The sequence below is a fragment of the Copadichromis virginalis genome, linkage group LG15 (genome assembly GCF_057382275.1).
Source record: "Copadichromis virginalis isolate Kocher_CV1m ecotype Utaka linkage group LG15, C_Virginalis_male_GT1.1, whole genome shotgun sequence".
NCBI lineage: Eukaryota > Metazoa > Chordata > Actinopteri > Cichliformes > Cichlidae > Copadichromis > Copadichromis virginalis.
The window spans coordinates 8922139-9066317 of NC_140632.1; the positions used below are offsets into that span (position 1 = coordinate 8922139).

A 144179-nucleotide genomic window follows, 5' to 3' on the forward strand; every position below is an offset into this window, starting at 1 on the left:
GTCCGTCTATGTTTCTTGTTAATAATAAACAAAGTAACAAAAGTAGTCAAAAGTCGAAATAATAAATAATTTGTTGGTATTCTGGCGCCATCTTTCGATTGTAGCTCGAAATTGCAATTTTCTTGTAATAACTGCTGTGACATCTTCACCTACTCGACAACATTTAGTAAGATTGTAAACAGATTAAAATGTCACTAAAATTTAAATGGCACGGAGAAAGTGCTTTAGTTTTAAAAGATCTCAAGACAAAAGGATAAAAATTCTGCACTCTAAATGTAAAATGAAACCGAAATATATAAAATTAAAGGTTTTTTTATTTAATAAAACTAAACGTATACCAACCACGTATATTTTATTTAACCAGATTCCATTAAATTTAACACTTTACTTACTCTTACACCTGTAATTTAATTAGTTAAAGTCAGCATATTGTGCATTTTTTAATGCAAGGGGCTAAAATCCACTGGTGTACCTTTAACATAAGCAAATATCTGTCTTTGATGTGTTCTGCCCAGGTTTCATATATTTCCCAATACCAAATAACAATCATAACATTTACAAACATTTGTTTCATATGTGATTATGCAATATTAAGACACAATGGTCTACAGTTGTGGTCAGAAGTTTATATGTGCAGATCATCGGCATGAAGGTCATGCTTGTCATGCTAATTTGGAGAATTTAATGATTTCTTTAAACAGCATATATCTTAAATGGCTATAAAAACAAGAACTGGGTACACAAGTTTGAATTGCTTTCTCTTTTCTCTAAGAGAAAGAAGATTTTCTGTAATTCACACAGGGTCAAAAGTATACATACAGCTTTGTATACTTTGACCACATATTTTTGGTGGTCATCAGCAAAAGTCTAGCTGGATATTTGATGACTCTTCTTGGCACAATTTCATTTAAATTGTCTGGTTTCCTACCATGGACCAAGCTTTTAAGTGTGGTGGACACATTTTCAACAGGGCTGAAAGTCGAGGTTTTCAAAAGGCCATTCCAGAAGCCTTCCAGTTAGCCTGCTTTGTCCATTCAAAAAAACAATTCTGATGTGTGTATGGATCATTGTTCTATTGAAGCACTCAACTGTATCCGAGTTTTAACTGCTTAGCTGTTAATGTGAGGTGATGTTGAAGACTTTGAAAGTAGTCCCCCTTCCTAATTATTCCATCCACTGTACAATGGATCAGTACCACTAATAGCAAAACAACCCCAGCACATGATGCTACCAGCACCATGCTTGACAGTTGGTGTATAGTTCTTAGGTTTGAAAGCCTCACCTTTACGCCTCAAACATACTTCTGGTCATTGTGGCCAAATAGTTCAGTCTTTGTCTTGTCTGATCACAGAAGCTCTTTCCGGAAGGCTTGTTCATTTCATTTGAGCTTTAAAGTATTGGTTTTGGAGCAGGGGCTTCTTTCTTGATGAGCACTTTCTCAGCTCATAATGATGTAAAACTTGCTTTACAATGGACAGTGACGCCAATGTTCCAGCAGTTTCCAGTTCATGGCACATTTAAGCCTTTGTGGTTCTTGGATTGTTTCTCACTAACCTAACCAATTTCCTCTCATCTGAGGGTGGCAGTTTGGGTCTTCTTCGATACTTTGGCAAAGTGTTGATGGGTCCAAATAATTTGTACTTACAAACAATAGTTTGAACTGATGATCTTACAATTTGCAGTTGTTTTGAAATGGCTCCAAGAGACCTTCATGACTTGTGTAAATATTCATTTTTCTGAGTTTTATTCAAACAAACTCTTTTTGTGCTGGCAAAGAGAAACAAAGACTAATGGGGCCGAATTAGGCCTCATTAGGCCTTGTCAAGTTAAAAGACACAGAAGAACCTTTACCACCACAAAAATTAAGTGAGTGTATGTACATATTTGAGCCAGTATGCATACTTTTAACCCCGTGTGAATTACACCCAATTCTTTTTTTCTTTTTTTTTAAAAGTCATTAAAGATGTATGCTGTACAACAGTTCAAAGAAATAATTTAAAGCCACCACATTACCCTAACATCCATGCCCATGGATGAGTTAATGTAATCTTCTGACCACAACTACAAGTACTTGTACCAAAGAAAAATAATTTTTGAGACATAGAGAACATGAAATTTGTTGTTTTTTTCCTTCATGGTGAAATATTTATTTAAATTCTCTCCACAACCCAGCACAGATTACAACTTCTCATTTTAAGTCTAAGCTCATCTCACAAGTATGTCACACTCAGGAAGCTAAGCAGTGCGTGTACTGTATAGTCACGGATTTCTCACAAATCATCTAGAACGAGTTATTACGGTTTAGCCTGCGGTGGCATGCTTGCTGTTGTAGTAATTTCGGTGCTCTGTGGTCATTTGAGAGAGTCTTTAGTTTATATTTAATGCCCTGAGCAGCACACACTACTGCAACTACACTGACTGCTTTGCATGTGATCATGTGAGTATGTGCCAATCTGCACGTGTTAATGTGTTGCTATTCTGGATACAGCAAGTTGGAGAACCATGCAGCGTTTTAAAATTCAAGAAGGTTGTGTCGCTCCCACGTCGTCCTGCATCAGAGTGAGCATTTTTACAAACTAAAGAATCATCTCCCTCTTCAGTTTAAAAAAAGAAACAGCTTCTTGAAAGCTGAAAGCTGCACTGAAACAATGCAAAAGAAAACCCTCCGACCCCGCCTCCACCTGTTTTCATGGAAGACTGGATCTGTGATAAATCGTAATTCTTGGTATTTAGAAGCCCTCTAGTCACTGGCACATTGTCACAGAGCACCCCTGAATCCAATAAAAAATAGCAGTTCGAGGCTTTAGTTTCAAATTTAATCTTCCACTAGACTTCTTTGACAGAAGCGTAATCGAACAGTGCAGCATGCATCATCTGTTTAAGGTTGCCCAATTCATGTGTGAACACTGCATCATAAGATGCTTGAAATACCCATTTAGATTAAAACAAAAGAAAAAATCATCCTGTTTTGCAGCATGTTTTGGGAAAATGTTTACATCAAGTCACTGACAGGACATTTGTTAGAGTCTTAGTCCCCCATAAAACAATTCATGCTTCTGGTGGTCTCTGAATTTGTAAAGGGTGAGGAAGGCAAGATCGCTGAAAGAGCAGAGCCAGATGAAGGGGAGGACTTCATGAAATAGACTTAAATGAGAGGGAGAGAAAGGTAGTTTCTTTTAGAAAGGACAACATAGGAAAAAAAAACAGACTGGACTAGTCGGCTAACATGCTCTCCTGTCTGCTTTACAGTATATAGCCCTCCTGGGTTTTTTAAAATATCATAGCCTCATGCTTTTTGTCTCATACACACACTCAAACACACACTCTCATCTTTATTTCTAAACCCGCATCTTCCTCAGAGGGTGCAGCTACAAGGCATCTGGTTGGAGGGCCCATCTTGGAAGCAGAAGGTGACCTTTGCCAACTATTCTCAGGTCAATCCAATGTCAGGTGATGGATTAGTGTACATCCATAAAACCTGACGAAATCTTCAACCAAGCACAACACCTGCATTGAAGAACCTCATACACCGTCCGTTTCAAAGACTGGGAAAACCGTCCCTTCGTCTTCTCCCGTTTCCCCTCCTGGTTTCTCTCGTCCTTCCTGCTCCTCTCCTCCTCCTCTTCCTTCTCCCCCCTCTCGTCTCTCTTCTCGTTCTGAGGCACACGGGTAGTCTTGGGACTGGGGCTGCGGCTGTCCCAGTGACTCCGTTGACAAGCTGCGGCTAGACAGGATGCTACTTAGGCTGGACTGGCGGGCGCCCCTGGGGTGGGTCTCAATTTCAACGCGAACCTCAATATTCGTTCTTTCCCTGCGGTCACAATGAAGAAACACAGTGGAGTCATTATACAGTACCGTCCAAAAATATTGCCATTCCATAGTGCACTCCAGTCGATCCAAAAATCATTATTCAGCAGAAGACATCAAGCTCACAGAGCAAGTCATAAAGAGCTGTCATTGGTGATGAGACATAGTGGCACACAGAGTCCTGACCAAACATTATCGAATCAGTCTAGAAATGCATTTACAAGAAATACAAGCAAGTACTTGCACAAGTACTGTTTTAAAAGCAAAGACTGATATACAGAATACTGTGGTGGTTTGCTTCAGTTGTGTGTGCATTTGTCTATTTGGTTACTGCTCCATTAACTTTAAGGTGTATCTCCTGAACTCTAATAGCAATATGTAACAGCTGCTTTATCCCACTGACTAACAAGTGGTGGTAATGCACCAACAAATGCAGCAATGGCCCAGCCTCCGCTGCAGAAGAGGACTGCTTGCAAATAAACAGAGATGGGTGCTTTTCATTTTTCTGTTTTGTGCCTCCTCACCTCCTCTCTACTCCATCCACCTGCCGCTGACGTGAAAATGAATCTAAGCATGTTAAAGGAAGTCTGAATACCTAAAAGGGTCTCTCAAAGAGGGAGGAGTGAGGAGACAGGGTGTATCCTCTATGGAAGTCAGACTATAAGGACCACGGGGAAAGTTAGACTTAGCAAATATATGTTTGTAAGACTAACAAAAAATGTATATACACAGCTATTCTGGTGTCAAGATCCATGGAGTGTTGACCCAGAGTTTAGAGTTTTGTCAGTTCTTTATTCTTTTTGGATTTTTAAAGTGGTTTATGTTGATAGTGTTTTTGTAATTTCTTGGTCTTACAAGTTATTTTGATCCCTGGTTTTGGTTCCCTATTGTTTTGTTATTTTTTGCCTCTACTTCTTAGTATCAATGATTTTAGGTTTATTAGTTCCCTTTAGCATTCCTGTCCTGTTCCCTCTGTCTCATCTTTGTGTTAGCCTTGTCTGTCTGCAAGTTAATCTCATTATCCGGTCCTGTTCTGTCTCTCCTCCTGTTTAATTCCTGTTTTGTTCTCTGTGTCTTGTGTCGAGCTCAACTTCCCGCATCTCGTCATCTCTGATTTGTTCCCGCCGTGTCTCCCATCTGTCAGTGTAAATAAAGGCTAGCACTCCATCATTTTTCAAGTTTAAATCAATGATGCCATGAAAACTTTTATGCTCATCTAACAAAGATAATAAAATGCAGCGGCCGGCTGCTGGAACAAAACAGATGACGCAGCTGCGCCAGTGACATTACTTTAAAATGACAGCTCCGTAGCGAGGAGGACTCTGCTTTCTTGATATGTTCCACTCTTCCACTCGCATCTCAGATGGCAGTGACTTCAAGCCAAAGATTTTCTTGATTAACTCTGAATAACTTTTGTTTGCTTAAAAGAAAATTTCCACAAGATATCTTTAATTTAATTGCGAGAACATACCTAAAACCTTTACACACAATACTGTGCAAGTGGCAAGTTATTTTATATAAACATTAATGCATCAGTCATTGGACAAACAAGTCATTGAGCTTAAGTATAGGCATTAAAGCAGGAGAAACTATAAATGGTTGCTTTCAAATATTAAAGTCCTGTGTAAAAACATGTAAACATCTGAGGAAATTGTAAAGGCAATAATTACCTTAAAGGAATCATTTGCATCTCATCAGTCTTGTTATCAGGCACAATAACCACCTTGCAGTCAGACTGGCTGTCCTGCTGGGTGTATCCATGGCGTTTTGTGGCTTCATCCAATCCGGCATATCTATCTGGCTCTGGCGGTGTGGTGCTCGTACTTGGGAGGTCGCCTACTTCCTGTACACTGACTCGAACTTCTTGGACGCTGGTGTTGTTGAGTGCTGGGTTGTTCTGACCCGTCCAGTGATCACTGACTACATGAGAGAATAGAAGATCTATAAGAGAAGTTGAAACTGCATCAGATCGGGTCAAAATTCGGGGCACAAATCATAACCGACTACTCATACGGTCAGACAGTATCCCTAACTTGAACTATAGACTGATTAAATTATTGATACTCACAGTTGGCTAAGTCTTCCAGCTGGATTTTGTGTGTTTCAGGGGGCTCACTCTGCGGTCGACACCAACCGTTCCTACAGAGTGACATGGGAACGACCCCATAGACATAAGTCAGCATTAGCGGTACACCCACACCTGAAAGAAAACAGCAAAGAGTAAAGACCTCGTTCTTAACATATTTTTCATAATGACTTTTCTGGACTTTGTGCTTAATGTTAATAATCATATAACCGAAATGTCTTTGTAATGGTGAAGCACTGGATTACAGATAGGCCCGTAAGGGTTTTTGAGCATTGTCTTGCCTCTGTGCGCTACGGTAGTGCATTTGAAATCAAAATATGATGATATGATCGACCTCCAAAGGTTGATTCAGTTCATCTGGACGTAGTGTTTTCAGTGGGAGAAACGTTTCGTCACTCATCCAAGTGACTTCTTCAGCCTTAGCTGACTGCAGGTTTCCCCAAATCTTATAAACAGTACATTTGACCTCCCAGCCCAATGTTCCTTCAAGGGGCTGGTTTCAGTCATTATGTAAATGTACTGTTTCTAAGATTGGGGAAACCTGCAGTCAGCTGAGACTGAAGAAGTCACTTGGATGATTGAGAATGCATCAAGACATGATGCATTCTCAATCATTTTTACACAAAGTGCCCCTTTAAGGACTTCAGTTATTGTCTTTTTATCATTATCATTATTATTATTATCACAACAACAACACAAAACAAACACAAGGGGGAGCCTTTCCCGCTTTTCCCTGGACTGGACACATTCAAGCTGCCAGGCATTTATAGACACAGGCTTGTTTTTTTTAAGGCGTTTTAGCCCCAAGTAACTGGAAAAAATTAGGCATATAGAGTGGACCTAAAAAAGGAAGAAAAACTCATTTTCTCTGAAATTATATCCTCATAATTATTATGTTCTTTAAGTGAGTAACATTGGTTTCCTTCCAAGCTTTTCTAAAAATAATTTTAGTTGCAGACATCCAGGCAACTGGATCTTCCTTTAGTCATCTATTTTATGTGCTGTTTGTAAGAAGCTGTGTTTTGGTCTATTTTAGCAATAACAAACTTTTTTTTAACTTTCCTATTTCGTCCTTTTGATCATGATCATCATTTATATATAGGATTTTATGCTGTATGTAGTATTTATTATAGGAGGCAAATAATTAGAAAGAGAGGTGAAATGTGTTTCCTGGTTAATTACTGTTATTAATATGAACTGATTATGGTGCGGACAATTGCGCAGTAGACACCTAAACAAAAAGTGTCTTCTTTGTTACATTTGTGAATGTAGAGATGAACACAAATGTTTCCTTAGAAGCTCTAAAAATGTGCAGTACATACCCTGTCAGGATACAATAAGACAGTTTTCACAAAAATAGATCATTAGTCACTCTTATGGATCGACTCATCATATTAGCAGAGCAAAGTTAGAATGTTGCAGGGCACAGCTGCGCTGGGAAAGTCAAATTTTATTTAACGAGCTGTACTTCTTTCGATTGTCCTTCGTAACCTTCACAAAAGTGCTTTGAATAAAGCCCAAGCTTGGTGACCAGCAGCCTCCCTACGCTGTGCAATTATGCAACCTGTGATTGAGACAGGAGTTTGAGAACACAAAGAAGAGTGCCAGCCAAACAAAGGGACATCATTAACACAGCAGGAACACTGGGGCGCTATTGACTCAGCAAGAGGGTGAAACCAGGGCAAGAGGATGAACCTGCCAGCCAAACAGATCACACAGGGAGAGGAGTGAAAGCGAAAGACAGTGTGCATCTGTGTCCAAGAGAGACACACACAAAAAAAACAGAGTGCTTTGACTCAAATATGAGAAACAAAACAACAGTTGGAGGGCAGTGAGAGCACAAAATAGAAGATGTTCGACAAAACACATGGTGGAATGAAGTAAAACATGAAGTAAAAATGGCTAAAGAAACTGCACAGTATGCAAGCACAGTAGTACATGCAGGGGTAAGAGGTACGGTGACGAGTACAATGCGGCTAAATGTGTCTTTGAGTTTGTGTGCGGCAAGCAAGGACCAGTCAGAGTGGGGTACAGTTATGGCTGTGACACTGCAGGGGAAAGATAAGACGCTACTGAAGTCTTACGAATTTCTGTCACGGCTGGGACTGTTACCTAAAGTAGCATGAGTCACTGAAATGCTACTTTGCACTGTGTGTGTGTGTGGAGCAATGAAATAAAGTGGTATGTTTGTATACAGAAGCCTGGCTTGTGGATATTTGTATGGCTGGCACTAAACCCTATGCAGATTGCTTGGCTGCATATTCAGATCTGTAGAATTTATGGAAAAAATACAGCAGGTTAGGAAAAATTCTTCACTGTCTTGCTGAGTTATATAAAATAAACTGTACAATACTGCATAGAGGTAACACATGCAGCCTTATTAATTAAAAGTCAAGGATGAGTTTAGAAAACAAATAGATTTATGATTTTTGGGGATTTTTTTTTGTTTAGCAGGATGTTTTAGAGCTGCTGTTAGGTCAGACATATCAGTGTGAGCTAACACAGAAGGCATCAGTATCAGTCCATCATCAAACTTTCAGGGTGAAAGCAAAAATACAGTCATGTAAAAAAGAAAGTTTTCACAGCACTCTATGCTCTAACTCGCATCAAGTACATCCTTGATGCTTTTTATAAAAAATAACAGGGAACGTAGCAGCCGGGTGCTGCTAGTCGAACACACTTACCACCTCTGTAAAAGCAGAAGTTTGGGCAGTTTGCTGGTCTGAAGCATTCAGTTGTATGTTACCACAATGATACAACCTTCCCAGGAGTGAACACCCCACCAAATTCAACCAAAGATCAGGCTGTGCAATGCTTAGGAAAAGTGAAAAAAAAACCCAAAAAAAACAAGAGCTACACCTCAGGTTTGTAAATGTTAATGCACATGACCGTACAAGTAAAAAAAAGAAAAGACTAGTAAGAAAAGACTAGAAAACATGTAAATATAAGAAAAAGACTGAAAAATGTGGCTTATTAGGTAGGGTTACTGGGAGAAAGTCTTTCTAAACATCTTTCTAAAAAGAACATAAGAGCACATAAGACCAAAGTGGAGATGCTTGGTCATAATCCACAGCAGCATGCTTGGGAAAACTAAACACAGCATTAAGCAAATCAACATAAACACCTCATAGCAACTGTTAAGCACGGTGGTGGAAGCGTGATGACTCGGGCTTGTTTTATAGCCAGAGGACCCGGGCATCTTTCAGTCGCTGAGTCAACCATGAACTCCACTAGAGCCAAAGCACTCTAGAGTCAAATGTGGCAGCTAAAGCTTGGCTAAAATTGAATCATGCTACTGGACAATGATCCCAAGCAGAGCAGCAACTCTAATACAGGATGCCCAAAAAAGAAAAGAATCAGATGTTGAAGTGGCACAAAGTCCAGACCTCAGCCTGAGTGAAATACTGTGACAGTACCTTAAGTAAGCTGTGCATAAACAAGTGCCAGCAAACTTCAATGAACTGAAGCAACACCGTAAAGAATAGTGGGCCAAAATTCCTCCACAATGATGTGAAAGACTGATACAGTCATACAGAAAGCGTTTACTTGAATTTGCGACTGGCAAAGATGTTTCCACAAGTTACTAAATCATATGGCACGCTCAGTTTTTGAATGGACTGAATGTATTTTACAAAAGGTTTACTTATTCCTTTCATTTTACGTTTTAAATTGAGTTCATTGCATGGTAAAAGATGAGGGTTTGCTCCTACAGTTCTCACTCTGATCACTGAGGAAACTATCCAAGATGGCCCAGAAAGAGCTGTGTGCTAGTCAAACTTTTCAAAAGTGACTTTCTGAGCATTGCCCTAGAAAAACTCTGACAAAACTACATCTTATTATACCGAAAGAGAAAGATCTGTCGAATTATCATTTTTAGCATCTTAGAGCTCCAAAGGGGATACATTTTCTGCAGTTTTATCCTTTTTTTTTTTACTGAAATTCATTCTTTATAACACAAGATCAACAACAACAATATTTTGCCCTTTGAATTTTCTCTCTGGTTTGCAGGATAAAAAATGTAACATTACTATTATATGTTCCTTACCCACAGTGACAGCTGCTATGACCGGCGACACAAACACTGACATCATCACCCCACTTGCCACAGTCAAGTAGTGCTTACTTCCTGAGATATTGTTTTTCTTACAACGACCATGGACCTGAAAGGTAATAAACAGAGCACAAATCACATTACTGAAATTCAAAGTGCTCCGAGTTTTCATTTTCTATTTCTGCAGCCACTTACTCATGCCCAATAACACACACACACACACACACACACACACACACACACACACACACACACACACACACACACACACACACACACACTGCAGCATGCCTGTGAAGACTTTATAAGACACACCATGGCTCTGACAAAAAGAAAACTAATCATATCTAAGGGGATTTCATTTGCAGCTTAATTTCCCTAGGACATGTTTTTAGTTTCTAAGGTAAGGTAAGCTTTGATCTACTAGTCACATGTGAAGTGTAGGGTAAGCAGACATCTTATTGCTATAAACAGCATAAAACAATACATTAATATACAGCACAAAGTTAACAAGTTACACAGTGTGACATGGGCTTTACTGACCTTGCGGCCCATGTAGATTGGTATCCCCACAATGATGACTGGGATGGCAATGCCTGCTATAAGGGAGATGACCACAGGTGCTCCGAGCAACATGCCCACCTGCCACAGTACCTTGCGGGTTTGAGACCATGGTTTCTTCCCCCAGAATGTACATCCTGAGGGACTGAGAGAGACAAAGCAGACACATCAGGAGAGATCAGTTACTGTAAAACAACAAAAGATTTGGTACAGACATTCCCTGCAGACTTGGTGATCCCTTACAGTAACTCCCTTTTGATGTGCAAAAACAAATTAAATTCCTGTCAAAATGAGCGGTACTTTATTTTAAGACTTCAAATAAATGCCCTCATAATCATTTGCTATAACCAACAAAGCATCATCATGTACGCCTGATGTCGTATAAACCATTTTTGATATGCATTCCTTATTATAGTCCTGCTTTCATTTCCTGAAGTGCAATCATTTACTACTTATAATTTATTCAAATACTCATTTATCATATTTAACCATTTATGTTTGAGAAATCAGTAAAACAAAGCTGCCTGGATTGGTTTATCAGCAATAGCTAGTCTCTTACTTAAAATATGACTGGCTAAAAAAGTCTATTTTGCCTTCAGTGTTACCTTAATCTGCTACCAGCCTTTGACGCTGTGGTGTAACATTTAACTGTCTAGAAGAGCAATACAATGTGATGAGTGCTGTCTGATTTTAATCAAGCGGAAAAATAACTTTTATAAAGAACACAAATAGCAGCCAAGGGCTATGTTTTTCTCAAAGTATGCATTTAGGCCACTTTGGGGATTTTTAAAGCATGAGTGGGGGAAATTATGGTAAGAGATTATGGCTGCGTTATTCTGAACTCGCTGTGAGACTTTAAAAGCTTTGCCATTCTGTACAACATCTACTGTAATTTTTTATATGAAAGCCAGAAAAGACTGAAGGGAGAGGAGAGAACAAAGGAAGCGGGGAAAGGAAGACAAAATTAAATTAAACAAGGTAATCGGAAATAGTTGGTTTCACATGACAAAAAAAAAATACTTTCATTAAATACAGTGCATATTAAGTATCCAACTACAGTGTATTAATTTTTTTTGTTTAATCAAAGTTTAAATGTAGCACTTTGTCTTCCTGAAGAAAATAATTGGTTACCCTGTATAGGGCTATATTAAGACAGAGTTGATAATAATATATATTTTTTTAAAGTCAGGTTAGTTTTTAATCGTATGCCTGACAATCTGATTACCACGCTTTTGTGGTTTTTAACTGTGTTAAATTATGAATAAGACACAGGTAATATTCCATATATTCCCAATAACATTGTTCAACGTATAGCTGCTACTGCAGGATGAGCATGAACCAGCAGGGGTTAAAATATGCATTGAAATTAAGATTAATGAAGATTATTTATATAGAAACACAAACAAATAAGAGCTTGAGAAACACAGTCTTAGCTCGACTTACACATTGTGCTGATTTAGGAGTATGGAAGGAGAAACACTGGAGGTGAATAACTGATGTCAAGTCAGCAGTGACTCCCTTCCAAGAATGTGAAAACAAATGAAAGCTGAGATGAACCATTTAAACTAGTGCAGCTTCTAAATTATGAAATACGGGCATGCTTCCCTGACTGGCACGGTTTTTATCTCTGACTAGCTACTGCATTGTTGATGCATTAGCAGTTGTGATGCACTGAAATCGATTGTTTTTAGGATGAACTTGTGCCACTGAATATCCCCCTCAAACATTTTACAGCTACCAAAACCGATGACGGTTGCTTTTGTCTGACCAGCTGCTTATAACTAAGCCTAAGAAATTCAAACCGGGCGATGTTCAGCATTTTTTTCTAATAGAAAATATCATCATCAGGCTTCTTAGGCTTACAGCTATAGAGTCAAGGTCCTGGTTTTTCGTCCCAGCGTTTTGAGTTTGTTTTTCATGGTTCTGTCTTTGGTTTAAGTTCATACTCTGGATTATTTTGTTCTGAGTTCAGTATGTCCTTTTGCTCCTGAGTTTTGCTTTCTACAGTTTCTATTTGTTGGTTTCTTGTTTCATTATGTTACTTCCGAGCCTCGTCTTTGTGTTTTGTCATGGGTATCCCCTGTGTTTAGTCCAAGTTGTCTCCCTGCTTTGCCTTCTGTCTGTGTCAAGTTCACACGTCTTAGTCCAGGTCAGTGTTAGTCATTTCCTGTTTTATTTTGATGACATCTTGTCTCTTGGGCTTTCTATTCAGTTCTACTTCCCCTGTCTAATTATCTGAGTGGTTTCAGCAGCCCTCCCACCTGCCACCTGTTCCCTCGTTACCCTCTGTGTACATATTGTCTCATTTTTCCCTTTGCCTTTTGTTGTGTCCTCCTTCATGGTTGTGTTGTCTCTTGCAGTGAGTTTCCTGAGCATTCATAAATGTAGTTTTCCTGTTTTCCTTGTTTTCTGACTTGCATTATTTTTGCACTAAGTTTAAGTTGAACAAAACTGCTTTTGGTTTACCCGTCATGTTTCCGAGTCCTGAGTTTGGGTCCTACTCCTGCCTGCTACACAGCCAACCTTGACATTAGAGTAAGCATTTAATAGGACTTCTGGCTGTTAGTTTTCTTGTTCTTGTGAGTTCAGCATGAACAGCATACCTGAGGTAGTGCACGTCAGTAATCTCCTGCATACACAGCCAGCAGAACTGACAGGCACACACAGTGCAGTTCATACGGTTACAGCTGCCATCATTGGTCTTCATGATGTAGGCACCACAGCGAGGGCATGCTTTGATTTCCTCTGCATCTGCAACGGAGGAAATACTTCAGCTACTACACACTTAACAAGCAATATCTATATGTCATCGTAAAGGAACAGTTTAATTTTTTGTAGATATGCTCTATTTTGTTCAGAAAAATATAGTTGGAAAGATGAGACTAAAGTGGAGAATACGTTTACTAATAATGCACAGTCCAAAATAGTCCATCTACACAAACACCTCATACCAGCTGTCAAGCACGGTGGTGGAGGCGTGATGATTTGGGCTTGTCTTATAGCCAAAGGACCTTGGCAGCAGTTATTGAGTCAATTATAAACTCCTCTGTATTCTAAAATATAACAGAATCAAATGTGAGGCCCTCTGTCTGACAGCTAAAGCTTGGCTAAAATTGGATCATGCAACTGAACAATGATCCCAACAACAGCAGCAAATCTACAACAGGATGGCCGAAAAAGTAAAGAATCAAGGTGTTACGATGGCCCAGTAAAGACCTCAACCTGAGTGACTGTGGCAGGACTTTAAGAGAGTTGTGCATAAAAAATAAAAAATGCTCAATGAACTGAAGTAACATTTAAAGAAAAGTGGGTCAAAATTCCTCCACGACTTCTACAAGAATCATAAAACTAAATGGAAAACTGTTTAGTTTTCAAGTTAGCTAAAGTTATTTCTACAAGCTACATCATGGTATGTACTTATTTTTTCACCTGACTGCATGGGGTCCTGTAAAAGCTCACCACCCTCCAAAAAACACTTGTTTCTATAATATACCAGGATGTGAACCAAAAGTGACGTAACTTTTCCCAAAATGAAATGTTGCAATGTTACCGTAAGTTACTGGCGCTGCCAAATTTGATGGAAATTATGGAAGAAATTACAGTATAACCATGACAGGATTTCAGTCTGTAGATAAGAAACTTATCTGTTAGACAGATAGACAAGTACAAAATATTTATGACCACATTTTGAGCCCATACTATCTGTCTAACAGACCTGAAAACCATACAGGCCTGGAAGTACTCGTGGCAAAACCAGGTAGACTTTTTCAAGTGGTTGTTTAGAGCAAAGAGGCCCACAAACGACTCGTAGCTTCATTTAATCACATGGCTCCTGTCTCACCTCCTCCAGGTTCTTCATTGAAGACGTACAGTGTAGAGGCATCGTTGCCGCCTGAGGTGTGGCGGGCTCGCTGACGCCGGGCCTGGTCGCACGTCTGGTTGGGGTGCCACAGCTGCCGACAGTGGTAGCAGAACTCTGTGTCACATCCCTCACGGCCACAGCTCAGCTTGGGACACTCTGCACAGCCGTAAGCTATCACAGCATAGCTGAGGAAAGAGAGAAACTACAGATAAAAATGACAGAAAAATATCACACGTTCGGTTGGCTGATGGGGATTCTGGGGGACGGCTTTCCAGAACTGAAAACCTATCATCTGATAATAAACAGATATATGATAATCTTATTGGCTCCATACCCAAATATGACTTTTAAAACTTTGTATCAATAACTAAATAAAAAAATAAGGCAGTCTGGTCATGTGTGTGTGCTTGTTGTGTTTTTTAACAAACATTCATTTAGTGCAGTGTTGACTTTAAAGTTGTGGTGGTTTTTCTTCTTTGTTGGGTTAGGATTGGGGCAAAACCTACACCTCCCTCGTTGCTAGGAAACTGCAGATTATGTTAAAGTTATGGGCTCTTGATTTTTTTTTAACCTCACATTTGTTAAATAAAATCAAATAAGGTTTATGAGGAATGGAGACAGTACCATCTCCATTTTCTGATACAGGCATGTTCACAAGATTATGTGATTTAGCTATAACCAAAAAATAAAAAAAAGTAAAAGAAATCTTAAATAATCTGAATGCCTCTGGGAATCAAACTCTGCTGTGAAAAACGAGGGCTCTGACAGGCTGGCATTTCCAGCTCTGAGTGGTTTTCTGTTTGTCAGACAGGCGAATGAATCAAACAAGCTGAAGGCAACACAGGCAAGAAGATAATTACAGCGTTACCTTGATTCCACTACGGTGTCAGACCAGATTTGAAGTGACTTTGATTCTCTAGTCCAACATGTCTGGCTGAAGAACAAAGCTGCTGTTCATGCATAAAATATTTCTAGATACCAGTGAGTATCCTGTATCCATGAAACAAGCAATAATTGGATTATTTATATTGTGTACAAACTTCTACGCCTTGTCATACAGAGAAATTAGAAAGAAACAGCTGCAAAGCCAATGACCACTTTAAGCGATTTTAATTCTACTTTTTTTATATATGCACCACACAGACACACACACACACACACACACATATATATATATATATATATATATATAATTCAACCATTAAAACAAATGTGTATGTTTAGGAATGCAAGGACAAAACTGTAATTAATGATTTTGTGTGTGTTGACAAAGCCTAACACATCTAAAAATAGTCTGCTTTGATGAATAATTTGTGTCTGATATGGGTAAGTCAGCTCATTTAACATGTTTGTGTGTGTTAGCCCCAAGGAAAATCCTCTTAGAACAAAGGAGTGCTGGAAATCAAAAGTATTAATTGCTGTTCACAGTGGCCACACTTAAATATAATCCTGTGAATTTCAGAAATGTATAGACCCCCTACTCTGACATCATAAATGTGTGGGGTATGTTTCTGTAACATGTTGGATTATGGTTATAAAATAAATTGAAGCCCAGAGGGTACTTTTAATCTGGTAGAGGTTTTTTGTTTTTGTTTTTTTACTGAGATATCTAAATAATTCCTACTTGTATTACACATGTAGATAAAACATGATTAGATGCCCTCATAGACCCAAGTGTGTGTTAGACAGTCAGACCTAGGGCAAAAACACACAGTTTTCACACTCTCTCTGAGAGTCTCTCTCCCGACATTATCTTCAGCTAAGCTTCTGTCACTAAGACCTCAGGGAATCTCTACATGTTGGAAACACAGGAATGCACCAATCATAACTGTTAAAGACCAGTTTACATAATTAATCACAGCTTCAAAGTCTCTTTTATGTGAGAAGTGTTATTCACTGTTATTCAAAATGCCATTTTGCACACTTGTACACCCTTCTAATAAATCAAACGCAAAACACACTGAATTTGTTGTAGATATTTTAAAAACAGGATCTCCTGTTTCTCTGCGTTATATTTAATTCACCACTGTGTATTGATTTTTGCTCCTCTCATTCATCATCGCTGAGCAGCAAGTACTGACAGACTTTCACTGAACGGGGTCCTGAGCCCTGGCGCGTACGTGCTTTTGACCACAAAAAATCCACTGAAAACGTTGCACACAAAAAAATGGACGCACGTCGTGACTTCCCATCAGCCCCCCTTATCCAGTTACCCATGCATGAACATTAAGCTGATATAGCAAAGGATCAGTGTCAGCGCCAGTTCTGAACAACAGAAAAAAAAAAGAGAGCTGATTGACGCCAATGTCAGCGGAAAGAAAACAAATACATCTTTCCCTCGTAAGATTTACGACGACATCAAGGATCGATTTTGTAATGAAATCATATTGCAGCTGAGCTTTGCAGCTCAATGAAAGCTATATTTCAGGCAGTTATTCTGAGGGAAAAAGAGTAACAATACAATGGCGCCATAAATGTTAAGTACGGCACTAATAACATTTTAAACCGATTAAAGGTGAATGTTTCTTACATCTCACTAAGGAAAATCTTTTAGGTATTTCTGTTTGAGGCCTCAAAGAGTAACTCTTACCAATACGTAGAGGACTGGTTTATTCACAGTCCATTCTCTTTCGGGATCTGCAAAATATATAAACTGCAGCAAACTTGGTGAACTATGGAAAAAGCTTTAAAAATGCTGCCAATTATCCTCTTAAATCTAAGTCAATTATTCTGACAGTGACAAATGCGTCAGTCTTGTGTTTTACAAAATAAAGCCGGCGGTGGGATGACAAGAATTTGACAAGGGCTGCCACATTGTAGTGCTGGATTAGCTCTAATGTTTTTTTTAATAAGTAATTAAATTGTAGTGGATTGTTGCTGTGTCAATCATGTCAATAAAAGACCTATTTTTTCACAAAACAAAGTCATTATTGTTAATTTCCAAAATATTATTCTCCCTTCTAATTAACAGTTTTTTGCTTATATCTTTATTAGATATAAGCAATAAAAAAACAAGATGTTCTAGTTTTATTACAGTACGCTTGAAACTGTTCTTGATGCCTAAAACAGCCTGTTGGTAGATGGTATCAGTTCACGTCTCACCTGCAGTCAGGCGCAGGGCACCAGCGTGTATCTGGATCAGAAGCCAGAAAACGCCTCAACTGGTACTCCTCAAACCTTTCCAGCAATGCCCGATCATCCAGAATGGCACGAACATCCAGAGGTGCCAGTGTTTCCGGGCACTGCGGGCACGCGATGCCCACCCGACTCTCCGATATCTCAATACGCAAGTACTGGCGTAGGCAGTCAGAGCATGCCCTGTGAGAACAGGAGGTGAGTCGCGGGAAGTGGCAGCGCGGTTGACTGAGCAGGCACAGTGGGCATTCTTCTAGGTGTTCGTCCAATAGCTGGTCCTGGCTGGAGGAGGAGAGGGACAGGACATCGGTGGACACCCGGCTGACCCCACCCACGCACTCGACTGTGGCAGCGCTGTTCTCGCCCACCTCAGCCAGTGATGCTGGCGGACCTCCTCCTTCTCCTTTTTCTGCTCCAGAAACTCTTGATTCTCCAGCCTCTTCTGCTGTGAGGTCCTAAGAACAGTTATAGGATATGGTGATTTACCAAATCCAAACACAGCACGCTTATGAGAATGAAGGGCTCTTAGAAATGAAGGGAGTATTGGTAAGTGTGTACATAGCTGGAATGCTGTAATTCATTTGGTTTCTTGGCAACGTCATTTGTACAAATGATCAATTAATTGTACAAACACACTAATGGATTTGTTCAGTAGCAGCGCAGAACAAAGCAAGCAAACGGGCATGGCTCTAAAGTTAATGATCAATAGCTTTGTTGCTTTTCTTTCGACATTTTCTGTGAGACATTTTCATCTTCTGACTGATGCAAGGATAATGATCCTGTATGAGCTACAAATTTCAAAAATAAACACAAATTTCAAAATGGTATACATATATGCCATAATACTCTACCATACTCTACCAAAACTTGTATAAACCCAAATAAAGAACTCCTTCATTGCTTACGCTCACTCCAAGCAGACGAAGCATCAATCTTACCTGTTCTGGATGCTCGCTTGGGGTCAGGGTAATGGCCACCTCCTCTTTGGGACAGGCTTCCACAGGCCTCTCCGCCCTTGGCTCTGATTTGGGCTTTCGGCTGAAGAAATTTAAGAAGCTCAAGGGCCCAGTCTGCTGCTTGGGCCTCTTCATGGTCTAGAACTAGAGCGGGAGCAGCAGCTGAGGAGAACAGGCCAACGACCATGAGCAGGATGCAAAAGCGATGTTAGAGTACGTGTGTGTTTGTGCGCGGGTGGGCGAGCACAGTGCGCTCTCACGGCTCAGAGTCTTGGAGCTGGACGGCTGCTCTGTTGTATGAGGGAGGGTGAGTGGGTGAGATGGAGAGAGAGACGACGGGGAGGAGGTAATCCCTGCCTGAGGGGAACATCACCGTTTTGGAGCCTTTCCGAGGCCTGATCATGTGGTTTACTTTGTCTCTCTTCAGTCTTCCTCCTCCACCCACACAGAAGTCTGAATTAGTCCTGAACTGGTCGACTGTTGTTCATCATTTTAGGCTTTTTCTCCACTGTTAGCAGTCCTTCAACCTGGAAACACAAGTAAGTAATGACTATAATACACAGCAAGAACTACAGACCTTTGGATGTGCATTTTGGTTCACTGGATATCAATTTTCTAAAAATAACATTACAATAAGAAATAAATTAAGAATATCTAGTCATAGCTTCTAAAAAATTGTTTTACACAATGAAAGAGTTTCAATCTGATGCAAGTCTCCTAAAGTCAATCCTCTTAAACTTCAATGTTAAAATCCCAACTTTATAGCAGAAGCCAGCATGTCTGACCTGAAACAGAAACATGGTTTTAGTTTCTATGGTTAATTTCCCCCTTTGATACAATCGGTTACAATTAGTTTAGATGACAGTCTATTAAATGGTTTTATGACAATCTTTCTATCAGCAGTCTCCAAAGATTTCAGGTCAAGTCTCCCTGTCATTACTACAGGCATTCCACAGGTTTTCATTGCTAGATGTCTTTTATTCACCTTCTACAGTATAATCTACACCTCCTAAATCTTGAAACCTATTTTTATGCAGATGACACCATCTTATATACCACTGGGTCCTTGTTGATCGGGCTATTGAAAAATCCAAAGTTTGCATTTCAAAATGATCTTATGAAACATAAGCTTGTTTTTCATTCTGATAAAACCAACTGAAAACTATTCACAAGGTCACCAAGGTCAGTATCCACCATACAGTCCATATTAAAACTCTCCAGTGTCATATAAAATACAAATACAAATACAAAAAGCAAATATTGGTTCTCATTAACTGTTGTATTAGGTACAATTTTGTCTGAGCTTGATTATTATTGTAGTGATAGTTTATATGGATACAATGACAGGTCCTTGGACATTTTAAGATTAGCTGTGCCTCTTACTGACATTAAACTTGGAAAAGAACAAATGGAAAGACTACAAAAGACTGCAAAGCTACATTCTGTGATTTCATAGCAGCTTTTTAAAATATGTTAAACTGTATGCAACTGTCCTTGCACATGCTTTTCTTAATTTCTGAACGCCTATAATGTGTCCTTGAATTTTCTGCCTGTCTACTAGTCTGTGTACTCTTAATCTGTAGATGTCATTTGTACACAGGTCTCTCTTGAAAAGCGATCTTGAGTCCATGAGACATCCTGTTTAAAATACTAATAATAACATAACACCAGTATTATAAATGGTGGAGTGCTAATCAGGCATGAGACTGAATGTAATTTCAATCAATCAAACGCATTACAGAGATCTGATTTAAAAAACTGATCATCAATAGTGTTGGACAAACAGCTATTTCAAACATAGGGTGTGTCATTTTTACTCTCGAATCTCTGTATGAGATACATTTAAAAATGCAAACACATGGAAGGGTGTTGTCTGCACCATGGCCCGTTTGTCATATAGCCCAGACAAGCAGTGAGGCCATTGCTATGAGACACAAAGAGCAGAAAGATGTGAAACTTGTGACTGATCAGACAAAAAGGACTGGGGGAGACAGGAGGGTGAAGCAGTAGAGAGGCGGTGACAGACACCACAGACAACTCATTCTGCATCCATTAGGCAGCAGCAAGCTTTTATAATCAGCCCCAGAGAGCAAAGGGAGCATGAGGTGATTCATGAAACCCCAGACCAATTAAAATAGCTGTCTCCATGCAACTACATCAAATCAGACCAAGGAATATGGACTGAAATGTGATATGATTATAGATCATCTATTTCAAGCTCCCCAGTGCTGCTTTTAGTATTTTTTTAGTTGTGGAAAACAGTAAAATGTATGAAATCTATCTATCTCTTTGCTTGCCTTATCGTTATTATTAAATCAAATTCAATGACTACAGGAGTTGAGGTAATTCTGCAGATATTATAAGCTTCATCATTCTTTAAACAGAGATATACAAAGGATCTGCATTTCTGATACACTGAAGTACCTAAACTGCTCTCTCCCTGTCTGAGACCAGAGTTAGGGCTATACCTTTATTTCATTCGTGTTAAATCAACATGAACAGAATACCCTTTTTAGATCATTACTGTATATGGTAATTTAAGGGTAAAGAACCAACATTCTTGCCCTTTGAAAGTTATCTCCATATACTGAAGAGTCACGTTAATATTTTAGATATATATGACCTTAGTGTACCCCTCTTCTGATCTTCCAGCAGGATAACACATCGTGTCACAAAACTCAAACTAGTGTCCACCCAAGTCTTCCAGATTGCTTACTGCCTTGGGAATTCCCTTGAAGAACCCAAAAAAGATACTAAATATGATGGTACTTTTTCAAAAATCTTTTTCAAAATCATTAGGAAAAGCTTCAGATCAAGAACCACCAGGGTGTTTTGTATTTCAAATTAACTATCCTTTCCTCAAAACCCACCAGTTTAAAGAATTTGGAGTTCAGAGGTACAAAATCTTTACTTTCGACACATTTATTTAAAAACATCTTTACTACTGGTCCTCTAATGGCTTGGATTTCACATGGATGCCTTTGTTTGCTCTAAAATAAATATTTAAGTAAAGCAATCCAGTGGAAAACAAAGCAGCAACCAGCTCATCATTTCTATATCCAGCTATGTCCAGAGTCTAGTAACACAGTTCTATCCTAATATAGCATCCCAAATGTGCATCCACTTGAATTTCCCCATCATCCGTATTCTGTGGGGACTGACCTTCACCAAAGCACCAACCTCTGTGATGAACACACCACTGAGCTGCTGTTTATTTATAGAAATAATTCCCACAGATGAAAACATCAAAAGCGCACATGCTTATATGCTCACGTACATATAATTATGCAAATGAAGACACTCAAGCGCACGCCGGCAAACTGATGCATGTAGTATTGAGTGTTTTTAAAGCATAGCTCGGTGGGTTTGTTGCTCTACACTATGAGACAGATTGCCAAGCAATTAGACAACACAATTCGCTGCCTAACGACTTAGATAAGTTGTCACTGTGAGGAAATGAAGTAAAAATGAAGAGATAAGCAGGCAGTGCCTTTGTAGAGACTGCTCATTTGAGATCAGATTGTACAGAACATTATAGCAACAAGAAACAGAACATCTCAAAATCTAATTGACTAGATTACAGCCTAAAACCACATACTGGATTTCTTTATGGATTCATTGAAGTACAATTTCTGATGTTTTACTAGAATAATTTACCTACTTATATGTTTAACTCTTTTTTGCATTAAGATAAGATAAGATAAGATAAGATAAGATAAGATAAGATAAGATAAGATAAGATAAGATAAGACTTTATATACTATATACTATATATATTATATATATAGTGATTGTAATTCTCTGCTAAGTGTCTGTAAAGTTTGCTGGGTTTTGGCTCCAAATGACTAAATGTAACTTAGTGCTGATTCATGCTGCTGTCGGACCTGGCAAGGATTTTTGAGCTCCAGGTTATTAGGATGAGGGTCATCCCAAGTTAGCAGAACTACCAAGAAGATTTTCAGTCTAGTTATGGCTGAACATTCAAGAAAGGCAGTTTGAATATTGCATGAGTCTCTCAACTAAGTGCCTTAAACTTAAGTCACCACTGAGCTGCAATCCTTCTGGGTATCTTGGTTCTTTTTTTTTCTCTTGTTTCTCTTGCTTGCTTATGTTCTTTTAATTAAATATCTGCTGCAGTCCAGCTTTCCAAACTACAGAGCATCCTTCAACTGTAATGCATCATGATTTAGAAACAGATCTCCCATCAACTGAAAATACTGACATGCACATGCACACACTTACATTTACCCACATCATCATATATATACGTAACCTAATTATGTGGATACACAGATGAAATGGCCAAGAAGATGCTATCTGTTTTCCATGATCAGTTGCTAGAACAGGGTCAGAATTAGTACAAACTGCTTTTCGGATCAGCTCAATGTCAACAATACCATCAAAATCGGACAGATAAGCATGATAATAATAACTTCATGAGGTTCACGTTAGGGAAATGCGCATTACATGATACACAACAAGATAATGGGAGAAATTTCATTCAAGAACATCTTCAAATCAGGAATCACATGGTTCCAGTGTATCAGAACAAGCATATGAATGTGACCGTGACACTGTCACACACACAAACACAACTTTGACCTTATGTAACGCATGCCACATATAGTTTATAACATACATACTATATCTACATATACTCTAAAGAGATATAGTTAGTTAACAAATTATTCATTTTAAATATTTCAAGTGGAATAATTAGATAACAGAAATGAGTGATGTGGTGCTGTTACCATGGTGAGATATTCACAAAACTCCAAAACCACTGCAGTTGCAGTCTCTGGCTACTGACAATACACTCAAGCACTTTTTTGCCAAGCTGCGCATCTCTCCTAATAAATGAATCAACAATCCATCTCTATATATATTGTGAGACAAGAAGAGAGAGAAGAGCCCTGCTGTCATCTCTCAGAAAACTCAGGACAACAACAGTTAACACAGAGATGCTGTCCATAAAGAGTGAGCACACACTCTCTCTTTGGTCCAGGTATTATTAACATGTTGTCTCTATTACATGTATTATGGGAACAAAAGAAAGACAAGGCCCCATTAGCTGAATCAATTAATTTTCAATTAACTGTGTTTTAGCTTAGGCTTTAGAGAATTGGCATTAGAAAGTTTGTGAAGCTGAAGTATCTATAACCTGCACTGTTTTCACGGCCGGCAGGGTGCGGCTCCTCTAGCTTTCACATGCTGCTCTAAGAGGATATCCTCCAACGTATTAACATCAGCACAGAAACTGTGCATTGGGGGCTTCATGGCATGGGTTTCCGTTATACCTAGAGTGTAAGCGGATTACCATTTGTTAGTAAATCGCATTAGCAGGCTCTTCGGTGTGATAATATTAATCTTAAGTGACATTCATTTTTAGTCATTATTATTATTATTTAGCATATAATATTAATTACTTATTCATACTTCATAACTCATAACAAATTCATAGCATAAACCACCTTTCATTTATACCATTTTCAAATCAGGTCTTTATACTGTACGTAATATAGTTAATGAACAGAATAAATATAGTCACGAGAATTAGTCAGTGAGTTTATACGATGACAACCAAGTTGTGAATCACACATTTGGGATTCAAAGTTCAAAGGGACTGTGTGAATAATGCCAATAACTAACAAAAGAATGGAATCTATTATGAATCTTTTTGAAATAAATAACATGCTGAAATCTCAAAATCTGTCAGTACCATTAAAGGTTTAGAATCTTCACACCACAAAGTATGAGCGAAACCAGAAAATGTGAACCATAACCTGCTGTTATGTGTTTACTTAATCCATCTGAGTGCTTAGGCGCCACAAGTTCAAAGCACAACCCACTATAATTTTCTCAGAGCTCAGGGTACAAACAAATCACAATGAATTGACTCCTATTGGAGTTAATCTATATATATAATATTTTCAGAAGAAAAATAACCAATTTCGGTTCTAAACGAAAAATTCTCTGTAATCCATGAAAGTTTCTAAGAAAGTAATTACTTCCAAATCGAACTTTTCAGCCCATTTCTTTTTCTTCATCCATAAAATCATACCATCACCTGTGTATATTTGAGCTGTGAGGAATGGGTGAAAAGGAGCTAGGATCTTAAGATGATTTAAACAAGATGTCACCTTGTAACCTGTTTAAACTCCTCACAACTTCCTTTTTTAGCAAGCCAAAGGAAGTAATACTGTGAAACTGCCCTCCTTTCATGTCCTGTCAACGCAAAACAAAAGCTTAAAACCCTCATTTTAGTCTTAATTCACAGCAGCAAACACTGATTTTTTATTTATTTCAAAGAGGCGAAAGAAAACAGATCCCTCGGGCACAGTATCACTGGACATTATTACATAACATACTAAGGCATGTGCAGGAGTCTTGTATTGTTATCCTCTGACATGAATCAGCATGCTGATTCACACCGCCTTTACTGTGACCAAAAAGAGTGACACACACTCACACAGTTTCCCACAGAAAGCACACGTGAGCAAAGTTGGCAAGGCTGTTTTACTGATACATGCATAAAAGGTCATCCCATTTGTCCTCTGCGGTTTCAGAGGAGCTTTACAAAGATTAAAAGAAAAGTTGTGATGATGTCAGATGTTTTTGACTTTGAGACTTTTTATCAGAAAGTCTGTGTTGCAAACTGGCAGGGAAGGTCACACAAACTGATACTGTTAGTAGTGATGCAGGCCATCTGGGATGCGGCCTTTCTGAAAAAAAGAAAATCGATATCTGCTGCTTCTTGTTTTGACCATTTTCTTGTGAGTTCCCCAAATTTATTAAAGCACAATAAGAAATTACCTGAGTAAAATGTCTAGATATGGTTTAAAATACTCAAAATGTTTTATGTTTATCCCAAATGTGCTTCATTAATGTATACACAGACTACAACGGAGTCACCTCAGGGATATATAGAGAACTATAAAACACTTCAAGGGAGTAATGATCTATTGCTGTGACATTTGACCTTTTCAGATACCTGCTGTGGGTCAAAAGAATGTCGTCATCAATCATACATCATACAATTACAGTGAAACCATGAGTTCAATGTTTTTAAATCATGCCCCCATGCTATTTTTTATAAGTGAGCAAAGGTACACTTTGTAAAAAAAACGAATTCACTGTTCTTAACTCTGACTTCACGAATAATTACCTACAGTTAGCTTTTATACTTGTTTATGCCACTCCACCTCTAACAGATGGGATTATTACACAATCAGGATTCTGCCCCAAAGCAGCTTCCCATCCTCTGAAAAGCCAAACAGGGAAGAAACAGAGTACTTTTTTTTCAGAATCCTGTCCTCTGCATGAACCTTGCTGTCACAGCCATTATTACAGTATCTTCTCGCTTTGGAGGCGTTTTCGACGATGTGACACCTGTTAATAAGCTGTTGCTATTTTAAATAATAATAATAATAATAATAAAAAGAGTGAAATAAATAGTAGTTTTCAGACGGATGTTGAGTTCTGCCTCGGTGGAGGGAAGCGTGATGATACACCCTATTAAATATCCCTCCACTGGACAGATGCCCGCATCAGCAATGCGGGTTTCAGAGGCATGAGAGTGACCTCAGCCTACCCACACATAGACACACACTGGCGCGCGCACTTAAGCGCTCCACGGCATCCCTGACCAAAATATTGAGCTTCTGTGCCATGCGGCGCGTAGCGGACAGTGTTAGTGACCTGTGAAAACCTATAGTCTACTCGACTGTATTGAATAACCGCATGCAGCATAGGGGATTTAGTTTGATAAGACATCATACTATTGTTGTAGAATTTTACAACACTGTTAGACCATGTCTTCTAAATCCACGTTAACTCTCTGACACACATGTTTAAGCACTGTTAAAAATGATGCAGTTATACCGCAATTACCTTAAACTACTCAATAATATAAAGTATCGTTTTAAGAATAAACCACGGGCCTGCGGGGTTCATCTTGGGAGTGCATCTGGAAATTATATGAATGAAAAAAGCGGGTTATTATAAGGCAGCCGAGCGCAAGTACCACTCTTATTGGGGTTATTTGGGCATGCTGACAGAATATTTGAATCATTTAATGAGGATTTGTCCGGAGCATCAGTATGCTATTGCAGGGAGTGGCATGTCAGCCTACGTATTCGTATTCACCTCCACCTCCACGTACCCCACACGGCCACGAGTGAAAAACACCAATAAAAAGGGTCTGAATGCGCATCTGAAAGTGTGTCCGGGCAGCGGATAAAACGCACAATAATTTCTATTACGTAAAGGGTATCTTACCTCTCTGCACGGCGCCTTCTCTCCTCGCAAGCGTAGAATCGACAACTGGCTCCTCCCCCTTGAGGACCAAACAGTAGCACAGAAATCTGCACCCCACACCCACACCCACCTCCCTCCACTCCCCACCCAGGTCGCCTCCTCTTCACTGCCTCACACAAACCGTGTCCGCCCGACGGAGCTGCAGAGAGGGGGTGGGTATTGTGGTCCAGACCGGTCCGGTTGAGAGGCGAGCAGGGGAAAGGAGATCCGCAGTGAGGAAAGCCTTCCCTCTTACAGCAGCTGCCTGATGGCTTTTCTGTGCGGCGGCCTGGAGGGGAGGCACACTGCAGAGATGCGAGCCAATGACATGACGCAGAATCCCAGGATCTCCTATTCATAAATGCCCAGTCCCATAAAAAAAAACAAAAAAACATTCTCCCTCGTTTCAGATATAAAGCCAAAGCAGTCTACATGCAGGACTCCTTCCTCTTCTTTTCTTTGTTTTTCCTTTTTTCCCGTTTTGACATCTTGTCCCAATTAACCTGGCAGATTGTTTATGTGGTTTTGGTCATTTATAGTGACACATGACAGCTTACTGTTGTGTCCACTGAGTGATTGTTTCTATTTTTGATTCCAGAGAAACCACACTCTCTTTGTTCTCTGGGATTTCTTGCAGCCCACTCTGCAGACACGAATTCTTCTTCAAGTTCCAATTTCTGTTGATGGGGAAGTACTCAAATGTACTCTCTATTCTTTTTTTTCTCGGTTAACCTAGATTTAAGTCCCATTTAAGTCTACAGGCTTTTGATCCAGCTTCCTGGAGAAACTGAGAGATTGATTGACCTACTTTGTATTGTACTTTATATCCTAATGTTTTACTACTGCTTTTATCGGTAACAGACAGCGTATCCGTGTGTCTTTGCACAGATAGAGCACCAAACTGCACAGTTTCTAGCCTCCTCAGACCTCCCAATAATTTTTAGTTGTCACATAACTATTCCTAAAAGCTCTATTTGATGCCAGTCGCATAGTAGCTGTTAGCCTTTGGCCAGTGGACTTAACTTTATGGTATTAAGTAGGATCTGTGATCATTTTGTAACCAGACATAATTTTCTTTTTAAGTACTGTAAAACAATTCAAGCATGACGCTCCTCGTCGCAACTATATACACAAGAACTACAACTACTATAATCCATTGAGGTACAGCAGCCGGAAATTATTTTCGGAACGGAAGCGTCTAAGGGCGAGAGATGTGCAGCCTTTACAATGGAGTGTGGAGTCAAGATTCATCCCGCAAGGAATAAAACATCCGGCATGCGCCTGGGTTTTCAAAATAAAGGCAGAGGGCTCAAAGCTCTTCACCGTTTTACGTGCTGCAGATTTAAATTTAACCAGACCAGTAAATTAATAATAACAATAAAGATAAATTGATAAAATGTCAGAAAAGTAAAAGGTAAATCGACGTATCACAGACCAAAAAGAACTAGAAACAAATGAATATTGTGAATTATTGTTTTGTTTTGTTTTGTTTTTTGACAAAACTGCTTTAAAGTGAGATAGCTTAAGCTATCAAGCTATTAAGCTTTTCAAATTTGAAAAGTACAAAACAACGGCCATTGCACTCCAGCTCGTATCTTATCAATACACCAAGTTAACAGAAGGCTAGAAATTGCAAGAAATCTGAGCTTTTTATTCCTACAATGACAGGATGGCGTATCTCTGTGGTGACAATGTATGAAAAAAGACCCAAGAAGTCACTGAATAGTTTCACAGGTATGAAAAATAAATTAATTATATGCTATTACCTTTTCTTCAATCCCTTTTTACATCAATGGGGCATTTTTTATATGCAAGGGCAAAAGTGCTCACCACCTTAACCATCAAAGTAAAATGCCACATGAGGATATATTCTGGGATGTCTCCAGCAAAGATTCTCCGGACTTAGTACTAAAGGACCACATTAACTGAATTTTTCAGTTTTTCTACTACATAAAAACAGCTCAAATTAAATATATGTGTTTACAATTGTACTGTAAACTGTAAAACCTTGTTATATTGTTGTTTTCACTGTAGAGGATGTGCAGCTATTAAGGGTGCGCAAGTATTACTACTACAGATCTCAACAATGTTGAAACAGTATGGGATCATCTTGATACAGAATGGAGTAAAAGGCAGCCAACATCCAATGAAGATCTTTGAATGTCCTTAAAGAAGCCTGAGGAGCTATTCCTGAAGACAAGTTGAAGAAACGTTAAAGAAAAGTTTGCCCAAGAGAGTTCAGGTTATATTAAAGTCTAAAGGTGGTCATATTTAAATGTGACTCCAAAGCTCCGTCTTTACCTTATATAATGTATTTGCATGTATCCTATTTTCCAAGCAAAATAAAAAAAAGGCCCGTATATACGAGCGTTTGTGGCGAAATAAGTTTTACTATTAAGCGGAGATGCCGCTTTTATTCTGAAAGACGTAAGCCGGAAGTGTCTTTGTTGTTGCTACCGCTGGATCACAGGCGAATCAGAAAATCAATTAAGTTATGAAAAATACCATTAATTGCCTTTCTTTGTCACCGCAGCTCATGAAGAAATGGCGGATTTCCAGACGTTGGACATTTAGGGAAAAACACTTGACACCTAATGGCGTTTTAACCGACGGTAACAACCATCTCAGTCGACAGGAATATTTACGTTTTTTAGGTAAGTTAGCTCGAAAGCTAACTAGTGAAGTTGACATTAGCTGCCCAGCTAATTTAGCTGAACGTTACCATGCTTAGCTCCCGGCTAATACTAAGTAAAGATGGCACTTGTCAATCATACTACGCGCTGACGAGGACGCGCTTTGATTAGACACTCGTAAGGTTGTGCGCCGCCAGTTTTCTCAGATCTTACTGTCATTTCTTGTTGTATACTGACATGGCCAGCTTCATGCAACACACGGGCATGTTTGAACTTAATTTGTTACCTGACTGAATGGTTTCCTCTGACGGGTTTCAGCACCAGAGCTAATGGGCTAGCCATTTTGTTTAAGTAGCTTGGTGGTCTTTACTTATACTGTTTACATGCACCAGCTCAAACCCCGATTCACCAGTGTCCTGCCAGTGTTGGTTATCTTTACGAGAATTTGATAATGCCACCATAACTGAATAAAGTGCTAATTTAGATTATGTTAATATCAATGTAATGTCCCCCCAGCTGGTGTTATTAAAATACATAAAAATAAATCCTGATCCAAACCATTATTGTTTTCTTATGCCCATGATTCGTCACACTTTATGAAAGTTGGCCTGTTAGTTTTTGCATGTTAATGGAATTCTCCTGTTATGTTAATTATATTTTGTATAGGTTTGTACGTGTTTTTAGTTATATCCCTCGATTAACGTGGTATGGTAACGTTGTACTTGAATCTGTAGAAATGCTGAGAACTACTTTCCAAATATTCCAGGCAAGAATGAGCTGATAGTTGTGGAAGTCTGCAAGAGGACATTGCAAACAGGAGAGAGGCTGACTGGAAGATGCCAAGAAAAAAACAACAGAATCCACAGCCAGTGAAGTGTAGGTATTCAGAGATGTTTTTTAATGTTGGGAACTTGATGCAGACCTGAGCCACAGTCCTAGAATTATTTGTCACTCCACACCAGGTGTGTCAAGGATTAGCCCGGCAAAGACTCTAGTCAGGCCCACTGGGTAGCTTTGGAAAATGTGAAGGAGGTTTACATTTGTTTTCTTGTACAGTAAGCATAAGAAAACAATGAAATTTGCTCTGAACTAACAAGAACTTTATATTTTATAATTTGAGACAATCTGGACAATGAACTATCAGATTTATTTCTGTAATTTTACACATTTATTACATAGTTTCACTGGGCCAGCCCACTTAATATCAAAGTAAATTGCATGTGGGCCACAATGTAAAATGAGTTTGACATCCCTCCTCCACACTGACTGTAACTTTAGCATTTTAAATGAAATCTATGTCTATGTGTCTTGATTATTTATTTATTTTTACATTTATCCTCTTTTATTGCTCACCTCTGAGTTTTTAAGGAATTGAAATGTTTCATACTGACAGACGGTGCTGGAACAAATGTCAGTAGTAGTGTGAATGTTGAAGTCGCTTCTCCCATTGATGTAGTGCTATTTTGTGTTTTTAAAAGAAGATATTTCGAGTTATTTAATGGCAGAAAATTGCATGTTTCCTCTCTGTGTCTTATTCTGAGCAGTAGCTGAATTAGCATGAAACAAACCCATATGTTAGCAGTTGGATGCATTAGAAAGAGTTTAAACTGTAACATAAACTTAATGCCACCAGCATTAACCTCTCTTAACAACATAACATAACGTAAGTAGTTATTCTAATTGATATTGCAGGTTACCTTTGTTTTTTTTAGCAAAATGATGATTTTATCCTGAGGGCATGGATTTGATAGCTGGTAGAAGCCAAAATTATAACTGAACTTCAAATGTGATTAATTGCACAGTCCTAATTATACTGCCATTTTTTAACTTTCACATGGCTTTCTTCCACAGGCTAGTATTTTGATTTATTTAAGATAAGATAAGATAAGATAAGATAAGATAGAACTTTATTAATCCCTCGGGTGGGTTCCTCTGGGAAATTCGACTTCCAAAAAAAAGCACAGCAACGACCGAAGTTACAGTTACAGAATTGTTATATATATATATATATATATATATATATATATATATATATATATATATACACACACACACACACACACACACACACACACACACACACACACACACACATATATATAAATGCAGAGACAAATATAAATAAAATATACAAAGGGGATAAATAGAATAAATAGGAATAAAAAATAAAAATACAAGTGAATTGCACATTTCAAGTATTGAGTCTATTGCACTGTTGACTATTTACAAAAAGTATTGCACAAGGTATTGTACAGTGAGGTGAAGAGGCACTACAGCTTAGTTGTTCCCCCCTCCTTTGTCCTCCTGTTTCCTGTTTCCCCTCCCTCTCCCCTCCAGAGAGGAGTTAAACAGTCTGATGGCGTGTGGGACAAAGGAGTTTTTGACCAGAACACCATAAGGAGATGTTTTATTATCCACTTATTCATTTAAAATGTAAAAGTAGAATCATCCCACACAGTTACCATACATTATTGTTTATGTGCCAAATGCAAAAATGACCAGCAGATGGTAGCAAGATGCTGGTACAGGAGAGTTACCAAAATGGGCTGTTGAGCTTGATGCCCTACAACTGGCCTGATTCTAGTTTTCTGAAGAGTGACAGCTGTGCGATGGCAGTTTGGATTCCATCAAAAAAAAAAAAAAAAAAAAAACAAGTTAAAATTTCACACATCATTACTTGTAACTGTAGTACAAAAAAAACCTCCATCTGTTTGCTTGCAGATATTTTTGTTGTTGTTGTGGGGTAGAAAATTTCTGATTTTCCGCTTTTGGCTTTTAAAGCCATATTTAAATAGATACTACACTCTATTGCCAAAAAATATTTGATTGCCTGTCTTCACGTCCATATGGACTTTAGTCACATCCCGTTCTTAATCCATAGGGTTTAATATGATGTCGGCCCACCCTTTGCAGCTGCAACAGCTTCAACTCCTCTGATAGACTTTCTAAAAGGTTTAGGAGTGCTTATGGGAATTTTTGACAATTGTGGCAGAAACACATTTGTGAGGTCAGACACTGGACAGGAAGGCCTGGCTTGCTGGCCTCTCTGTTCATGTTTTCTATTGGGTTGAGGTCGGGACTCCGTGTAGGCCATTTAAGTTCTTCCCCACCGAACTTGCTCATCCATGTTTTTATGGGGCTTGCTTTGTGCACTGGTGTGTAGTCATGTTGGAAAAGGAAGGGGCCATCCCCAAACTGTTCCCCAAAGTTTGGAGGGTGAAATTGTCCAAAAGTTCTCGGTTTGCTTAAGCATTAAGAGTTCCTTTCACTGGAACTAAGGAGCCGACGAACTCCTAAAAAACACCCCCACACCATAATCCCCCCTCCACTAAACTTTACACTTGGTACAGCGCAGTTTAACAGGTACCGTTCTCCTGGTAACTGCCAATACCAGACTCGTCCATTGGATTGCCAGACAGAAAAGCATGATTCGTCACTCCAGAGAACATGTCTCGACTGCTCAGCAGTTAAGCTTTAGCGTGCTTTACACCACTGCATCCCCCGCTTTGCATTACACTTGGTGATGTCGGCCATGGAACCCCACACCTTGAAGCCATTTTTGATCTAATCTGAAGGCCACATGAAGTTTGGAGGTTTGTAATGTTTGGCTCTGTAAAAAGCAACCTCTGTGCACTTTGCACCTCAGCATCTGTTGCTGTTGATCCCAGTTGCTTCCAATTTGTTATAATATGACTAACAGCTGACTGTGGAATATTTACTAGCGAGGAAACTTCACGACAGGTGGCATCCTATCACGATATCACACTGGAATTCACTGAGCTCCTGAGAGCGACCCATTCTTTCACAAAATGTTTGTAAAAGGAGTTTGCGTGCCTAGGTGTTGATTGTAAACACCTGTGGGCATGGAAGTGATTGAAACAACTGAATTAAATTATTTGGATAGGTGAATGAATACTTTTGGCAATATAGTGTATCATGCTTTTATAAATGCTCAAAACTAGCATCCCCAAAACCAAATAATAAAGAAGAGAAGAAAGAAAAGAGGGAAATATCACTCCCTGGTTGATTTAAGGCAGTATACTTACCATAAACCTTTTTCGGCTAGGCTCATGTTCATAGTGAGTGAGATATCATGATTGTCATGGGATGTTTACATAAAAAAGTGTAGACAGCTCAACTTTCTAATGGAACAAAGTATGAATGGAAAAATATCTATGTAAAATATAATTAAATTGTAAAGAAGTGATATTAGTGATTAAATGTTTGATTCTCTGTGACTGTAGTGGATTCTGAAGATGATGTAGCCATTGAAGCCCCAGAAAACCTCCCCTTAGACACAGACTTCCTTCTAGGACAAGACCTTGAGTTTGATGATCCTGATCAGGACAACAAGATTCTAGGCCTGGAAAAGTTCTCAGGTTTGTAAACCCTTTTTTATGAATAAATCTAAAGTTTATAATCCTTACTGTTGTATTCCTGCTTGTTGTGTAGATACCTGTGGTTTCTGTGGTTGGTAACATCACTGCAGCTGTATCTGCACACAGTGCAACCAAATAAACTCATGATGATTTAATAAAGAAGTAAAAAAATAATGTAACCACAGGGTATTTTATGATGCACAGGGAGTTGGTATAGTGCAGGTTCATCTCAGTATCGCTGAGATGGTTGTTTTAAATAGAAACAAAAAAGGCATTACCTTAGACTGGCCTAATGGTGCACAGTACACCTACAGGGGCCAATATGGGTTGTAGCATTAGTGGCTCATTCCAAATCGATCTGTGTATTTGTTTTTTGGATTATTTTTTTTCAACCTTAAATAAACCACATTTCTTGTGATGATTTCACAATAAAAGCCCCCTGTGTTTAATACAAAGCAGAGGCAGTCATAGTAAGTTAGTAACTTAAACAAGGTCTGATGCGGCACTGGGAGCGTGAACATGAAACCGTGAAGGCTTTCTCAGTTAAAGAAAATGCAAACGGCAATGATCCAAAATACTCTTTATTGTTACCATCCTCAGTACTTTTATATTTTGTATGGTGCCTCATTAAAATAAGTATAAAACAGATAAAATGTAGCGTAGAAATAAAATGTGCAGTGCTTTTATTTAAAGGTTAGCAGCAGCGATCATAGTGCACAATACAATATAAGCCTCCCACCACATAACAAAAAACTTTGTAGTGAGTTGCAGTAACTGTTAGTTAAAAGTACATTAAACAAATCATGCAGAGTATATAAAAACCTTGGTTTCCTTTCAGAAAAATCGTAGTGATTAATGATAGACACCATGTAAAATGAATGTAGTTTGCATGTCGAAAAAGTGAAGCCAATGCCGTAAAACTTGCATTCTTTGTAACGGCCAGCAGGGGGTGCTCTTTTGGTTGTAATAAAAAGCTTCTGTTTGTATTGAAGTTGTGGGAAAATATCCCTTGTATCACCCCCAGTAAACGCTTTTTTGATGACTTTAAAGTAATAAGTTAATTTTCTAAATTCTGATCATTATTAGAGTCAGAAAGGACGATGAGCCAGTGGATGCTCATTGGCTAATAAAGTGCCATTCACCAGTTGTTAGCCAATGATAGTACTCTGCTGAAATGCTAGCATGTTCTCAAAAGGCAACAAGGCTGAACTGTCTGTGCACCAGCATCCTTCACTGTATCTGCTCATCTATTTATCCTCTAATTTTTACTCTTTTAGTGACTTTTACTTTTCTACTTGTGTCGTTTTTAAAAAATTCATTATTTATAAAGATCTCAGTGCACATTTCATAGAATTAGACTACTGATTAAACACTAAATGGACTGGATGATCACACATCTTGGTCTTTATACTGTATTTCAGCAGCGGAGCAGTGTGAAGCAGATTTGTTTCAAAACAATTGATTATATAAACGTAACATGGAAATAGCATATTAAATAGAATCAGCCACCTCTGTTTTTTTTCCCCGTGTGCCGGGGTCACAGGTTTGTACAGTTTGTCAGTAATGAAGTGTTGTCCCACAATGAATCAGTAAGAGAATGGGTGCTATCAGCTCACATTTCCCAGCATGCCTCTTTGTCAGAGTGATCTGAAAAATGGAAAAGTAGAGAAAGGAACTGAGACACCATTATTATATGGGGTCATAAAAATAGGACTATTACCATCAAGGACACCATTATAAAAGGGCATTTATTCATCATCATCATCATCGTCATCTGCTGCAGCCTCTGCTCCCACTACCCCACTGCCATTATCGTTTCCCCCCTCATCATCATCATCATCATCATCATCATCATCATCATCTACCCTCATCATCTACCCTCATCATCATTATCATCATCATCATCATCAGAAGCAGCAGCCTCGCCATTATAGTCATCATCATTATCATTAGGCTCGGTAATCATCCACGAGGGGTTTCCATGGGCCAGGATAAAAGGGCAGCCTCAGCTCTCGCCTCTCTCGCACTTCGTCTCAGCCTCACTGACGGAAGGTGGTCTCCTGGCCTTCTCGCTTTCCGACGTATCAGACGAAGCCACAGAGCGCTCTGCCCCGAAGCTTTTCTTTCTGCCCTTCTGGAAACAATATCTCTCTCCTTTTTCTTTTTTTCCTTTGATGTCTGAATATTCTCAGATGATATTTACAACATCTTAAAATGCACTTAACCTTGCAGCTCTGTGAGTATGAAGCGTTTTCATGAGATTCACTACTTCCCTCAGTTTGATGTGTTTGAGCATGTCTTCTTTTTAGTAATTGCTGGTTTGTGTTTAAATTGTGTCCATTAATTTTGAGTGATTAAGTGAGTTGACAGTGGGTTGGTGCCTTCAGATGTCCTTACGCTTCCTTTGTATCAATCCCCAGCCGTATAAAAAGAACTTCATTCATTTTTTTCCCTTTATGTTGAAATAAGTTTATTGGAGCGTGTCGTATTTTAGGACGAAAGTCAGTTTCATATTATATTGGCGTTTTTTCCTGTGACACTTTCAGTCACGGCACATTTCTAAACTTAAGGGATTAAGTTTTCTGAATAATAATGCATTTTATGTTGACGTATTTCACAATTTTTTGCAAAGACTGTATATTTTAAACTTTTAGTTATATGTTTATTTCATGATTCCTTATGAAATTGGATTTCTGTAAAAGTCATGCTCTCTTTTGAGCCAGCATGCCTGAATAATACAGATTAATAACAGATACCTGAGAATAGAACTGTACTATGTTCATTTTCTGTCTTCTTTTTTCTTCTTCTGTAGTTTCTCTTTCCTTAGATTTCTTAAGCTCAGTCATATTACCCGTTTAATTAGAGTTGCATACTGATTAATACAGGCAGTGCTGCAAATGTAAATGTAAGCACAGCTCTGAGAGCTGCCTAATCAAATATTTCTCTTGTCTTCCCTGCACAGAAGTTGCTGCCGAGATCGGTTTCTCCGTGTATCCTCTGGGTGATGAGAGTTCTGCTTACAGCCAGCTGAGCATGGAAAGTGAAACGGACAACTCGCGCAGCACGACGGACAATGGGAGGGAAGACGAAGGCAGAGCGACCCAGTCTGAGCCCAGTTTCCCTCCTTACCTGTCCTGCAGGGGCTGCGGACAGCTCCGTGATGAACCTCTGGGACCTGGCATTGACCTCGTTGGCCCGTACTGCCTTAGATGTTGCAAAGCCTCTCGGGAAGCTAAGAGTACGGACTTCTGCTCACCTTTTGGAAGCATCAGCGGTATCCGCTCAGGTTCTAATATGCAGCTTGATTGCGAAGAGGTGGGAAATGGGATGGGTGACAAGGCGCTGACAGCCGAGGACAAATCGGCTAAAATGCACTCGTGTCATCTCTGCGGATTCTCCTCGCGTTACGCCAACCACGTGAAGCGCCACATGAAGACGCACAATGGGGAGAAGCCTTTTAACTGCCCGCTGTGCACGTACGCCTCGGCTCAGCTGGTGAACCTCCAGAGACACCTTCGCATTCACACGGGGGAAAAACCTTACAAATGTGACAGCTGCACTTTTGCCTGCAGCTCTCTCGGCAACCTCAAGAGGCACCAGCGCATGCATGTACCCTGTGTGGGGGTGGGGCAGGACGCACCGTCACGACCCACCAGTGGCCAGAACAGTCTGAAGAGGCAAGGGACCGGGCAGAGAGAAGAGGTTTCTGGTGCTGCAGGCAAAGGTGTGTCTCATTTCTTTTACTTTAGTTGCTCAGTGCTGATGCATGAAAGCTCATTTTGATGTCTTTAAATCATCTTTGATGCCTAATAACTGTCTAATCTGATTGTGAAGTTACAGAGGTTGCACGGCCAACGTCAAACCTGACTTTGGCAGCCCAGAACAGCGACTACCTGTCAGCCTTTGATAGCCTAAAGGGAGCATCTCCGCCCCCCATAGCAGCTTCCAATCCAGCTCCGGGTCATCAACCTCCACCCTTGCTGGATACGACAGGCAGCAGCGAAAGCAGAGCATCAAGAGGAGGTGTAGCAGACAGGAGCGGCCTCCCACCGTCACTTTTCCCTTTTACCTGCCGGCTCTGTGGCATCGTCCTGGAAGACGAGGACGGCTCCTCGGCCCAGATTTGTGCCAAATGTACCCTCGAAATGCTGACTAAAGACTCCTCGTCATCTCCCAACAGCCCCGGCGAGCGCAGTGACAAGGTTTACACGTGCGCCGCCTGCCCCTTTCTCACACACTACCCTAACCACTTGGCACGCCACATGAAAACTCACAGCGGCGAGAAACCCTACAAGTGCCCACAGTGCGATTACGCCTCAGCACACTTCGACAACCTCAAGCGACACCACAGAGTGCACACCGGCGAGAAACCCTACAAGTGCCATTTGTGCGATTACGCGTGCGGGAATCTGGCCAACCTAAAGCGCCATCAGCGGGTGCACTCTGGCGCCAAGCCCTTCCAGTGCGCCGTGTGCAGTTACAGCTGCAACCAGAGCATGAACCTGAAGCGGCACATGCTCCGGCACACCGGGGAGAAGCCCTATAAATGTCAAGAGTGCGGCTACACCACGGGCCACTGGGACAACTACAAGAGACACCAGAAGAAGCACGGCCTGGCCACAGACGGCTGGGTGAAAGTGCCGATGACGGGCAACAACGAAGAGCAGGAAGTGAGGAAAGGGATGGGAGCTGGGCTTCAAACTCACAGAAAGGAAGCAGGGGTCGATATGCAGTACATGCCAAGGGAGGGGAGTCAGACAATACACTCATGCTACAAACTTGAGATTGTATAAATTCTAACTCAGCAAAACTAAGCTACCAGCAAGTTGTCCTTTGATTTCCACAGAGCCTTTATATTGTTTTGGTGTGTGTCCGTCTTTCAGTGTTTTGTCAGATGTCTTCTGAGGCTGCTAATTGTTCGTTTGTAGGATCTCACACAAATATGATAATGTGTTGATGTCTTCTAGTCCTTTTTTTGTTTTGTTTTTTCATGTCAAGACTAAAGGACTTCTTTTTCTGTGGAAGTCCACTCCCTGTCTAATTCTATATGTTAACACACAGTAGGCTAACTGTAAAAATATTCCTCTCACACTGTAATACATATCTGATTGTTCGTTCTGACGAGGACACTACCAAATATTCCTTGTTACATGGAACTGATGCAACTATTTGCCTGGACTTTTAAAGCTGCACTGTGTAGTCTTTGAAATGTTTTCATGATGAAGTTCTTTGAATGTTCAAGATTGTGTTTTTCACATCTTACATCATTAGGAGACAGACGTTATTTTGACATGTGTTCTGTTTTTCTACTTTTCCCAAACTACACAGTGCAGCTTTAAGCAGAGATGAGTCCTTGAGCGGGCCATACTGTGCTTTGTTTGCTTTCAGCAACAAGCTCTGCCTTTGGTTTGATGTACTGATGTACTACTATAAAAGTGCTATTTAGTAGTACTGAAACACTTAACTCATCCCTCTGATTTGGTGCTAAAATGCTCAGATTATGGTAAAGAACAGATTAGAATAGAATTTTATTCTAAAACTGGACTCAAAATCATGTAGAAAGTTCATCTTCAGTCTGTATGCGGTAAAATAAAAAAGCACAATCTTACACACATAGCTGCAATTTCCAAGTTTGGATTAAGGTTAAAAAAATACAAGTGAAAATGAAATGTATGAGCATGCTGTTCAATTATTATTATTTTTTTTGCCCCAAACACTAGTATTACAATGACATATCAGTTATTTCGGATTTAAATGATTTCACTGTTTTCAAAAGGTTCTTCTTTTTTAGAGGAAACCACTTAATCACCTCACTTGTGATTACTGTGAATTTTATTTTATTGTTTTGAGGAAAAAAAAAGATGACACTGTTAGCAAGCATGTGAGTGTGTATTGGTTGTTTTCTTTTTCTAATGTGGCTCTTATACACTGCTAGAAGTGCATACTTTATAGAGTCTTATTTTGAATGTGTGGTGTGTTATTTGCTTGCCATGGGAATAATAACTGTGATTTCAGATTTACTCTTTGTGAATGACTGTTTTATGCAAGTGAGATGTTTGACAGGTCGCCAACTTGCCGTGTCATGATGGAGCATTGTACCTTTAGATTAGTGATGACATCCCACAAGTGGCCATTTGTGTCTTTATGCAGTGTCTCATAAATGCCTTAAGTGAGGAACTTTTGAAATAAACACATGGAATTCATTTCATTGAATGTCAGATGTCAGACTTCTGATTTTTACTCAGATCTTTGTGACCTTTTCACACACAGGCATCTACATTCCTAAAGACAAAGGGACAAAATAACCAAACATAATCTGGTTTGAGAATGTTGTATATGTTCACTGATTGGATCATCAGGATGTGTTTACTGGTTACCAGAGTTTATTTCCACAGAAGGATAAGATAAACCAACAGGTTTATATTGGTTTGACTGTGTTTAGAAACAAATGTATTTATAAAATCCTATCAACAGACCATTACTGGATATAATATACTGGTTGGGAAGAAATACAGATAAACTAATCATCTAATCTGCATCTGATCAAAGGTGAAATATGGTTATAAGAGATGGACATGGTCAGCAACAATACTTAGGTAGGTATTTAAACAATGGCGAGCTGTTGCTAGGGGCTCCAAACTGCCAAGAAAATATCCCCGATACCATTACACCACCACCAGCAGCATAAACCACTGATACAAGGCAGGATAGATCCATGCTTTTGTGGTTCTGACCCTATCATCTGAATGTTGCACCAGAAGTTGAGATTCCTCACACCAGACGATCTTCTGTTGTCCAATTTTGGTGAGTCAGTGTGAATTGTTGCTCATTTTTCTATTTTTCGCTGACAGTAGTGGCTCTCTGTGTGGTCTTCTGCTGCTGGAGCCCATCTACATCAAAGTTCATCATGTCCGATCAAAGATGCTCTTCTGCAGATGCTGGTTGTAATAAGTGGTTATTCGAGTTACTGTTGCATTCCTATCAGCTCGAAGCAGTCTGGTCATTCTCCTCTGATGTCTGATATCAACAAGGCATTTTCCCCCAAAGAAACATTGCTCGGTAGATATTTTCTCTTTGTGCATTCTCAGTAAATGCCACAGATGGTTGTGTTGGAAAATTCCAGTACATCAGCCCGTCTGGCAACAGCAACCATGCCATTTTCAAAGTCATTTAAATCACATTTCCTTGCTGCCATTTGATTGGCTGATAGCATTTTTGTGTAAATAAGTAGCTGAACACTTGTAGCTGATGAAGTGCTTGGTGAGTTTATGTCTACAGTTAAAGTCTATAAACACTGCACCCCCTGGTATCTTGACACTTATCTGTGCTACTCTTAGCATATAACGTGGCAAAGTACAAAACTGCTGCTGCAAAATAAATGGGAGTAGTGGTAAAAGATGACTGTTACATAATAAATAAAATAAACCCACACATAATCGTTGAAGTTCAGAGTTTATTTTAAGCATCATGACCAAATGAACCGACAGCTGTCACTGAACATACCACTAAAAATCAACATGAAAATTAGTGGAATGTATCAAGACGGTACAACGTTCATAAAAGCAATGCTAAAGGAAAAAAACCAAAACAAAACGGCACATTAGAAAAATTTGGCACCTACACATACACTAACATCAAGGACCTTGCAGCTTTGTGTACTTCATATCGACAGGAACAGAGAAAATATAAATGAATCGCTGCGACCGTGTCTCCCTACAGTGAAAGCAACCGAACAGAAGAATCACACCAGTGAAAGAACAAGACAATTATACTGAGAACATTTTTGTTTGCAGTTCTGGCTAAAAGTGACAGTAAAGCTGTTGATAGGTTGGCACTGATTTACAGTTAGCGTCTTTAAAATCTGCTGGCATGAAATAAGTCAAGTTGACAGCAAAAAAAGAAAAAAAATTAAAATTAATAATAATGGAATAACACACCTTATAAAAGTGGGATATGTTCACTCTTTAAAATTTTGTTCACTCCAGCAATTATGATCACATTAGCCGCTTCATCAAAGCACCTTTTACCAAATCCTCTGAGATGACTGGAACAACGTACGAACAAATTACAATGAACTGAAGCCCCGCGACGCCATCGCTCCCCCCAAAAAGAACAACACAAATCAAAATCAGATGCAAAAATTTGTAAACAATTTCCATTTGAACTAAAACATTATGTAAACATGATAAATGTTGGTCCATTTAAACTTTGTTCCATACAGCTTAGATTACATTAGATCTGATTACAATAAGCTAGATGATAAAGATATTAGTAAATGTTCAGAATACTTAATTGCATGTACATAATATAAAAAGTGACTTTTTAAAAATGTTTATTTTGTGCAAAATGCTTTAGTAAACTATAATTTGGCATTTATGAGAAACCTTTTAAAAAAATTGTTAAAAAAAAAATCTGATGGATTTACTGAGCCCCCCAGGGTAAGAGCCTACGCACATTTATAAATTCATGCTCAAACATTCATCTCCACCGGTTATACTGTGCAAAAACGATGGGTTCAGCAAGTGCAAGCAGCTCAACCAAATCAACCATCCATTAAATTCTGCAAAATTCTAGTTAACATCTCTTTAGTTTCAACCCATGTGAGAAGGTGACCCCAGAAACTATATATTAAAAAAAAAAAAAAAAAAAAAAGCAAGTTAAGGCCTCGAACTACATCTGAATACATGTGACTCTAATGTCTAATATAAAATGAACCCCTGCTGATGATCTCTGTTAACTTGGCACACATGTAGCATGACGCACAAGAGGACCACTGACATCAGAGGAAGCATTTTGGTATATAGCAAAGCCGAACATTGATCATCACGCAGCTAAGCAGTTGCTCTAAATATTCTACATTTTGAGTTAAAGAGAACATTCTCAGAAATATGCCTGGTAACTTCCAGAACAACTGCGTCCAGTTCTCTTCACTAGTGCCGGGTCTAACCAAACAGTTGGCTCTCTGGTTGGAAACGGACACGCAGCCAGTCAGGGAAGAATCCAGGATCTTCGAATAACGTACGTTAATGACGTGATAAGTTCAATAAGAGAGCTGAATGATATGATGATTGTAACTAAAATGCAAATCAAGATTACCCTTCAGAGTCTAAATCATGAAAGGTCACCGTCAAAGATTAAATGAGAGCTTAAGGCAGCAAATTCTCCGGGAAGTAGCTACAATATTGCAGAATCGGACGCCTGCGTGGACCGCTCGGCTCGGCTCAGCTCAGCTTGTAATCTTTGTCGTTAACAGTGGAATGAGTAGGGGAGGAAGGGGAATTGTGGGTTACAGGTCATCGTCTCCGATTCCCTCGAAAGCATAGTTGCTGATGTTGTTTGCCAAGTTGGAGGCGCTGACCCCTCTGAGAGACACCGAGGTCAGCTTGGTCTATATGGAATAATCAATATAAGTATAATTAATGCTTAGCTGATGCTAATTTATTGGAATATTTATTAGCTAGTCAGTAAAAACGACAAAGAAGGTACTCACTGAGAGTTTGACAATTTGTTCACGGTTTGAATCAGGGGAGTCCTGCAGCATGGAAGAAAAAAACAAAACAAAACAGACAGTCAAGAAAAAAAAGCTACAGCTGAGAATAAAAAACTTGGCATGCTATCCCGTTTCTCACCAGTAGAGGGGAAGATTTCACAGCTTGCTGACTGTCAGACCGGTGGATGGAGCCATTGTGTCGTTTCCTCAGCATCTGAAATGTGACAGAAGATGTCAAAAGAAATAGAATAAATGTCAAAGCTATAAATGAATGACTTATACATTTACAAACGCTGTGATATGTATGGAAAACAAAATGATGGCATAATGTTGTTAAATGCAGTCAACACAAACCTTTTTTATGCTGCCACCGGACTTCTTTACCATTAATTCATCCACCATAGACTGGAGGCAGATACTCATCATGATAGCCTGCAATCACATCCACACAGAAACCAGTCAGACATAAAGCAGCAAGCCTGTATAGTTTGAAAAAGAACAAAACGCACTAAAAATGGCCGATCACATAATGAGCTGCAAGCAACTTACAGTTACACCTCCTTAAAATCTCAGCTAAACTATGAAAAAACAAAACAACACGGCTGTTTTCAGCCTTGAGCCGCAGCATTTTTGAGGTAATCCAATGAGCACTAAAGAGGATTATGTACAGTACCTTAAGAAACTAAAAAATTCTAAATACACAAAGGGAAAAATTATCTTTAATGAATAAAAAAGATCTAGTTTATCTATATAAAAGTGAAACTATCCATCATCCTCCTACCTGGTCGCTGGTGATGGTGACCCACTGGAGGCGGTCCTTGCTCATCAGGTACTCAAAGGAGAGCTCGAGTTTGATTTCAAATTGACCCGAGCTGCAGGGATTGGTTGTACCGTTGGCAATTGGAACTTGCTGCAGTGACAAAAACAAAGACAAAAAAAAGTCACCTTCTGTTATCATCGACCACTTCTGATTTGCTTATTCTGTTGTGGCCCTTTTCCTTCTTCCACTTTCAATTTGTTGTACTGTGTTTACATTTGAGAATGACAAAGAAACCGATTTCAATATTTTTTCAACCAGCATCAAACTTTCAATATTAAGCGGATAAGCTCCGTCGCTGGAGCTAAATCTCATTTTCTACCCTGCATGTCTTCTCCTTAAGCTGCTATTCTTGAACTCCTGCATCACAAATGACAGGCAGGCTAAAAGATAACATGAAAGAAATATTTGTGATGGGTGTGTTACGCTCCCTAGAAATAAGCCCTCATTCCTCGTTTAAGCAGTGTCTGCCCTTCACTGCTTCACAAACCATTTCCGCTCTGGGTCAGAATGTAGCTGTAGTGGAAATGCAAGACAAACAACGGTCTGACACAGATGCACAAACACATGTACATGCTAAGTGTTTATTTTGGGTTCTTCCGAATGTAATTTGGCTACAACGGATGGGGGGGGGGGGGGGGTGTCTTGCAGAGCTACAACAAATGAGATGTTTTGAATATTTGGCTGCTAAGGAAAGGACTCATTAAATGACTCTGACCTCTGAGAATGAGCTCAGGAATTAATCACCCCGCCTGGCAGTGTGGGGGCTCAGTCTGTAACACACAAGCTAGGATGCATTGCAATTTTAGATGTGATGCCACGTGTCCACATCATTAGCTCTTAGAGAATTGTAAAAGCTTCTTTGATACACATAATGACTGTAATGCTCAAACACAAACGCAGTACAAAAGTGAACTTTTTTGCCCATCTCCATTCAAATGACATATTTAAATGTTCCATCTTTCAAATGGCAGCAGAAATTGTGCGGGTAGAGCCTCAAGTAATGCTTTTCTCAGTAGTAAAATAGACTGTTCTGCTACGATTGGGTGCAAACACAAAAAATGCATATTTCAGCTGTTCCATGCACAATACTGTCATGGTCCGCGGCCCGGTGTCCGAGGAGCTGATGGGATGCCCACGCCCACGGGTGTGGCTGTTAACTCCACACCTGCATTCCATCTCAGGCAATTATCAGGTGGACTATTTGATCCAGCCCAGCCAGCTGCTCCACGCCAGTCCGTTAGTCGTCTCACAGCGGTAACGTACACCCACGGGAAGACAGTTGTGAAAACCCTCATTTACCTGAACAAACGCTAATCTTTTCCTTTGCGCTCAGGTAACAGCTCGGCGTGTTTTTGAGCCACCTGCCTGTCCACCTGCCCGTCTGGAGTTTGGATCGCCTCCGGTACCAATCACCTCTACTTTCCTGGAGCTCCCCCGCGGACCCTCACCCCTCCCTCCGGCTCCCAAGGCCCCACTTTGACTGTAAGACTCATACTCTCCCCCACGTATGCTGCTATTTCCCTGCTTCCCAGTAACTCTCTTCCTCTTTCTGTTACAGCCTCCCACAGTCCCGATTACAGCGTTCCTGCGTAACTCATCCCCCGGTCCCTTGGTTTTTCTAGTTTCTCGCGTGTTTTCCTTTGACCCTTCCGGGACACCTTTAGTTGAAATAAAGTTTATTTTTCGTACTCCTGTGCGTGATGTCTCTGCTTCTGGGTCCAGCTTGTGTACGGAACTTCGGTTCATGACAAATACTGGTTAATGAGATGCTTTACATTCCCAAAACAAGCCGTTTTTCTAGATGGCTTAAGAGCTGAAGTGTCAAATAAGGTTAAAAAAAAAAATCCAATTAATGAATTAAATTTAGCCCATTTGAATTTGTAACTTTTTAAAAGGGGATCAAATGTATTTTGAAAAATGCACAGAAAGAACAAAATCTGTATAGCTGAAACTAAATATTGTTTAGTATTTGTGATACAGCAAAGAAAAGATGGTATAAGACCATCAATCTAATCTGTGCACAAAAATAGCCGAGCGCTGACGCAATCACAAACACGAGACTTTCCAACATTCCCGGTCTTTGTTATCTTAACGCCACTGTCTGCAAATATCTACCACAACTACAACTAACTTATGTTTAGAAGTTTAAATCTATTCATCATGTGGATGAATATCATGATAATTGGTAATTTTGATGATTTCCTTTAACTGTTCTTTTTCCATGGTGGAATGATTATGCAGGATACAGCTTTAATAACCTCTCTAATCCACAGAGGGTTAAAAGTTTAGATATAGGCTTAAATATACATGCACTCACTTAAATCTTTCAATATGTGGTGCTGAAGGTCCTACAATGTCCTACAATGAAGGTCCTTTAATGAGTTAAAACTGAATGTACATTGTCATAGACTGAGAGAGTGCTGACCAAGAAGGAACCTCCTGCTCCAAAATCGATACCTTCAACCTAAACTGGAATCTGTAGCTGCCCACACAAACCAAATGTTTTTGTTTTTTTGCTGAGACAGACGCCCAGTTGAGAGAGACTCAGTCCTCCATCTGTAACATTTGAGGAAATGACAACAAGAGATGGTTTTTGTTCCTCCCCCCCCGCCATCAATGCAACAGATAACACTCATTAAATGCTGGGCATTGGACCAGCAATATGTTAGCCTGATCAATCAATTCCAGTCATATGCTCGAGGGACTCTGGCACCATCTCATGCTGATCAATTGATTTAAGGTCACAGTTGAAACAGAACCTTCATGGATTAACTCGTAAATCTTTGGTGTGTGATGTAGCACCATTACACTTTCATTAGACTCACCGCCCAAAAAAAAACAACACACTTTCAATGGGTTTAATTCAGTGTTAGTGGAGCTGTTAGTACTGTCTGATAGCTTTTTTTGAGGTTTTTCTGCACTTCAGCACACTTCAGAATAAGATAATGGATAAAATGCATTAAATTTCCAAAGTAGCCAAGAAGCAAAAACACTCAGCTAGTAAATGATTTCACCATCACAACATTTACAAGGAACTCACAGATGGCTCAGATGATGCAGAGTTGACATTTAGACTGATTTTGAGTTTTCTGTTAATATAAAAGGTAAAGAAGAGACTGCACAAGTGGTATGCTTTAACAAAGTTCAACAGACTAATGATAAAAATAGTTTCATTCACTGACTGAAAGAGGAAGCATGGAGGAGGAACAGCTCATGACCAGAAGTACTCCACCTTAATACCATAGCAGCCAGTGGACATGACACACTGATATTACTTTATTACTTACTGAAGGAAGTGGCAGCATTAATTCAAAGGCATGAAAAACAAGCAGAAGACCAGGCTGAGACAGCAATAAGTGGTTTCTGTGATTGCCTGAAGAGACTGCATCATGTCTGAGGGTAAAAAGACTAAAAGCAAAAACTGGCTTGAAATATGAAAAAAAAAACCCTACTGAGATAAAACTGAAGCGTGCATGTACTATCTGGTGTCTTACTTTGAATTCAGTGTATTAAAGAAACGCGCGAGAAATAAAACTTGACATTTACACTTTTTTTCTACACATGTAACTGTTTACAGAGGTGTGGAAGTACTTCCCCTCAATGCATGAATCTGCTTTTCCCAGCAGACAATTTGCAGTTCAAATACTGTTTTAGGTGTTAATCGATACAAAAGATCAATTCAGCACTATCCTTGTGTGGGCTGTGTGTTTGGGTAATTGGACTGATGACGATGGATGGTGTGGAGGTAAGCATTTTTAGCTAGCTGTTAATGCTAAAAAACTAACTATGGTTTGTTTCTGGTGCAATGCCAATAGGCCACTTTAGAAACAGGAGGGCCTTCATCTTGATAAAATAAAGGTACACTTAAACTCTCATGCATTCACGCTTCCACTTACAGAAGATGTGATTCGCCAGCACCTCATGCGAGTAACTTTGAAGCTCCCCTCTTTCATCTGTTCATTAGGCAGCTTGACATGGAAGTTGAGCTCATTGTTTCCGGCGCTGACGATGACTTGGCAGCCCTTCTCGGGGAAGTCAGTGACACAAGGGTCAAACTTAATATAGCCATAATATTTGAGGGTCTGGCCTAGATGGATGAACTGAGGAAAAAAAGAAAAAAAAAAACAACCAAACAATTTTTAGATGTCATTTTTTTAGGCTTACCTAATCCCTGATAGAAAATTCTGAAATTCTCTCCTGGGATGTGTTTAAAAATTCATATTATGGGGCAAACTAGGTTAACTGCATTACATGGAATTCACTAGAGGGAGTATTCTCCGTGGTCTACAGATTTGTCCTAGCACAAGGACATTTCTGAGCATCAGCTGGATTTAAGTGACAACTGGCAAAGAAAATTCAAATGGCAGAAACGTCAAAAAGAGGCACCCTTGCTTACTTCTTTCTTAGAGCCTTTCTCCTGCAACGATTTGAGCTGCCTGTGCTGGTCTTTGTTGACGAGTATCCAGCCTCGCTCAATGTCAGATACTGTCTGGTGAAGCAACAAACAGGAAGTTTATTTTTCTACACAGACAAATACAATAATTCAGGTCAATGAGTTTCCTTTGCTAGGAGAAACAACACTAAAAACGCCATGTTAACAGTGCAGCTCAACAAAATATGCACAAAAGCACAAGCTCGTTGGCACTATACTGCTTCGCAGAGGCAACGCTCAGAGGTTACAGATTCTAATCAAACTTGCCGCCCCGAAAATGCTTAATAAAATCAGACAACTGTTACAGCAGAGGGAAGTTACTATAATAGGAAGGACATCTCTTCTGAAAGAGGGACGCAGAGAGGATTCAAGGTGTTGCAATGTTAAAACAAGCTGACACCAATATTTCGATAATGGATGATCCCAGGGGACGCACAAAAGCATTTGGCAACCAAAAGATGAAGCAGCTGCTGATTCAGTTTTCTTGGTGAGAGGCTGGCACCAAGCAAGCTCAATAAAATACAACAGATGCAATCTGGAAACAAATACAATCAAGTCTAATTTAAATTTTCTGCTTGGGTGCACATCTCAGCGGGAGTTTAATTTAAAACAGTGTCTGGTTTACCTAAGTGATGAAGCCTCTTACCTGGGCATAAAGCAAATTCAGGCCAACTCTGTTTTCCATTACATCACTATCATATGCCATGTCCCAGTAGCTGAAGAGACAAAAAAAATAAGACAGTGTCAAATAAAGCAGAATTAACACAGCCTGATTGTCAACTTTGAGTGATTTGAAGAGAGCTAAGGGGGGTACTGTAGTCATGTGAAAAGCTTTGGCAGCAATAACCTGAAGTAATCATTTTCTGTATGACTCTGGCATCATTGTGAAGGAATTTTGGCCTACTCTTTCTAACAACACTGCTTCAGTTCAATAGTTTATTCACCGCTATTAGCCTCCTGCAACAGCAATCCAATAAGCTTCAGTTCTGGACTTTGACTGGGCCATTGCAACATCTTGATTTTGTTGTAGATTTACTGCTGTGCTTGGGATTTTTGTCTTGTTGCGTTCGCCAATTTTAGCCGAGCTTTAGCTGTCAGACAGATGGCCCCACACTCTAGAATACTTTGGTGTAGAGAGTCTGCGATGTAGCTCTTGATTTTGGGGGTTTTTTTTGCAGTTTTTCTGACCATGAACAATCTGGCCTCAGGGTGAATTTTGCTGGGATGTACACTCCTGGGAAGATTAGGGCATTGTGTTAACACACCTGAATGCTCCAGACCAGTCAACTGCCAAAATGTCGGCTTTTAAATAGTTGGTCTTTTCTAACATGCATGTACATGCAGCAGAAAGGAGTCAGCTGCATTCTTAATACTGATAATGCTACCATTTGTTTCAGATCAGACTGATACCATAAACTAAACGTGCAAGGAGCAGGACAGAGAACAAAAGACTGCTAGCCATCAATTCACTGTCTACTATAAGCCCTATTCACATCACATGGACTTTGTACCATGGAGCAAGCAATGCAATGCAATACAATGCATTAACCCATTAACAAACCTATTTCTATGGACTATGTATTTATCAATACAAGGCAATGGAGACGTCTGTCCGGTGTACAGTCAAACTCCATCCATGAAATGAGTGACTTATGGAGAAATCAGCTCAGTCAGTGAGTAAGGCATGCAAACATTCACCTCAAGAATTATTTACAGCTGAGTTTGAAAGGATGTGAGTGAAATGGTATAATTTCCACACAGCACTGTGGCAATATTAGAAGTACTGCTTGTACGTTTGTGCAAAGAGATGTGTGGGAGCCCGAGGCCAGCTTGAAAATCAGAACATGATGTTGAAAAAGAAATTCAAAAAATTCTATCTGACTGAGACAGACGAATCAGATCTGGGTCTATGTTTTTAAAAACACCCAGAACAACAGTATACAATTTAGATGTATCACTTCCTCACTGCTGGTTGTGAAATGTCTTAAGCAAACACTTTCTTTACACCACAACTGTGGCATTTTTCCTGCCCCAGTTACATTTTGTATTTACGTTTGTTCTTAAATAAAATCGTCCTTGAGCTCATGTTTCCCAACAGTTTAGCGCAAAGGTGTGAAACTTAACATGTAGGCGCTTGGCTGGGGTGCTATTAGGAGCAGTTGAATAGAGCAGTTGTTTGAGGAAATGTTAAGCTACTTGGCCACATCCGCAATTCAAAAACGACCAGTAAAACGTAGGGCGGTGAAAGGGAGCAAGAGAGTATGGGTGGTGGAATCAGAAGCACTGTGTTTGGTGAGTCCTTTTATTTTGTCTCATCAGATGTAATGGAAAGTGCACTTAAAGACCCTGTTGAGAGAAATAGTTTTGCTTGTTGGACTGGTTCAAACCACCTCCTGGATCTTCTTTACCGCATACAAAGACTGAAAATACCATAAAGCTACAATCTTACTAGTATATAAACTATATTGTACCGCTCACTAACCTTGACTGTTTTTCATAATCCTGTTTTCATTTTGTAGATGCTTTGAATAAAGCTTGGCAATAGAGAACTGCATCATACATTTTAGGTTTTCAGTAGTTTTCTTCCCTACATTCTTCCTCTTCGTCTGGATCTCATACACTGTTTTTTCTCACTTGTTAGTTCTACGTTTATTCTTCCCCTCACTCTTCTACACTCCACAGCGAAACTAGGTCAGCAGGACTGAGACTTTCCTTAAGGCAGAAAGAAAGTAAACATCCTGTGTACCTCCAGAGTCCACAGGAGGCAGAATAATGAAGGAAAAGAAAAAGGAGGAAGCAGATAAAAGTTATCTTGACAAAAAGCGGACAAATCAGCGGACTGGACTGTAGGCTTGAAACTGAATGAGCAGTTAGTATCTTCTCGTTTATTTAGCCGTTTCTCTCAAATAGAACAACATTAAGACTAATTCTATCACTTTTCCCCCCCCGTTTTTGTGACACATGCAATTCCTGGTGCACTGCTCTCCACACCAACAGCTCAGACTCAGTGGGTTTTTCTGTTAATTGAAAAGTAATACAGATATCTGCAGCAAAAAACACTGTTGATGCATTTCTTGTGCTGACATTTAGTTTCCTCTGATGTTTATTGAACCCTGACCCAGTCAAATAAATTATAAACCCGAAAAAAACAAAACAAAACACTGATGCAGCACAACAGTCTGTTGGAAATGTGACTTTCGTGAAGTGAGAAGTTCAATTATATAAAATATTTGAATCTATTTGTTTATTTTCAGGCTAAATTTTGTGTAAATAAAAAAAGCGAAAGCTGGTAATCGATGAACCCCAAGAACAAGTTTAAATCTCAGAGTAAATGATTTATCAGAACTCTGGTTATCCAGTTAATTGGTAACGAAGATGTTAGAAATTGCAACAGGCATTCTGCACCAAGGGTAAATGAATGAAATGAAATCTATAGCAAGATAAAATATAATATAAATTTGTTTGCAGTTATTTTGTCCTTTAATGTTTTGGTTTAGTTCTGGTTCAAAGATTAACTTGTTGGATCAGTGCAACTGATTGTTGTAGACGCTGTAGCTGTAAGGAATACCTACTGCAAAGACAAACTGCAAAGTGGTGAAATTTAAGTAGATGTAGAATTTATTGTCATTTCATTACATTTTCTGGACCAAGCCCACTTACTGTCAGGTGATGATCATCATGCTCCCTGACAACAAAAAAGGTAACCTTTCTAGCAGCCCATCTTTAACCTTCTCTTTTAACATGTCTACACCAAGAGCTTTACCACAGATAAAGAAAACAAGACGTGATCAGATTCATACTCATAATGTGAACAAGAGGAGGTACATACCTTTTCCGTAAGACTATGTGAAATTCTGAGCTCCGCGAGCTGGTAATGGATACATAGGGCAGCTCAAATTCTTGCAACTTCCGCACAACTGAAAGAGGAAAAAAAAAGCAGAATTTATCATAAATGTAGCTCAGGTACCAAAGACATGGATAACAATGTCTACAACGGGGAAGACACCATCTGTGCAGGCCCCAGCAGGATACAACTTGTGGTAAAATGTGTGTGTGTGACAATACTTTTTTAAAAGGGCTCTTGTGTACATGCACCCAGAATCTGCAGCTATTTTATTGCAGTCAGTTCCCTAAGGAGAGTGAAGCAGACTGAAGGTCGTTGCTGCTGCTACTTTGTTTTCACCCATCAATAAATGTGCTCAGTGCGCACACACAAATACACACAAATGAGATGACTAAAGAGCCCTTTAGTTTACCATTAGGTTTATAAAAGTGTATTCTGTCTTTTTTATGGGCAGAGGGGCTGTGTACTGAAAACAGAAACACAGAGTGGTTACTTTGATGTTGAAAATTATCTGGCATAAAGAGAAACAAACTCAATACTTAACATGTAATGGGACATTTTTAAGCAAAATAAATCATCTCTGGAAAGCTAAAAATGCCACAAAAAGCAAATGAGAGCAGCACTAATTCAAACCACATCCTGGCTCTTCTCAACATGTCCGTAATATTTTACATTATATCCTGACTAACACTCCGACCTCAGGGAAATTACTGCCTGAATTTTTCTCATTATCCTGTTATGTCAATCATCCCACCATCAGTTCTGCTTGATCAATGACCTGCTGCGTTGTTAGCCATATTTAGCACATGCCTCTTCTTTTTCATATCACTCAGCCTCAGATTTAAATGGCAGGATGAACAACACGTCTGTAAAATATACAGACCCCTCTGAGTTCATCTGGGTTCACTTCCAGCCTGGTATCGATGCTCTCTGAGGCGAGCATGTGACAGGTGGAAACCATGAGAATCTCAGACTGTGGAGAGGTTTGACCTAAAAGGGCTCTCTTCCTCTGTCACTGGGGTATACATGAATGTGAATGCTAATACTTTGCAATGATGTGCGTCAAGTGAAACTGAGCCACATGAGATGTGGCCATTTGGTCTTTTGAGGCGGTCCTGTAAGTAACATTGACAACAAAAAGACAATGGACAAACCACATGCTAACTGCTACAGAGTCTTCACAAAATGTATATGGGCAAAAAAATGATTTTGCCCTGGCTTGAAACAGTATCATTGTGTATTTCCATTTACAGCGTACTTTAAAAAAAAAAACACATTTATAATATGCTGGAAGTCAACACTCCTCTTGCAGTCTGGAAAAACAATAACTTTACTAATCAGACGCCTGTAAATGTGGTACCACTCTGGAACTGTTGGTAAACCACAACATGCATTTCAGCCAAGAACACTGCAAAAAGGATGTTGTGCGCACTCACACTCCAGCACTACAAAATGTTTTGCATGCACCAGCCAACAAATAGCTGACTCTCACTGGGAGTCAGAACAGCCCCCAAAAAATTTATTATACATTCTAGTTAGAGACAGAAATACAGCAGAATTTGGATTCAAGATAAACCCTCTAGAGGCGATACACAGCTTTTCTTTTTTCCTCAACTAAACTGAAGTATTTCTCAGAACAGAGAGACAAACACACTCAGCCGTATTCTTGTTGCCAGAATAAAGTTCCCTGCGGTTCCACAGGAATCTACTCTCTAGCAATTCTTAATGAAAGTTCAAGTGTTTACACCAAAATCCTACTTTCATTTATTTCTGTGTGATTTGTGTCTTCTGAGAATCGTCTCTTTTGGTTACTGAGAAATGAATTCCAGCTAGAACATAAATAATCAGCAGTAATAAATGATGGCTCTTTTTTTATGGCTCTTGTTAGCTGGAGAGATAATCCTTAAAACATTTGCTGGCAAACTACACTTTCAGCTCAAATGGATTTTTGCTACAATTTACTTTACTTTACAATTCTTATCAGGGAACATTTCTGCAGCTTATGTAGCACGCAAAAGAAAACTTTCCAGCAATAACAGAAACGGGAGGATGCTGCACAAGTTCAAGTTGCTTTTATGGCTCTGTTTTTATGATTTTGAACTTACATGATAAACTTCCATCCACACCTTCACGAACCAGGAAAAGACTGAAGTAACCAACAAGGTCATCTGGGAGGTCAAGCTTTGTCGCAACAGCCTGCAGAAACAATAACATTTAATTTCAGCAACATTCAATCAATCGTTTCATCAGAGCTTTATTTTTCAGAAGGTTAAAAAAAGAGCAGATTAAAAATACTACACTAAAAAAACCAAAGAGATAAAAACAATAGAAAAAAAAAATAGACTTCCATTAAAAATAAATAAATAGTATACTTATGTTGACAATTTGCTATAGCTTATTCGGATGATTAATAGCAGCTGGGACAAAGCCATTTCTGTAATGCTTAGAGACTGCAAACCTGAAATTACTAAGGGTGGGAGTCATTGTTTGGCTGATTGCTTAATGGTCATCTTCTGCAACTGTTTGATATAAATAGTTTAACTAGGTTAAACTGCAATTTGCCAATCAGCTTCTCTGACTAGTTTGACTGCATCAGTTTGTTCCTGTTCTTCAAAGACAGGTTACCGTATCAGGACACCAAGGAAAGAAGATTAAACTGACTAAAAGATCTATAAAATAGATAAAACTGCTCACATTCCACAGTTTGACCTTTAATGTTTTTGGCATCAGGTGTGGTGGATTTTTTGCTGAACTCCACAAAGCAGTTTAGTATTGCTGACATATTTACTGAAATACAAGAGCTTCCTTGAAAAGGACATCTGGATGGGAGCATATGTTGTTCTATAACCCGTTTATACCTTTCAGCATTAATGGTGCTTTTCCCAATTTAAGAGCTGCCAATTCCAAAGGCACTGATTCACCTCCACGCCATCAAAGATGAATGCTTTTCAACTAACCCTTGATAACAAGCCAGACGGTGTCTCATCTTTAACCCAGAACATCTGTGTTTTCCAAAAAAAGAACTTTACTTTTTTTTTTTCCGTCTGACCACAGAACAGTTTACCACTTAGATTCAGTCTATTTTAATCGAGCTTTGGCCCAGAGACAGCAAAGAAATTTCTCCAGATTCTTAAAATCTTTTGATATTATATACTGTAGATGATGAGATATTCAAAGTTTTCACAAAGCAAGGAACATTATTCTAACATTGTTCTGCAATTTGTAGATGTGGTTCTTAGCAGATGGGCAATTCAAATGAAACAATATGCCCCAGTTTAAAAATCAGATTTGTTTTCTGTGCTCTTGTGTGACTAAAATGTGGGTTTATGAGATTTTTTTTTTTATTTACATTTTACACATTTCTGGTTTTGAAGTTGTAATTCTCATAATTTAACGGTAAACAAAGCCACATGCAAACCACTGGTAGAGTTTTTGAACTGCCTAGACAAAACAAACAAACAAACAAACAAAAAATCTAGCATTTTAGTTAGTAAAATAATTAAGCAATACTACATTGAGGCAGAAACCCTGACTAAAATATACACCATCTGTGTGCTCTGACAGCTGCTGTTCTGATCAGAGGTTAACTGTGGTTAAACTTTCATAAGAGACTCAAACAAGTTTGATTTACAGCCAAGATCGACAAAGTGCACGCCACTGAGGCATCACCATGTTTACTGGGATGAGTTAGAGTGTGTACTTTAGTGTGTGTTTATGGTGAATAAAGAGTACAGGTGAAGTGCATATACTGAATGGTTTGGACATCACCATGTCTTGCACAGATTATTAAAAAAATAATAAAACAACAACAACAACAACAAGTCACATATAATAAAGCTGTTTGATAATAATACTGTATATTTGTTTCACTGGCACATTGTAATTGCTCTTTTGGGATTATGGCCTGAAAGCTTAAATAGGCCTGATGGGTATTTTCATCATGCCATCAAGTGTCTTTAGCGTGTGCTTAGATTTGTTTTCTTTCCACCTGTCTTGGTTGTGTTCCGAGTTTTCCTTAGTTTTGATTGAAGTAGGCCAGACTTCATAAAGTGCTTCGTGAAATATTGCTGTACTGAGGAGGTGCTATACAAATAAACATGGCTTAATTTGACTTATGGTATGTAGTGCCTCAGAGCTCACAGGAGATTGTAAAGCAATATTGCTTGCCTGAGGCAAATCCGTGGTGTTTATCAGATCTGTTATGAAGAGCTCAAATGCCTCTAGGTCAGAGATGACCATACCGATTTAAATGAAATAAGCAATGGGCCACACTTTAAATAACTGAACTGAAACATGGCCACAGGTTACAATGAAAATATTTATAACTTGCTTAGATGCCTACATAAATATTTAAAATACGCTACATTCTGGTAGTGTCCTGGTATATACGCTACTGCATGGGTCACTGATCAAACACACTGCATTGGAATTGAGTGAAATAGCAGCGCAGACTTATCTAGTTCATCCAATTCCAGCCCTCAGGGCTGAATTTTGTCCATGTGCTCTCCAACCAAACACACAGAACTAATAAAAAAAAAAGTTGAAACCAAACAGATAAAAGTTTAAGACTTTAGTTTCTTTTAACTATATCAAGATATGGAGCTGACAGCAGTATTCACTTATAGTTTTTTCATGTAAATATTTTTCTGTCTAAGCAAGATTTCAACAAACATGGCACTTAAAAAGCACCGTACTGTGCAAAACAGTAAAAACATGTTTACTCTCACTTTAAACATGCAGCACTTACATCAAGCACATCTTCCGTCTTATATGATGTGAAAATGTTGACTGTGACCTTCTGGCCATTACAGAGGCAGATATCTATTGCAACCTCTTCTGTGGGGATCTGCTGGGTCTCCTGTGGAAACAAAAGGATTGAATTCAACTTTCTGGGTGAGCTACATGTTTTCATTCCCATCAGTCAACAACAAAAATCACACCAAGCCACACAGATGGAAAAACTCTGTCTGGTTAGAGGGGGAACCACCCCCTCCCCCCCAAACCCTTTCCGACAATGGATGACCCTCCACTGTAACATTTTCTCAAACACAAATTTATAATGCACTTCAAACAAAATTTAATCCATTCAGTCTGATCACTTTTATCTTTACTGTCAATTTTGACATAAAAGCTTGAAAGATGTTCAAAGTATGTTATGGTTTAACTCAAATGGAGAAGGAACAAAGGCAATGGCTCACATATGGGAATTATTTAGTGCATATAAGAATAGGACCTGTGCAATGAACAGTCCACAATAACGAGTAATTAAATATTTTTAATTATTAAAATCACCTTTAATTATTCACTAACTTTTTGGGGGACTGGACAATACTGATCACATTCATTTTCTTTGTAATTGATTGTTATCTACATACTGTTTGGAAAATATGAAAATATTTACCATAACTTTAGTAAAGGGTTGCCTTGTTTTGTCCAAGCGACAGTCAAAAGGAAAAACCCCATAAAGATATTCAAAAGCTGGGAAATGTTTATTGGATATAGTGCTACATACAGTCTTTTGTTTTGGATAACAAACTTGTAAAAAAAAAAGCCACGATTTGACTACACATTACAAAACAATAAAAAAAAAAAAAAAGCACCATTCAACAAAAATGCTTACTTAAAAAGGTAAAAGCAATATCATTATGTAAGAAAAGGCCTCTAACACTAATTAAACCAAGTCTGCATTAAAAAAAAGAAAAGAAAAACGTATGATAAGATGATTAAATAATCTCATCGTTTATATTAAGGGTGCAATGTTGAACTGGATGACTCCAGCTTCTTCTCTCTCTCGTCTTCCTGGCTAAATCATCTATCATCTTCCCTTTTCCCACAGCAGGGGGTCTCTGAGAGCACAGAAGGCACAGATGAAAAGCCTACACTGGGAGGCAAGTCATCTCCTATTCCAGACCTGCTTTCCTCACAGTACGTGAGAGAAGTGACATAAACACTGACTCTAATGTGCTAATCTGAGAGGAGAAGAGGGCGGAAGAAAAAAACAAAACAGGAGAATGGGTGCGATGTGGCTGCAGATGGATGAATCTGAATGGATTTGCAGCCTCAGGTAATGCAAGTCACAGACTAAATGATGCAACCTGCTATGAATAAGTTATGAATACACCATCCATTTGAAATGACATAGAATCAGGTTAAACTGAAAACCTGCTTAGATTTTTTTGGTATGGAAAAAGCTTGTTTTGAGCTGGATGTCTCTCACACAGACACACACACACACACACACACAGTAACTAAGTTGCTGTGTTTAACAAAAGACTTGTTACATGATTCATGTTATCATTTTCCATGTTTCAGCATGCAGGCCAGTCTTGATCTGACACATCTAACCAGAAGCTTACAAGTACAGATGACACAATCCAAGAAAGTGTATGTGTGCTGCTGCGATAGATAAACAGCAAGAACAGCACTACCTAATTTCACCGCAATGTCAAAGTAATTACTAGTGAAGCAGAAATAACTGCCTCAGCATTTTAGTATAAGGTGCATTGCTCCTTTCAGACCTATTGACCGACAACAGCTTGATGCAGGTTAGATATAAAATAACCACCAACCTGTTGGGCCTTCCTTAAGAAACTGTTGAACAACTCGCTGGCTCCAAGCAAGGGATCCTGACGGACTGAAAAAAACAAAACAAAACAAAGGACAGTAAAGCAATAATTGAAAGTAACACAACTACATGAATGCCTAACTGGTGTTGGTATGCAATTTTGGGGGTTACTCATAAACATCAATGTTTTTAGGTGGAGCCACTTCCCATTTCTTAGTTTTCTGCTTTTTGAGCTTGCTATTGTGAAATAGGTCATACCTTCCAAGTTATTTGTAAAGGCAATTTAGCTTAGCGCATAAAAACTTTATGACAGAAGGGCTGACCTCTGGCAAAGGATCAACGACCTTAACTGCCACTAACCAGCTCCAACACACCATACTTAGTAAATAAAAGGCTGAATGAGCAACTCTCCTTTGCTTTGGCTTCTCATTTATTCCTGACACAGTTTTCAGTGGCAAAGCAGAGCATTTAACATAACATACAATATGACTTAGTGTGAGCATGTGTGTGTCATCCTGTATACTAACTTCACAAACTCCACTTGACAAAAAGGGAAATTTTGAAGCCATCTGCATCAGTGCATATTGTGTTTGCGTCAGTTTATTTTCCATAACTATGTCAAAAACCATGATGTAACCTAGTGAACTTGTAGCCAAGAACACCCTGAATGCGTATGCTCCCAGACTATGAGCAAATATGCACTCAAACAATGATCCCTTGTTCTGCTGTAACTTCCAGTGCTTGAAAGGATTAAAACCAACCCTCCATGTTGCTGCCAGTTGCACTTATTTGTGTATGTGTGTACTTGGATAGTTCACCTTTGACCTGTTTGCACAACGTGTAATATGCCGAAACCCTCTCGAATTGAAATACTCTGAATGGGTTTACTGACCTGATGCTAAATAAGCTTTTAAAACTGTCACGAGGTGTTCCACTTGGTTTTACCATGCCAAAGATTTTAATTATTCTTCATGGTACAAAAGCCGGGTATTTTTCCTCCAAAAAACCAACCAAAAAAACAAAAATCTCTTTACTAAAAAATTCAAATCAATAAAAAATTATTTAAATTACTGACACTTTCAGCTTTGAGATTCTGGGTCTCGATATTTTTCTTCATAAGGTGTGTCAACATTTCACTCCCAACTGAAGCAGTGTCCCTGCTCAGACACTATGCCCAGATTAACAGTTCTTTCACACTTATGTGGCATGAAGAGAACAGTGCATGTTTGGACTCCCTGCAGACACCAAGCAAACTTGTTCTTGTGATTGCTGTGGGGAAAGCTCTCAAGGAAACCGTGTTTGTCCTGCAAATATTCTGTTTTAAAAACACAGACTCGTTATACACACACACTACTAAAGAGGGGAATGTGTGCAACTTAAAAAACACTATCTAATTTAAACACTGGTTTAAACAACCACTCTGCATCTGAATGAAGTGAAATACAATACAAGCCATCTGTGAAAAGTTTATTCTGCATGAATAACTTACTAGCTTGCATGTATTTCTCCAGCTGTTCTCTCCTCTGTTCGACCTCAGCAGGGGTCAGTGTGAAGATCTTCTTTGGGGGGAAGGCAGGCACCACATTGCTTCCATATTCTTTCTTTATCTGTTGATGCAAACCACAAGTTGTGAAGCTCGGAGGGAACAAAGAGTCGGCACTCTTGGAAAAAACAAACCCTCGCAAACCAGTATTTCTCTGGTTTTAAGAGAAAACAGAGTTTGTTCAAGCAGTCTGCTAGCTACATTCTTATTTTAACAAAGCCATAATTACTGAAAAGAGATTTAAGTTTGAACTATTAAAAATGATAACTTTGCTATAGAACAGCAGTCTTCTGAATTAAAGATCTGTGGATTAATTTTTCTAAGAGGTACATTGAGGTTGTTTGAGATGAATCACAGGTTTATTTTAAGCACTGTTTCAACGGCTAGCTGCTGGAGTTTCCGTGCATAACAAACACAGACACAGACACACTCACACACGAACACATCTGGAACGCTGAATGTCTAGTCATTCCAAGTTTACTTTGTCTTCCAGCTTCTTGACTCATTTCTTTCCATTTTCTATCATCTGAGCACTGGTAGCTTGAACGATTGAAGTCTTACACCATTTGGTGTCTGATCTAAAAATCAAACACGTTTATGTGGTTTAATTTTTAACCTGCATATTGCTGCAGGTATGCTATGATGAAGGCAGACCACAGCGAGTGCTAGAGGAAAAGAGGCGATTTTCACCTCTGCATATTTCCCTGTGGTATTTTAAGTATGCCAGAGGCAGCAACTGGTTACACATACAAATAAGCTTTCACAGCCACACACACCGAGCACAGGTTGCAGATTCATAAAAGTCTGTCACATCTGAAATACATGTGAGCTCATGCGGAGCATTTTTGGCAGAGCTTGTCCTGTTTTTTACTGTTTGCTTTAAACAGGATTTGAATCTAGCACAGATTCTGCCGTGTTGCAAATCATTACAGGAGAAAACACATGAGAAGCACTTAAAAAAAATCTAATTTTCTGAGCAATAACTGAGACGAGTGTGTGCACCACAATCAAGTGTGGAGTGTTTTGGGGTCATGAGTATGCCACAGGAAGCCCTTTGAGGTTGATGCTTAAAGATTTGAGTGTGTCTTTCCCACTCCCTGTTGCCAGGCAACAGCAACTGTCAGGATGATAACACAGAGTTGAGGATGGAGATTGTAAAGTTTGGCCCTAGCTCTCTTAGTTTGTAGTGTGTATAAGCAAAAGGGGCATTGGGCACTCCTTTAGGGCCATGTTTTATGCTGTTGTATACATTTTAGTGCACAAAGCACTTAAAAACACATCTTTACAAGAAAGAAAAACACATGTGAAACACTGAATACACTAATTGCCTATTAACAGCTCTGAAATATCAGTCTGGCTGTGTGTAAAGCTCAGCTGAGGCAGAGACCAAACAACTCTCAAGAACAGACAACTCAACACTTTCCCACCACATTTCTTTTTCAGATTAAATTCCTTTTCCCAGCAGGTAAAGTGTAAGAAAGGCCAAGAACATTCTTTCCATGTCACACACCCCCACCCACCTCCCCCATAATACTGTCTATTTACAGCCAATAGCTGGAACTCTTGGAAAAGCGGAAGCCAAAGACTTCAAGGCATCGTAGTCATGATTTAAAGTGACGGGAGGCTGGCGTATCCACCGTATGACACAAATACGAGTAAAAGGTCACCATGGGTGGATGTGATGGCATTTATGTCAGAGCACCACACATAAAAACGTGCTTTGAAGCACACTGACAGTGTGGTTGGTATATTAACATGGCTGAAACCTTACCTGTTCATGGAGGCCAAGAAGTTGGCTATAGCGTACCCGACAGTGCAGCACACCATTGACATGGATGTTGTAGGCCTGTGGGGACAGACATAAGGACAAAGACTATGTAAAAAAAGCATAAAGCGAGTGCTGAATTTGTTTCTTTAAATGCACACCCAACAGTGATTTGGTGACTTCAGAGGCATTGTGTTTGCATGGAGGAAATAAAACCACAACCGCTGAAAGACGCTGGAAGAATCAGCATTTACCACCCTGTACCTTTAGCATCAAGTTTCACTACTGATTTCATCTGATTATCCCACTGCAGTGTGCTTCCTCGGCTTTTGTTTTCTTAGACCAAACAAATGAAGTGTGAACTGGATTCAATCATATTCCAGCGACTTCCATCCAAAGAGGAAAACAGAACCTGCTGCACAGTTTTCAATCCAAACCGCTTCGTTTGCCTCATCCAGACATTTAATATAGAGAGAAAGTATTTCATGTGGAATCTTTAACTCCTTCTCTGGAGACACTTTGCTTGTTTTGACAGGAGCTGTCACTGAAAACTCCTCCACAAAACAACCACTTGGAGCTAGCAGACCAAAAATCTGCTTGCCTTCATGTTGAGAGCCAGCCACAGAAAGCAAGGAAGAAATTTTTCATGTCATTAAATACGATAGTAAACCAAATATACATAAAAATGTAATGCATCAATTACAGAACAACCTACATGGAATAATCCTATTAGTATTGTGTGAAGAATTATTCTTAAGAATTTGAGAATTATTATTTCCTCCTTCATATGCTAAACCCCCCCCCAAAAAAACCCAATCAGCTTCCAGCAGGCTGTGCACAGTGATAAGGGAACAACAAGCTCACTGAGAAGACTTCATATTTGGATATCAAGACATAAACTGCAGTAGTGCTTTAATCCTCTTCCCTTTCTATCTCAATTAATTCTTGCAGTCAACATGGCGGGTCATCTGTCCACACAAAAGGAATTTTACAGTTTCTGACTGCACATGTACATGCTCTTGCTGAACTGCACAAACAATCAAAGGGAAAAACAAGAATATCACGCCAAAAGTTGTTCTTGCAAAAGAGGAAGGCTTGGACAAAAAAAAAATATGTCTGTGTAGGCAGGATCCTGACAGGAAGGAAGAATGAGTATGCAGAATGTCTTGGCTCTAAAAATGCAAAAGTGCAACAACAACAAAAAAAAAAAAAATACCCAAGTTTTTTTTTGGTGGCTACAAGCAGTTCAACTTGGGGACAGTTCAAGAGGCTGTATATGTTTTCCTCCATATTCCCACACTCATCTTTGTTTCTGCACCCCAAACTCTTACAAATGTATTAAATAGTGTTACATTTTGATCCTAGTTCCTCATCATGTTTAAAAGCTTTTGATTTCATAATCCAGCTGCTAATCTAAAATTTGTGTCATAATAAAGTTTCTTAATAAAGGAGTGAGATGCTGTCTGATCCCATTGCTGTAATCAGATCAAAACACTGAATGTTCAGTCCTGAGATAGACCAGATTTAATATGAGACGCCCTTATTAGAAACAAAACTGTCAGTGTTTTTACTTTTTTCATCACTGCCCACTTTAACCCCTAAAACCATATGTGATCTAATCTTGTGAACCAGCATCTGTGAGAGGATTTCCAAGATACCTGCTACTGTTAGCACATTTTAGGGAACCTCTCTGTGTCTCTAAGTTTATACATCTGGCTCAGTACATGGAGCCAACTGACACAGCTACACTGTTGAGCACAGCTTTCATGGTTTCAAAAAACAAAACAAAAACCAAAGTAATACAGACTTTGAATAATGAATAATGAACTAGTTTAGAGCTAAGTCTAAATCTGTTCCTCATCCTGAGTAAATGAGTTATCGTCACTTAATGTAACACCAAAGTCTCTTGTTCTCATATCCACAAACACTAAAAAAAGTAGGTTGAAATAAAGGCAGAAGTGTAATAGCGGAAAAAAACAACAACCCAGGAACACTGCCATAAAAAAGAGGCCTTTTTAATTCTAAGAAAGCCCTTTGCAAACGCGGCAAATTCTGCGGCTTACTGGTTCCAAGGTACACAACCCATCTCTCAGTGTTACAATCAAGCAAAGTCCCTTCCTTTCAGCTGGTTATGGGAAGGTCACAGTGACAGTCACAGGACTCCCAGCTGAGAGGTGAAAGGCCTTTGCTTTTCCCACTGGAGTACAGGCTAAAAATGTGCTTGGTTAAGTAGAGATACGTCAGAGAACGACATCAGTGAGGAACGCGTGGAGAACACTGTAAAGAGGGAAATAATTCTGAATTATTCGACATGTCCACTACTTCTCTTGGAAAGCTTTTTATGTTTATTTCCTAATTCTGTGCCAATTCAAATATTATTATACCTACTCCAAGACTTTCTTCCAAATACACAGTCAAAATGGAAAATACTCATTTACAGGTGTATGACACTGAGAGCAGCCAGAGTAATGTTACATTAAAATCAGATGATGCAGTGTTTGTGTTTTTAAGTACACACACACACACACACACACACACACACACAGGACAAAGGGACCTGACACACAAAAACACTTTTAATAAATACTATAGACACTGTTTTCTATAAAAATCCTGAATTATTAATTATTTGTTGCACGACATCAACACATGAGGAGAAGCAAACTTGGGAACCGAGAACAGGTTCCAAATGATCTGATCCATCAGAGCTCTGAGCTTTCCAGTTCCATTCATCGATGCTGTCAAGGTTTTCTGACAGTCGCACATTGCTAAACAATGACGTCCCACTCCTGGCAGTGGAGCTCTTGCACATCTGAGTCAGATGCAAACCTTTTTTCTACTCTGTGTTCAGAAGTAATGAAACTGTTGTACTTATGCCATAAACCTGCAAAGGCCTACTGCTAGGAACAAATAAGAAAATGGATGAGGAATGGAAGCACAATTCATAATGACATCTTTAAAATCATTATCCATCTCAACTTGAACCCAAGCAGTTTTCTGGCAACTTGCAATCACCAATAGATCATATTTATCGTCTCTGTCCAAATAATCAAGCAACACAAGGAAGAAATCTTTTGAGTTGACGCAAACTTTGAGAAATAAACACTACATCTGGCAAACATTAATACAATGTATCCTGACTGTCAGTCACTGGGTTTTTCATAAATAGCAAAGAAAATGGTGCTATTACGGCTGTCCTTGATCAACCTTCACTTCAGAACACAGCAAAGCACAATGGTAATTCATGTTTCAAACAACATTAAACACAATAAGAAACAGAAAGAAGAAAATAAACATAAAGATTATGCTGCAGCTCCCAATGTGCTTTGAAGACTACCATAGTTTAGACTGATATATATAACTGCTAGTTAAGGGATGAAGTTAAAGCAATGCTGGCTGTATTCTCTTTTTCTAAATAACACGGGAGATGGCAACATCATGGTAAGCAAACCTCAAATCTCACTAAGAATTTAGGTGCTGGCTCAAACCTTTAAAACAAAAGAGACTTTGTTGTGGCTGATTTGAGCCTATAAAGAGACTGGGACACATGCAAGTTTGTGCATAAAGCTTTGAGGGTAAATCACAGTGTGTTAAACTTCAGACATGGCATAATGATGCTATATGTTTATACTGTAGAACTAATCCGCCAGATGAAGGTAAAATGGCAGAAACTGTGTTGGACACGATAAAAGCCACATTACTTTTCTGTTGATGTCTCAAAGAATCATGCTAAAATATTTTTTGCCCAATTTGCTCAAATTTTAATACAACAAATCAAGTTTTTAATCACCTATGCAAAGCATAAATGGCATGATTACACAGTAATGTTTATAGCTGATTTATAACCCAGCAGTTCCGCCTTCCCAATAATTTGTGCACAGTAAACACTGGAGCCCGTGCCGCACTGACATTAGCTCGACATGTGGGCAGCTGAAACAAGCATTAACACAGTCTGTGGTTAAAGCGGGTACAACAACAACAACAAAAAAGAAAGACACAACGTCGTGCTTACCACGTAGGTCGAACCGTTTTCTCCCGAACGAACCTCTGTGTCGGGTATGGAAAAATGCATCTTAGCTCGAAACACAAGCAGCTCCCAGATGATAAGTCCTTTAACGCCACCACAGTCTGCGATGGAGAGGAAGACACCACAGTTTCCCCACAAAGTCCACTGCAGTGACTAACGTCGGTGACTACGGAGGAGGAGGAGGACGAAGAGGAGGAGGAGGCGTCTCTCTCTCGGTTCAGCCACTGGTTTGAGAGTCCGGGGGGATACTGTTGCCGGACTACGGGGCGACTGCTTACGACTTTATTATGTGGACAACAACTCGCGTACCAAGTCGCACTGACGTTAAACTTCTCCCACGTCAGTGTTAAACTTTTCCCTCTGCCGTTCGAGTAGCAGCCATGTTGCAAGTGTAATTACACCTTCACTGTTAGCATTACAATATCCTATTGACTCACTTTAGGCAAGTTGTAAGAAAACCTTTAAAATCACCTATTTGTTAAAAAACAAAAAACCCAAAACTCAGTTTCAAGCTGTGCAGTGAATTCAGTTCATTAGCGTAACCAGATGAAGTTGCTGGATAAAAGGTGCAGTTGGTTCTTGCAAGCCCAAGAGCGCCGCACAGCCCGTATGGTAAACCTTTCGAAATATATGAGCGGACAGTTTTACTTGAACGTTTCCTGCTTTCCCGACGTCCTACCTTTGCGGAAAAAAGTTTAAACAGCGACAAGGTATATAGATAGAGCAAATGTGGCAAATATCGCGTAAGAAACCAGAGGCTACCCCACCGTCCGGCCACTCTGTGTTCAGCGTACGTATTGGCAGATCAAGGTTTTGGGTCAAACCATCTTATCGTCGGCACACGGGTGTATACTGCAGTTTATGCAATTAAAATAACACAAATTCACCCCCAAGACATACAGTTATTTTACTTTATGGCACAATATTTTGTAAACATAACACAAAGGGTATTTTTTGTATTAGAATTAGTTTTACGTTATTTGATCCAATCCGTTAGTTGGTCCAATCCGAACTGACAGTGAACGCGCAGTCAAAATTCATTAGTCAAAAATGTTTTTTTCCGCTAGTTTTACAACACACACAGTTAAACGTTATATTTAAAAAAAATATTCGAAGACGTGAAAAACTACTTCAAATGTTTTGAATATTAAAAATATTTTGTATTTTGTAATATTTCTTATTTGACCTTTTTTCTACAGCTAGAAATGCTTACGGCATAATTTTATACTATTGTTTGTGATTGTGTGTAACAGAGAGCGTACAGAAGCAGGTAATGTTAGTTAAAATCCCATAAAATCCTGCAAACGTCATAAAATGCTGGACCCGCTTCCTGTCACGTGCCCTGCTGCGGCCTGATCATGTGACTCCAGTTGCTAAAAATGAAAGCTTTATGTAGCTGTATGAGATTTGTGGCGCTTGTTTTGATCCTTAATTTATTTTTCCAAGCAAGTTATCAGCTGACCGAGCTGCAGGTAAGGCTGGGCTTTCTAAATGCAATAACTGTAGTCTTTACTTCAACAACTCTGTGGCGCATATATATTACTAATAATACAACAGGTTCTGGTGTAGCTGTATGTGCCAGAAAGGAAATGGCCAGCAGGATTGTTGTTTACAGGTGTCCCCCCCCCCCTCTTTGTTATGACGTGTAACCACAGGTATGTAACCTGTGTGGCGGGACCATCCTAAACAGCTCTGAGGTCGGTCACTTTTGCTTCTTATCCGCTGGACGGATAGACGGGCGTTGCTGTTTGAGAAATGACACCACAAACGACCCTGAACACATCATCGGGTAGGATTTGCTGCTTTCAGGGTCCGTCGGAAACAGAATTTACTCCCAAGCTAAGATTTGTTAAGCTATTTTGTGAATAACTGTTAAAAAAAAAAAAGAAAATGTAAATGTCTTTTTCCTTCTAGTGACTTCCAATGCTGACTGTGTATTAACTTGTGGGAAAGGTTTCGTCTTCATAATCTCACTAACAGACAGGAGGCTGAGCTGGAGGTGGCAGAATTGGCAGTGCTAGCATTTTCATTAGGAAGTACAGCTCAATTTGGGGGTTTTTGGAGACACAGTTAGAGAGGCAAAGCTGAGATGGTTTGGATAGTGGGATATATTGGACAAAGGGTGTTGAATGTGGATCTGGCAGGCAGAATAAAAAGAGGAAGACCACAGAAATGATTCATGGATATAATGAAGAAGCACATGCACAGTTGGTAGAGAAGGATGCTAGGGATAGGGTGAGATGGAGGCAGATGATCAAATTTGGTTGTGACCCCTAAAGAGTGCAGCTGAAAGAGGAAGTTCTTCATTATCTGAACTTTATTTGTGTTTTTTGTTTGTCAGGTTGGATCTGTCCAACTGTTCACTAACTTGTGTGCAGGATCTTCAGGGAGCATCAACAGCTTTCATGATGTAAGAACAGTAAATACAGTTTCACATCTTTTTTTGCACAAATAATCCTCTCGTCTGCACGCAAAACAACAGAAGCTCCTGCTTACACATGCTTTTTCTTTGATTGTAAGGTTATTTTTAATTCAAAAGGAAATAACTGCTCTTATCGCTACTCCACAGTTTACATTTCATATGAAAAATTGTAGTAAAAGCCTGTATTGGTGTACCGAGAAAGACAAATGACACATGTGCAGGCGATTCCTCAGAATGATCTTCATGTTCATAAAAGCATTCTTGAGCAGCAGGAGTTTAGGAAAGTTTCTATTTCTGGCCATGCATAACAACTTTTATCTCCCCTTCTGGCAAGCACTAAAATGATTTAACTTCACAAAAAATAAATATAACTGAAGCAAATAAGGAAGACACAGGGCGGCTGTGGTTGAGCAGTTTCTCTACCAAATGGTTCACATATTGAAGTATCCTTGGGCAAGATGTATCAAAGTTAAACAAAGTGTTTTAGGCATAGATACAAGTGCAGTGTGACTGGATGACTGATAGTTGTACTAGAAAGTGCTAGTGTTTTTATCTATGTGGTCGCTCTTTTAAATGCATCCTATAAATGTTTATATTACAGAGACCTCTCGTTCAATCCCCTTGTCAACATCAGTGATACAGCTTTTCAAGGATTTAATAAGTTAAACTACATGTAAGTATTTTACCCAAATTATGACAGATTCTCCTCAGTATTAGATTGAGATTTTTTTTTCTAACTTAATTTCTCTGTAGGATTTTACCACAAAATATAGATTGTCCGGGAAGCAACACATCTTGGGAAAAGGTTAAAATCAAAGAGGGAAATCGCCATTGTGAAGGCCAAAGGAATATATGCAACGAGACTGGACAACTGTGTAAGTTCCTAACTTTTGCTGTGACACATGCCATCTAAAACTACAGTTAAATATGTTACACGTGACATCTATTCATACTTGTTGGTAATCCACAGCAATGAACTGTCCAGAGAACTCCCTCTGTGCCCCCTTCGGCCCAGGCTTCTTTGAGTGCAGCTGCGCTGAAAACTTCCGTGGATACAAGTGTCTTCGAGAGGTTGGTTCTGCAAGCAGCTTTATGCAAATCACCTTTTGATGCTAAGCTTTTCGATTATTTAAAGTTGTGCATTTGTTAAAACTGTCCATAGGGGGAGTTCCCAGCTCTGCAAGTCTTTGGGCCTCTTGCAGCTTCTACGGTTGTGATCTCGGTTCTTCTGTGGGCCACCCAGAGACGTAAAGCCAAATCACTCTAAAGCTGAACCTTAGTCAGCTGGTTTTAATCTCAAACTGACTGTTCTTAAAGGGAAGATACTGATAGGGGAAAATGCTGACAAAGTCTGAGGGGACTTTTACAGGGCTTCTTTTAAATGTGTTTTTATTCATTTTACACCTTTTTGAGGTCTGTTGTATTTTTTGTTTCAAGGAAATTTACACGTTTGACCTCAAAGATGTTTCAGTGCAATTTTAAAGAAAAGATTTGCTCCGCATTTCAAATATTTTTGTCAAAAATGACCACTATTAGCACATCAATTATATTTGTAAATGTATTTGACTGACACCATGTGATAGAAGGGAAAACACTGTGTTTTACAAAATCCTTCAGAAACTATGTGCACTTACACAAATACTGTCTTCAGTCCTAAAACCTGTCTGGGCAGACGTGCTGAATTTCCACTTTACTGACAGCAAAGACTAAGTTTGTTTTAAGGGTGCAAGCTTATTTGACATCTTTAAAAATTATTTTAATAGTCCAATAGGTTAAATTCCTTATTTTTTTTTCTATGTAGTTGAGCGACACAAAATCCTTTCTTTTGCAACAAACCTCTTTTTGAAGTGTGATGTTTTTATTTACATCTTTAATTTCAATTTCAGACAAAACACAAAATGTGGAAGATACTTGTCTGTTACAGCCACATTTTGTTTATAGGCCACATGTGCTAAATGTCTTGAGATTCAAGGGTAACCTCCTTTGATACTCTTCTCCAGTGAGATTCAGGGTTCTACTGAAGATTTTAAAACAGGATATCTGTTTCTATGCTTCGAGTATCATGTTTACATTATGCATATACAGGATTTAATTGTACATTAACTGATTTTCTAGCTGTTAAAATGTTGTGTTCTCCCATTGGGAAAATTCAGTGTTGAAGGGCAGCTCTAGTTGCTCTATGTTCAATACATTGCTTCTGGCTAAATAAGTTGTCTGAATGTTAATGCACTGACTAAATATTGCAACTAATAAATAATTCTTGTAAGGAGAGAGTGCATCTACAGCATGCAGAATTTTTCTCCTGGTTTTAACTGAACTTGGTGACGATATATGAGCAGTGAGAACATAAACTCCTAGCTGCTTTACCAAAAACTGTAGTACCTGGTTAATGTCTTACTTTTCTTTTGTCATTAAACCTAACTTTATGGGAGCCATAACATTTATCTGATGCTTCAACTCCAACTGTAATTAGGAAAAATTTCTGTCTTGTTTCAAATTGCATGCCATGGTTAATAACTAGTGTTGTGACGCTCAGTGGGATTGTATTGACAATTGTTCTGTTTCTAATAAACAGTGGGTCTTATAACATCTAGCACTACTTTTTTTTTAATAAACAGAACAGCCTTGTCACATTAGGCCAGGAAATATATTTCCATTCATCCAATACTACCATAAAAACACACATGGACTCAATTTAAAAAGCATATGTCACTTCAGATATATATTTATTGCATGCTAAAAGCACAATTTGTTGTGTGTGTACAAGCTCTGGTGCACACAAACTGAGTTGTTCACTGGTCCACGTTTTTGACTCGCAGCACCACGGGGACAGAGGTACACGGGATCATCCCGAGCTCTGTGATGACTAGATCTACGAAATCAGGCGGCGTCACGTCGTAGACCAGGTTAAGAAGGCCGAGAGAGGACTCGTTCTCCCATCCCTCCAGCGGAGTCGTTCCTTTACGGGTTACAATGAGGTCGTCGGGGTCATCTGGAAAGCAAAGATGAGGATAAACTGGTGTATGGAAATAAAGTTGAGCAAAAGGACAAATTGAGCTGAAAGGCTCGCAGACATTTATGTAGCAACTGAACACTTTCCATACCGAGTTCATTAGATACAAAGGAGTCTGTCTGCACCCTGTCGCAGAACTTGTAGGTCTCACAACACACCAGCACAGGCACATTAAAAGCTTTGGCCACCAGAGCTATCTGTGATGTCCCCACTCGAGACATGACGTAACCATTAGCCAGCAGAGCATGAGCACCAAGGAAAACCTTTGACACCTAGAAGAGAATAAAGAAACTCATTGTGCTTAGAACCAAATATTTTGGGGTTTACTCTAGTGTAGCTCCATGATTACCTCTGGAAGGATGTAAGAGACAGCAGAGATAAGAACATAGGTGCAGCTGATGCCTTTCTGAACCAGGCGCCTCAGGGCCTCCTTGCCCTCTAGCCGAGGCCTGCTGTCCACAACAATAACACGGAATTTTCTGTTCTTCTCAAAGGCCTTGCAAAGGATGTGGTTGACCAGTGACGAGCTGTCAGGGAGGAGAGAGGAACATTTAATGTCAGGACAAAAATGCGGAAGGAAGGTTGCATCTAACCAAAACAGGGAAGAGAAAGCGTTAAGAATAAACAATTAAGCAATGCTCGCTAATAAAGAACAGATTTAACAGCTGAAACCAAGTACATGCACACAGCTTTTAGAGACTTACCATCCATAAACTAGGATCACATCTCCATCACTGATCTTTTGTTTTTCTATGGCGCACTTGGCAATAGCTACACCAGCGAGAATAATCTTCTCATTAATGTAGGACTCGATACATTTGAGCAGTTTGTTCTTTGCCTAAAAACAAAAGGAAGTGCATGAGTTCTCAAGTATTGGAAACTTAAAATGAACCACACAGTGTGATAAAAGTCTCACTACTTAAACAGATTATGTGATTGCAAATACACGAGTGTCACTAACCTCGTCTTCTTTACAGTTACTAGGAATATTAGAGATCTCCTTCTTGATGTATTTGATTGCATTACCCATGCTGGCTGACAGAGGGCGACACTGATTCAGAAAACTGAAATAAAAACAAAGCAAAAGGAATGATTTCATGTGTTAAACCAAAAACGTGTCAGTAGTGTAGGAAATAATGATGAATGACTAAAATCAGTATTTTTCTTCCTTTACCTGATATAAGGTTTTAGCTTGTTGACCAAGTCTCTTGATAGCTCTTCATTTTGAGGTGTAGTGTAATCCCTTATTACCTGAAGGGAAAAATGAAACACTGGACTTTGACTGGGCCATTACAACATTCTTTTCTTTTCCAGTCATTCTGTTGTAGATTTGCTGCTGTGCTTGCGATCGTTGTCCTGTTGCATGACCCAATTAAGGCCAGACTTTTAGGTGTCAGACAGATGGCCTCACATTGACTTTACAATACTTTTATATACATAGGAGCTCGTAGTAAACTCAGTGACTACAAAGTGCCCAGGTCCTGTGGCTGTAAAACAAGCCCAGATGCAACTTTGAAAAGCTAAGCTATACCACCATATTCTTTTTAGAAAGAATAAGCTTTCCCTATGACAACACTTCCAAACAAACCATACTTGTTCAGTGTTTTTCTAACTGTACTGTCATGAACTCACTGAGGCGTGTAGAGTCTGAGATCTAGTCCTTGAATTTTTTTTTTTTTTTGCAGCTTCTCTGAGCATTACACGCTCTCAACTTGGTGTGAATTTGAGATTGTATCTACCTGATTTTAATGACCAGATTCACTTTTACAATGTCTCCTGATAAGTAAAAACATGGACCCTCTCCAATACTGGCCGACTTCTTTGTAACTGACTGCAGTCAAACGGTCACTGTGTCAGCCTTAGCCTTGCCCATGAGAGAGGGAACAGTGGGGTTTGAAGAATGAATGGTCTATGTTGGGACTGTACCTGTTTGAAAGCATGCAGCAGGGCGACAGAGCGAGCATTGGATCCTGCAACAATGCCGTGTGAATACTGCAAACCCAGCCTGACAATAGCGGGATGAATCACTGTGGAAGGAATGCTGCAAACCACAAAAGAGATTTAAGGAAATCTTAAGAGGTTACATCTTATAACATGACATAAACAACACACTGTAACATACAATTTAAAGTCAGTTTACCTGAGTTGCTGTGTTAGAGGAGCTTTGCGACTGTACTGGTGGAGATGAGAAAACAGGCTGACTTTGTAGCGATAATCTGAGCGCAGCGGGATCTGAAATGCACAAAATGTACACCAGGTCAGAGATTACAGCTGAGTTAATGAGGTGAAAACAGGGAGTCTGTAGACTGTGCTCATTAAGAGTTACATTAAACTTTGAATTCTGTGTAGACCTAATAGAAAGAAAACTGACAAAATTAAAAATTACTGTTATAATAAATTATGACTAACAGAACAGCAGCAAGCAACAGACAGCCTGGTGTTTCGGTGACCACAGCAAACAACACACATACTGTAAAACCTACTTGCCAACTTAACAGCTGTCTACATGGAAGAGATGTTTTTACATCTCTACCATTAAGTTTGTAACAACCAACAATAATGGGTTAAACCGGATTAAGATAACAGGTTAGCAACTGAAACAGAACCAAAAAGGTTAAAGGCACACATTCTGTAAAGCCAGACGCCGATGGCTTATACCTTTTTAGCAGCATAGTGCTCTGGTGTCTGAAAGAAATGTTGGATACAGTCACATGCAATCACAACTGCTGGTTACTGGCTGCAATGACTCAACCAAATAAAGTTACTTTATTTTGGAGTTACTGTACAAATAACAGGAATTCTATTTATGTATACAACTGACTGACTTTTGTTTAATTAGAGAATGTCTCAGATTTAACTAGTAAAAGCTTAGATTTCCAAAAACGAACCATGCACCTGCAGGAAATGTCACACTTCTGTCCAATATAACATGTTGTAAACATACCAGCAGTGTTTTTTTCCATCAACTGAATTTGTTTACAATACAGTATGTTAGATTCAAACAAAAATAGTTACTTGAAGCATCCAAGATCAAGCCATTTTCATAAAATAAGTCAAACATTTCCCGATGAATCTATCCATCCTTACAACAAATTAAAAGGTTACTTAGAATCACTATGTATCGTGTGTATTCAGTGTGTCTTGAATCATTTTTAAGGGTCTTCAGAAGTTCCTCACAGCAATACTGACCTGTTGCCTTTCCAACTTCTTGGCAAGTTTCTTTACAACGTCTGGGTTGTCCACTTGAATGTGTTCAGGGAGCCTCTTCACCACTGAAAATGCAAAGAGTGTTAATATTCTCCAGTTTGCTGACGAGCCAAAAAATTCTGCTGGTCGTTTGGGAGATGCTAAATAGCTGTACTGCGAAGCAGGATTTTATGTTATCCAGGTATTTGCACTGTCAAATTTGAACAAAGACTAAGGCTACATTCACACGTACAAGGGTATTTTTGGAATCTGAGATTTTCCGTTTTTAAAAAAAATCCCGTCCACACGTGCAGTTTTAAAAAATATCTCCGTTCACATGTAAATAGGCTAAACTTTATCAAGTCTTGTCTAGCCTTACTGACCAAAGCACTTAAAGCTTACACTTTTGATATATTATTACGTTACAGTCATTTTCCCCTCTTACACACTCATATTGATTGTCTGTCTGCAGCAGCTGTATTGCTTTCAGTCTGTATTACATGTTTAATGTCTTCATATTTTCCCATATTTCTGTACAGGTTCACCTTCCAAAATCAGTCGCTCTACTGCTGATACACTTATTACCATTGCCACCGATATCACATGACCTTGACCTTTACATTTAACACTTCACTGGCACCAAAACCTTGTTGGTGAAGTTACCACCAGTCAGTCTTGTTTCAGCATATTTCCCTGCAGCCAATCATGAGGCCAACGTTTGACCCTACAACAATCACTGATCACTGTTAGTCTGTATTTATCACAGCCAGCTTCTGTGTTGGCAAAAACAGCTTCTCAAAGTTCTACAGGTAGCTGTCTGTTGTTCTGACTTGATTATTTTGAGTTAGATTATCCAAAAGATAAAACTGAACGCGCAAATGTTAGGTGCAACAGCAGTACCTGGCTGCAGATCACTGGGCGGAGCTTTTGGTTTGCTCGTGGCTGCCTGCTGTCCTGTCTCTCCCTTCTTGGTCTGTTTGCTGGCCCTCTCAGCCTCTTGCCGAGCTCTCCTCTCAGCTTTCAGCTCCGCTTTAGTCTTTGTTGGCTTGTCCGCCGGCACAGAAGCCTCCGAGGCAGGCACAGAAACAGGTGCAGTAGCAGGCACTGCTGAAGGAGCTGACAAAGACCATAACAGACACAGATGTTAGGATAAAGAATGAATCACACTGTGCACCCAGATACAACAACACTTGCTGCTGCCTAAATGGGAGGCACCTTTCTGCACTGTGGGTTGTGTCGGGGGCTGGGATGCTGGAGCTGCTGAAGTGACCGGCTTCTTCTCCTTCTCATTTTCCTGTGATGCCTTGTCATCTTTTTTCTCTTTGATTTTTTTCTGCTGTTTCTTCTCTTTCCTCAGCCGTTGCTTTTCCTCCTTGGTTAGGTCTTTGCCTTCACTCTGTCACGTGACAGGAAGAGGCGTCAAGAAAAACCTAACTATTAAGGAAAGCATTTATCCACACAAAAGGCTGTAATAAATTTCAAGAAAACACCTAGACTAACCTTTGCGCGTTCGATTTCATCTTTCCTCCCGGGTCCGTCTGTAAGACGAGCAACAGAGGATGATAATATTAGGTTATTTAGCATTATAACGTAGTTCTGTTACTTTTTCCACAAGAGGCGGTGATATTAAGGTCGAGTCTGTTAGCTGCTTTTAGTTTGCACCGTGTCAACGAAATCAGTAACAAAACAAGTGTAGTGCATCATCGTCACAGCACAGTGACAACTAGAAACATGAGTATTGTACATTTTAAAACTACTCGAAAAGATGATGCAATACATTCTCTGTCTACCGTACCGTTTACATGCTCTCGACGCTAACGTTAGCAGGTCTAGCATCTGGGAAATTAACTTTGCTACCAGCTAATAACAAAGTCTACATAATAAGCGCTGTGAGTATGAGATACTTCTTCGTAACTCCTGCAACTAAAGAATAAGAACCAAAAGGAAAAACCAAATGAACTACAGCTATTTACACACTCTGAAACCCACCTATCACTCCACTGTCAGCCATGTTTACGATGCTGCTTCACCTCCTCTTCTGCTGTAGAAACTACTACCATAGAAACGTATATCGCCCCCTGGTGGATGACGTTGTATGTTGATGAGTATGTGCACATTAATATTAAGCATATTGATTTGCTCTCCTGATATTTAGACTATAGTATTGATATTTTAATCTTTGCCTTATGCCCATTAAACATTAATACTATTTTCCAAATAGTATTAATGTTTAATGGGTGTTATTAAGGCTCACTCAGTGACATACTGTTATTTATTTTATGTTTAGATGTGATTCTAAAGGCCGAACTTGCTACATCAACAAAAATAAAATAAAATCTAAAACTATTAAACTTCCTACATCATTAAGTAGCCTACTGTGAAAAAGTCTTGAGCATTCCCTTATTTCTTTAAACAAAAAATCTTTTGAGTATTATACATATGAACATTACAAGGGGAAATAAATAAATAGTGTTATGTATATACAGTTTTGGTTACTGCACGTAGAATTAAGTACTGCACAGTGATTGCACAGTAGAGGGAATCACTGTGCAATACATAGAGGGAATATTGAATATTGAAGTGAATATTGGAATATTGATCTGGTCAGTTAAGTAGCAGAAGGGGTTGTTGATCAGTTTTATCTGTTTTGGTGTGAATAAATTCACAACAGGTGCACTAGAGAGAAAACAATGAGACACCCCCATAACACTAATTATTTTACAGATGGAGGCCACTAACCTTTTTTCCAATTCTGGCATTGAAATGTCACATTGCCAGAAGGCTTGATGTGTCTCCTTACACAGTCTCAACAGCAAGGAAGAGATTCCAAGAGACAGGCAGTCACTCTAGGAGAACTGGACGAGGTCGTGGAAGGTCCTTAACCCACCAACAGAACTGGTATATGCTCCTTTGTCTAACAAGGAACAGGGTGAAATGAACTACAAACTACAACCGGACTGATTAGGAATGTTATTTTGGTGACTTTGCTGTAATGATAAGGGCAAAGGTTCATAATGAAAATCCATCCATCCATCCATCCATTGGGTAGGAGATATGTAAACCCTGGACAGATTGCCTGTCTATTCCTGATTAAAATGCTGACGTTAAATATCAGTTTACTGTCTATATTATGATCCAGTGAATTACAACTTCAGCATCCTGGCTTTTGGTCAGTGATTTCAATAACAGCAGCAGATTTAGCTGGTTTTGACAAAAGGTTTGAAGTGAAAAAGTTGGTAAGGGATGTGCAGCGCTGTTCTTTGTATGCTTATTTGCATCCCCATTACATCTGCATGCTTAGAGGAAGTTTATTTTCATGGAGACAGCTGGAGTGTCATTTTTGTGTGTATATTATCCTCCATCACAAAATAGACTGAAGACAGATTTTATTGTCCCACATTGTAGGAAATTTGGATCAGGTTTCCACCCAGGCTGTATTTATAAAAAATGTTTAAACACACATGAAATATGAGTGAAACAAGAACAAAAATACACAGACATAAGCATATGTGCTATTTATAGACCTATACAGTAGAGTGCAAAATAACTGTAAAATTCATGCAAACACTAAAAGTAAAAAGATCTGTCATTTTTTATTGATACATCCCTACCTCATCATTTAAAACTGAGCTTGAAGTTGGGATAAAAGAGATTTATTCTAGCTCTAGTCAGGCAGCACAGTGATATTCTAAACCTCCGAGTGGTACTTGGTGTGTAGCTCATATAGCGCAGGGTTATTAGATTGTTGGCTTGCCTCTGCACAGCCTGTTTGTAAATAGTCTGCAGGCATGTGTACACTCCACACCCACACAGAAGGCAACCTAGCTAGAAACAGCATATTACTGTATATATACATCATGCGTGCTATCCATGGTACTGAATTCTCTGGCCCGGACTGTAATATTAGCTTTTCCCATCTATTCTACAGTGTCTATCCCTGCACTGCTACACCTGCGTTCTTTTTCTGTTTAAATAATTTACTAAGTTATACTTTGCTGCCATTTTAGGCCTCATATTTATATCATCTCATACTGGGTCAGAGTCTATTCTGCAGAATAAGGTGGACTCAACTGCTAGACTTAATGTATCGTTGTGTTTTTCCTCGAGTACACAATGGACTGAACGTGAATCAGAAGAACAGGAATTCAACACTGTACATCATCAGTGATCTTTTATTTGGTTTCTAGTCACATATTACCATGGACAATCAACATAGTGCTCCTAAAGAAGATTCACGTTGCATCTGTGCTGTAAAATCTATTCTATTCACCACCTCCAGATTAAGCAGCGCTACACCACAACGTCACTGCGTGTTTGACTCCCAGCCGGTGTGTGCTGACTGAATTCACGGCGCAGTAGCTGGTTGAAGGGGACCAAACCTCACAGAAACACCTGACTTGGTTCCGTTTGACCAGCCACAGCAAGGCGTGTTGCTTCAGCTGCGAGTGGCAGAGCAAGAGGCAGAGCAGGAGGGGAGGGGCAGTCAGGAGGAAAGGTTACAGGGGTAAAGGTCACGGAAAAAGAGGGACATGAGAAAGACGGTAGGAGATGGACATCATCTGCAGGCAGTAAGGGCTGCTGAATCCTCTTCAGTCTTACCTGATGGAACACACAGAGAGAGAAAAGGAGAAGTTACAGCACAGGAACAAGTGCCTCCGTGTTACCAAGCAAATAGTTCCTATTTAGAGGCTTGAGAACTCTGACAGCCGGTGACATCTCTCCGTTTCCTTCCAAATCCAGCCCACGGCAGTGAACTTTCACCCTCAGTGACAGCTCCTGCATCTCTGCCCTTCCCTCCCCTCTTCCCTTTTTGAGAGCTCTGCGGTTGCTATAATGGGTGACAGCTGTGCTCTGTCAATCCTCCTTGACTGTCAGCAGTTGGGGCAGGGCAGGAATTTTTCAAGAAGTCCCTGAGACCCGATCAGCGGCCCTGGGAGTAATGCTAACTGCACACGTGCCTGAGCTGAAGGAGAGGGAACAGGCCTTTCACCTGTTGTCCTGCCACACACACACACATACACACACACACACACACACACACACACACACATGGTCATGAACTCTGACACCCCCCAAATGGTAAATGGCCTGTATTTGTATAGCTCTTTACACAACACACACACACACACACACACACACACACACACACACACACACACACACACACACACACACATATAAAGTAGACAGACACCCTCACACAATTTTCTGAATGAAGACAAATGAAAGGACAATATGAGAAATGTCGACGTCGACGCTCAGGTCCCCTTGAAACCACACACTTCCTTACATTCCATAAGTGGCGTATTAATATGGGGATATAAGGAAGCATGTGCTCACAAGGGACAACAACTGGATTCGCTGCTCCTCGAGACACAAAGCACCCTTTCATAGCCACGCGTGAAGAGTAGCGGGAAGAACCGGCTTAACAGCAGTTAACTGTGACAGAGTGAGTGAGTGAATAAAGGAATAATGGAGCATGAGAGGCACAGAATGGTGGCTTCTATCATCTCCATGAAGCTAGAAGCAATTTGTATGGGTTAAACCTGACCATTGTTTTATTAGACAAATAAAAAGTGAATTTTCTGACACTGACAGATGACGGGACTGATCATACTGGCAGATACTTGATGGATAATGCCAGTGTGATGCTGCTGAAATGAGTTTAAATAACTCAGGCGGGTGAGGCAAATACCGGCTCCCATCAAACAAAGGTCATCGTCCTTTTTTTATTTCCCAAACATCGTGCCATGCCAAGTCAACGTGATGCCGACAGTTGTGTCAAGTGATCCTTAAAAGCGGAAAAAATTCAATTCATTTTAATTGCAACCTCTTATTAAAATAGCTTGAGCTGATTTAAAAAAAAATGCGTTTTACTCACCTTCGTCTGGTCTCCTTGCGCCTCCTCTTGTGGTTTTCTCACGGTGAGTAAATGGGGTTAAGATGAAGGCCTCAGTCCACCTCTCCTTCACAAGTGGTGACTTCCTTGATAAATCTAAACACTTCTGAACCAAATGGCCACCAGAAAGTCTGTCTCGTCTACTGTAATTAGACTAGGACGACTCCTCTGAGAGGCACCAGATTTCCTGATTCTTTCCTGCATCACATCTCAGCTTCCCCTCACCTGACACAACTGGCTGCCATGTTGTGCTGTGTCTTCAGTAAAAGTGAGAGAAAGCTGGTTTGATACCAGATTTTTACTCATATTGTGCTGAAGTTAAGCTGAAACCACACAAGCACAGTAACCCGAAGATTCTGTTGCCTGACATATGACTTTGTCTCTTCCTGCGCTGTGAACTAAAGTTTTAGAAGGAGAAATCACAGGAGTGATTCAAAAACAGACAAAACTCAGACCAACCTTACTCCTCATCCCTGAAGTTGTCCTCTGCCTTTTATCCACCCTTTAAAGCCAAGCTCATGAAACTAACCCTCCGCTTTCTGAGAACCACTCCCCGGCTTCACCCTCAGCTCTCCTGTGATCACCCATCCTCCTCTGTATCTGGTCAGTGGATTGTGCCCACAGCAGGCCTTGCAGATCGGCCTTTTCTATGGCTCCAGGAGCGGCCCCCTCCAATGCGGCCTCCCACCTGTTGGTGTCCTTTAGAAGCCCGGGCCTCTCCTGCGCCTCCTGTCCGGCCCAATCAGCGCTTTGACAGAGGGGAGCCAGCCTGTGAAATCACACCTCTCAGCTGTTCACACTGGGCTCGAGACATCCTACACCCCTGCCGTTCCTCTGTTCAGGCCCCCCCCACCCCACCCTGCCTCTATTTTACACCGAATGTCAATGGCTCCTTTTTGGATAAAAAAAAAGAAAGGGAAAGAAAAAAGAAAAGAAAAGGGGATACAGGGAGAAACAAGGAAGCAACTGGGTCTGGGGGTACAGTCAGAGCAGCAGTTACGGCAGGCCGTGAGTCACAGCCGAAGCCAAGGTTGAGTTTCAGCCCTCTTTGGCTTCTTTGATTCACTTTAGCTTCATTGCATCGTTTACCGGGGAGGAAAAAGTGACGTATGTGCTTATCAAGTTCACAAAATAACATTTCAGGCCCCTTTATGCGGTGATTCGGGCAACTGAAACAGGTCCCTTTGGGAGACATCACATGATAAGAAGCCTGTATGCTTCACAGTGCACCAAATGTGGCAAATGCTTTGACAAACTGTAAAGTAAACCTCTGTCCACGAAGCATGGCCAGTAGGATATATAGGTGCTCCTGTGGCATCATAAAAAGAAAGCAATAAATTCTTCAGTGGCCACAAGATGACCATTCTGCCACCATGACTCTTAGAACGCAAGCACTCGATGTGAAATGAGCCACTTTAGGAGGCAAAAATCCAAAGCCTGGAAGAATATGTCTTTTCTCAGGATACGTGCTGCCGTATAGAATGACAGGTCTGAAGGTGTGACAGCGCTGAAGCATCTACACGCACTGATCACCAGCAGTGTAGAGGCAAACAGACCCAGGCTCAGGGGGTTCATTTTCCTCTGCAGCAAGCACAAGCTGCTCCACTAAGGTCAACACCTGTGTTCTAAAATCAGCGCCGGGGTTGGGTGTGATAGGAACCCGGGCCTCATTCACAGAAAGCTCAAGCTCAGAGAGAGGGGCTTATATTGAAACCTAACGCTCTCGCTATTTTCGAGGCACTTGCCGTCCACAAATAGCAACCTGGCTGCATCTTTGTGGCTCCCGTTTTTTTTTTCACCCCACAGGATGTTGTCTAAATTCGACAGTTGTTCAATATTTCCCATGGCGCTGAGCCAGGGTGTATCACAAATGCAACATTTCCACTAATGCCAGCGATGTGCCACGGCCTTGCTTGTTACATCTGAGCGCTTGGAATATCAGATGACTTTTGTTGCTGAGTGAATTCTTGGTCGCTCGCACCGGACACGATGGTAAAGACACAAATCATAATCCTTGTGTTCCTCTTTTGCGGGAACAGCTGATCACTGTCACATACTGGCGCACAGGCCGGGGCTTTGCCAGCGAACGCTCTCATCTAATCATCTGTTTCTCCTTCATCATGTGTCATGCATCATTCAGAAGAGCTCACCTTACCCTCTGATTTTTTTTTTCATCTGTCTACACCTTTTCTGTTTTTTGTTTTTTTTTATTTGACTTCCAGTCATCCAGTCTGGTGATTCTTTATACTTCCAGAACTCACTGTAAACATGGACACTGGATGACAGGATTTTGACTTGCTCACCAATTTTGAGATCAATTAAATCAACATGGGGGAAAGTCAGTGAAGGGGCTTAAGTGCCCAAGCTGCATGTTATCTTCAAATTGGGCTAGGGAGGTTATTTTTAACTACTGTTCACATACCGGGGCCCCCGTTTGCTAATCACTTTGTTCCCCTCTGTCATACCCATCTGCCCTGCTGCCAATGTCCCACTGCGTCTGGGGAGGTCACAACACACTTCACTTGGCAGGAGGAAATAATTTCCCTCAGGACAGCAGACAGGAGCTTTGAATGATGAACTCCAGAGCAGTTTCTTCAACAGCGGATAATATGGAATTCTATTGGTATAAATAAAGTGGCAGCTGACACCAGACCAGATCTTGCGCATGCACACGCACACGGAGTGACCCCCACCTCTTTTAGCAGGAAAGCTCCTGTAGGAGGTAGTGGTGGTGGTGGAAGGTGGGGATGGGGGGTTAATAAATAACTTAATAACTTAACAACAAATAACTTAGAAATAAGACTAAAACTGGGATTTGAGATTGTAAAATTGGCATCATGGCAACAGATAATAGCTTAAAGTGTCTAAAAAATTCACACACATTTTTTAATGTATTCTAAAGGCACACTAAAAAGATTAGGAGCTGGCCTAGTTGAAAAAGCAATAGTGAGCTGCTTAATCCTGACAATGGTAAGACGGTACTGTGCTGCTGACTCATTACGTGGTCTGATATTAATGGCGCTCTCTGTCCTTCCCTGGGCACAGCAGTTGCCAGCATCGAGGTTGACACAGCTGCCAAAGGAAGCCCGGTCCGTGTGGCAAAGCAATGGAGCAGAAAGGTCAAAGGTCAGCAGCATTTATGCTGAAAGAGAGAACAGGTGATGGAGAGGTGAAGGAAACTCGCCCACATGATTCAAGGAGAGGACAGAAGGATTTAAACGGATGCTCTGAGGATGTGAGATTTAGGAGTGAGGAAATGCAGCAGTTGGTGACGTCAGCGTCTTTATTGTTTGGTGTTTGGTTAGAAAACAGCAAAGAGTTTTCATTTCATTTCACCAACACAGAGAAAAAAGCTTGTTATTAATGTGGCACCCTAAGTAATTCAATTCAAGTCAGTTTTATTTATATGGCACCAAATCACCACAACAGTTGCCTCGAGGTGCTTGGGACTAGGCTTCAGTCTGATACTGAAGCCATCCAAAGGTGCCAAAACAGGAAACACATCCCACACTTTTCTCACCAGCCCGACAGTTAGGACATGAAAGGGTTCTGGGTGTTACACTGGAGCCTGTGTCACCCTAGAAGGGCCTACTGCAGCAGTCAGAGGTGACACATGAGGTCTGATTTTGGACGATAGCAGGGGACAAATTAAGTACAATTTTATTACACGATCATATTCACTGTGCTATTGTACCAAAGCATGGTAGGATGTTTTGTCAGCTCAATTACATAATGGCAATGACAGGCTGAAATGACTTCGCAGGCAAGCATATCTAACTGCTAATATTAAAAATCATAGCATCTATTAGTATTAGAAATGACTAAAATGACTTGTTGGAATGTTTCTGTAATGGTTAATCCACAAGTATGTGCCAGCTCTTTAATCAAATAATGTTTTGAGTGCTAAAATGTAACTATTGTTGTTATCCATGAATTTTCAAATTGACTATTTGACAAAATGTTTTTAGTTTTAGATTAAGATGCCAAATTATATTTATTTATTTTCATTTCTGAACAGAAAAAGCAGTTTTAGGGGTTTCTGAAAACCTGATTTCAGGTTTTAATCCTGCCTAATAAATAAAAATATGATTTTTTAAACAAGTTTTTGGTCTAATAAGTTTGTTAAACACTGTCTTTCAAATAATAACTGGATCACTTTGTGAATGTTTCTTGTCATAGAAACCAATACCTGAAGGCGATGTGACACCATACATCCTCCTGTGTATCGATATACAGTATGTGTGTATATAAATAGTAGTAAATCAGATGGAATTTTTACTAAATGCCTCACTGTAGAGGATAATAAAGGGTAATTATAAGGGAAGATATTAAACTGTTACTTGTTCAGGCTCATTATTTCCTCATAAAATTTCTTAAACTGAACCATTTAGTTTGGATAAGGTTTAACAACTATGTTGTGTATGTAATAAATATTTAGTTTATTTTAATATTTATTTAAAACAACATATGCATTATTGTTGATAAAACAACCAAGTCTTTCACAGAAACAGAAATCATCAAGTGCATGAAACCATTAAAAAAAGGGACTTGATATAAAAATGATACAGCCTAAAAATTAAAAGAATAACAGGATAGTAATTAAAACCAGCAAGAGGGCAGCAAAAATATAACACATTTAGTTTAAAACCAATAAAATAAGCATACATTCAATAAATCAATCAATAATTGACACTCGTTTTAAACAGTGTAACTACGTGAAGATGCTGTGCACATTTCCATCACAGTTGGTCATGACAAAAGCTCAGTTTTTTCTCACATTAAGCATTCCTTTTCCACGTGATACTTTGCGGTGGCTACTGGCAAAAGAATGAGCAGCCTATGGACACCCAAGCACCCGTGGGGGTCGTGAGTAAGTCAGTTGTCAGTTGACTCCCACCAAAAGGGAACGACAACTGCAGGAGAGCCAGAAGCAAGGGAAGGAAGAGAAGCAAGAGAAGCAACAGCAGCAGTGGCACAGAGATGAAACAGAGATGAGTTTTATGGTGGTCAAAGAGTGCAGGATCAGCTGAATCAGCCGACCAGCTGAGAACACTTGAAGTGAGAGTCAGCAGTGACCATTACGGCAAGGCTGGGATGGTCAATTTGGTAAAGTGAATCCGTTGGGCATCTTTCTTTGCCTTTAGACAATAATTCTGATGGCAAAAGAGCCAAATGGGACAGGCAAAAAAAAAAAGGAACGGGAAAAAAAAAAAAGAGAGAGAGTCAGCAGTGAGCATCGATGATGTCTGTTCTGTCCAAGTGTTGCGCTCTACCATCTGAAAACTGCTTTTCAGGCAGTTTGGTGTACTTCTCAGTGACTGCTCCTCAATACATCATCTGCAGAGATGCTGAGCGGACACAGGCAGAATTGGAAGGAGCCCTTTGTGGAAAAAAAAAAATCCTTTAACATTAACATTTAACAAGTTATTTCATATTAAGGCAATAACAATTTCAAGATTAAAACAAACACTATTTTTTAACACTTCTGAGCAGTTTAGGTATATAAATGGTCGCAACAAATTATTTTTATCATTCCAAATTGCAATTATGATAGTGTGGCTTAAAAAGAAATACAAGAACGACTGATGTTTTAAAAAAAGTTTAACATTAAAAAACTATTTTTCCTGGAAAAGACGCTGGTGTTGTGTAAATTTAATGCTGCTTATATTACACGGATAGTATCAAACTCGCAGTATCTCCATAACCAGACAGTTCAGCCATATAAACTCATTTGGGGGATGTAAGGTCCTAAAAGTATTTCAGGTTATCCTGTTGACTGCTGGAACAAGATAATAAAATTCTTGCTGGTGTTAAATGTGCACTCATTAGTACAAGATCAAAGGGCGACTAGGGTACTTTTGCATGTAAAACTGAGCTACCTTTACATGTGTTACATGTATCTTCTTCCACTTATAATACTTGCTAATATGGTGCTGATTGCCAATGTGGTTATAAAATTTTGCTGATTAAAAATGTACAGGATATCTGTGTAAGCATGGCTGAACAGCCACATTTGATCCTGTCATGTTAATTTTTGATTTGATATCATGACGCCTTAGACCAGGGATGCCACACTCATTTTACATTGAGGGTTACTTTGATATTAAGTGGGCCAGAGGAGTGAAACTGCACTTTCTGTCAGTGTAAAGACATTTAGCGACATATTTAATCCCAGATATATCTTGATATGAGATGAAGTGTAATTTCAACAGCACATCTCAGTCTCTATACATGATCAATTTTCTTGTAGCTCACTGCTCAGACTGTCCTATATTTATAAAACATTAAGTTTTTTGTTGATTGATGAAATTTCTATACTCCACAATGAAAAACATAAATCCGTCTGTCATTTTATTGTTTATCTTTTACATATCTACTTAAGTGTAGTATGAAAGCTTCCAGGGGAGAGCTTTATCAGCAGGAAAAGCTGTAAAACCTATTAAAATATAGTTAAAAGTACAAAAGTTATATTTTCCCAAGTCATCCAGTGGGCCCAACTGGAATCTTCGGTGAGCAGATTTTGATCCTCACACCTTATGTTTGACACCCTACCTTAGACAAAATCATAAGTGTAAAAAACACAAAATCACCTGTATTTTGTGTCACTCAGCAACAGTATTTCATTTGCAATTTATTTACAGCAAAGCAAGTGATCATAAAACAGCACAACACCCTCACACAACTTTCATATCCAAGTTTCTTTTCTCTCACGTCTTCCTGACGATTGAGTTGAATGCCTTTATTGTCAGTGGAGGATGTGTATGGATATGTGTGGGTTGTAAAGCCATACAAAATACAAAAACTACAGGTTACATAGAATTTAGGTCTTCAGTCTGTACTCTTAAAATATATCCAATTTAACTCTGCACCTCTTCTTATCCTCTTCAGCCCTCTCATGGGAGGTAACAGCTGTCCTGTCACCCCAAGTCACATGACATGGGCAGGTGGGAGAAACCTATGTGGGACATCTAACTACCCTCCTCCCCCCATTCTGTCTCTCTGAATGTCAGACACACACACACACACACACACACACACACACACACACACACACACACACACACACACACACACACACAATCTCTACTCTTCAAGGGTGTGGCCATTTTGCATTGCTGGAATGTGCGCTGTGTTTGTAATTCATACTGTATGTCTGATCTGCCCCAGTGTTGAAATACCAGAGACAAAAATCTGTCTCGTTCCAGTCCCTGCTTGTAGCTGGTGTGCTGCTGAACTCGACGTCTCGGTTTTATGTTCAAACATTCTTGCTCACTTTGATGTGCAGGGAAATTTCTCTATATCGATCGTTTATATCACATACTTGGAACTGCTGGTCCTTTGCTTTACAAGACAACCCAGGTGCAATATTCATTTAGTGTATATGTACAAAGAATTTCCTTCCAATAATCTAGGAAACAAATTAAACATTAATAACGAGAAGGGCACACTCACTGGACACTTGATCTGGTATATTTTGCTAGTATTGGTTTGCACCCACTCCCCTACTCCTCACCTTCAGAACTGTCTAAATTTTCCAGGACACAGATTCAACAAAGTGCTGAAAACATTCCTCAAAAATGTGTGGTCCATATTGACATGACAGCATCAAACAGTTGCTCTAGATTTGTCTGCTCCACATCCATGATGCAAATCTCCAATTCTCCCACATCTTAGTGGATTGAGATCTGGTGACTGCGTCGTTTGAGTACAGTGAACTCACTGTTGAGATAATTTGATCTTTGTGACATGGAGTGTTATCTGTACATTAACAATACTCAGGCATGCTGTGACTTTTTTGCAATGCTTAGTTGGTACTAAAGTTTTCCAAGAAAATATCTCCCACATCATTATACTGTTTACACTGAACAGTTTATATAAAGAATTATGGATCCATGCTTTTGTGTAATTTACATCAAATTCTGACACTGCCTTCTGACCAGATGACATTTTTCCATTTTCCTAGCGTTCCAATACGGGAACAATAGGAAAGTATTTGTCTCATTCCACTGCCAAATGCAATAATAAGTGCAGTATTTATATATGGAATCTCAGTATGCCAGTACCTACGTGTAGTTACGTTCCTATTCTACATACACATTTTGTGGAAATCAAGAAAAATAATTCCAAAAAGCTTCTATTAGAACTAAAATTTATAAGACATGAAATCTATGTTTTTACTTCTTCTCGCGGGGGAACAAACTCTGCTGGCACTGTTTCTGGGGACCCTTTTCACGAACGGACAGACCAAACAACGACTCGTTCAGCTAATTTTCACATTTTTAGCATTGTTTTTGGTGTAATTGGACAAGCAAGGATGCAGACTATATTCACACGCTACAGTTGTAGATAACCGCTAACTCCACAAAAATTACGCGTTTTTATTTGCAACAGTATTTGCACAGCGTTTTTATTTAACAGTATGTCGGCGGCCGTTGCTCTGCTCCCCGTTACAAACTGATTGTTTTTTCTTTTTTGGACAGAAGTCACAACAGAGGTTAGTGTCAGTCACGAACTTAGCACTGATGGGTTGGAAACTGTCACGCAGAAAATCTTCGTATTTTTATTAACTTTATATGATTTATATTAATGGTAAATTAACGATAAAAAAAATCGAAAAAGAAGTCGCATCTTCGTTGCTTGTGGTGTTTGTTTTGTATTAATTTAACTAAAAATGTAAGTACTTTTAGGCGAGTTGGATCTTATCATTGAGGGCGTATTTTCTGTTCAGTCTTTAGATAATGTTGCTGACAAGTGCTCGCCTGTCCAAAGTGCTGCAGCTCACCCTGGCGGTCATCAAACCAGATGCTGTGGCTCATCCTTTGATGCTAGAGGTAAGCTGCCCTGATGTTTAAGTTACAGAGTTTAAGACCTAAGATTACACAGTTGAAGTTGTAGTCTGAAAGCTACAGACTACCACAGATTCAACAAGGTGCTGCAAACATTCTTCTGAGATTTTGGTTGATATTGACATAATGGCATCACACAGTTGCTGCAGATTTGTTGGCTGTACATTCATGATGAGACTCTCTTGTTCCCACACATCCCAAAGGTTCTCTATTGGATTGAGCTCTGGTGACTGATCTGTGGAGGCCATTTGAGTGCCGTTATCTCATTGTCTATGTTCAAGAAACCAGTTTGAGATATTTTGAGCTTTCTGACAGTTGTAATACTCAGACAGGTTGTGGCATTTAAGTGTTGTTCAACTGGTACTAAAAGTGTTCCAAGAAAATCTCCATCATTACACAACCACCATCAGCCTAAACTATTTATACAAGGCAGGATGTATCCCTGCTTTAATGTTGTTTACACAAAATTCTGACTCTACCATCCAAATGTTACAGTAGAAATGGAGACTCATCAGAACCTGATAACATTTTCCACTCTTCTGTTGTCCAGTTAAGGTGAGCCTGTGTGAATTGTGGAGTCAGTTTCCTGTTCTGTGCTGACAGGACTGGCACCCAGTGTTTTCTTTTTGCTCATGTAGCCCATTTGCTTCAAGGTTCAACATGTTGAGAAATTCTCTTGTGCAGACCTTGGTTGTAATGGGCGATTGTTTGAGTCACCGTTGCCTTCCTATTAGCTCAAAGCAGTCTGGCCATCCTTCTCTGACCTCAGGCCCCAACAAGTAGATCATCGATTTCTGAAATACATCTATTCTGATGGTCTGTTTGAAGTTCAGCAGGTTGTTTTCATCATGCCTACATGTCTATTAACTTGCTGCCATGTGATTGGCTGATTTGATGAATGAGCAGTTGAACAGCTGTACCTAATAAAATGACCAGTGAATGTTATTTTCATTTTTCAAGATTTCAAACATTTGTTGCTCTTTCTCAGGGCGTAACAGTTTGCATGGTGTGATTTAAATACTGTGTTCCTTATTTGTTTAATCTATAAAGATTAGTTTTTGGAATTAATGAAGCATAAATGAACATATCTTTCCGTTTAATTGCTTTTTTTTTTAACCCACTGTCAAATAAAACAGCAATTAATTAATTGATGTTTTCTGTTCTGATATCAATTTTATCGAGTGGTAAAGAAGCATTTGCTCACCTCACAGACCTGGACGCTTCAAAATCATAGCAGCTGTGTCTATCATAAAATATTCCATCAGTGATAGGTTTAATTTCACTTGTTAATGTGCATTACTTTATTGTCATCTCAAGTTAAAGCACAAGAGGATGACCTTTTGAAGCAGAGCTGTCAATTTTTAACTTTTTCTCTGCAAAAAAATCTACACACAGGAAAAAGCATCTAAAGTTGATCCAGTCATGTTTTGATGCAACTTGGAGGACAAACATCGTGATTTCTGTCTTTCAGGCTCTTCACCAGAGAATTCTAGACAACAACTTTGGGATTGTTAGATGCAAAGATCTGGTCTGGAGACGACAGGACTCTGAGAGGTTTTATGCTGAACATTCAGGTTTGGAAACAATTCATTTGTGTTTAAGCTTTACTTAAAAATACTGCTGTAGTATATGATGTACCCAAATAAATGAGTCAGCAGCCTATTTTAGCAGGGTGCACTGTATGTATGACAGTTAAAAGAAATGAATGTCTTGTCAAATGAAGGATAGCTGATTTCTCCTTTTTGTTATTGAAGGTCTTTATTCTTTCTTTCTTTATTATTTCTGTTTTACAAATCTCAGGGAGATTCTTCTATCAAAGACTTGTTGAATTCATGTCAAGGTAAGCCTCCATGCTTATATCATGGACAGATTTCGTTGACTCCATGTGATTGAGTTACAATTTTATGTGTTTGGATGATTGTTGTTGGGTGTTGTATTTTAAATGGAATAATGGATGGAGAGCCATCAGCACCTCTGCTGATAGCACTCCAATTTCATGCTCAGTAAGGCACCAGTAAACGATTTTCCCAAAACAGGACAACAGGAGTTTCAGTTATCCGTGTTTAGAACACAATTCCCTGGTGCAGTAGCCTAAATATCGCTATGCAGACCACTCACAATAGGTCCTCCTGCTGCAAGCCTCCATTGGATTGTTAAAGGCGTTTGTAATTACTTTGTCTTTTTTTTTTGTCTGCTCACAGCAGTGAAGCAGTAGTTGCTACAGCAACCCTTCTCTGACTGCTGCTATTGATATCGCAAACATAGGAAGCATCTTCAAGTGTGTCAGCCAGTCAAGCTTGATGCCGCACCAGCTGGCATTGTTTAGCTAAAACGGATTTATTTATGGCTGAACTGTCTTCCCAGGAGGTCCTGGGGGTGAATAGATTAGATTTGTATGAAGAGTGTTTTTTTTTTTTTTTTGGTCTGTTATCTAGAAAACATCAGCAGTGTTCAAAGTCAGATTCATGACTGCTGTGGAAATTTGTCCTCAGTGGGCCAATGCGAGCGTACATTTTAGCCAGGGAGGATGCCATAAGCCACTGGAGAGAACTGATGGGGCCGACCAAAGTGTTCAGAGCCAGATTCAACTCGCCTGCTTCCATCAGGGGCCAGTTTGGACTCACAGACACAAGGAACACAACTCATGGCTCGGGTAAAAAAAGCTCCCAAGCTTCATAATGCTAAAAAAATGATAACAAAATGATATGCGTAATGTTAATAATCTATTATTGTGAATATATTATCTTAAACATATGCAAGAGGTAATAGTGGGGCGATCGTGGCTCAAAGAGTTGGTGGTTTGTCTTGTAACCGGAAGGTTGCCGGTTCGAGCCCCGGCTCGGACAGTCTCGGTCGTTGTGTCCTTGGGCAAGACACTTCACCTACCGCCTACTGGTGATGGCCAGAGGGGCAATGGCGCGATATGTCAGTCTGCCCCAGGGCAGCTGTGGCTACAACTGTAGCTGCCTCCACCAGTGTGTGAATGTGAGAGTGAATGAATAGTGGAATTGTAAAGCGCTTTGAGGGCCCCAAAAAGCGCTATATAAATGCAATCCATTATTATTATAACTATATATAACTTTACACATGACTCAATTTCACATCTTTTAAAGCCCATCAGTTTCTATAATGGTGTTTGGTGTCATTGGGCAGAAAACAGAATAGGCATAGTCTGTGCAAAACCCTCCTCTTTTCTTTTTGTTTCACTAGAAAATTGGGAAATGGGTACAATGATTTATTGAAACGTGCAAACATGCATGAAAATAAAAGGCAAAAACAGCTTTCTGTAGTTTCAGGAATAGTTCTCCAGGCTTTTTGAAGGACATGAAAAAACAAACAAAACATTCTTCAGAAGATGGTCAGGTAGAAGGACTGGACTGAAAATGAGGGAACAGCAGAAATCATGGAGAGCTATTTCTATTATAAGATTTATTATAAGTCTGGCTTATTTGGGAAAAAACTATAAAGAATTGAAGGCTCAAGACTTTTGCACAGTATTGTACATTTATATTTTGAACATGTGACAAGTAGTATTGCTGCATGAAAATGTAAGAAATGTTTAAGATTTGCGTTTATTTTCATAGCAGATCTTGGAATCCATCTTAATATTTTATAGTAACGTGTCTTTCTGGTTGCACATAAATGACATTTTTAGACCAATTAAAAAGAAGCCTGTAATTACTATGCAAATTTTTGATTTTCCATTCTGTTATTGTTTTCTGTAGATTCTCTTGAGTCGGCTCAAAGAGAGATTACTTTCTTCTTCCCAGACTTCTGTGCAGACGAGTGGATGAAAAAGGAGGAGCCATTGTTTAGATCAGGGCAGATCCGTTATGACCATCAAAACCAGATTCACACACTTTCATTGTCAAGCTGACACCAGATCAGCTCAACGCTGTCAACATCATCAGTATAAAGACTATTACTGTTGATCTATTGCTCACATATATACAGAGGTACCTCAGCTGAAGGCCACATGATTACCTGATTGTCTTTGAGCATGCCAAATGAGTTCATTTTAAAAGGACAGTACATTTCGGTGTGTAATTTATTATCATTAGAAAACACAAATAACGACAGAATTTTAAAAAGTAACCTCGATATCTTACAAAACACGATGCTGTTCGTGAGCGCTTTTTCTTTTTTATTATCACAAACCTCCGTCCAGGCTTCACTGTAAATAGTGCAATCGTCACAGTCAGTTTCCTGAGCCTTTTGCTTTGTAGGACAGCAGCGACTACAAATGGTGCATCAATGCCAAGTAACAAAACTATGAAACATTTATATCATATTAAATAATATTGCAGTAATAGTTTTACACCTATGTTAATGTTCAACCACATCTTAAAATGTGAAAATACTCTGGATTAAACTATTTTCGAGTTCAGTGCTAAGCAATGATTTCTTTACACTGATGTGGAAACAAGCTGTCAGCTGTAATATACTACAATTGCTTTTAATATGACATTCACTGTAACATACCACGTTTTGTTTTGCCTGTTACCCCATGCTTGTTTGATCAAATGTCTCTTGTAAAAGTCTCCAACATGTCAGTAAAACATACATCGTAAAGTATTAAATGCACTAGAAATCTGATTTTTGTGCTTTCGACACCTGTCAGACCACAAAACCTGTTCGATTTCTTTCACAGTCATAATTATTTTCATTTTTTGGCTTCTTCCAATGTCCCCCTGCACTCAGGCGTTTTGTGTCGCCACCTGTTTGATAGCTTCCACTGGTTTCATGACCTCATATGTCGTGAGGGACTTCTTCACCTTCCCGTTCTTGTCCACCTGGTGGATGCTCTGGGTGACTGTAATGGTCACCTGCTTGGTCGACATCCGATTGTCCTGCCATTTTGTCTGTTAATGGAGAATAAATGGACAATAAAAAATAATAAAAAACACTGAAATACTGACAGTGTGGTAAATATTCTTCCTGGGGTCCTACACACTCAAGCCAACATCAACAACATGTCAGTGTAAAACAAGCCAATTCTGCTTATACAGACAGCACTGAATTTCGCAGAACATAAAACTAGTTTATAAAAGGACACCAAAAGAAGCAATAGTCAACATCTGCATTACTTCATTGCATCCAAGTGACTTCTTCAGTCTCAGCTGACTGCAGGTTACCCCAACCTTATAAACAGTACATTTGCACAGTAACTGAAAACAGCCCACTGAATGAACAATAGGTTGACAGGTCAGTTCCTTGATCATTAATATGCAAATTGTCATGACCATTGATAAACAACCATTGATCAAAGACCATTGGTCAATGGCCATAAGTATCATTCACAGAGAGTTGGGGAATGGCTGCCATCACAGCATTGTAAGATGGTGAAAGATGTACCCTTTGGCCCCCTCCTCGATTCATAGATGGTCTTTCCCTTTTCACGTTATGTCTCTGTCTTCATGTCTTAACAAATATTTTAATTCATCTTTAGTACTCTGTTGCATAATATAAACTGGTAAGGAGTTCTATCCTATCATAGTTCTGTAAATTGTTTTCTGTGTGCACTTTTTAAAATTTCTTTTGATGAAGCACTCAACCAGATTACACTTCAGTAATCAAACTGCGACAGAACAAATTGATTTAACCCTTGTATGGTGTTCGGGTCTGTGAGACCCGTGTTCAGTTTTTTTCAAAAGAAAAATTAAACAATTAATTATTTTTTCACGTGTAAATGTGTTGTGTCTTTCCACTCACTCCACTTGATTATAACTGATTTATTTATAACATTTTATATAAAAGAAAAACGAGAAGTACATTAATTCATAAATGTGATCTAACAAAGGTAAAGGGAAAAAATTAACCATGTTTGCTGTTCATATGTCTTGTAATTGGGATGAAGTAAACATCTGTTGAGTAATTTAACATAAAATTGTTTGATAGTGTTAATTTGGAAAGCCAAAACTCTAGCGGGTCCACCAGACCCATGAACACTGGCTGAGTAACAAAAATACGAACACCACACAAGGGTTAAAACATGTTTTATAGCCTCTGATGTCATTAATGTTTAAACCACACCACTGACAGACCTCTACCTATATTACTTATTAAATTATAATATCAGTATGTTTCGACCATGTTAATTTACAATCCACTGTTCTACCTAATCAGTTTCTCTCCTGGTCTGCAACTGTTCCATGGGAATATTATTATTACCTAAGCTTAAGTATTTGTTTTGTTTTTGGTTGATACCTGCATTACCATACACTTTGGTTTGCTAATATTAAACATCAGTTTATTATCTTTCATCCAATTTTCTACTGCCTTCAAATATCTAACATATCAATTGAGATATTAAAATTTTTAAAAAAGAATCGTTAATAAAATCCAAAACTAACAGTGGTCCCAAACAGGTACCTTGAGGCACTCCACACATCACATTTCTTGTCTTTGACATACTATTAAAATAAATGGTCTGCCTGTGATTTGTCAGATAGCTTTCTAACAAATTTCAATGACATGCTTGCAAAATCTTAGAAGTGATTGTATGAATGTGTTTAGCTCCAAATGTGAAACGAAATGTTTGATGCGCCACACCTTAGATGTAGGTCAGTATTGCAGGGAAAAAAAGGTGCTGTGAGCTGTCTCGAGCACATTTAAACACATTACAGAAGGAAAGGCTTACAATCTCTTCAGTGTGCAAAACACTTCTGCGCTGCACTGTGGTTCCAGAAGAAGGCATCGTCGTGTCCTGCCGCGGAGAGCCCAGTGCTGTTGGTGTGCTGCTGGGCTTCACATCGTTCAGGCTGGCTTCAGACATGGCCGAGCAGACCTTTAGGTAGGCCTGAGCCGGTGGCGGGAGGCAGTCTTCAAAGAAATCTGGAACTGTAAAGATGTAGAGGTTCAGCTATGTCTGCTTATGTGTTTGTAGCTTTTATACATTTCTATGAATTTTCGTTTTTTTTCTCTTGAAGTTAATCAATTTCAGCTTGATAAGATAACCGCTATGCCACAATTAGCTTCTGTTAGAAGTCATCGGTAAATGAAACGGTAGCGATTACATATTGACAACTTAGTTGTCTTACACTGAACCAACTTGATGGTACTGTGGAGGCGTGAGCTGTGATCAGTTATTCGCAGGTAGTCGATGTTTGCATTTTACAGATGTGTGTACACCTCATCTCCTCGTTAATGTGTGACCATGTGTCTAATGATGACAGATGACATATGGTGCAGGTTGGACAAAACCAAAACACGAAATGAGGACATTTTAATGAATATTTTCTCTAGACATACTGAACCACAACTTATTATGATTATTGTCATAAAAATCTGTTTGGTTCCCAGCTGCTGATTAATTTAGCCAATTTTGGGTCTGTTTTATCTCTCCACATTGAAGCTCAAGTCAATTTGCCTTCACAATTACATCAAGGCTCCTCTCCCTGCATTCACTCATGCTTGTATCTGTTGCCATGAGAGCTGAGCCCTGTTTGAGCACAGTGGCTTTTGAAGCAGCCTATCATCCCCATTTACGGACTCATCTCCCCTTGGCTTCAAAGAAAAGAAGAGGATCCATCTAAGAGATTTATCTGTTTCTGATGTCCTGACCTGTATGTAGAGACACATACAACTAACTGCACACTAGAAGAACAAAGGTCTCTAAAGTGGATACTTCCTCTGTCACTCATGTTTCTGTTTTCTTTCTTCTGCATAATGGATTCTTGTTGAAATCAGGCATGCCATCAGCACAGCCCTTGACATGAAGAGATGGTCCACTCCGCTTTGATAGAAAGAGTGTAAAGAATGGGCAAGTCATTGCTAGTATGTTCAAATTATTTACAGCAGTGAGATTTTAAAGGATGTACCTTACTCATGTAAAACGGCAGTAGAACAATAACATTAGAAACTACGGATTGATGCAAAAACAAACAGATTTAAAATCATCTGTTACAGATATATTAAATTCTGATGGGGAAGCCTCCCACCCCCCTTTATATTTCTTCATACAGTAATCAAGGATATTTCTTTTCAGCAGGTTAAATTAATGCCTGCTCCGGTTAAGAGATTAATTCAGTATTCATTCACCCATCTGCTCAGCCATACAGTAATTCATTCTTCTTACCAGGGCTGATTGTTTTCTCAGAAGTGAAGCCAGCCTCTGAGTTCTCAGAGGGGATGCTCTGGATGGATGACAAGGGGATATCTGTGTCTGTGCTCGTCAGCCATGTCGACTCCGTCTCTTTTGTCCAGCTCTCCAGGTAGCGAGGCTCCAAAGCGTCAGTTCTGCTGCCCCCACAGCCCATGACTCTTCACTTCCCAGCTCAAAAAGATTCACACTGGAAGTGATTTGAATCACAGGAAACTGTGATGTTAAGTGTGTGTCTACTGATCCAGTTCTTTACACGACATGCACTGCAAAACAATCTAAATGACTTAAAAATGATGAGATAATTACTCAGTGTGCCTGCTGTGCACTGTTTGTGAACAACCAGACCTCTGCAACACAGGAGTCATCCAAATACACTTATTTATGCACGTTATTCTCTCATATGAGAGATATGACACAAACACATACTTACAGCACAGCACACAGCTGTGGGAGAAGCTGAGGGCCCTCATACAGTTAGTATGCATCAACTTCTATCCTTCAGAGAGCAGATTATGTGGTCCCACCCTCTGTTAACTCAGCTATGTTTAGGTTTGTTTATGCAGCATCTTCTGATTATTAAGTAGACCAGGGAGACCATGTTCAAATCTACAGGAGAGAGATGAGAGAAGTTATTGAAATGTGTGTTTTTCTATCTGTCTACGTATTGCAAAATCAAGTCTTCCTCAAATTGCATGTAAATAAATTCTCGGTTTCACTGATTGTCAGACACTGAATTAGCCGTTCGCAGTCAGGCCTTCGGGCTCTTTATACCGTCCTGTTTAACTTATTTAGCCCTCCCCCCTTCAGATCATGTAGGTGGAGAGCGCTGCTGTAAAGCCATAAAGTCGCATATAGGCTGTTATATAAGCGAAGAAAAACACATAAATCATAGTATATGGATCTGTCAGCTGGCGATACATAGGCAGCTTTCGCGTCACTGTCATCGTCACAGGCCATAGGAAAAAAATATCAACACTGCCGTGAAATACATAAACAGAAAGACGAGATGTAAATATGTATGACGGAAACGCGAATGGCGCTGTAATGCAGATGAATCAAACACCGGACACTAACACAGATGATCTCTGAAGGCTTACGGATGCTGGAAAGTCGGGTTTTTGTCTTGCCTCGGTGCTTTTCCAGTGTGTCGTCTGCCAGTCAAACCAGTAACACACTGTTAATAATAATAATAATTATACTAGCGACACGAGCACAGCCGGTAGCACACTGCGCGTCCGCACGCTGCTGCACCACCAGCCTCTTCATTCATCCTCCTGTAAACACACTGAACGGCGGATCTGTGGCGGAGCGGTGTATGTTAGAGCGTCCATCCTCTTGTCCTGAGGATGAGGGGGTGTACTTGAATTCAAGCAAAAAAAAAAAATCAAAGTATTACCTCAGCTGTTGCCAGGTAAACTTCAAAATAAAATAACGGTCCTCTGCGAGCGTTGATTGACTTTTGTTTGATAACCGCGAACTGAGTTGCACTTTATTTATTTCATTTCATATTTTATGACAGTATGTGATTCCAAATTTCTTGTCTATGCGGCCTTTAAAAAACGTGTTTACAGTCCTGACATAAAAACTACTACTTCTACTATCTGAACACACCACAGACTGAACCTTGAAGCAGTCTGTGGTGAGGATGAGGGGGCTACAGCAGCAGTAGACCGCAATGGGTCCCACTCTTGAGAAAAGGAAGCGGAGATAGTCAGGCGGTTCTGAAAATGTTGTAAGGGCTGTTAGGGAAGATCAAATGTTATAACATAATGTGAAACTATATACTTTAGGCATCTAAGTAGCAATAGTTTTGTGGTAGTAAGAGATGCTCTTCTGCAGACCTTGGTTCCGGTGAGTTGTTATTTGAGCTGCTGTTCCCTTCCTATCAGATTGAAGCAGTCTGGTTATTCTCCTCTGACTTCTGACGTCAACAATTTTTTTCCGACAAGAACTTTCATAAATACATGACAGTCTGGGCAATGAGCAACAGAAAATTTTATGTAATTTTACACAATTAGCAGGTAGAAAAACTGAGACATGCTGCTGAAATTGCTCTTTAGATCTGTATGTGGGAAAATCCTAGTTAATCAGCAGTTCTTCAAGTACTCAGACCAGCATGTCTGGCACCAACAACCATTCTGGTTTGAACCTCATCTTGACCACTTCTACATGTCAGGCAGAGACACCATGGTTAGCCTCATAGCAAGAACCTTTCTGGGTTTGAATCCACCATCTGGCCGATGCCTTTCTTTGCGGGGTTTGCATGTTCTCCACGTGTCTGTGTCAGTTCTCTCTGGGTTCTCTGTCTTCCTTCCACAGTGTAAAAACAGGCAGTTAGTGGGGTTAGGTTCCATCCATCCATCCATCCTCATCCGCTTTATCCGAGGCCGGGTCGCGGGGGCAGCAGCCTAAGCAAAGAGGCCCAGACCTCCCTCTCCCCAGCCACCTCCTCCAGCTTATCCGGGGGAACACCAAGGCGTTCCCAGGCCAGCCGAGAGATATAATCTCTCCAGCGTGTCCTGGGTCTGCCCCGGGGCCTCCTCCCGGTGGGACATGCCTGGAACACCTCACCCAGGAGGCGCCCAGGGGGCATCCTTGTCAGATGCCCGAACCACCTCAGCTGGCTCCTTTCGATGTGGAGCAGCAGCGGCTCTACTCTGAGCCCCTCCCGGATGGCCGAACTTCTCACCCTATCTCTAAGGGAGAGGCCAGCCACCCTTCGGAGGAAGCTCATTTCCTCCACTTGTATCCGCAATCTCGTTTTTTCAGTCAATACCCACAGCTCGTGGCCATAGGTGAGGGTAGGGACGTAGATCGACCGGTAAATTGAGAGCTTTGCTTTTACACTCAGCTCTCTCTTCCCTGGTAATTCTAAATTGCCCATTGGTGTGAATGCGAGTGTGAATGGTTGTGTGTCTCTCTGTGTAAGCCCTGCAACAGACTGGGGACCCTGTCTAGGGTTTACTCTGCCTCTTGCCTTATGGTAGGTGGGATAGACTCCAGTCCCCCAACCCTGAATTGGCTAAGCGGAAAAGAACAGATGGATGGATAAATGCACTGAGTTCCAGTGGTTCTCTACACTGACACTTTGTGCACAAAAACACCCTGTAAACATTTAAATATGCTACTTCAGTACTGCTTCAGTATTGAAGCTTCCCTTTACAATAGAAAGGCCCCTTCTCTCTCAAATCTGCATTTCACTGATTGCTTGTGAAACTCCTCAGTTGGCTGCAAAGTGCACATTCATCACACTTCTGTGCTGCGGTTCCACAATGAATTGAATGAACAATAAACAGCATCCCTCTTTGTGCTTTACTGCAGAGAGAACACTACAGGTCTGCTTGTGGAAATAGAGGTCATTTATTCCTGACATATCTGCTGCCAATAAAGCACACTGCAAAAAACCAAAAAAAAAAAAAAACCCAACAAAAAACACGCACACACACAAACAAAGAATGGAGCTCAGACTGTAAAACCAATTCACTAATGTGATAGTTCGACATTTGTTCCTGTCAGAAAGAAAAGATTTAATGTGCAACATCATATGGTCTATGCCCCGGTCAGTTAGTGATGACTGCTCACAGTACTGCAGATGAGGTCCTTTAGATTCCAAAGACTTGGCGGGATACACCAAACTTCTTAAAATACAGGGACAAACAGAAAACTCGTCATTGTTCACTTTTTCATGTTGAGGAAGCTCACCGTGAGCAGCTCTCACACACCTGACCACCCTCCTACACACAGGTGCATTAGACCAAAAGCAGAACACACATTTCACCTCTGGCTTTACTTTGGGGATTTACCAAACTGCCAGTTGCCCTTTAAATACACAATAAACCATTAATTTGTGCAGATCTGGCTGATCCTGAGCCAAATCACATCTCCATGACTTCCTGTGCTCATTCCCCTGTCACCTGGCAAATAAATCTTGCTTCCTGTGGACAGCCTTGTCAATATGAAGCCGGACAGCTTTGATTTGTATGTCCTGAGCCTCTGTCCTATTGGACTACTGGTCAATAGGCCTGTCTTCCCATTACCCTGGTGATTAATGTGGCACACGGCCAAATGCTACACAGGAGTAAATTATTCCAGCAACAAACAAAGATCCATGCAACAGCCTTTTATTTTAACAGTGAGCAAGTCTATGATACACTGTAATGAGTAACATTTTACATTTAAAATATGCATGGTGCATATGAAACATGTCCAAGGTGTCAAATAATGACATAAGTTTCAGATAGATTTTTAAACTGCTGTTCAAAACTTCTATTTACGAAGGGCAGCCAATCAAAAGGAAAGAGAAGGCATCATTAAAAGGAAGAATGCCAAAAACTACTTGTTTTCAGCTGGGGACAAACTGAGGAGGGGCTGAACCAAAGCCCCTGTGGAAGATTGATCATTTTGAATTTTGAATCATGCAAAGCTAATCTAATAAAGTCCAAGAATATTAAAACAATTGAGCTGTAAAGGTCCACTTTAAAAAGTTATTTCTTATAAAGCAGCTGCTAAAGTTCAGCAATTGTTAAATGCATGACACTCAAGATAAGAAGTGAGTTGTCATATTCCCTTTAAATTTATGTACAGTCTGTATGTGTCAAACCTCTCCCTTGTGTTTCCAGCTGGGTTTTGTTGATAGCAAAAATGTGCACTCTCCACTGATTTGCTAAAGTTTCTGTGAGAAAGAAAAGAACTTTTTCTGGCAAATTCAGTTAGGCAAGGGAGTAAATGAGCCTATGTGCAACAGTGAAGCGGCCAAATCCCAACTTTCACTGGGATTTTAGTGAGACAGCCAGTGTGTTACAGCACAGGAAAACTAATTAGGAAGCTTAGAACTTAGGGTGGGAAAAAACATGGTTTTGCAATCAGATTAGCTGCAATGATGATCAAAGGTATGCCATATTGTTCTAAAACTTAAAACTTTTAGAGTTTCAATTCTTTAAATTAACATCACTTGGAAAAACAAAACCCTTTGGGAGGGACACTGAGATGTTATCATGTCCGCTTGTCTGGATTCCATCAGCAAATTGTTGATACTGGAGCTGCCAGCGGCACAAAGAGCAGCTTATCCAGATTGAGGTTTGCCTCGAGGTTGTGGTTCATCGGCATCAATCACATCTCGGGGCTTTTTTCTGGCACAGACGCGCCTCCTCTCCTCAGACCGGCAGCGCCAGTCTCCTCCTCTCATGAGACGCTTTGCCAGAGATCTCTCCAGAGGTTGTGTTCTTTCAATCCATCACAATCTCAGCGAACATGGCACCTTTTCATTAGTGCAAAGTGTTCCAGAGCAGAGGAACGACCACTGCCCCGAATAAGCATGCGTGGCTAAAATGAAAGTATTTACTCAGTCAGTGTAATGAGCTGTGGATGGGTTTATTTACACAGGGCCGCGAGGGCTCAACGCAACACTTCTGAAAGATTGTCAAAAATTAGTAATAAATCTGTTTCCAGCTTAGTCTTTTTATTAAAGGAGAAATTACTTCTGGACTGTGTCCTAATAGAGCCAGGCGAAAGAAACCACACAGGACAGCTTCTTTAAATAGCTCTATATCCTCCTTCCTATTAAAAAATTCTAATCTGGGAACATGCTGTATAAATTAATGTATTTCACCATATCTTGATGAAATGGCTTTTTATCCTATTTAATTACCTAAGTAGCATGAAAAAAAAAAACACTGTGCTGCAATTCCTGTGCAGCACTAAAAGTCATGTTTGCCCTAAAAATGATTCATATTGGCTCCATAAAAACCTCATTCTCCATGACTGATTTATGTAATTTCAGTTACTGTCATTTTACATTATCAGGGGGAAGTGCTAAAATTGATCTTTAGCCACTCCTCTGGCCCCAATTGATATTTCCGCCTTTTTAATTTCTGGCGAGGGCTGGCTCATAAACGCAGCCTTTGCACTTTATGTGCTCCATTCGTTTTATCCTGCTAAACACACAACTCTAATCCTATCAAAGGCAAAGAATATTCCAGAAAGGCCAATAGTGGAGCCTTAAGAAGCGAGAGAGCCGAGCATTAGTATTCATGGAATTTCTTTGGCGAGAACCTAGTTTTTAGGGAAAATTATCTCATGAAGGTGATGGAGCTTACATAAACAAATGGCAGGAGCACCCCCCCTAACAAAAAAAAAGTCTGGAGGTCAGCTAAACTCTATCCAGTGACTATTTTGTGGTGAAAATCTTAATACCAGTGTGGATATGTATGTAGGAGTTTTAGAGACGACCATCTGGACCACCAGATCCTGCTGAAGGGTCCCTCCCAAATGCTGCGTAGAAATCAAATGGACGCGTAGAGTTCATCGCTGTCCTAACTGTGGGTTTTTTAATTTCATAGTGTAGTGGTTTACACATTAACCTAACAAGCAAAAGATCCCCTGTTTGATCCCAGGAAGAGATACAAATCCCGTTTGGGATGTAGCAGGAAAGGCGTGAAGAAGACAAATCAAATATGTGGACCTAACTGCTGTGGTGACTCCTTGCTAATAAGGGAGCAGCTGAAAGTTCAACATTGTATTGAAATGCCATGCATTGTATTTACTGTTACTGTCAAGTGAAGATGTGACTTTTTTTGCCTTTTGTGCCTCATCAATAATTTATATTGACAAAACTGTTTTACCTGATTATGTAATAAACTTAGCCAACAAAGAAAAAGCCAAATATTTTCTTTACCCTTTGCCAAAAATAATGTAAAACCCCCTTTATAATAAATTTAAGCTGAGTAAATGAGTTCAGAAAGCATGAGAGAAGTAGGTGGGCTGCAAAGTATTTTACTCTATATGTTAAGCATCCTAGTTTTTTTCATTCCAAACTCACAACAGAATACAAAGAAAAACCTCTGAGATTTGCTCATGGTACAAACTGTTGGAGCCTTACAGCAGTTAAAATATTCTCTAAATGTTGTGTTATGAGAGACACAACATAAGTGTTTAGCAAAGGTTTTCCTTTAAGGAGCTATAATAAGCTGTCAATAAAATGTCAGGCTTACTCCCATTTCACATTCACAGCTTTGTATAAATTTAGTCTTATGTGTGGCAGCAGAACAGAGGGCGATGGGGTCATAATGAGTAGCCATTTACATTTTGAGTATCAAGAACAAATTCAGGTATCTTATGATGATGACAGTTTGACCTGCTGCAGGGAACCACACAGGGCAGGGATGTCAAACTCATTTCACATTGGGGCCACATTGCAGCACACTTTCATCTTAAGTTGGCTGAAACAGAAAAACTCTATTTTCTGTAATAGAGGTAATAGAAAAGAAGAAGTTACATTTATACAGTACGTCTCAGTTTTTCTATGTGGTGAAGAAATGCTGATGTAGTGAATGAAAAAAAATCTGTCAGCACAAATAAGTAGAAGAGTGAAATTACAAAAAAAGTTCTGTACCTCATTACCATCTCCTGCAATTACAGTTACAAGAGAGCAATTCATAGTTAATAAATTATAATTAAGAAATACTGGTGATATAGAAATGTCTATTATTGCTTATCTGTTACTTTGTTGCCATAGGAATGGCTATGGAGGAGGTCTGCCCTCCTTGACATTTTCTGGAGGTGTCCAATGGACCGGACTGGAGTTATATTTGGATTGGAGCTGGGCCGAACACGGTCCCCAGGCTTTATGTTTGATACCCTTAACATAGCATATTATTAGTAAGTTTGTTTGCATTTTTCCTGGTAAAATTTGATACTTTTTTCTTATGTGGAAGGACAGGCAACAGCACAATGCATAAATGTACCCCAATACCAACACCCTGCAAAGAAAGCTCCCAATCAAGTATAAGGCCAACATCTTGGTTCACCACTTTGATGTAACAAGAACTTTGTGATTCAAATGCACGGGCATGCAATGCAAAGGTTGTTCTGGGTTATCACTAACTGTGATGGATGGTGACAGTGAATTAAACCTGATTACCTTCCCATTCATTGACTGGCGTGCAGCTAATGCCTCTAAAAGCACGAGGACGTCTCTGAAAACAAAGGTGCGCTAGTTTGTGTGGGATCTCCACCAACAATTACACAGACCGGTATAATTCTGGAAGGCTATTTTGCTTTTTAATGGGAGTAATAAAGATACCGTGCGAAATGCATCAGCCTTGATTTAATTTTCCGCATTCGATTAGTTGCACGGCTATTATTTCACAGCCACGAGTGACATTTTGACAGTGTAATTTCTACCATTGTTTAAAAAGTGCCTTAGCAGTGTCAAGAGCCATCCGAAGCTAATGAGCCCGCGAGATAATTTGGGTAATTAGTCACTCTATACTGTTTGAGTGCAGAGCCGCTAATTACTTTGAGGAACGATAATGTGCCCTCAGGGGAGCAGTCAGACATTCGTAAAGTCAATGGTATCAGTCAAAGAGCTAATTTAGATTCATTTCTGATATTTTCATCCAAATGCATAAAATGAGCTGTGGATCTGTTTGTTTAAAATGTTACAGATATCCTCATTTAGAAACTATGACACATTAGTTCACATTACACAGCAGTAATGTGAGTACACCAAAGAAGATCACCACCCATCTCCTGTCCGCTGACTATCTACCCCTTCTAATTAAATGGTGAGTGGTTGGCTGTGTTACAGTGATGACGAACTGCTGAGTCAGAGGATCATCCAGCAGCACTTGTGTGAGTCAGCTCATCTTAACTGGTTGTTTTTCAGATTTTCTTTTCATACCGAAGTGATACTTAAGCTCTGCTTGTATTATACAGTCTGCTTTCTCTGCATACCAACAATTTTCACCTTAATACAGAATCAATACATACCAAAATGAGTCCACATTACAGAAGTGTGTAGAACAATAAAAGAAGAGCAGGCGGTGCAGCAGATGGGATTGTTTCATACGCTGCTGATTCACGGTAATGGGAAGAGTGCACCTCCATGTCTTATAGCCTGATGCATGAGTCTCACAACTCAAACTGACAAGAGGACAGCGAGAAGAGAACATCTTATCATTATGGCTATTTCTTCCGAAAACCCGTTCCTATTTTTATTTAACCGAAGCTCCTGTTTGTTGTAGGTTTACACTGCTCGTTAGTCGCTGGACAAAATGATCTTAAAAGCAATCCTGATTTAAAAAAACAGAGGAATTAAACTTGTACAAAAGTGAGAGGAATGTATGTAAGAAGGATGAGAGAGACAAGGATGTGTTAGCCAAAAAAAGTGCACGTCTGAGATGATGCCCCTGCTAATCATGAAACTGTCAGAAAATAAATTTAAAGCGCAGGCAGACAAACTGGTCCACTGCTCTTATGTTTTATTATACATCACCACTGCTGAGGTGAGCTGCAGTGTGTATTTTTGCTGAAATGGGAGGAGCTCTGCTGCACGTTTGCTCTGAAAACACATAGAAGCTGCAGATTTTTTTTTTTTTGGATACTCAGCTACATAAACATATGTGTCACTCTGCAATCAATTTTAAAGCAGCACAAACTATGACGCGTGTTACTGTTTAAAAGGCCACATTAAACAGCTTTCCACTTTGAATGAGAATCCACATCAGTATCTTCTTGCACACGATCACAGAGTCACGGAGAACAACGAAAGACTTTTTGCACATTCTGGGCACCTCTTTGGCCTCAATGAACTATAAAACTGAGTTACAGCCAGCACTCTGATTGAGCCTCCTCTCTCTATGGCTGTTCACACTCACACATTTATCTGACGTGACATAAGCGCCAACCTTCAGCCGCTATGGCTGTGTTAGTGAGTGACTTTGTCAGTCATTTTGGCAGCCGCTATTGCTGATTCATGTCTCTGTCTTTCAGCAGAGCAGTTTGCACCCGCTGACAAAATCAAGTTACACGACATCAGTTCAATGACAGCTACCACTGCCTTTGGGCTTCATTTTAAAATTGTTCTTAATTGCAGGTGATGATCCTAATCGACCTGATGCTGACACATAGTTAGTCACCTGTGATGAAGTGCATCCCAAGTGGAAGATAATGACATTATTATTATGCTGGAGAATAATCACTTTTGGTTGGATATTTATCCAAAATTAAGAAAATTTAGGCAGGTACTCTTTAATGCATATGCAACATTTCTTTTGACATGTGAAAACAATGACAGACTAAATTTAACAAATCAGCTCATCAGATGATGGCTGACGTTTCTTATTTTGATCTGGAGCAAATCAGCTGATTGACTGATCAAATCTGCCATTATAGCATGACTGAAAGGCTAAACATCCACCTCTGACTCTGATCACATTACTAAGCCTTGAAAATTAGGAAAGTATTAAACAGTTGAAGAAGTGAATATTAATCCCAGATTATCTGCAATGACTGTTGAGATACTAGTCAATGAACAGCAGGATTAAGCGCAGAAAAAAACACAAAAAATACCCGAGTTGAACAGACAACATCCATTGAGGAGACACTTTATTAAGTATATTTTAAGTAGATCTTGCTAATACTGCGCTGGAACCCCTTTGGAGTTCAGGACTACCTTAAGTCTTCAGGGCATTGATTCAACTAAGTGTGAATTGTAGCCTTGGTTTTCTGTTCTTAGCTGATAGGAGTGCCACCCAGTGTGGTCTTCTGCTGCTACAGCAGAAGATGCTCTGCTGGATACCTTGGTTGTAATGAGTGGTTACCTGAGTTACTGTTAGTTTCCTATCAACGTAAAGGCTGTCTGACCAATCTCCTCTGACCTCTAGCATCAATAAGGCATTTTCGCCCAAAAAATGCTCACTGGATATTTTCTCTTTCTCATTCTCTGTAAAGCCAAGAGTTGGTTGTGTGGGAAAATCCCATCAGATTAACAATTTCTGAAAATCTCAAACCAGCTCGTCTGGTACAAACAACCATGCAACATTCAAAGACACTTAAATCCCTTTTCTTCCCCATTCTGATGCTCAGTTTGAACATCAAGAGGTTGTCTCGACCATTTCTGCATCACTAAATGCGTTGGGTTGCTGTGATATGATTGGTTCATTAGACATCCACATTGATGAGCAGTGGCTGGTGGCCAGAGACTGTGAGGTCAGTGATACAACTGTAGGCAGTGAATATTTCCCACTTCCACACACTTACCCATCTGGCTGAATAAAATTTTAATCATCCTCAATTATTACAGTGAGAGCTGAACACAAAGAAGGAACAATATGAAGACATGCTGAGCACAGTGCTGCATTTACCTATGATGACATCAGGTAAATCAGATGAATTTCTCCCAGTGAAATAAGCCTTGATGAGAAAAGCATATTGAAGTGGACTCTACATAATTAATTATAGACAAAGCTCATTATGATTCTTGAACATCTTTCGATATTCTTAAGGGAGGAAGTAGTAATGATAGTAGTAATTTCAGGAGCTGATGGAGCTCTACATTATGGTTCTGGGTGATAACACAGGTGTGTCAATGCTGACGTGCTCTTCAGATCAGACAGTGACTAATTCCACATAGATGCAGTTTCCATTTATCTTTCTGCTAAAGTTGCAGGCTCGTGTGCTTCTCGGAGAGCAAAGATATGGAGGTGGGATGATAAATACAGCACAGTATGAGAAAGATGGATGATGCGTAAAACCTGAGGCTGTGAATTGTGTGACTGTGGAACAGGAACAGTGATTACAACCTTCAGACCTCACCCTGAACTCAGCTGTCCATCACGTCTGAAAACCATGGAAACGCTTCAGTGAGTGGGGCATCAGGTGGACCAAGGCTGTCTGTTCTTTTATCAAAAATCAGTTTAAGTTCATGTTATAGTTTCATTTGCCAAATACTTGGGAGGTTGAGTAAAATACAAATAGGCAAAAGACAAGAAAATGTCAATTGTTGAAGCTGATTTTGCTTTTTGAAAAATATAAGCTCATTGTGAATTTGATGCTTGCCCAAATATTTTCTATAGTGTTGAGACAGAGGCAGAGGTTTCAATTCCATCACCTCTTCTTTTCACTCTGTCTTTAAGGACCAATAGAACCAAATGGTTTCATTTTTTAAAATAAATTGTTTACCCATTTTTGCTTCATACAGGATTTTGGTTATGCTGCTTTGTTGTATTTTGTTTTATAATAAGTCAAATCAGAGTCAGGAAGTAAGTGTTTACCCAAAAGGCAGTTTTCTGCATGATGGCATATGTTGCTTCAAGGTCTGTATACAATATCACTTCACTGTCCACAGTGAAGTGAGTTTTACATCCCCATGAACCTAGAAGGTGTTGACCAAGAAAAATCAGTAAATCAAGCTTGATTGAAATTTGCAGCAGCCTGCATGGACAAGCTAAAGGCCTTCTGGAGAATTGTTTTATGACCAGATGAGACCAATATTGAGCTCTTAGGCCACAATGGAGGGTGAGGCTTTCAATCCCAAGAGCAATGTACCAGCTGTTAAGCATCGTGGTGGTAGCATCATGCTCTGGGGTTGCTTTGTTGCCTATGGTACTGGTACATTACACAAAGAGGATAGAAAAATGAAGAAGACTAGCTCCAAATTCTTCAACTTCACCTTAAAACAGCTAGATAGTGGAATCTTAAACAAAGTTGGGTTTTCCACCAGGACAGTTGGGTTGGGTTGGGTTTATATATATTTCAGCCTGTGTGCATACTTCTGAATGTGTAAATGCACTCTCACACCATTACAGAAGCTGAGTTTTGAAAAGTGTGTTGACAGCAAGCTGTATGGCTTTCTCCTATCTAGCTTCTTGTTTATTTTCCTTCTTGCTGAGCTGATGCCAAGGATTATATCTGATCTTAGGGGCCAAAGATCAGAGCCATGCAGTATTGATTTGTCTTTTTTTCTTGCATACAGAGATTTCTCTTGCATTCTTAAATTGCTGCACTGTTTGCCCAAACTGACTGCTTAGCCCCTGCCCATGATTACCCCCCAGATATCTCTGTGAATTTGAAGAACTAAAAGCGGTGGGTGAAACATCTCCAACAAGTCATATTCCTATGATTTGTTGGAGATACACTGCAGTGTTTAAACTGGACTTCTAAACAGACCATTTAAACTGATTTCATTTCTATTCCATATGCCATCTTGTATTTTAAAGTTTTATACTACAGAGAAACCCAAGCAGATAGTAGGAGTGTGTGAGCTATAAATTGGCTTGTACTACACTATGCCGAGTGCTGCAGACCTCTGATGAATAAGATTTCTTTTCTGTTAGTTCTGATTTTCTGCTCTGTTTGAATAATGCCAATAGTTCCAGAGCAATATTCAGCAGAGGCAGAGACTAACCTTGAATTTCCCTTCAGAGCCTGGGATTAGAAACTTTTTTTTTTTTTTTGCATTAGATCAAATGCTGTCAAAAAACTGCACTTGTAATTTGTCACTCTGCTCTCTAAAATGCCATATTACGCGACTAACCCAAAGATTCTCACATAAACCCAAGTGAGATTTGAGCTGATAGGCTATTTTCTTAAAAATTCTTTATTCATGTCATGGTCCCTGTGCCTCCCCTCGCCCTTGGCCCACGCACCTGCAGCTGATCTCGAGCAGATTGCAGTTCTCTGGCTCTTAAGGCTGGGGCTCTGAGCTGTTCGTCGCTGGAATATTGAGTAACTCTCGTTAGTATTGCCTGGCTTCCTTGCGATTCTACTGTTCCCGTGTTTGCCTTCGACTTACCCTCGTCTGTGTAAACAGGTTTACCTGGATCAGCCCTTTTGTGACCCCTGGACCCCGTGAGTAGGAGAGTGAGCTGAGCTGCTTGTGTGGAGACTGTTTGGACGAGGAGCAGAGCGAGTGCGAAGAAGTGTGTCTCCCCAGCCAAGTGATCCCCGGGACCCTGGTGTTTCCCCCCCCTTCACGTGTATATAGTGCACCAGTGTGATTAATAAAGTGTCGTTGAACTGTGCTACCTCAGTCTGCGCCTGAGTCCGTTCCACTCCCGTGACAATTCACCAGCTCCTTTCCAGCACACTCAAATCTTTAACACTATTTTCTCAAACCACATGGTGGCAACAGTGTCTCATCTTATCACAGGCCAACTTTAATACAAAAAGAATTAAATTAAAGTAAAACAAAAATGAGACAACATGTGTTCTTCCTGCTGGCCAAAAAGGCATCGCTTTAGGTGTTACTACTGAGGATGACTCATAGAAAGAGAAGAAAAATACTTTAAAGGTTCACATCATGGGCACTTATAAAGTTAAAATGGAAACCACATACAGACAATAGACAGGGTAAATGTGAAGGGATCTTTCTAAAGTTACTGATAAAGGCAGTATTGTTTACATTGGTGATTCATTAATTGTGTAGCTGAAGATACTATTGATTTCTGAATGCTTTTTTAAAGGTACGTTTAAGCTATAATAATTATTTTTGATATTCAAATGTGATAGAGCTTGTGTTTTTTAAATGTTGGTTAGTACTGTCGCTTCATAGCAAGAAGACTGGGGCCATTCTGTGTGGAGCTTGAACGTTTTCTCTGCTGCTCTGTTTTCCTCCCACAGTCCAACGACATGCATGTCAGGTTAACTGGTGATCCCAAATGGAATAGGGTTCTGTCTGTCTGTGTTAGCCCTGTGACCTGGTGACCTGTCTAGGATAATCCCTGCCTCTTGCCACATGAAAACTGGCTCCAGTCTGTTAGTGGATGGATGAATGGACAGATGGATGGATAGTAATGGAAGAAATCAGAAATCTGAACACTTATTGTACTTCATCTGGTATTAAAGCAAAGAGGGAAATTATCATGAAAAGAAACAAGACAATAATATATAGAGGTCCTTACATGAGCAAATACACTCGCTCTCTTTCCTTTTTTTTTCTTTCTTTTTATACTAAGAAAAATCAGTCTGTGAATGAAGTTAATAAAAAGCAGTAGGCTTTCTAGAAGTGAGTGATTATTAGGTTATAGATGTAAACAACTGAATTATTGCTGGTTTTGATTCATGTTTAATTTGATTGCTTTAACATAATACTGTTTTACCAGTAACATCACTGCCAGCTCAAATGTCAGTTCATGACATTTATTTACATTCGAGTGTCAGGATCTGGTAACATAGTGCTTTGCATTGTCAGAGGCTACATTCAGTGTCATGGTCTTAATTAATTAATTAATTAATTAATTATATTTAGTCCGCTTTCTTTCTTTTTTATCCATTAGTCACATTTTCTTCTTTTTCTTCTTCTTTTCATTCTGCTGATCTTCACATCCTTTGCCATCTGACATTTAGATTTCCGATTATGCTTTGTCAAAATCCAAGACTCTTTAATGTTTGAGTTGCTCTGGCCTTATGATGTATTATGTGTGTCAGATCACGGTCATTGTTCTGAAAAAGCAACTTCTGTAACCAACAACAAGCCTGTGCATTCACTCCATTTAAAATAAAGTACTGCAAACAGTAGTATGCATTTAAAGTAACAAAATACAGCAAATACAGTAACACACAGTGGCAGTAACAGAGTTCCAACAAGCTTGAAAGTCAATATTTAGTATGACTATCCTTAGTATTCAACACAACCTGGATTTCTAGTTTTCTATGTATGCTTTCATTGCATTGGCAGTGTGTTTGGGATCATAGTCATGCTGCTAAATGAAGTCGTTGCCAATCAGATACTTTCCAGATGGTTTTGCCTGGTGGATCAAAATCTGATGGTAATTTTCTGTGTTCATAATTCCATTGATTTTGAGACAATTCCTAACACCACTGGCTGAAACCACTACAGAGCCTCCAGTGCATATAACAGATGGCTGTAGACAATCACTTCATATATACTGACAGACTTTAACCCAAAAATTCAAATGTGGGTTCATAACTCCAAAGGTTCTGTTGCTGCTGATTTTCAGCTTATTTCTGAAAACTGAAAACCAGCCATTTCTCCCTGTTTGCCCTCCTTAAGAATGGCTTCTTCACAGCCACCCTTCCACTGAGACCACTTCAGTAGATGGATCAACTGAAGGTCCAGGTGCAGCTCTTAGATCCTGTGCCAGATCTTCACTATGTTTTCCTCGTTTAGCAAGAACATAAACATTTATCTCCTTCCTCTTTTGTCATCCACTCGTCCAGTTTCCTTAGATTTTTTTTAAAGACACACTGCACACTATGCTGAAATATGTCAAAGTTTTGCTTAATAACTGTGAGAACCAAATCTTTGTTGGTAATGGGAACACATTGTAAATGACCTTTAAATCATCAGACATATTTGGGTAATATTTTCACATATATATGTTTTGAAAATATTTTGGCTTTGGTTTGAAGTTCATGCTTTTATTTTGAAACAGGAAGTTGTAGCAAAAAACAGGGGAATGCACTAAGCAGAAAGAAATGTGAATTGCCTGTGTTAATAAGTACCTGATTGACAGTGATGTTTTCTTTATTGTAATAAGTTATGTGCGATCAATATCAGAGTTTATGTGTAGCTGTAAGCTAGTGAGGTAATATAGTTAAACAGGTGAAATGTAGTAGTGTCATAACAGTATTGTGATTTATTATGTAGGAGTTGACATATAAAAGATATTCTGCTTAAGATACATGATATAAAGCATGGACTTTAGATGTGTATGTTATAGTTTATGTGTGTGTAGGATAAACAAATGTTACCCTGATATTTAAATTTTAATATATTGCACTTTTTAAATTTTTGTTACTAATTTTTTTAGGGACATTTTGTTTAGTTCTTAAATGAATCATAGGTCAGCGTTAAGTGCCAACGGATGAAAAAACAGCCTATGTCCAAAGAAAAGCTTTGAAAGCCCTTCAGAAAGCCTTGCTCAAGACCACTTAAAAAAACACCTCACAAGAAATTGTGGCTCCATATAAGCAAATCATAAAAAAACAAGGGATGGCTCAAGAATTTTGCACAGCACTAAATCTCCACCACATATAAAAAGATCAAAGTTTAATGGTTTGAGGCTTACTTTAAATTGCCTTTGGCCCCCAGATTTTGAACACACCGTAAATCAGCAACAACCAAAATGTAGCTATTAAGGATGGATCCAGAGTTTAAGTACCATGCTTAAATTTGACTAAAAGAATAATTGAGGATTTTGAGAATTATGCATGCTTTCCAGATCAATATCATATTCATATTTTTCTGTTAAATAGCAGACATACTGTGTTAATAAGTGAGCTTAATCGGTATGGACAAACCGCCTTTTTTTTACCTTTGTACAGAGCCAGGCTGTCTGTTTCCCCTGTTCCCAAATTTTATGGCGAGATAAGCTTCTCAGCTGTTTCTTGATTCTTCTTATTTAGGGCAGAGATAATAAGTTTTATTGATCTTCTTATCTAATTCAGCTTAGTTTCTCTAAATGTCAAACTATTTAAGCGCAATAATCGCAGGAACTCTGCTGCAGGACTAACAGGCACATGTGTTAAGTCTAATTTTTAATGCAAGGGTCAAAATAAAACTTTGCTTTGCTTGAAAAAAAAATCATAATCAGATTTAAAAAACAAACAAACAACAACGTCAGTGCCATTTAAGAAAGGGATGTGGAGAGCTTTTAACTCAAACAGGATTATTTTTCAGTTGTGTTAGATTTCCAGGCAACAGCATAAAAGTGTGAGGGTGTGGGAGAGTGGATGTTATATAGGAGTGGGTGATATGAGGTAATTCCGCAAACTTATTAAGCAACATCCAGATCTATATTACTTGGCATCAGTCTCAGCCATCTCATTTCTATAAACTATCTATCGAAGATGGTTTCTTGGCATTTATTAACGCAAATTCAGGAATATCCCTGTGTGCTTCTGTACTCTGTTTAAACTCTGTCTAAACTCCTGATAGAGCAGCAACTCCTCACTGGCTCTCTGAACCTTTCACAGCACTTCGTCTTTATCAGTATGGCCGATGGGAAGTGTGGGGTAGATGAGACTTGAAAAGAACAGCAGCTGATTACAAAAGCTCTTGGTGCTTGTTAACGTTCGTCTCACAAGAGATTATAACTTCCTAAACCTTTGCTTGTGATTTGGAACTTGAGACGAGGGTTTGCCACTTGTTTATTCAAACCCTGTTGCAGGAGATTCTCTGTGTCAGTCTGCACTATTGATTAAAACTTAAATCAGGCTCTGGGCACATCCAGATCATTTTGACTAGATATGTCCGGTGGGGCACGTATTCAAGCTGTCATAGTAATTCAGACTCAAGATGTACAAGCTGGCAGGAGCTAATATGTTAAAGATTCTTTATTTAAGAAACATTACGTCATAAAATTGTTAAGCTAAAGTTAAAGCTGGATTTTGTTTTAACCAAAGTGCATAATTTTCTTTTTAGACATGAATGAGTGATTATCCATGAAAATTGGACCCACTGGTTTGAGAGGTTCTGTTGGCAGCTTAGGTCTGGCCATATTCCCACATTAGGCTAAAGTTTCAGCACCGGTGAATGCTGCTTGGTGCAAGATAAATGCTGGACCTCATTGGGAGAGAAACGTATAATAAGGTTCTGATATAAAAATAAATATATTTTTAAAGAATTACGTCCCATCTGTGCTTTGAAATAAGATAACTCCTACACACCTATCTAAATAAAATCATCTGTGGAAATAAGTACATCCCACAATTCAGTAGCATGTAAAAATTCGTTTAGTAGATATTTGTTTATGCACTCTTAAGGCCCCACCACAGCATTTCAGTCAGGTTGAGGTCTGGACTTTGACTCTGCCGCTGAAACAGCTTGATTCTTTTCTTTTTCAGTTGTTCTGTTGTAGATTTGCTGCTGTGATTGGGATCATTGTCCTGTCGCGAGGCCCAACTGACTGTTACCTGTTGAAGTTACGCAGCGGCTGGCTTCACTGGAGATGACGGCTCACTTTATCACGTTGCTGGGCTGTGGTCAGCATTTACTCAGCTTTTACATCACTCTGGGTTCCTGGCTAGCATAGCATTAGCATGCTGTGCTTGTAAAGAGCCAAAATTGTGTTAACAGTACAATGCAGATGTTTCTGTTCTGGAGCAGTCTCTACCATTGCGCTCTCGTCCTTTTGTGTAATAAAAATAAAAGTAATGCCCATATACTGTGCCACTATTTTCCCCCTCTGACACACAAACTGAAATCAGCTGATCGAGAGCGTAAGAACCGATAAGCGGGATTGATAGGCAGGCAGGCAGGCTAACGATTCCAAGGAATTGGACTACTGTGCATCCAGTGCTCTGCTTCTTGGATGGCTCACCCCTCTCTAGAAACCCTCTAAGAAATTCCAGCTCAATTTCCAGGTCCTCACTCTGGCCAAACACTACCCTGTTTTCTCTTCTCTGGCAGAAGTCCTGTCCCTGAAAGGCGCACTCTACTTGTTATTACCTACCTGTTTAACCTTGTGCCCTGTTGATTCCCTACACAAGTTAAATGGAACCTTTAAATCGTTTATTACTCCTTTTGAGTCCCAAAAAATGACAGATGTAGCTTTTGTGATTTTTGCAGTTTCTCTGAGCATTGCATAGTTTGACCTTGAGGTGAATTTGCCAGATTTACCACTCTTGGGAAAAATGTTGCATTGTGTTAACACACACCTGAATCCCCCAGACCTACAAACTGCTAAAAATTCTGCTTTTATAGAGATGCTCACACTTGCTGGTGGACAATTAATCAAGTGCATTTGATTAGCAGCACCTGGCTCCTACTTACTCTCTTAATTCCCATGGAAGCCACGAAGAGGTCCTTGGTTTTTCACAGGACTATAGTTACTCATTTTTATCCACCACTTTCTACAGTAATTATTTAAAAAGTTCTCTGAAATGTAAACCCTTGTTGTTGTACTTCAGTTTCTTTTTCATCTTTTTTTGTGAAATAACAAAGTTTATGACTTTTGCATGGATTAAGTGCTGCACAGTCAATTGCTTATTCATTGCTGAAGCACAGAGTTATTGCATTAAAACGGAATTGAATTGACGTGGGTTACCGAGCCTACTTTTGATGTCTTGAGATGGAGGCTGCAATCGTCTTCTCATCACATCGGCCAGGAATAACTTAGAGCTAATTAAAGAATTATAAAACACCACAGAAATGCTGTTAAACAGAGATCATGCAGATTTGGGACATTGTGGGAGGAATTTTAAAGCATTCTAATTTCTCCAGAGTGTAATAAATGTTTTATCTCTCCTTCAAGATCAGCAGATACCGTCTGATGTCAGATACGTTGCTCGCACGGTTTAATGAGGCTGCTTAAGATGACTGTGAAGATAATTCACTTTAACACCTCATCGCTATTGATTCTAATAGGGATGAATTGTGTTCCAGACTTCCTGCACTACTTTGTTTTTCTTTCTTCTTTTTTTTGTCATGGATGTCAGGAGATGAAAACAACTAAGTAGCCTTTTCCTGCCTGTGCAAAAACAATAAAGACAGTGAAACAGCAGCGCTCACCTCATGACACAACAACTTCTGTGACTAAATGCATTCGTCACATCTAACCTGCATGCAAAGGAAATAACATTGCTTACTTCTAAGGCCAATTAGGAAAGAAAATGTCATTTTTAGTTCTCGTACATGCTGAAGAATTCTTATACTGCACATTTTAATGGTCCTACATGAAAATAAATCTCTGATAGCCATAGCTTGAGTGGTTTTACTTCTAAATATCAAGCACTAAAGAACTGAATTTGAGGGAAATGTGTGGTTTTCTATCCTATTATTTATGAACCCAAGTTATATTTGACAGTCAGTGCTGAACTGTGAACTCTAGGAAGAGTAATTCCCAGACAACTGTCTCTGCACATCAGACATAAAGCTCAGAATCTGTCGGTCCTTTCGGTGGAAAAAGCCATTCAAGATATAACACAGTACTTTAATTTAAGGAGATATATTTATACATCCAGTTAATCAGGACTTCCTTAAAGTTCTGTCAGGAGGTCGAGGTTTAAAAGATTTAGTCTAGGGTCAAGAATGATAGAAAACAAAGCAATGTGGGTAAGGTTAACATGTCTAATGTGATAACATAATTAAGTTAAAGCATCATTTCTTTCAAGCTCACTGCTGCATTATTTTGCCATCACACTCTCTCCTCGTCAGCTCTTACTTCTTTTAGTTGCTTTTTTCTGTGTGTAGAGTTTGTGCACACAAACATATCCAGGTACAGACATTTAAAGCTATTTTTTAAAAAACTTTTCTAAGCAGAAAATATGCACTTCTAACGAACATGGATGTGTTCTGAGATGTTCATTCAATTCCAGGATACATATTTTAACATAAAGTTGGAGGATTCTTGTAATGTAGTGTCCTTCTTCAATATGAGGGAATAGGCAGTTGAAGATACCATGCTCATGCATTGATTTATTGCATTTACGCATTTGTATCTGGTCATAGATTACAGTTTTTGTCATGGCACATTTCTCTCTGTCAGCGCTGTAATGAATAATGTTGCATATCGATGATGCTGCCAGTCTATCTGTGAATTATAAACTTATCAAAACCACATGACCCTGACAGTTGGATAGTTCAGTGTCAAACCCAACCTGCAAACCTAGAAGGATATGATTTATACAACGTGGCATATATCTTTGATCGTAGAGGAGTGTTTACACCAAAGGGAAATGTGGCATATTAGAAATAGAATACACCGTCACGAGTCATAGCTCTGGGTGGAAGAACATGGTTAAATGTATGTATGTCTGTAAAGGGAATTTTACATTTGATAAGACGCGTGATGCTCTTGTGCACTGACATAAAAAAAGAGTAATATTGGTAACTATAGTCCGGAAAGCCCCACAAAGTAGCAGTTATAGAAGCTCAGTTCAAGGCGCTGAGCTTGGTGTCATGTAAGATGATTGGTTGATTCAAATCCTCTCAAAAAAGATCTTTGACAAAGAAAGGAAAACTAAGCCATAGCTACCTAAATGCGTAAAGCTGTGATGATGGAAATTGCATTCGTTTTGCAAGTGCTTTGCCATAAATATAGTCATTATAACCACTTCTGAAAGATGCAGATTATAACAAAGTAGTTTAATACTGTCATGTAAAACATAAAGATTTAATGTGATAATAACCTGTGATGAAAAGGATGCCTAGTGAGGTGCTTTGGCAATGTCTCACCAGGAGGGAACCCCGGGGCACTTTAAATGAAACACCTAACATCTCGAGATACTCCAAGAGCCACTTTCAGCAGAGAATGGACATCCAGGTCCTCTAAGACTGAGCACTAAGGCCTCTGCATATTTCTTATTCTCTGGCTTGGGAACACCTGGGTATCTTTACTTGGATTGCTATGATGAATGACTGGATGGATGGGTGATCTCCAGATATATTATAACATGCCTTATTAAACTCTAATAATAAGACTAACTACTCTACTTAGCAAAATACATCTTCTTCTTCTTCTTCTTCCTAGTAGTTTATATCCTGTGATGCAGGGTCCACTATTTTGCATGCCTTCCTTCACTTCTTCCTATCCAGGGCGTCTTCTGGTGTAACATTCGCAGCCTTCATATCATCTTTGATTTCGTCCATCCAGCGCTTTTTTGGTCCTCTCGTGGCCTGTTTCCACCCAGATCTAATTGCTGGGCTGTCTTTGCGATGGAGTTCTTATCACTACGGACAACATGGCCGTGCCATCGGAGCCTCGCCTCTCGCATCTTGTCTGTGATTGGTGTCACTCCCCATCATTTCCTGACATCTTTGTTCCTCGCTCGGTCAAGTCGTGTGAGACCCAGAGGCCACCTCAGCATCTTCATCTCCATGGTGTGAGATTGTGTTTGGTCGTCGCTGGCCAGCACTCTGACCTGTAGAGTGCCACTGGGCGCACAATCGTCTTATAGACTTTCGCCTTAAGATAGATTGGCATTCTCTTGTCGCATAAGACTCCACTGACCTGATGCCACTTCATCCACGCTGTGTTGACACGGAGTCTGGCGTCAGGTAGAGTTTTGCAGTCCGAGGTGACAAGGGACCCGAGGTACTTGAATTGGGCAACTTTAGTCAGCGGCTCGCCGTCGATAGTGATGGTACTATTGGTCTGGGGGCCGCATTCAAGGTTACTCAGTCACTTAGCAAAATACATATTAGCTCCTTATTTTACCACCAGACTGACATCAGCCTCATAAAGAAGTGAGTTCACCTTTGACTCATTGTGTGGACTAAAGAGGTTGTTTGCCAGCAAATCACAGAAGATTTAAAACTTATAAAAACTGGGCCTTCAGATTTCATCTGAATGACTTAACTCAAGAGACTGTCAGCAAGTTGGTGCACCAAACTTTTCATTTCCCTTAACAATGACTTTTTACTTTTAGTTATCAAAGCATTTGATGATTAAATGTTGAAGAATGTATATATACATCTCTCAAAAACGCACACCTGACCTTTTCTAAGGATTGCAAGCTTTTCCACTGTACAATTTCCTTTGGTGGAAAAGTCAGATTGTGCAAAGGTTGCTGGGGTACTTCACTTTGGTACATGGGCTTTAAACTTCAAAAAGAAATTATATTTGGATTAGCATTCAGTATGAATTATTAAATAAAAACTGTTCCTGATGTCTCCCAGGTCAAAAAAGAAACTTTGCAGAGGAATAGAGCTCTGTCTTTTCACTGCCTGGATAAAAGAAAAAAAAACTTGTTCATTGTGCAGCAGAAATATGTTGTGGTTATCTTGGGCATATTGTGTTTATGCTACAGTGGCTCTCAAGAGGCATCTGTATGCTTGCTTGGGCAAACACAAAGCTGTCTGTGGCGAAGAGCAGATTTCATACCAGAGAGCTCCTTTTTTACATTCCTTGCTGAGGATAGAAAAAAGACCGATGAGTCCTAAAGATGAGACAAAATCTGACTTACTGAAATTGACTTATTAGCTACAGAGGAGGTAAACAAGCTCCTTAAGGAAATTGACTCATCTTGCAACTTTATGTGACCTTACTGAGCTGGGATGTCATTTTGTCTCCAGTGAGCTGTAGGAAGAAAAGTCAAAGCTGAGCATCACAGTACTGTAGATACAGGAAGATGGGGTTAAATATGGTTAAAAGCTGCCTTCTTGGACCTGTTGTGCTATCTACGAGCAACCAGTCTTTGAAATAGATATAAACAGTTAAAGAGAACATGAAGACAACGATGTATTTATTTAATCCTTGACTGTTGTTGAAACTGGCTTTATTCCTTCGTTTTTTGGCAACAGTAGCGCTGGCCTTTACCACAAACTTGGCTAAAGAATTGGCCATTGAGTATAATGTTTTGATAAAATGTCATTCACAGAAAAAGACACAGTTTCAGAAGTAAATTTAATTATTCCACATAAAAAAAAATCTATTGGAGCCTAAAGAGGTCTAATTCCCCATGTTGCTTAAAAAATGCTGTGACTACAAGTCACAGAGAGCATGTCAGAATCCATTTACCACTGCGTGAAATACGATCATAACTCATATTAAAGCCAGATGTTTCCTTTTAAATAAATAAATGAATGAACAAATAAATAGATTCACAAAGTTGTGAAAAAGTGTCTGCAGAATGTCTGCTTGCCAAAATGCATTCAACAGGCTTACCTAATAAAGTGGCTGGAAAGTGTACATATCTGTTTCACCATCTCAATGTACAGCAAGAAATGTGTGCCTTCTATATCCGATAAGGGCTTTATCATTTATCCAAAAGATATTACCATCTTTGCACTGAAGGTTTTTTTTTCTTTGTACTGGACACCTACTGTAAAGCACCAGCCAGGAAAAAAGGCCCATACTTTCTCTTTAAACCTGGAATGAAAGAGCTTGAGTGTGCATAAATAACTTCAGCTCAACTGTCTGGCTGCTTGGTGGGCTCCAAAGCCAAGAGTGGCCGTTTTCAGTAATGAACAAAGGCGAGCTCGCTACTCGCTGTGCCAAGATGTGTCGGCACATTTGTGGCCATTCTAATGGCACTACTTAAACTAAATGCAGAGTCACTTTAGACAGTTGAGTCTAATAATAGCTTATGGAGGCTACTGAAAGGGAAAAAAAATGCTTAACTTTGCTGGTTCTGACAGCAAAGCAATAACCCTGAGCCCATGACCAAAAAAATTCATTAAGTATCTGGCAGTAATTCAATTATCTGGATTTGATTCACTTACTAATGAGATGAAATGTTTCAATATTATTAACAGACTTTCCAAAACTCAAAGCCTCATTCAAAAAAACAGATCTGAAAATAACCCTAGCCATATTAGGGGACATGCTAGTGCAAAGGATGCACGAACAAGCTAAAAATAGTAAGTGAATGAAGTGTAATGTCTCACAAAGCATCAAACAAAATACAAAACACATTTTAATGAACAGAGAATGAGCACTAATGTACCTATTACTAAAATAATAGCTTGGACGTTCACTAAAGACATAGCTTTCATTAAAGACGTAGCTTTCATCTTTCTTAGCTGAGAGACCGATACTCAACCTCTAATCACGCTTTCTTGCCCTCTGTTTCACTGAAATTGCCTATAAAATTACTTTTCTTCTTTGCCATTTTTTCAAGGCAGTTTTTCCCCTTTGATCACACTGATGTGAGCTTGAACATGCGGCTAGCAATTTGTAGGTTAGAATTTCTGAAGTCTCATATATTATTGTGGTCCTGTACATACAATGATCATGGGCATGAATGCCATGGTAATTTTGGGCTTTTAAGGATTTCTTTAAAGGTTTTTTCCCCCCCATTGGATCAATATATTGTACATATGGACCAGTTAGTCTGACGTAACCACAAAGGCTCAAGCCTGCTGGGAACTGCAAACTGCTGGAATAGCAGTGATACCACAGTGAAGTTTTACATTGATGTTTTACATTTTACAAACCTACCAGGAGTCAAGCATGGCAGTGGTAGCATCATGTTTTTGGGCTGTTTTGCTTCCAGTGGTACTCGCACATTTCAGAAAGTGGAAGGAATAATGAAGAAGGACTACCTTTAATTTCACCTCAGATCAACAGCTAGATGGTTGAAACTTGGACCCAGTTGCGTGCTCCGACAGGACAATGATCCTAATCACAAAATAAAACAGATTTTTGAATGGATAAAGCAGACTAACATTAAGTTTCTGAAATGGCCTTCCCAAAGCCCCAGCCTGAACCATACTGATAATTTGTGGACTTTGCCAAAATTGTGCAACAGTAAAGACATCATGCTGTTGTAACAAATATTTTAGAAACAGCAACAAAATATATAAATTGTTCCAATATAATGGAACAACTATTTCCTTTAGTTTAAAATCACAGTTTTAAAATTTCTTTTTGCAATCAGAACATAAGGCAGTAGTTTAATAAAGACGCACTTCATGCACGCTGTGTGATCAAACCAATTTTGCAGAGAACTTAACTGAACATGCTTTCTAAAATCCTACACGAGCACTTTATAAATGTAAATGATCAAATGAGTGAGAGGCTAAAGATGGTCACTTCATTGGTTTTACTATCTGGTAATTACAAGGCTCTATAAAACACAGGGTTCATTTACCTGTGACATGAATGCTCTTATATAGTTGCCATGTGACCATGAAATATGACATAATTTACGTTTAGAGCCTAGAAGTGCCATCGCTCTTTGAAGTTCAATTAACCTGCATAAGTCAGGGAATGGACCAGTGCAAAGGGCGCAGTGGATGCTGTGAATGAGAGTTCAATTAACGGTTCTTCTGAACTGCCTTAATTATTTATGGCATAGATTGGAACGGAAACCACACACATTCTGGTCCATATTGACATGATAGCGTCACACAGTTGCGACAGACTTGTCATCAGCACATCCATGATGTAAATCTCTGGTTGCACCCCATCCCAAAGGTGCTCTGCTGGATTTGGTGACTATGGAGTCTGTGGTAGAATAGTGAGCTTGCAAAAAATGTTCAAGAAGTCAGTTTGAGATTATTGACACAATGTGTTATTCTGCTGGAAACAGCCATTAGAAGATGAGTATCCCCCTCTTAACTGTAACGTCACGGTTTCCGGGTCCAAACTCCTCTTCAGTTTCCAAACTCAAACAAACACAAACACTCAGTGGCATCACTGAGAGTTAAAAACTGTCTAAATGTTCAGATTAGATAGAGCAAGATACAAAGCATCAAAAAATGTTAAAAAGACAACAGCTTTAGTGAATACAGTGTAGTTTGGACCTGTGTAGTTTGGTTAACACCATAATCTCAGACTTCCCAGACCCCCAAACTGGACCACCTCGAGATGGCCCCTGCTGCCTGCTCCTGGATCTTCCAAACCAATCAGCCTCAATCAGTCCGACCCCCCTCGAAACAGTCTGGCCATTCTCCTCTGACATCTGGCATCAAAAAGGCACTTTTACTTAGCTGCATACTGCCACTCACTGGATATTTTCTCTGTTCTAATCATTTTCTGTAAACCCAAGAGGTGCATGCCTCAGTAGGTCAGTAGCTTCTGAAATACTTAGACCAGTCCGTCTGGCATTAATAACCATGCCGTCTTACTTAAATCACTTTTCTTCTCTAGTTTTCTCACTTTGAACTTCAGCATGTTGTCTTGAACATGTCTACATACCAAAGTTCATGTGATTGACTGATTAGATATTTGAGTTAACAAGCGGTTTAACCGGTGTATTTAATAAAGTGGCTATAAAAGCTTAAAGAACACAAAAGACCTAAACATTTTTTTAATTCAAAATTTCTTAAATATATCTACTGTAACCGTCATAGACATCTACTATATACCACTTTGTGCAACAAGATGCTACAGTAAGTCTATGTAGCATTTAGCATTTTGTTTTTGCACTGAACAATTGATGTGACATGTTTGGGTCGTGTTGTTCTTTTGCCGTAAATAGCAGAAAACTGAAAGTGCATATTCATTGACACATTTCTGATAACATGTCACACACAATCTGTTACAAACAGTTCAGCCAATGCCTCCGACAGCAATCCTATCTACCTTAATGTTGCTGCTCACTATCGTTCTCACATACTATCCTTTTTGTCATTTCTGTTTTATCAAACAATAGAGATAGAAAGAAAGGGCCTTTTATCAGGATCAGTTGTCAAGTTCACAAGCTATTGCAGCACAGTGGTGCATCAGCTGGCCTTTTACTAACCTCCTGCTCTCTGTGATACCGCATTTAATGCAGCCACTTTTAGTATAGAAAATCTAAAATGCGGATGGGATGGTGAACAGAAGCATGTTGCATTCAATCAGGATAGTCCACAACTCAAGGCCACTTTGTGTTTACAGCAACAGCCATTCTGGAGAGTGGTGAATTAAACTACAGCAGAAACATATGACACCGTTACACCACTGTATTTTCCATGTTTAGCTCTTTCCATAAAGATGTGCCAGCCAAAACTAGCCATCCTAAACACATTAGACAAAATGCAGTCACATGTCAGCCCATCTGTCTTTCAGTGGTGCATGTAGAGAGCTTCAGCAGCTGCACATCTGACAGTACTGTATAATGTTGCCTCTTAGTGTTACCCGAGGTGACAGAATGTAAAAGGCACCTCCAGATTCAAGCTAGTGATAAGAGGGAGAGACGTGATTTGTAGCAGTAAATCACTCACAGTACTCCTCCTGTTGTACCTGATATAAATGTTATTCCTTTAGATTTTTTTTTTCAAGTGCAAGATAAACTCTGTAATATAATCACATATGGGCAAAAATGGGAGAAGAGGGTTGTAGTCAGTGTGTTGCTTTGTTCTGGTAAACTAGATACTCTATGAGCTTCAGAGTAAATACGTGTGTTATTATGTATTATGCAGCGAGGTATTTATAGTTAAGTTAAATAAAACTAAAAGCCAAAACAAGATGTGAGAAAACCTTTTAGTTCACTAAAACAAAGCTGCAAAAATAGACTTAAAAAAATCAAAACAAAATAAAATGATTTTGGGACATCTTGGAAAATTAATTAAAATAAAATGAAATGATAGAGGAAATAACCCCAGCTTTAGTATTTAAGTTTAGTAAAAATGTTATTACTACTTGCCCTATCGAGATATTAATGGATGTGTTCATTGACACTCTGGATGTCTAAAATACTGTGTCTAAAAGGTCAGTGTTTTCATCTTGCCTTTGACATCTCCATGCAATAATCTGAAAGCATAACTGTGATGCAGACATGCAGGGGCAATTTTACATATACTGTTTTTTTGAAACTTCACTTACCACGTGTTCGTCACTTGTTTGTGCTACTGCGACTACACGCTATGGTTAAGGAAGAACACACCGCGGTCGCGGCATCTTTTACTTTTAACTAATGAGATTAGTTTTTGCGCAGTTGAAATTGTTTTGTTAGTATTTGTGATAACCTACACAATCACTCAACCTTTTCTGAGGTATAGTGTTTCCTGTTTCATTCGGTGTTATGTAACACATAGAATGAAACAGTAGAGATGTACTATTTATCAATAAATAATTCAGAGTATTCATAACAAAAGATAATTAAAAACCGAATTTAAAGGTGAATAATTTAACACAGTCTAATCTCTTTTTAAAATGCTCAAACTGTGTACACAGTGGATCATGGCAAGCTAGTCCCTGATTAAAATCTATGGTTTTATTGTGATACTAATATAAACACCCCAGCATTTTAAAATTAGATTATATTGATGTTTTTTTAATCTTACCTGCACTAAAATGACATCTGTGTTCAACAGCTGAGGTGAGGGTGTTGTAACAGGAATGCATGTTGCATTTACAGGGAGACGCTTAATATTGATTTTGTGTGTCTTGTATGTAAGAATTCACAGTTGCTCATGTTTTATATCCACAAATAGCTCATAATGGCTGCATAATTAACTTTTATAATCAAACCTGGTGGCTACAGGGTTTGACCCTCACGCTGAAGATTGAAATGGATCCATCACAGGTTTTAGTTTTTTTCCATGGTCTCAAATGCAAATATTTAGGAGTTGTGCTTCCTGCACTAGTGTGTGAAATCTTCATATACACATCATATATAAATTATTATCCATGGTTTAAAAAGTTGACCTTTTCATAATAGTTAATTGCTAATAAGCCTAATATCCAGGGTTTCTACTCGTAATTAAAAGTATTGCGGTTTTAAATTTGTCATATTCAAACATATTCCTATTTTTGGTAAACCGTTGCATGGATCCTCTGATTTGTCACAAAGGTTTGAGTGCTTTCATAAAACATAAAATAGCAATGCATTGCAGAAGATTTAACAGAAGTAGCTCCATCTATATTCTTTTCAAAATGCGAAAAACCTGGAAATAAATAGAAAGAAAAATTCAGAATGGAACAAGCAGGGTTTTGGTCAATCAGGAAAACACAGACTCCTTAAGTGCAGAGGAAACGGACATTTACATGTGCATTACCATAAATTGAATCTGTCTCTTGTGTCTGTTGACAGATATTTTGAATGTCTTTAAAAGTGGGCCCGACATCTGTCTGTTGACAGATATTTTGAATGTCTTTAAAAGTGGGCCCGACATCTGTCTGTTGACAGATATTTTGAATGTCTTTAAAAGTGGGCCCGACAGTACCCTTTCTCTGTAAAGATGAATGTGAACACTAAAAGGGAAGTACTTCTGACACTGGTTTTAAGTGGTATACTCAATGTGTAAAAACATGTCATCCACATGAGTGATGATTTCATTACATACAGGATACAGAAGCACATGTTTAAGACAAAACGCAATACATAAGGTTGTAAAATGAGAGATTTACTTTTTTTTTAACTGTAATATAAAACAGTGTATATCATATTTAAGGAATAGATTCAACTGAAAACAACCTCCAGCAGCTACTCACCAAATAGCAACACCTTAACAGTTATTAAAACATCTCAATCACTTCTAAGTTAAACCTAAGCAGAACACACCATCTCAGGGATACATCACACAGTCTTACATATTGCACCCACCCCCACAACATCAACAATGTATGTTACTCCACTTTTTATCACACCATAATCCCTATTGTGGAGAGGAGAACTTGTTTCAATGCTGCTGCTGATTTTACTTTTTTTTGCCCACAAAGCTTTAACTCCCAGAAACAGGCGGGTTTCATTTCTGAGAAAAAGAATGACATCTAATTCCCCTCGATTGCCCAGTGGAGGCAAACTAAAGCTGCTTTGAAAGGGCACTGATCTAAAGAGCCTCTCTGTTCAGGCTTATTTTCTGGTTTTGATCTATCTTTTGGTCACAGTGGGTCTCCATGAAGGATTTTATACATTGTTTGAGTTGACTGACCGAGCGCTGTGTCCTCTGGGTTTTACTGCATGCTGCTCTAGTGAAAGAAATGCAGCCATTTTCTCCTTGACTTCTCTGAAATAAAGCTATATAAATTCATATATTTGCATAATAATGTGTCTAAGGTAAAACAAACACTGTTATTTTAGTCTCTTTTCATACTAAGAAACTTTGTTTTCTGCTCTTAAAGCAAGAGGAGTTCCCACAAGGTATCTATGCAGTCTCTGTGAGTGAGGGCTATGTGTCTCATGCTGAATTCTGGTAAACTTGAGACCAGATCTTATTAGCACTGCCAGCAGGTGCAGGAGAATTTGTTAAAAAAATTCTTCAATGATCCACCATGTTGTTAATTAACAATAATCTCCCACTTATTTTACAATTTCAAAGCACACTATCCGGAGGGACATTGGTGCTTTGCACCATTCTGCTGCAGTCAGTAGTTTGACTTCTTCAGTTGGATCTTAAGAAGCGTCAGCTAAACATCAAAGGGCCTTTTTTTTAAACTCCTCAAGTTGTAGTTTGAACTGAAGGAAAAAGTGCTTGAGAAATATAATTGCATCCACATTGGGGAGCATGTTACACAAGCATAGAGATTAAGGCTTCATGTCCAGTGGCATTTCCTGAATGGTTTCTTCAACTTTGAATTTTTGCATGAGGTGTTAATGTTTGACTGTTTAACAAGCTTAAAATCAAGTCTATGTAAAGTGCACTTTTCCCCCAACAACTTTGGTAATTAATTAAGTAATTATATTTCACTGCTCAGAAGTTTAGTTTAAGTCAAATTTGCAAGTGATTGGTTGCATCACAGCCTTTGAACCCTTTCACTGTCCCTTTTATATTATTTACACAAGCCTCTGTTGGGTTTTATTTGAATGTTCTTTTTACTGGATAGTTCTTATCATTGGTTAATGTCTCAGAACTCTACCTGTGCACCTGATATTTATTGGTTAACACGCTTGAGGCAGAACTGCTCTTTTCAGATACCAACTTTAAACTATTTTCCTCAATCGGTAAAGCAGTGAAGGTGGGTCAACTGGTGCTTGATAGATGATCTTCATATATACATATTTTTTTATCAGTCACATTTTTGCATTTGTTTTAAGGAACGTCTGTGTTAGCATGTCTGTTTCACATTGTATTCATCAACCATAATATTCAGAATCAGCCTGTGGTGCAGAGTCACAGTTTTACCTCATCAACTGCCTCATGAGATGTGGGGTCCCACAGGGCTCAGTTCTTGGACCTATTGTCCTTTGGTTACATCTTCGTCCATACATCCATCCGCCCATCTATCCATACAGGTTGCTGGAGCCTATAATGGTTGAGATAGGCTATATAGGACAAGAGGCAGGGTACACCCTGGGCATGTAACCAGTTTGCATTCAGTTCTTTTTCTCATTTAGTCCTGACAAACGCACAAAAATTGACTGGATTACTTTTGATTTCTTACAACCGAGCGCTGATAAATCTGAAGTGCCACTACCCACCTTGGACGACTAATAACGACCCAAAGCAATCTGCTAGAAACATGGGCATAATTTTCAATCAGTGTCTCAATTTCAACCAGAATGTCAAAAGCCCTGTCCAGTCTTGCTTTGTACAGATTAGAAATACTGCAAAGGTCAGTCCAAGTCGCCGATTTCCTCCCTGCAACTCACTGTAAACATACAAAACACAGCGGCAAGACTCACAAACGCTTGGTGCAGGTAACACATTACTCCAGTGCTCACACAGTTGCACTGGCTTCCAATTTCCTTCACAGTCCAAATTAAGATTTTACTGCCTCCTTTTAAATCACTGCTATAATAGGGAAGGGGGAGATACTATAGTTGTGATCACAACTTTAAGATAAAAAGATACTATTTAATTTGCAAAACTTATTGTAGATGATGTAAGCATAACATTTTTCTCCAGATTTACTTTGATGATACACAGATGCTCAACATCAGTAAACTCGGTATCCACATACCAAATGGTATGTAAAAAATACCAATAAAAGTATAATAAATTTAGGTACAGTGTATTTTATTCACAAGTTACTTCTACTGTTTGCTAGATGCATTTCACCACAGGACCTTGTTCTTTATTGCAGAAGATAAATTTCACACTTACCGCTGTGATTTATATTGAAATGTTGGCTGATTTTCAAGAGCAACAAAGGAAAACGTTTCTCTTTAGCTTTCTAAAGGTACCAGTATATGCTGTACTGTTGCACTGCACTTTTAAAACACCTTTTTTCCACCAAAACGCTGCACTGCTTAGCTTCAGTCACCACATAAAGAATTCTGCACTCACCAATGCTATTTGCTCATATGAACCTTATTGTTACACATTATACTTGCCTGTCTACTTAATCACTGATGTTTTTTCCTCTATGCACTTGTCAAACTGCCTACATTGATTTGTCTTCTATATGTTTTGTGTTGCTTTTTGTTGAGATTTAGTAGCTCTCTACTTCTCTGGTATACCTCTCCAAAACAGAAGGGCCCGCGTTCCAACAGCTCATTGTTACTTCAAAGTACTAGTGGAAGAAGGACTCACAAGTGTTTCTGTCCTCCTGTAAACCTTTATGAGCTGCTTCATGACAGTGTATTGCAAAAGTAGTTCTGATAAAGCTGTAATAATTTTTGGCCAAAGTGGGGAGCTTGCCCAAACTGAAAAAACTCTTTTTCAGGTGGTGCTTTAGGCGCATCAGTTTCTCAAGTACCCTCCACAATCAGCAATCATTCCCCAGGAAGGAAGATGTATGACTTCCCTTAACCCAGAGTTCCAAACTCAGTTCGATCAAGGGAGGAAACCACAACATGTAGTGTACCAGTTTTGTTTGGCTTTTTTTCTGTCTATAAAAATTATTACAATCAACCAAAAGGTTGATCTATATGAAAGCTATAACACTAATGAGGTTTGTTATAGAACCTCTTTATTTGGAGTGCTGTGGAGCTTCTGTGCCTGCAGGACATGATCAAAGATGAATCCTATAAAGGACCAATTAGAGATTCCAGTGAAAAAACTGAATAGAGATCAAAGCGAGAGGGGTGGGGAGGGGGGCATAACGTGACAGACCTGGGATTTAAAAAAAAAAACCCAACTCTCTCCCATTATTATTGTGAGCACATCTGCTAATGGGACTTTTCAGAAAGGGAGCCATTATGGTTGCAGAATGATTAAGGTGTGTGCTGAGGTGCCGTTTGTAATCAGTGAAGCAACTGGGGTGTATTTCGTCAGGTTTTCAACATCACTGTGAAATAGACAACCTGTGGGTAGTGGCTTGAATTAGAAGAGATTTAATTCAGTTCAATTCAGGTTTATATATATGTATACATATCGTCAAATCACAACAACAGTTGCCTCAAGGTGCTTTATATTGTATTATTATTGCACACTCTCTCTGACTTTTCTACTTTTAAATTCCCTAGGAACCACAAGTAAGACAGTAGTCTGAAGTGATCTGTTGGGTTATTTGGTTGATATGCTACTATGAGGTCTTTAAGACAAGATGAGCCCCAATGCTTCAAGATGAAGTTAATATGGCTCCAACATTGTGAACTGTCATGTTATATTTAAAGTTATTCTAGATACAGCAGGAGAGCCTTTGTTATTGATGTAAGGCCATCTCCCCATATGAGAAACAGGTGAACATTATAAGACTGATGAAGCAAATCTAGTAAAAAACAATCAAACAACTGTTGCTTACAAGCATGATGGAAAACAGACGAACAAGAACATAGGATGTGAATAGTGGATTACATACTGCTGTGTGCCCTTACGTCACAAAATCCTATAAAGCAATATAAAAAAGTGGAATATTCAATTTGATGCAGTATTGTCTTCATTGTTCCTGTGATGCTGGGTGTGGAGGTAAGATTTCAGCAAAGTCACACAAGCTGAAAATCTATGACACAAAAAGAATTTGGCTGAAAACACAGTCTTGAACTTTATTTGAAGTTCACAACAACAAATAACTCAAGGCACTTTATATTGTAAAATCCTCGAACATCATATATCCTCCTCAAATACCCTCCAAGCAAAGCCTGAGTGATGGTTTTAACAGGAGGAGACCTTTGGCAGAACAAGTCTCAGGAACAAGTGTGGTTACAGGGAGGGGAAAGAGAAGACAGAAACAGGAGCATCGAGAGACGCTCAATAAAAAATATGAAAAAAAGCACAGAAGACAGCAGACAAAAGTAATGCTTCACTTATTCCACACTTTGTCATGTTACAGATTTATCCCAAAATCGATTAAACCTATTTTCACCTAAAATTCTACACACAATCTCCCAAAACAATGAAGTGAAAAACGTTTGCTCGAAATTCTTGGAAACTGATTCAGCCCTACCTGCACGTTTGATCAAAAAGGACATTTTTGAGCTTAATCCTCAAAGATAGTGTCTGTCTCTTGACACTGAACAGTAGCTGGTGCCACAGGACAGGGGTCTGAAGGCTGAAGGGTTTGCCTCCAACTATAGTTTTGTAATCACAAAATCCATCTTTAAGAAAGAAAATTGCCACACTAGTCCAGAAGTCTAGAAGTATCAAATGCACTAATTCTTCAGAATCAGTTGGCGACAGGTCTGTTCTTACAAAGGAAGCAGGCTAGAATGAGCTATTTGTTTAATCTATGGTTTAAAGCATGCGGTCCCCCAACCTTTTTTGCGCCACGGACCGGTTTGTGCCCAACAATATTTTCACAGACCGGCCTTTAAGGTGTCGCGGATAAATACAACAAAATAAAACAAGTACTGGTACCAAAAAAAATATGATTTATTCATAACACACGTGAAAAGACCCAGGAAAAACGAGTTAACGAAAAAAACGATAACAAAATAATGATAAAAACCAATAAAAACCCTGAAAACCATACATTTCACACCCGAGTCTCAACTCTCGTGGCCCGGTACCAAATGACTCACGAACCGGCACCGGTCCGTGGCCCGGGGGTTGGGGACCACTGGTTAAAAGACATAGAATGAACATAGAATGGTTGCACAGAATGGCACTCTGTGCTTTTCACAGATGAGAGCAGGTGCACCCCGAGCAGGCACATTACCCTGTCCATCAGTACAGATATCCAGCATCATTTTTTCTTCTCTCCTATTCTTTTTTTTTTGAGGAAATATGGGATTGCTCAAGACTTTTTAATTTTATTAAATAAAAAAAGGGATAATCTGCATAGCAGCATAAATGTATGCAGTGTTTTTTTTTAAACTTTTACCTAGTTAATGTCCCATTAACCCAGCTGTGTCATTTGTAGAGAATTGCACAGGCGACAAAAGTACAGACTTTCTTTACTTTCTTTACAGACAACTGGGTTAAAAAATACTCCAATAAAAGTTGACGTACTGAAGCAACTTTTTAAACTCCTGGAAGGACGAATGTACATTTTTTAAATTATGAATTTTAGTACAGGAAAATAAAAATATTATTTGAATCAAAGTTCTAATTCTAATGAAGGTATTCAGTTTGACTCTGTTATGGAGTGAAAAATAATTTTAAAAAATGTTCTGTTGTCTGCATTGTAGAAGGTGACTTTACATCCACACCTAGTAAAGTAAGTAAAGCAAGGGCGTAGATTTGGTTTTGGCATTGGTGGGGACGGATGATTCAACCACCGAACCCTGCCCCGTTTCTTTTTTTTCTTCTTCTTTTTGTCTTTGCTTCTTGATAAAAAAAGGAGAAATATACTTGCCTACATATGATATTCTACATGCTTTTAAACCATTTAAACTTACAATTCATAGTTTTATAATGTTAAATTACTATTAAACAAATGACTGACTAAGTATTTTAGGCTTTAGTTTACTTCAGCCCTATTCCATATAAATCAGGTATCATACAAAAATAAAAATAGCTTCAAATACAGACATCACAATAAAAGAATATGACTTTAAGGACTTAACAACATTACTTCAGTTATAGTACACAAACATCTCTTACACATTAGCACTAAGGGAACACTGAATGCCCTGGTGGGTTTTGTCCATAAAACTACTCATCTAAGATTACCACAAAGTAAAAGATCTCACAGCAAAATTCTGCAACATTTTAGGCACTATTGCTCCTATCAACTCAGTGAGCTGGGATTTTTTTTAATTCTAAATGAACTACTGTTACAGCAACATGAATTGCTGTCATTTTTTTACATCACAAAAACCTGGCATTTGAACATGGGTGTGTAGATTTTTTTCTATAGCCACTGTACATGCGTTTTATCCTCAGATTAAAATTATTATTCTGTGCTTGATGTGCCTCACCTTTGGCCCTGGCTCTTCCCCTCTGACTGCACTAGGACATATTGCTACCTGATAAAATAACACATTGATTCGTGCCATATAAAAAGTGAGACATGTCAATTCAGATTCTTTGTCAAATATACACAAATGAATCAATTTACGTCAGCAGCCTAACAATTGTCATGATAATAAATACTAGTTAATCTATAGCACCAAATCATCAGTCAGTGCCTCTTCACCTCTGTCCGAGCTACAACATGGCAGAGCTGCCTCTGTCACCTGATGAATAACAGTGAGACATTCCAAATACTACTACTCTGAGACTGAGATAACTAATAGTGCTGTTGTGCAGTTAGTTTCCAAAACACGTTATTCATGGTTACATACAATTTTAGACTGATGTGGGCCAAAGCCTAGCATAGCCTGTAACGTTATTATGACAGACACATTTTAGGAGTTAACTTGGCTTTAAGTGACTTACAGGTTTCTTTGAAAAATACTTTCTTATATCCAGGTTCATCCCCTTCTCCTCCTTGCAGGTCCTTGCAGCGCAGGCTTGCCGCTGATAAAACTAAACAGAGCTCCCTGAAAGGCACAGCCAATCACATTGGCCATATTTGTCACATGAGGTAGGACTCCAGTAGAGAACCTAATTTCATGATTTAAAATGCATCTTAATCTATTACAGTTGATATAAACCAACACTGACCATGCACACCACAGCCACTCTGCACCAGTCCAGCGCACTGCTTTACAAGAAATTCACCACAGTATGACAAGCTAACCTCTTTATTAACTACACAGGATTTTCATGACATTTGAATAACACAAAAATAGAATAGCTTGTGATTAAAATTACAACATTAAGCTTTAAATCTGCAGTTTATCAAGCATCACTGAGCAGTCCTTACCTTTAAACCTAACCTGTCATCTTCCTCTCCTGTCCTGTCTTTTCTCACATCATTCTCCAACTCAGAGATTTTTCCTTTTTGTGCTTGTTGTGGTTTGCAGGACTAAGAATTCATCTTAATTACAGAGTCATAACGCCAAACATAACAATAAAATCCATAGACTCTAACCATACCACTGAGATTTTCACATTCAATCGCCCTGGTATTTCTTGCTGTTGTCCAAGTGGTTGGCCAATTTTGCTATAGCTCAACCTAGTTTGTTTTGGAAACACCATATGGATTTTTCTAAAAGATTAACATGCTGGCACAATCCTAACAGATGGTAATCACCATTGTAGCTGCTGTTTTGCGATACAACTCAGTGGCACTTTCAAATTGACATCTGGCTCCATCATTTAGTTCTATACACAAGTGGCAGAGAAGGAAAAAAACAAGTCAGCGGTCACTTTTAAGGTCTATGTTGACCATGTCGAAGGCAAAGTGTCCACTTAATCAAACACTTTCCCCTCCAAAAGCCTCTCTCCCCTCATCTTCTTAAGGTGCATTTAAGGAATTAGAATATCCTTCATGATGGCGGAGGGGGAACAGTTTCTTGATCGCACGATGCGAAGCAGTGCAAGTTAGCATAATGAAAAGTGCCCAGTATATTTCTTTGCCTCACTTTTCTCCACTGTTCCTGTTTTCCCTGCTTGTGCTCTGTTAAGAAGGTATAGCGGGTCATCTACCAATTGGATGGTTAGTGATTCAGTCCCCGGCTCCTTTAGTCTACATGCCAAAGTACCCTTGTGCAAGATACTGACCCTCCAAATAGCCCAAAATGCATTCATTATTCAGTGTGAGTGTGTGAAGTTTAAAAAGGCAACAGCACAGAAAAAGGCACATGTGGGAACGAGGCGTGTACCGTAGTAAGAAGGCACTCAAATAGAGTCGATAAGCACTCAACCAATTTGAAGTTTTCAGTCCTTGCATTTTGGACTAATAATTTCACATGATTCATTAATTTACTTTTTGGTTCCAGCTTTTGTTAGTAAAGCTCCCCTTTCACTGTGCTTGGATTAAATTAAGACGGTACTGATGATTGATGTGCATAGTGTTTGTACTCAGGACTATACAGCCACTAAATGGCCTAAAGAGCATGAACATGGGCACCTTACACTATAATGAAATCGTTATCTCTGTATCAAGTCTATTTTTTCTGCCCGGTAACAAATTAATAAAGGCGAGAAATTTTCTATTACCGTTAAAACTTTTCAAATTACTGCTTTCATTTTCAGACTGACAGTGTCCCTCTCTAGATGATATCAAAATGAGCTGCTCAGATACAATTAGTCATAATTAGATTATCTGCAGAAAAGATTATGCTCATTTGCTAGAGAGCCAGAGCGTGATGAGATCACTTTCGAATTAACTTTTGAGTAATTGGGTCCATATTACCATAAATGCACATATAAATGCATATAAGCTTCAATATGTTGCTGTTTATTTGTTAAATGTGACGCAGAATAGCGGCAATAGAGGATGCTGTGAAACTGAGTGTGACTGTAAGAGAGAGACAGCTACGAATAATGGTTGTTCAGTGTGTCGGCAGAGGTGAAGTGCCCTGTCAGTGCCCGTGACGAGTCCTTATTCTGTGCACAACAACTGGGATGAAGCACGGCGACCGCGCTTAACACACCGCAACAGCCGCTGTCAGGCTGCCGCCAGTCAGCCTGCTGGGTCAGTGGAGTCTGTGAAATCCAAACTCAGCCAGGTTTCCCAGACAGTCGATAATTAATAATTAGATCCCAAAACAAATGATTTCTTCAGTCAGCATCCATTATTGTGGAGGGTTTGTGAGTGTTTGGACGTCAGCAGAGTGTGTCTGATCATGCATGGAGCATAATTACCATCGAGGGAAAACAACCGCTTGTTTTCATTCTGTCCACCTTCTAACCTTCAAAACCCAGAAGACAAGCACCTACAAGTATTAGCATATTTATATTATGAATCTTAATTTTCCATTAATAAAGAGGTTTAAGTGAGTCTATTTTTTTCATATGGTGGCACAGCAGTTTTTGCCCAATTTACAAATTCACATTATATTATTAGTACGTAATTAATAATTCAGTCATGAACATATCACTTTTTCCATGTTGCTGAGAAGCCTAAACTTTTTTAAAAATTTTAAATTAAATTTTTTTTAAATTCATATATATATATATATATATATATATATATATGTGTGTGTGTGTGTGTGTGTGTGTGTGTGTGTGTGTGTGTTATGGAATGCCCTTTAGGAAAATATTATATATATATTCCAACCAAAGTCTGAATATATAGAATGATCTTCTGAATATATAGAATGAAACTTGAATATATAGAATGATCTTTTGATCTTCTATAGAATGAAGCTTGACGTCACGGAGGCGCTTGCGCCATCTAGTGTTTTCCTTGTTTGTACCTGCGAGGAATGGCACTATGAGCAGGTCCGCACGGAATTTTGTGGCTCAAATTCTAAGGAATGAGGAGCTAATTAACACCCTGGCAAATGCATGTTCTGGCCAACCTAATATTTGTACTAGTGTACCGCATCGTACTACTGATGAAGAAATTTATTCACTTTTTCATCGTGGAAGACCAAATGCAGTGAACCTCTCCGGTCAGATAACCCCTGGTTATCCAGCTAACGTTATGGAGAATGTGCCTTCCACATCACAGGAGTGCCCCACAACAGGTCCCATCTACAATCTTAGACCTTTTACTCGAAAGGGCCCAAGGCAGAAGAGGTAAGACCAGAACTAAATGCACTGAAATTACTAGTGGAAGGTTAGTAATAGCCCGTAGGTTTCAATTGCTCGACGAAGCTAAGTAAACAAAAATATCACAAAAAAACAAACCAAAAAAACTGTGCGACAGACTGACAGCGTGTGGACGTGGAGACTAAACTGTGCACAACAGTTAATTTGTTTAATTGTGGAAACATGCGATTTCTATAATATTTCACGTCCCGTAAGCTTAATCTGCAAACATTGTGTAAAAGCAAAGCACATCAGTTGTTACAATACATAGTTGTTGGCAGTATATAATTTAATGAAACTTTTTTTAAAGCAACAAAAAGTACTCCGTGAATTGAAGACATTTGTTTATGTGATTGTTAAGTTTCTCCACCCACCCATCCCACTATCTTCCATCATCTATCCATCCATTCATCCATCCATTCTCTTCCACTTATCCAATTCAGGATTCCAAGAGCCTATCCTAGCTACCATGGGGCTAGAGGGTGTTTATTAATGCAGATTAGACATGTGTACAGCATGGTGTATTTTTTTAATTAAATGTACTTCATTGATCAGAGAAGTGTGAGTATATTACATGCAGAAATGTTTAATTTGCCTTTATCCTCCATTAGGTTTCCAGCACAGCTAAGCAGGTCACATTCTGTGGCTCAGTCTTTCACCAAAGAAGTGATTCTCTTGCCAGACCATCTAACTACACATGTGCCAAGGCGTAACAAAAAAGCTTGGCTTTTTGAAAATGGACATATAAAATCTGCACTGGAGTTTAGCTGTGACTGGGACTCAGACAAAGTAATGCAGGCAATAAGGACTGCCTTCCAGCCAGTTCTTGAAGGATGCAGGTAAGCATTAGATCCTTTTTTATAAAAAAAAAATAAATTTTTTGTTACTTAGATTATTATACTATTAAAGGTCAACTTTGGGTATTTCCAAAAAGGATCTGGGAGCACCGATCGGATGACTGGATTGATATCTTTTAGAGTTAACAAAAATTAAGCCTTTTAATGTATTGTATTGTATTGTAGTCTGTTAGCCTTAACAAAAATTTCATATACACTATGTTTTCTTCCTCCCCTAGGCTACAGATTTTGCTGGCATGCCACACCAAACTAGTTGAGCCATCACTCACTTCCAAACAGACTTTGAATGGAGACCTTGTGAAAAAACTGTTTCATCAGAAGTCAATTTATGTCAGACCTGACAAGGTCATCTTATGTGAGGACAATGAATCAGTAAGTAATCCTGATCATTTCAGCAAATGTATGTATGTTCATAAAATGAGAGTGAAAAAGGCAAAGATGGATTTTAAACTCCCTTAAACATTGTCACTTGTATTATGTTTTAATACATAATACATAAACATATTACTAATATTTATTATGACATTTTGTTGTCAGTAAAATGAAATGTATTCTCTGTTTTAATTTACAGACATATTCTGATGGAGAGAGTAGCCATACAAGCAGGCAGGATTTCACAGAAACGTTGAATTCTGACAAATGCGGTAAATATTCCTATCTAAAAGTCGCTCCAAATAAACTGTAAATTAAGTTGGTTCAGTGTCTGTTACTTAGTCATCTTAGCCATTGTGTCTTTAGTTAAGTGTCAAGTCTTTGTTAAAATCATATTTAAATTTAGTTTAATATTTTGAGCAGGAAGAAATGTACCCCTAAATACATGAAAAGCAAAAGCTATATATGTGATGAGATGTTATTCAAAAGTTAAACTCCTGTTCTTTGTGTTCTCACAGTTGAAATTTCTAAAGAAGTTCCCTCAGCCATTCCCATTGTTAACGCACAGTCCATGTCTGTTGATGATGAGGTCATCTGGTGCGTTGCAACCCAAGATGTTTGTACTGTTGAATCTTCCATCTCTGCTGACACCCTCACAATGTCCACCAATCCTGCTGTCGTTGCTACTGATGAGGATGAGCCTTACTCCAGTGGAACATCTGCCTTTGTCAGTTACAACACACCTGGCTTATCAGCGGGTTCTTCTGCCAGTGTTACTGGTGACACACGTGTCTTCTCTAGTAACACCTCCAGTGTGTCCAATGGACCTACCCAGCCAAGTTTATCCAGCACATCCTACAGGTATGTGTTTTGTACATGTTTGTATCTTTTAATCTTTTGAGCTATATTGTGCAAAAGTCATGAGTCACCCCTGCTTTCTTTGTATTTTGCTGGAAAAATAGGAAAGAAGCACAGTGATTTACTGAAGTCTACAAAATTCTGTCCAGAAACAGACATGGAAGCGCATTATATTAGAGTATTATATTAGAGTATATATATCTAATATATATATATATATATATATATATATATATATATATATATATATATATATATATATATATATATTAGACATGGGTTGCATCCTTCTCCCATATGCTCTTCTGGTATTGCTCCGTCTCCAGCCTTGGTGGTGCTGTTCTCTTATTGTTCCCTTGCCACTGAGAGTACACCTTTGCTGGTTCTGTGGAGAACAGCTGGTTTATTCTCCTGCCTTCGATCTCTCTGGTGTACCTCCTCAAGCGGCTGGCCAAGGCTGTGAGTCTTTGCTTGGCAGTTTCCAAGGCCTCAGGTATGGACAGCTTGCTGTATTTCTTAGGCACCTTATTTGTCGCACCTTTCTGCAACTCTGTTAGTTGGCTAACCTCCCTCCGTGCTACTTTGATCTTGCCCTCTAGCCTCCTTCTCCATGGAGGGTACTGCCCCTTGTCGCTGTTCAACTTGTAGCCAAGCATCTCACTGATCACTGCTGCCGTATTGTAGATCAGCTTGTTAGTGTTGGTAATCGTGGTTGTAGGTATTGCCCGTAGTGCTGCATTAATTAAGTGCAGTTAATTAACTGCATTAATTAAGTGCAGTTAATATATACATATATATATATATATATATATATATATATATATATATATATATGTGTTGGGAAGGTTACTTTTAAAATGTATTCCATTACAGAATACAGAATACATGCCCCAAAATGTATTCTGTAACGTATTCCGTTACGTTACTGCATAACGAGTGGTGTTGTAACAGCAGGATCATTCACACACACTGTTCTCCTGATTTGGAGGTTCTGGCAGTCTCGTGCAGACCTTTTTACATCCCGAGGGAGTTTACAGTAGTTATTGTGATAGCTGTTTATATACCGCCGGATGCTAACGTTAGCACGGCTCTCAGCCTCTTGCTCAACACCATAAACAAACAACAGCTTGCCCACCCCGATGGGGTTTTTATTGTCGCCGGCGACTTTAACAAAGCGTGCCTAAAGACTGTGCTTCCTAAATTTATCCAGTTTGTGGACTTTGCTACGAGAGGAGAACACACTTTGGACCATGTCTATTCAAACATCAGGCATGCTTTCAGAGCGACACCCCTCCCCCACCTGGCTGGATCTGACCACCTCTGCATGTCCCTCACCCCCACCTACACCCCCCTGCTGAGAAAAACAAAGCCCCAGACAAAGACAATAAAAACCTGGCCTGAAGGAGCCCTTTCTCAACTGCAGGACTGCTTCTCAACAACTGTATGGGATTTATTCTCCAGCCACAACCTCCAGGAGTACACGGACACTGTACTCTCGTACATCAGGAACTGTGTTGACAATGTCACCGTCAACAAAAGGGTCAGGGTGTTTCCAAATCAAAAACCCTGGATGAATAGCGAAGTGCAATCCCTCCTAAAAAGCCGCAACACTGCCTTCAAGTCAGGGGACAGGGCTGCGTATAGGGCGGCCAGGGCAGACCTGAGTAGAGGCATCAGGAAAGCTAAGGCTGCCTATAGGAGGAGGATTGAAGATCACTTGCTGACAACGACCCCAGAAAAATGTGGCAGGGGATCAATCACATTACCAACTACAGAAGCAATAACCAGGCAACATCTAGGACTGATGCCTCACTGGCTGAGGATCTAAACCGTTTCTTCGCCCGCTTTGAGACGACCAAGCCCTCAGCTGCCACACCACTTCCACCCGCCCCCAGCACTGGCACACTAACACTTAGGGAGCACCAAGTGAGGTGTGTTCTAAGGTCAGTGAATCCCAGGAAGGCGGCAGGTCCTGATGGAATACATGGAAAGGTTCTCAGAGCATGTGCTGACGAACTGACCGGAGTCTTCACTAAAATCTTCAACCTTTCCTTGTCATCAAACACCGTCCCGCCCTGCCTCAAAACCTCCACCATCATCCCCATCGCCAAGAAGACAGCTGTGGCCAGCCCAAATGACTACAGGCCTGTTGCACTTACGCCTGTAGTGATGAAGTGCTTTGAGAGACTGGTCTGTCAGCACATCAGGGCCGGTCTGCCTCCCACTCTGGACCCCCACCAATTTGCCTACAGGACAAATCGTTCCACCGAGGACGCTATCACCATAGCGCTCCACACTGCGCTGAGTCACCTGGAGCACCGAGGAAGCTATGTGAGAATGCTCTTTCTGGACTTCAGCTCAGCATTCAATCATATCATCCCGGAGATCCTGGTCCAGAAACTGTCTCACCTGGGACTCTCCACCCCCATCTGCCTCTGGATCAAGGACTTCCTGACAAATAGACCACAGTCTGTCAGACTCGGCCCCCACCGGTCCAGCACCATCACACTCAGCACCGGGTCTCCACAAGGCCAAGGATGTTTTTTGAGTCCCCTCCTGTTTACGCTCTACACATCCGACTGCTCCCCTACCCATCTCTCAAACACCATCATAAAGTTCGCGGATGACACCACAGTGGTTGGACTCATCTCAAGGGGGGATGAGTCGGACTACAGAGATGAGGTCAACAGACTGACTGAGTGGTGTTCAGTTAACAACCTCCAACTGAACACCACGAAAACTAAAGAACTTATCTTGGACTTCAGGAAGGGCAGAGCAGACCCGGCCCCACTTTACATTCACGGGAGCTGTGTGGAGAGGGTACACTCCATGAGGTTTCTGGGCGTGCAGATATCTGATGACCTCTCCTGGACTGCAAATACTACAGCGGTGGTTAAAAAGGCCCAGCAGCGTCTCCACTTTCTGAGAGTGCTCAGGAGGAACAACCTGGAGGAGAGGCTGCTGGTGACATTTTACAGAGCCACCATAGAGAGCATCCTAACGTACGGCATAACAACATGGTATGCAGGGTGCTCAGCTGCAGACAGGAAAGTACTGCAGAGGGTCATCAACACAGCCCAGAAGATCACTGGCTGCTCTCTGCCCAGCCTGGAGGTCACTGCAAACTCTCGGTACCTCAGCAGAGCTGGCAATATCATCAAGGACCACTCTCACCCCAGCAACCAACTGTTTGAACTATTACCGTCAGGCCGACGGTACAGGTCACATAAAACCAGGACAAACAGATTCAGGGATAGCTTCTTTCCCAGAGCTATCACCGTAGTAAATAAGCACAAAAACAATTGAACCTATTCCATACCGTCACTGTCATTATATTAATGCTGCTATCCTGTATATATTGTACATACTATTGTTTGAGTACTTACGATTGTTTTTTTTGTACTTTTTATATTTTACATTTATATTTATTATTGAAACTTGCACCAAGGGAGTGGCACTCCAATT

General features: G+C 39.5%; 8 protein-coding genes and 1 long non-coding RNA gene across 18 annotated transcripts; 4 read left to right on the forward strand and 5 right to left on the reverse strand.

Moving 5' to 3' along the window:
- Positions 1-2090: 2090 nt before the first annotated feature.
- On the reverse strand, positions 2091-29760 carry LOC146691758 (E3 ubiquitin-protein ligase RNF19A). Of its 4 annotated transcripts, none has more exons than XM_085431721.1 (10): positions 26736-26816; positions 18441-18985; positions 17470-17957; positions 14347-14552; positions 13109-13256; positions 10488-10650; positions 9939-10053; positions 5876-6007; positions 5478-5727; positions 2091-3811 (listed from the first exon to the last, which is right to left on the reverse strand). In XM_085431721.1, exons 2-10 carry the CDS (start codon positions 18591-18593, stop codon positions 3523-3525), a joined length of 1944 nt encoding a protein of 647 aa, XP_085287847.1. In that variant the 5' UTR covers positions 18594-18985; positions 26736-26816; the 3' UTR covers positions 2091-3522. The 4 variants fall into 4 exon arrangements, with proteins under 4 accessions (XP_085287847.1, XP_085287846.1, XP_085287845.1 ...); XM_085431720.1 differs by lacking the exon at positions 26736-26816 and adding an exon at positions 29673-29760 and having other exon boundaries at positions 2095-3811; positions 5478-5748; XM_085431719.1 differs by lacking the exon at positions 26736-26816 and adding an exon at positions 29259-29333 and having other exon boundaries at positions 2095-3811; positions 5478-5748.
- Positions 29761-30158: 398 nt separating this feature from the next.
- On the forward strand, positions 30159-39983 carry znf513a (zinc finger protein 513a). Of its 3 annotated transcripts, none has more exons than XM_085431722.1 (4): positions 30159-30262; positions 33631-33765; positions 36728-37489; positions 37600-39983. In XM_085431722.1, exons 1-4 carry the CDS (start codon positions 30223-30225, stop codon positions 38556-38558), a joined length of 1896 nt encoding a protein of 631 aa, XP_085287848.1. In that variant the 5' UTR covers positions 30159-30222; the 3' UTR covers positions 38559-39983. The 3 variants fall into 3 exon arrangements, with proteins under 3 accessions (XP_085287848.1, XP_085287849.1, XP_085287850.1); XM_085431723.1 differs by having other exon boundaries at positions 37606-39983; XM_085431724.1 differs by lacking the exons at positions 30159-30262; positions 33631-33765 and adding an exon at positions 33786-36001.
- A 1221-nt stretch (positions 39984-41204) lies between these two features.
- snx17 (sorting nexin 17) lies at positions 41205-67072 on the reverse strand. The gene is made up of 15 exons (XM_085431728.1): positions 66237-67072; positions 62231-62305; positions 60406-60523; positions 58921-58985; positions 57099-57209; positions 54457-54547; positions 52337-52424; positions 49154-49223; positions 48472-48564; positions 47972-48175; positions 44037-44165; positions 43610-43687; positions 43395-43469; positions 43256-43297; positions 41205-43153 (listed from the first exon to the last, which is right to left on the reverse strand). The coding sequence occupies exons 1-15, from the start codon at positions 66294-66296 to the stop codon at positions 43052-43054; spliced, it is 1401 nt and encodes a 466-aa protein (XP_085287854.1). The 5' UTR covers positions 66297-67072; the 3' UTR covers positions 41205-43051.
- Positions 67073-67579: 507 nt separating this feature from the next.
- On the forward strand, positions 67580-71262 carry atraid (all-trans retinoic acid-induced differentiation factor). Its single transcript, XM_085431729.1, has 7 exons — positions 67580-67723; positions 67907-68040; positions 68593-68661; positions 69275-69346; positions 69427-69548; positions 69644-69744; positions 69836-71262. Exons 1-7 carry the CDS (start codon positions 67631-67633, stop codon positions 69938-69940), a joined length of 696 nt encoding a protein of 231 aa, XP_085287855.1. The 5' UTR covers positions 67580-67630; the 3' UTR covers positions 69941-71262.
- eif2b4 (eukaryotic translation initiation factor 2B, subunit 4 delta) lies at positions 70114-76926 on the reverse strand. 2 transcript variants are annotated; one of them, XM_085431725.1, is made up of 14 exons: positions 76862-76926; positions 76373-76410; positions 76088-76268; positions 75773-75988; positions 74876-74958; positions 74345-74371; positions 73827-73918; positions 73613-73727; positions 72861-72937; positions 72648-72750; positions 72391-72524; positions 72036-72213; positions 71778-71958; positions 70114-71665 (listed from the first exon to the last, which is right to left on the reverse strand). In XM_085431725.1, the coding sequence occupies exons 1-14, from the start codon at positions 76881-76883 to the stop codon at positions 71466-71468; spliced, it is 1647 nt and encodes a 548-aa protein (XP_085287851.1). In that variant the 5' UTR covers positions 76884-76926; the 3' UTR covers positions 70114-71465. The 2 variants fall into 2 exon arrangements, with proteins under 2 accessions (XP_085287851.1, XP_085287853.1); XM_085431727.1 differs by lacking the exon at positions 74345-74371.
- Positions 76927-79024: 2098 nt separating this feature from the next.
- Positions 79025-81589, reverse strand: LOC146691763 (uncharacterized). Its single transcript, XR_014915094.1, has 2 exons — positions 80754-81589; positions 79025-79471 (listed from the first exon to the last, which is right to left on the reverse strand). It is a non-coding gene; the product is annotated as an uncharacterized LOC146691763 (long non-coding RNA).
- A 7370-nt stretch (positions 81590-88959) lies between these two features.
- On the forward strand, positions 88960-94535 carry nme6 (NME/NM23 nucleoside diphosphate kinase 6). Of its 2 annotated transcripts, none has more exons than XM_085431730.1 (6): positions 88960-89265; positions 89500-89602; positions 91089-91191; positions 91418-91457; positions 92110-92270; positions 93343-94535. In XM_085431730.1, exons 2-6 carry the CDS (start codon positions 89510-89512, stop codon positions 93492-93494), a joined length of 549 nt encoding a protein of 182 aa, XP_085287856.1. In that variant the 5' UTR covers positions 88960-89265; positions 89500-89509; the 3' UTR covers positions 93495-94535. The 2 variants fall into 2 exon arrangements, with proteins under 2 accessions (XP_085287856.1, XP_085287857.1); XM_085431731.1 differs by lacking the exon at positions 88960-89265 and adding an exon at positions 89272-89360.
- baalcb (BAALC binder of MAP3K1 and KLF4 b) lies at positions 94008-99061 on the reverse strand. Of its 3 annotated transcripts, none has more exons than XM_085431735.1 (5): positions 98849-99061; positions 98152-98327; positions 97695-97908; positions 96258-96457; positions 94008-94479 (listed from the first exon to the last, which is right to left on the reverse strand). In XM_085431735.1, the coding sequence occupies exons 3-5, from the start codon at positions 97873-97875 to the stop codon at positions 94315-94317; spliced, it is 546 nt and encodes a 181-aa protein (XP_085287861.1). In that variant the 5' UTR covers positions 97876-97908; positions 98152-98327; positions 98849-99061; the 3' UTR covers positions 94008-94314. The 3 variants fall into 3 exon arrangements, with proteins under 3 accessions (XP_085287861.1, XP_085287858.1, XP_085287859.1); XM_085431732.1 differs by having other exon boundaries at positions 98819-99061; XM_085431733.1 differs by having other exon boundaries at positions 98796-99061.
- Positions 99062-138520: 39459 nt separating this feature from the next.
- LOC146691766 (uncharacterized) lies at positions 138521-140834 on the forward strand. Its single transcript, XM_085433154.1, has 6 exons — positions 138521-138615; positions 139239-139466; positions 139703-139856; positions 140056-140128; positions 140375-140717; positions 140819-140834. Exons 1-6 carry the CDS (start codon positions 138521-138523, stop codon positions 140832-140834), a joined length of 909 nt encoding a protein of 302 aa, XP_085289280.1.
- The last annotated feature ends 3345 nt before the right edge of the window (positions 140835-144179 follow it).

Coding starts and splice junctions, on each gene's coding strand:
- atraid (XM_085431729.1), top strand. CDS start 67,631: ATGAAAGCTTTATGTAGCTGTATGAGATTTGTGGCGCTTGTTTTGATC. Junction 68,662..69,274: donor GCATCAACAGCTTTCATGAT/GTAAGAACAGTA, acceptor TTTATATTACAG/AGACCTCTCGTTCAATCCCC. Junction 69,745..69,835: donor GATACAAGTGTCTTCGAGAG/GTTGGTTCTGCA, acceptor AACTGTCCATAG/GGGGAGTTCCCAGCTCTGCA.
- LOC146691766 (XM_085433154.1), top strand. CDS start 138,521: ATGGAGAATGTGCCTTCCACATCACAGGAGTGCCCCACAACAGGTCCC. Junction 139,467..139,702: donor CCAGTTCTTGAAGGATGCAG/GTAAGCATTAGA, acceptor TTCCTCCCCTAG/GCTACAGATTTTGCTGGCAT. Junction 140,129..140,374: donor GTTGAATTCTGACAAATGCG/GTAAATATTCCT, acceptor GTGTTCTCACAG/TTGAAATTTCTAAAGAAGTT.
- eif2b4 (XM_085431725.1), bottom strand. CDS start 76,883: ATGGCTGACAGTGGAGTGATAG. Junction 75,989..76,087: donor ACAACCCACAGTGCAGAAAG/GTGCCTCCCATT, acceptor GGTCTTTGTCAG/CTCCTTCAGCAGTGCCTGCT. Junction 71,666..71,777: donor CTTTGTATCTAATGAACTCG/GTATGGAAAGTG, acceptor TTTGCTTTCCAG/ATGACCCCGACGACCTCATT.
- znf513a (XM_085431722.1), top strand. CDS start 30,223: ATGCCAAGAAAAAAACAACAGAATCCACAGCCAGTGAAGT. Junction 33,766..36,727: donor AGGCCTGGAAAAGTTCTCAG/GTTTGTAAACCC, acceptor TTCCCTGCACAG/AAGTTGCTGCCGAGATCGGT. Junction 37,490..37,599: donor TTCTGGTGCTGCAGGCAAAG/GTGTGTCTCATT, acceptor CTGATTGTGAAG/TTACAGAGGTTGCACGGCCA.
- LOC146691758 (XM_085431720.1), bottom strand. CDS start 18,593: ATGAAGAGGCCCAAGCAGCAGACTGGGCCCTTGAGCTTCTTAAATTTC. Junction 17,958..18,440: donor CAAGCGAGCATCCAGAACAG/GTAAGATTGATG, acceptor AACTGTTCTTAG/GACCTCACAGCAGAAGAGGC. Junction 10,651..13,108: donor ACTGACGTGCACTACCTCAG/GTATGCTGTTCA, acceptor TGTCTCTCTCAG/TCCCTCAGGATGTACATTCT.
- baalcb (XM_085431735.1), bottom strand. CDS start 97,875: ATGGGCTGTGGGGGCAGCAGAACTGACGCTTTGGAGCCTCGCTACCTG. Junction 96,458..97,694: donor TGAGAAAACAATCAGCCCTG/GTAAGAAGAATG, acceptor ACATCTTTACAG/TTCCAGATTTCTTTGAAGAC. Junction 94,480..96,257: donor TTTTGCACACTGAAGAGATT/GTAAGCCTTTCC, acceptor CTCCATTAACAG/ACAAAATGGCAGGACAATCG.
- snx17 (XM_085431728.1), bottom strand. CDS start 66,296: ATGCATTTTTCCATACCCGACACAGAGGTTCGTTCGGGAGAAAACGGT. Junction 48,565..49,153: donor TGAATTTGCTTTATGCCCAG/GTAAGAGGCTTC, acceptor TTGCTTCACCAG/ACAGTATCTGACATTGAGCG. Junction 48,176..48,471: donor AGAAAGGCTCTAAGAAAGAA/GTAAGCAAGGGT, acceptor TTTTTTCCTCAG/TTCATCCATCTAGGCCAGAC.
- nme6 (XM_085431730.1), top strand. CDS start 89,510: ATGTTGCTGACAAGTGCTCGCCTGTCCAAAGTGCTGCAGCTCACCCTG. Junction 89,603..91,088: donor CTCATCCTTTGATGCTAGAG/GTAAGCTGCCCT, acceptor TCTGTCTTTCAG/GCTCTTCACCAGAGAATTCT. Junction 91,192..91,417: donor GTTTTATGCTGAACATTCAG/GTTTGGAAACAA, acceptor TACAAATCTCAG/GGAGATTCTTCTATCAAAGA.